Source organism: Gymnogyps californianus, chromosome Z (assembly GCF_018139145.2).
Source record: "Gymnogyps californianus isolate 813 chromosome Z, ASM1813914v2, whole genome shotgun sequence".
NCBI lineage: Eukaryota > Metazoa > Chordata > Aves > Accipitriformes > Cathartidae > Gymnogyps > Gymnogyps californianus.
The window spans coordinates 35,695,703-35,839,881 of NC_059500.1; the positions used below are offsets into that span (position 1 = coordinate 35,695,703).

General features: G+C 38.2%; 1 protein-coding gene across 2 annotated transcripts; it reads left to right on the forward strand.

The window, feature by feature from the left end:
- Nucleotides 1-8,107: 8,107 nt before the first annotated feature.
- AUH (AU RNA binding methylglutaconyl-CoA hydratase) lies at nt 8,108-118,347 on the forward strand. Of its 2 annotated transcripts, XM_050913694.1 has the most exons (8): nt 8,108-8,146; nt 8,245-8,332; nt 38,564-38,650; nt 55,097-55,189; nt 56,140-56,196; nt 112,558-112,745; nt 114,428-114,478; nt 117,149-118,347. In XM_050913694.1, exons 1-8 carry the CDS (start codon nt 8,144-8,146, stop codon nt 117,224-117,226), a joined length of 645 nt encoding a protein of 214 aa, XP_050769651.1. In that variant the 5' UTR covers nt 8,108-8,143; the 3' UTR covers nt 117,227-118,347. The 2 variants fall into 2 exon arrangements, with proteins under 2 accessions (XP_050769651.1, XP_050769652.1); XM_050913695.1 differs by lacking the exons at nt 8,108-8,146; nt 8,245-8,332; nt 38,564-38,650 and adding an exon at nt 116,270-116,317 and having other exon boundaries at nt 54,998-55,189.
- The last annotated feature ends 25,832 nt before the right edge of the window (nt 118,348-144,179 follow it).

A 144,179-nucleotide genomic window follows, 5' to 3' on the forward strand; every position in this document is an offset into this window, starting at 1 on the left:
CCTCGGCGGCGGCGGCGCCGGGCGCGGAGGGGGGCGGCGGCGCCCCGTGCGTGCCGCAGCCGGTCACGTGGGCGGCGGGACCGGGGCCGGCGGTCGCGAGAGGCTGAGGCGGCGCCGGCAGCAGCATGGCGGCGGCGCTGGGCGGCCTGGGCCTCCTGCAAGGCCGAGTCAGGCTGGCAGCCGCAGCCGCCGCGACCTCCTCCCTCGGCCGGCCCGGCCGCCGGGCGCCGGTGCGGGGAGGCGCCGCCGCCGCGCTCCCCTCGGCCGGGAGGAGCTACGGTTCCGAGGCGAAGGAAGAGGAGGAGCTGCGGGTCCGGTACCTGGATGACGAGCACAAAGGTAATGAGGGGAAGGCAGCGGCGGGGCGGCCCTGCCCCGCTGCTCCGGCTTCGGCAGCGCCCGGGCCGGCGTGACCCCTGCGCGCCGCCCCGGCACTGTGGGGCGGCCGCCACGGCAGGGCAAGGAGGGGCCCGTCCCGAGGGGAGCTACGGGGCGGCGAGGGGCGGGAAGAGAGCGGCGGCTCCTCCTCCTCGGCGCCTCGGCCGGTGGCTTCGTCGCAGGCTGCTGGGAACTGCCGACATGGCAGTTGCAGAGCTGGGTCAGCTTGGTCTCTCTTGGCTTTTCTGTTTCAGAGTACTGCACTATGTGTACTGAGTAGGCGAGGTTCACCTTTCTGAGTTGGCATCTGTTGGTCACTTTGATGGGAGAAAATGAAGTTTAGCAGCAAACTGCTACAATCGTGCTGCTTCCCATAGCTGCTGCGTGCTTGTGTGCAGGGGCAGACAAGGACGCAAAAGTTGTATCAACGTTTTCTGTTCTGTAAAGTGTGGCTTCAGCACTCTTGCTCATCTCATGCTGCTTTCCTAGTAACCATCTCACCCTTCTCCTTGCTTTTAGTGCTGTCAGCTGCTGCTGACCTTGTTCTACTCAGCTATACCAAGAATCTTGTTTTAACCCAGCAGGTTAAACAGAGAAAATCCATGCTCCAGAGTGACCTGGAGGCAATGCATCACAACATGGACACTGTGCTTCCTCTTCGGGTTTGGTGCTCACCAGATTTTGGAGGTGTTCTTCCTTTGGAGGTGTTTCACCTCCTTTGGTGTTTGTCACTTCCTTCCCATTTGGGTGCAACAGGGCTAGGAATGGTGGAGAAACAGTAAGTGCAAGCTCCATTCCTGAGGATTTATTTTTAGAGCCGTGATGTTATACCTACTTTTATGGAGAGGGCCGTAGTGTGGAGCTCTATTCATCTGCAGCGCATGAATCTCTTTATGTGGATAGTGTATTTTGAAATAACTATATGTTGAGATGCAAAATTCAGTTTACGTCTTTCAGCATGTTAACTCAGTTATTTCAGACTTGCTGCAAATTCAGGCAAACGCCTGTGAGTTGGGTATGCATATATATAGATTTGTATACATATACAGAGAGGTAACTTTAAAATTTCAAATTTTAGCATGAGGCTTAGAAGGCGATTCTTTTTCAAAGGAAAACTGAGGTTCTGCTTTCATCTGAGGGCAGGTTTTTCTGTCACTGTTAAGGGTCAGTAAAGTTGATGATGTAATCTGATCCTGAAATCCACTTCTGTCTTAGTGATTCTTCTGTTCCCAACTCTTTCCAGTTCCTTTAAGACATACTTCTTTAGTCCTGTTTTCTCAGCCAATTGTGGAACTTGGAATTAGTTTTAAACATCTATTTTAATTTTTTAAGGTTATTTTAAATTGAGGAAGAGGGAAGGCAGGAGCGAAGAAGAGTTTGTAAAATGTTGAAGGAGTGGGTTTACTTGTTTGTTTTGTGCTTTTCCAACAAGTGGTAGAAAATACTTGAGTACTACCTAAGATCATGATTTTTATTTCTGCTGTTACACAAGAAGCAATAGAAATAGGTACTGTGTTCTAGCTGTTGAATCATTGCTTTTGTAATGTTATGAAGGTGTTCTGTACTGTGTGTCTATCCAAAGTTCATTGCTGAGTGTTTTTGTTGCAGATACTGCAAGTTTGCTTGTGCAGAGAATTGAAGGAGGTTTTTGAAGAAAAGGTGCAGAGATAGCTAGTTTTGCACGTTAATAGCCCACCTGGTTTTATTTTTTCTGTTGAAAAAATCTTTTTGAAGTTGTTTTTTCTTTCCTTCTCAGAATATCCATCTTTGTTAAATGTGGCACTAAAAATGTCCCAAAACATGGACATAGTATTTGGAGTGTTAAATCAGCTGTGGCTGTCGTAAGGAAGGATTCAATCAGTGTATTTTTAATTCATGAATTCTCTCCAGGAGAAGGGATTTTCTTTGGCTTTGCCTTTCAGAAGGACATAGAAACAAATACTGTTTCTTAATAAAGGATAAGAACAAGGGTCTAGAAGTAAGCCAGAAGGAGACATAAGCTTCATACACCTCCTTCAGCAGCACAAAGAGCAGACCATGTTTCTGTGAAAGAAACATGTCTATGCTTCCTCCCTGTGCTGCTACTGCACACCTTCCTCCTCGCCTTCTGTGTCAAGTTCGTCTGTCTTTGTCTGCTTACAGCACGTAATACCCCTGCTGCATTAGGACACTAGCTGTATAAGCCCCTGTGGCCTTTCTTGTTCTTCTCTAACCTCCCATTCCTTTTTCCACCAGTTCATGTTCTAGACCTTCCCAGGTGGGACCCCGGTGCTGTTGCCTCATCATATTCTTCCATTATGTACTTTTCGACTACACACAGGAACAGACCCTGTCCCTCCGACTACCTTTTCCAGCACACACATGCTTGTTTATGCTGTGGCTATGCTCTTGTCCACACCTAGTCTTTCCATGCTACTTGGAGAAGGATGTATTGTCCAGGGGCTTCTACAGCTGAGGATGCTGGGGAGGCAGGAAAACCGACAGTAACTGCCTCACGTAGAGGCACATATCTTGTAGCTGTAGACAAATCTTTGCCTGCAGGCAAAGTAACAAACTGTCCTGCTTCATAACACTTTCAAGTGATTCGTGATTTGTATACCACAGGTTTTGGGAAGTTGTTAAACGTAAACTGAAATGAGACTATATTTGAAAGGGCTAGTTGTTGAAATTTCAAACTCAAGACTTTCCAGCTTCCAAATTTGAACTGAACTAGAATACAAAAGATGTGAGATTTTCGAAGAATGTGATTGTAATATGCCTGTGTATTCTGAACATGTTGCAACTCGTGAAGCTTTTAGTATCAGTTTTATATGATATAGGTGAATGTCAGTGTATTAGTATTTTTTAATTAAATACATATCTTTTACCTTATTTGAGATTCTATTTGATTATCACTAGAGCTGAAATATATTACGACTATTGACATTTCAGAACTTTTAGCCAAGTTGCATTAGTGATCCCATTACAGATTGTAATGAACTTAGGGCTTCTGCTCTTTAATTATAGATGGAATTAGGAGAAATATCTCTGTAGTCTTGACTCAAGTGTTGCAATGTCACTTGCTGGAATGTGATATAAGTATTTGTAAAATTTAGATTTTACACTGGAACGACTCTTTGTGCTTATATTTTCCAGCTGGTTTTAGTTGAGTTAGAGTATGTAAGACAGCTTTTTGTCCTCATCAGTTAAAATTTTAACATGCATAGAATGGGCAGAACAAATATGGTCTCAGTTGAAGTTGTTTGTTCAGAGGTTGGAAACTGATAGCTAGCTGATAAATTGGAAAAGCTTTCCCTTCTTTTGCTCTCTTTAAATAAAGCAGGGCTGAGCAGATGAGATCTACTAATTTAAGAAGTTCAGGAAAGTGGTGTTTAGAGATAAAAAAAGTACAGATACGGGATTTTGAAAAGTGTTTTGGTGTTTTTTAAAAATACTGCCTAGTACACGTGTACGATTTTGCACTTAAATACTTCTTGATAAGGCAATCAATGGAAACCACCAGAATTGTGCGTGATACACTCGCCATAGTTTCTTGTTTTCCTTAAGAAACTATTCTAGAATAATAAACATCTAAGTCAACTTGTCTGGCTTGGTTTATCTGAGTATTTAAGTGAGACAAGCTTAAAAATAACTTAGCTCTCTTTGATCCTCCCTCCGTTCTTCAGTGCATAATTCAGATTTATTTTTTATTTTAGTTATGAAAAAGTACATTTGGGTAGATCATTTGTGTGAGTGTGTATACTTAATACAAATAAATGTGTTTCCATAAGTGCTTTTTATACAGATGTAGTGAATCTTTCTAACTCAGACAAAATTACTAATATGAGTGTAAAGACAGGATTTATTTGTAAGTAACCATTTAACTGTGTTTCTGCCAAACATTGAGGATGAATATTTTTTGAAAACTAAAAAATACAAGATAAAACAGATAAAAATCATTATTTAAAGTAAGATTTCCTGTGTGCTGATGTAAACTGTAGTTAAACCATGATCTAATCACTTCACTTAAGTTGGTCCACCCTGTTTTGTACAGTATAGAAATATGATCTTCTCTCTCAGCAGTTTTAAATAATGATAGCATCACATATTTTTGCTGTCACTTAAAATAGAAGAACCTTTCAATATGAACTACTTATATGCAAATCCCAAATTTAGTGTACTCTACAAAATGAAGATGTGTCTGGGAATTTACAGGTATTTTGAAGCTATCTTTCATATATGTATGTATCTTTATCTCAGTAAAAGACATTTTTTGTTTTTATTATGTATGACTTTCATATAGTTTTCTCTTAAACATCAAGAGTTATATCACAGGCAGCTTTCTCTTTCAACAGAGGTGACTTACAAGCAGAGAACATATTGTACATTTGCATACGCTTTTACTCTGATGGTTGGCTAGGCAAGTAGTACACAGGGATATGACAGCTTATATTAGACAGCATTGGGAGTCATCCTAGTCTCTTGGAGAGCCTAGCTAATAGGGTGAAAGTTAGTTTTTCATATGTGGGTGTAATTTTTAATAGATAGACATTATTTGCTGAGGAGTGTTCTGAAATAATGTGGAGATGACTCCCAGGAAAAACTATAAAATTAATATTAAGTTTAGCATTATGTGAATGCTTATTCCTTCTTAGTATATCTGCCGCTTCTTTGACACCATACAGATACTGGAATGTTGTTATTATTATTCTTATTATTCTTATTATTTCTACTGATATTTGTTGATGAATGTGATGATGACTTTTCGGTATTTTTTTTTTCTTTTACAAATAGATTTTTCAAACAATTTTTTTTTTTTTAAAGATTTTGGAAAGCACACCTGTATGTGGCTGCTTTAGGAAGAATGAACCATGATTAAATGCTTCAGATGACTATGTAACAGATGTTTTAAAATACATAAAAATAATCAGCTTTTCTGTATGACTAACCATATTTGTCAGAATGGTTACCTGTATAGCAGTATTGTCTGAACATTTTGCCTTTTTTTTTTTTCTTTTTCTTTTCTTTATAATTGGGTTGGTGGAGGTCTGCAGTGTTATATGGAGCCTGATTATTCCTTTTTGCCCCGGTTAGGGAAATTTATCCCATCTAAAATTGATATACCCATGTGACCAGGGGTTTAAATCTTGTTGAATGCACAAAACAGGAAAGACTTGCCTTAAACAATTTTTGCTAGGAGATTCTTGGGGTGGGCTGGGGAAGGGAGAAGGATTAAATTCTCAGCTGGAAGTCAGGAAGTCTATTTTTCAATTTCTGTTTTGTGACTTTGAGCGGGTACTTAATCTGTCTGTAGTTTGGTCACTGTTTAATACGTTGGGAAAATTTCCCAAATCTTACTGCAGTATTAAAAAACCTAAGAATTTGTTTTAAGCACGCCCAGGTACTATAGTAATGGCGTATTAGAACAAAACTGACTCAAATGAGAATTCAAGGAATATCTTTTTGTATATATCACTGCAATATATAGTTTTCTCTTGTAAACCTTTTATGCTTTTCCTGTTACAGTTCTTGCTCCATCTTTTTTTTTCTATTTAAGAAATAGAACAGCTTTATGGGTGTCATCTGTATTTACCTCCTATTTTTCTGGAGAGGGAGGCAGAAGTGGTAGATTTATGACTTGATATGATACTGCTAAGAAGAATGAACTTGTATGATTTGTCTTCAAGGATCATCCCTTTGTAGGAAAAAATATTAAATGTGCTTTAAAGTTAATTGGAACTTCCTTCTGAATACACTAATATGGGTGGTGGAGCAGCAGTCTTTGGGCTCCGATGGGGAAAAGAAAAATACAAGTGTAATTAAAAAACACCATTGCCATTGAAAAAAACATACTTCTGAAAAGGACTTTATTTCCTAACTGGAGAACAGTTTGGGATGATAGCATCTCTAGTTTATTCAAACATTGGATTTGCAGTGTGCCTTAGAGTTTAAAACCAAAGCCAGGTCAAGTGTCTTTTTGTTGCTTTAATGTGTGGTGCTGCTTTTGCCTAATATACTTGCATTGAACACGTGGAGTATTGGAATTTAGAGTAATCCTCTTGAAGGATAAGTTGTGACAGTAGAAGAAAAGTGCTACAGCACTACTCCTGTTTGCTTAACAAAACATAGACGGATTCCTGCGTAAGTGCCGAATAAGGACCCATGCAGGAGGTCCTAGATAAATACCTCCAACCAGGGGGGTGAACAGGTGGGAATTTAGGCTTAGAGAACAAGGGAGTGAAGGTCATTTGGGTTAGCCGGGCTCCTCTCCCCTTTAGGAGGTATCTATACATAGCAATTGATTGTAGCCGGGAGCAAGCAAGAGTCATGTATGCTCTATTATTTCAGTGTAACCATTTTTATTTGAATCTTGAGAGTGGTAGCTGGCGAATGGAGGACTTTGGTTTCAAATTGGTAGCTGCAGGAGCTCTCTTTAATCTTGTCTTGTGTGTGTGGAGGTGCACATACATGCAGGAGGAAGAAGAGGAAGGGGAGTGTGCTCGAGCACTGATGGGTCAGTCATTTGGAGGACAGGCTTCCCTGAAATAAAAGCAGCAGTGTGCACTAAGATGACAAGACAGGCACCCTATGGAGGCTACGAGAGCCAGATTACATGTAGATTACATGTGCAAAGCTGAGCGATGAAATAGTAAATACCTGGGCAAATACAGAGTTTCTGGAATGTCTTTTTTCATCTTGTAGATTGAAGGCAATACTGTGGGCATTTTTGTCTGAGATAAGAGAGCTCCCTTTTTGTCTTTCATTCCTGGTCCCTGTCCTAGTCCTTTGTCTTTCTCCCCTTACCCCTGCATTCTCCAAGTAAAAAAAAAAAGTCCTGATTGATAAGACCTTACCAGGGCTGGATCAATTTAATAGGACTGTGTGCTGGTGTTTAGAATTTGGCAAATTGTAGTATGCTCAGAAGTAATTGTCTAAAAGATTGCTATAGGCTTGGTAAACTTAGACATTACCAAGATAAACTTTTCAGAATTTTCCCGTTTGATAGTCATACCTATTAAGCTGAGGAGGGTGAAATAAGGACAAACAAATGGTGTTTCTGCAGCCACATTCAAACCAATGCACATGTAATCAGTGAGACAACTGATCTCTGACTGGACTAAGGGAGGTGTGAATGTGTGATTGGAGCTGGGTACCAAGCACTGAGCACAGTTTTTGTGTCTTGGGGGAGAACTTTTATATGATTTATTTCTTTTTAAACAAAAGTTCAAGTTTCCCATTGGTAGCATTCTTTCTATGTTTGTGAGTTCCTTTTACTTGTATCAGAGTTGCTAGTCTTAGCTGTGGTAGCACTTCTTGCTTTAAGAAGTCTCTGAAGGCAGGCTGTCTAACTATGGAAACATATGCTTTACAATTAAGTATCTTTCCTGATTGCATGTCAGCACTTCACACACAACCATGAAATTTGTGCATACAATTGTGTAATTATACATTCAGCTTTTGTAAGCACTATTTCCATGTGAAGGTGTTAGGGCCATATTTTCATTCTTAAAATGTGTCATTTCTGTTGAACATTGAAATGCTTAACATTGGAAAATGTAAGTCAATTTATTTTCTTCCAAAAACTCAGCAGTTAAGTGATTGCACTCGCATATATTGCAGTCCTCAATGATGCTTTTTCTATAATTTCAAAATAATAATTTACATAGATAATATAAATTTTACTACATTGTAACAATGATAAAATTTTTCTTCCCCTCCAGGAATTGTGGTGCTTGGACTAAACAGATCTCATGCCAAGAATGCGCTTAACAAAAATCTTTTAAAAATGGTAAGTGAAAAGAATTTTTTTTTAGTATAAAGGTGAAGTATTGGAATTAAGCACTTTTGAAAGTGTTTGGTTATTCCACTTCCTCCTTTTCTCTGTAGATGTCAAAAGCTGTGGATGCTTTGAAATCTGATAAGAAAGTACGAACTGTTATATTCCGGAGTGAAGTCCCAGGGATATTCTGTGCTGGTATGCAAACTTAATTTTCCTGAGAAGCTGGAAATCTGTGTCTCATATTGCACAAAAAAGCCCAGATTCCAAGGAAACATGTCTTTTGTGTATATTCATCTCAGTAGCAAACAAAACGTTTTTATATGATTTTCCTCAACTGCTAACAAGAACCGAATATCGGTTTTATTCTTTCTGTGTCATAAAGTATTTCGAAATATGTAAGAGATTATTCATGGTGGTGGAAAATTATTTAATTGAGCTCCTAGAAAGTCTTGCATGGACTTCAGAATGAGGACCAAATAATGCTAGAGGCCATATAAAGAGGCTGTGTAGAAAGCAGTATCAACATCATATTTTAAACACATTAAAATTAACTTTTAATTAAAGAAACATACTTAAAATTAAAATTCATTATGAACGTGACTGTTACTGCAGGCTGAATGTATTCTCAAATTAAAAAACAAAACAAAAAGCACGCACCCCAACCCATGTATCAAGTAGTACATGTGTCTTGCCAAAGTGCTCAGGAAAACAAAAGCTCTCAACTACCAAACACTGGGAAACAGAATTTGTTTACATGTCAAAATCAGTTGAAGCAACCATGTCGTTTGTGGATATCAGGTGAATAGGCTCCCTATTTTCAGATGTCCCATCCAGTTCTTCCTTTGTTCAAATTTAATTTAAATCCGTTTGAAACTGAAAACAGAAGTCAGTCAGTTTCTTGTTTCAAATATATGAATAGAACTGTGAGGAAAGAGGAGGAGATCAGTTCTGAAATCTTTCTTTTCTGATCATTTATGCAGTCATTAAGCTTGCTAGCCACACATAACATAATTAATTCAGTTTCAGGTTAGGTGTTACGTACTTCATATAAAAAGGTGGCTGTTAGTTGAGATTTGTTATCAACTGTTAGGGTTTTTTTTAACTAATTTTTTTGTTTAACATTCATGAATTTTATAGTAGTGTTATATAGGAAATACGAGAGCAGAAATACTGATTTTGAGGGAGAGGATCTCACGTGTGCTATTAATATTGTGTTTATGAGCTCCAAGTACTTCTCCAGTATTCCTTGTGGCTGACTTTGCAGAGCTGTTTTGATATTAAGATTTAAGGTAGGCATTGTTGCCTGTTTGTCTGGCTAAAAAAAGGCAACTTAAGAGTATGTATACACAGCTGACTGTAGACAAGATGCAAGGATGTTTATAAGTGGGCATTAGGAAAGGAAATTAGCCCTGAAAAGAGGAGTGTGAAAGACTAGGGCTGAATAGCCATATCTGGATCTTAAACCAGGGAGTGGAGACAGGGTGTGGACCAGGTGTTTGTAATTTAAAAAAAAGTGACAGGTAAAAGGAGGGTCCTAAGAAAGGAAACTCTGCAGCTGAACCAGTGAGATAAAGGATGTTCCAACAATGGTAACTGAAATTCCGCGTGAACCAGAAGACCTGAGGCAGAATTTGTCCGTGAAAATAGGCAGAAAGAGCTGAATGAACGGGTGCTTATATAGATGACTTTAAGGGGTGTCTGTAAAGAGAATGAAACTAGAGGAAGCATAGTGGGACATGGAGAAAACAGGTAATGGCTTAGGGAAGTAGGATGAAGGGAGGAACATATTGGATGTAACAAGGCACTTTCTGGAGGGCACTTAGGAAATTCAGTAGAACAGAAGAAAGTGTTTTCAAACTTAAATGTTGAAGGACAATGTGTTGTTTCAAGATCACTTGATTTCCTTAAAAAAATGCAAGGATCATCTTGTGAAATGTTGTCACATTGTCTTATGCATTCTCGTGCAATTCAATTAGGCTAAACTTTGAATGTTTGTTTTATTTTTTGTATTTGCTCAGTTATGTTTTCTTGCTTGCATGTGTGGGAATGTATATTTTTAAAAATACATTTTTTATGATGATTTTTTGGACCACCATCTGATGTTTTGCAGACCGCAGATTGGGAAACTTTGTCCTAGAATGTAATTCTCTTTTATGTGTGGAATGAAATCCAAGATCCTTAAATCTTGCCATTCCTCAGCTATCAACAAAAATCCATGAAAGCCACAAGCCAAGTGTCTTGTTTCCTTCTAAGGGCTAGTCCACAAAACATGACATCCAACTGTTTTTCGCAAAATGACAGTGTGGGTGATTAAAAGATTTAAACTCTGTTGATAACTGATGTAGATTTGAGTATGATTCCAAATTATGGAATTTTCACATGGTGAAATGGGGGGGGAGGGGGGAAGGAATTCTATAAAAGACTACAGAGATGTGCCAGCCATCATATCCTTTCATTTCTGCGTAAAGATTCACTTTGAATCTTTTACTACTGTTTTCTTTGTGTCTTCTTTCTTATGCTCTATACATCCATGGGTGCAGAAAGTTCCTAATTAATGCTCTAGCACTGATCAGAAGGGGCACCTAGAAGTCAAAGAAGAGCTTGACCGAGGTTAAGGATGCATTATGTCTATGAGGCCTTCTTGTGCTTTCATCAGAAGTGCTCTGGCTCTGAGTCACTTCTTGGCCCTTTTCTTTCTCAATCTAAAACCACATAGATAAAATATTGGCCTTTCTGGAGTTAACATGTATGGCCAGTCCTGGCCTATGTAAGCCTACGCTGTGTGCCTGCCTAGTTCTACAGCCAAGGCAGGTGTGTCTGTGCAGGAGTCTTTTTATTTCCTGGCAGTGTTCCATCCTCAAGGAAGGCGCAGTCTGTGCGTGGGATAAGGGAGGTGTCCCATGGGTAAAAAGTCTGTGATCAAGTAATTAAGAGCTGTGCTGTGTTCACACAAGGGGCTGAATTATATTTACATAGGCAGTTTGAATAGCTTCATTTTTCATTATTAATGTAATTTTAACGTATGTATATTGGTGATATCGCTCAGGTAGTTTTGTGAGCAGATTTTCAGAATTTTTCATCTTCAGAAAATTTCTGGAAGTGCAAGTGTGTGTATAGTAGTGTTGGGAGGTATGGTACTATGAGGAAGGGAGGAAGGACTGTCCGCAAGCTGTTGCAAAACCTTATTTTGGACTGGCAGTGTATTCTGGAGACAATCTTACAGCTTCTTCTGGTCTTAACTACGTAAGGTCTGAAAGAAGGTACAAGTAAAATACATTGCCCAAGACCTACTTTTTTGGTTTTCAGATAGTGTTCAGTAATGTTTGTGGTCCGAAGAGTTGAACAACCTCATATTGCACCTTAAAGCTTTTGTTGTTTAGTTTCCTAAGTCTTTGGATAAAAGGCAAAATAGTATTTATAAAACTTTTAGTTATTATAGAATTTTGCATTTGGAAATGTTGTTTTGGCAAGCTGAAGCCTGCTGCATGATTCCAAGTCTTCTCCTTTCCTTCCCCCCCCCGCCCCCCCCCCCGGCCTTGTCTGTGTGTTTGGTGACATGAAATGGGGATTATGTTATATTTTGCAATTACAAACTATGGATATTTGAGATCAAGTAATATTCTTTTCTTTTTAAATAGTTTTATTTGTTGATGGTTACAGTAATTAAAGAAACAGACTCCTTTTACATTCTTTTCTTCCCCCTTCCCACCTGCTGTTCCTTGTACTATTGTTTCCCTTAGGACTGTCATGTTCCTCCAGCCTTTTCTCATGTCCTGTCAAGAAGGCACTTGTATGTGTTTTAAAAAGTTTATTCCTGATGTGTTTGTCTGAGGCAGTAACTTATTGGCCCATAGTCTTACTGGTTCAGTTTACAGCTCATACTAATAAATAAAACCCCATGCTACTGTTTTACAGTTCAGAGTAGTTACTGTTTTATTTTCCTTCCTCGGGTGCCTGGCTAACCAGGACAGTTGCTTAACTCTGACTGTCCCAGTCCAAGCAGAGATTGTTTCTTTCCTAAAAGTCCATGTGAGTTGTTGTCAGTTTCCCTGCATCCATCTACCCTCTGTTGATACGCAGAAAAGTTCTGCCATCTCATGTGGGAGGAGAATTAAATGCTGTGATTCCCTAGAGCAACAGACCACTTCTGGATTTCTTTTTGCATGGGAGAGTTAGAAGGAGAGTTTTCACAGGCAAGAACCTCTAACTTCAGATTTTTTTTGGTGACTGTGTTTAGAGTATAATTGTTAAAAACAGGCTTTTCAGTATTGCTTCTCTAAAGTGAACTGCACTAATTGAAATGGAGGTTGTGAGATTGATGAGTTATTTGCTTTGTATATGCATACACGTAAAGAAAGAGAGCTTTGGGGCAATTTTTAGTTGACAGACTTGAAAAAATGTTGTTCTCTGGAGACCTTATTTCAGAAATCTTTGAGACATACCAGAATATGGGTAGTTAACTTATTTTTTACTGTAACTGGCTTTCCAGACAATTTGAAAAATTTGGGTATTGGAGCTCTTCAAACTGCTTTGACCTAAAAGTTGCTGCAGCTTGGCCAATAGAGCCCCTCTTGGAAAAGCAGAAGTAATCTTTCTGCCAGCAAAAATTCATCATTTGAGTCTGTGGTGTGAGTAAAGCCAAAACAAATGCTTTTCCTGTTGGCATAACTTGTCTACATCAGAATTTTGTTTCCAGCACGGCTGAATTGGCTGTATGGTGTGTGGTTCCTGGCTGCCATTTCCAGCTGGTGTAGTTTTTCTAGCAGAAGTTTATTAAGTAGACAAGCCTGGTAGAGCAGATCCTTGAAGACTTCTTCATTTATGAAGTTTTGATGTGGAGGAGGAGAGGAGTTCCATAGTAGCTCTCAAATACTTGACCTAGTCTTATTTTTGTAGAACTAGCAAGAGTAGTAGGGAAGTACTACTGTGGGTGTCGTCTCCTTTTTCCCTCCATTCTCTGTTAAGCAAGCAAGGAGAGGGGGTATATTTTCCCAGAGCGTATTTTGGTTCTCCAGATTCCAGCTCCTGCTGAAACTGAGAAAAGAGTTCATGTATTACTCCACTGTTCCCTTCTGAGGATTCAGATCACACATGAAAATATTTTAGTGTCTTCTGAATATTTTTATTGCTGTACATAGATTTAATTCCCCCAAATAAATGCCTTCAGAGGTAGACTATAGCTAGGTTCTTTCCTCTTCTTTTCATTCCAGACTTTCACCAAGGTTCAGATTCAAACTGGTGCTAGCTGCTTGTAGACTACTAGGCTCAATGACAGTTGCATTTCCCCGAGAGCAACATGAGTTATGTGAAGTCTGGCAGGTTGGTCAGCCATGTGACAGCTACGTCTTGTGAGTGTGTGCATAGTAATCTGTTGAGTTTGGAGTCTACAGCTTGCATTTGTCCGACATCGATTATTTTACTTCTTAATTTTGTTTCTGATGTTGTTTTTCTGAAAGAACTAATAGCTGTCATGATTTTCCAGAGCACATGTTAAACAACCGAGCCAAGGAAGAGCGCAGTTAGGATTGTGGTTTGATCCCCTAGTCTATACAGAAAAAAATCCCAATAAGAAAAACTGGTTTACATGTCTTTCTGTTGGAATTACCTCAGTCAGATCACTCCAAATGCTCCTCTGCCTTTTACCCTGAGGAGGCATACTGAATTGCAGAAGAAATTGGGATGACTGTGGGTTTTTGAGGGCTAGAAAAGTTCATCTTAAACAAAAGCTTGTTCTTGGCCTTAAATACAGCAGAGCTGCTGTGTGCCTAATTGATCACTTACATGATTCTAATATTGGAATGTAGTTCAGATGAGTTCAGCATGTTATATGATGCATGTTATTCTGCCCATGTTTACCTTAAGCTTGTGGCTAATTGTAGAACAAGGTACTGGGAAATTAGCAAATAAAAGTTGCTTGTTAATGCAGCACGTGGTGGCACAGTAAATAGCTGAATGCTTAGTTTATGCTGCAAAAATAGATAAATATACATATACCTTTTACTTGCAGAGAAAGTACAAATGGGAGGTTTCCAGGAAGTTTTTCAGTAAGGATATGAGAATATAACCATGTTTGTTTTCTTTATCTCAAAAGAGTGATCCATTCCTGTTGACGAGGCAGGCACGAGGAATGGGGTAGGCAGTTGGGTGGGACTGTCAACAACAGTGCAGTCTTCAAATCAGCTCTAATCAGCTATGAAACGTTCAGCTACGAATCCCTTGTCTGCCTTCTCATTGGTGATTACAATGCCTGACTTGAGAAAATGATAGAAAAGGTTTTTTTTCATATATTCAGCTGTCTTAAAGTTATTCTGTAGTTGGGAATAGAGTTTTTAAACCAATGTATTTGGTTTACATGGCAAGGTTTTGGTAGCAGGAGGGTAGCTTCTGTGAGAAGAGATCAGGAGCTGTCCCTGTATTGGTCACAGCAAGCTCCAGCCAGCTCCAAAATGGAGCCGTGGCTGCCCAAAGCTGAGCCCGTCAGTGATGCTGGTGGCACCTCTGTGATAACATATTTAAGAAATGGTAAAAAACCCATGTGCAGCAGCTGTAAGAGAGAGGAGTGAGAAAAAATGGGAGAGAAACAGCCCTGCAGACACCCAGGTCAGTAAGAAGGAAGGGGAGGAGCTGCTCCAAGCGCCAGAGCAGAGATTCCCTTCCAGCCCAAGGAGAAGACCGTGGCGAAGCAGGTTGCCCCCCTGCAGCTCATGAAGGACCACTCTGGAGCAGATATCCACACTGCAGCCTGTGGAGAACGCCACGCTGGAGCAGGTGGACATGCCCTGAAGGAAGTTGCAGCCCATGAAGAGCCCTCTCAGGAGCAGGTTCCTGGCAAGAGCTGTGGCCTGAGGAGAGTAGCCTATGCAGAAGCAGATTTTCTGGCAGGTGCAGCCCATGGGGGACCCACACTGGAGCAGTCTGTTTCTGAAGGACTGTATGCCGTGGAAAGGACCCATGCTGAAGCAGTTCTTGAAGAACTGCAGCCCATGGGAAGGCTGCGTGTTAGAGCAGTTCGTGAAGGACTGTATCCTGTGGGAGGGACCCTGTGCTGGAGCAGGGAAAAGGTGTGAGGAGGAAGGAGAGGCAGAGACGAATTGTTATAGTCTTACTGCAACCCCCGTTCCCCATCCGCCCTGCACTGCTCAGCAGCAGGGAAAGAGGTAGAAGAGTTAGTAGCGAAGTTGAGCCAGGAAAGAAGGAAGGTTGGGAGAAGATGTTTTTAGTTTTGTTTTTGTTTATCACTATCCAACTCTATTTTTAATTGGGAATAAATTAAATTTATCTTTCCTGAGTTGAGTCTGTTTTGCCCATGATGGTGACTAGTGAGTGATCTCCCTGTCCTTATCTCAACCCATGAGCTTTTCCTTGTATTTTCTCCCCCATCTTACTGAGGAGGGAAAGTGAGAGAGCAGCTTGGTGGGCACCTGGCAGCCAGCCAATGCTAACGCACCACATCCAGTTGCTACGGATTTTCCAAAATAAGACTGAGGCAAGACCTTTATTCTTGAGACACTATGAAATTGAGGATGGACTGGTCATATAAAGTCTCAGAGGCAGTTGCGTAAAAAATGGGCTAAATAAAAGCAGTCAGGAAGCTTTCCCTCCGGTTGAGTGAGTAGTGACAAGTACTGTGTAATTAGTACTGTGTAGAAGCTAAAGTGGATTAACTTCAACAGAAGAGACTAAATCTGTAGCTGCTTGGTTCTTTCTTCCATCCCTTACTTGAGATACAAGATTCTTTTTATCAAGCTTGTGCGGGACGTTTGTTTAGATGTCTCTCTCTTCCTACATTGTGGGCTCTAAACACTTGTCTATGAAATATTGTGTGTCCCTCTCCTCTAGTTTTTAAGTTCTGTAATGACAACTTTATTTACTCCTTCAGTGCCAGGAGCAATTTATAAAAACATTGTATTTCTGTCTAAGAGAGACTCCATCCTTCCACTGATTGAAGACTATTTGAATTGAAAGTACTTTCAACCACAGTGTGCTTTTCTCCTGTATCGAAGTTTTTCATAGGCTCTAGTGGAAGTAGAGACAACTTTATTCATAGCTAATATTACCAGAGCATAAAACTTAAAAAAAGTTTCTGGTAATTTGGTTGTATTCAGCTGGGATGCTAGTTGTGGATATTTCCATGCAATTTTTCTTCCTTTTTTGGTCTTGAATGAGCTGTAGACTGTAGCTCACTATGATTTGTGAGCACAAAGTTGATGAATAACAAATTTAAGATCAGGTCATCAGTGAAAGATAAATTATGAAAGCCAGCTGGAGAGCCATGTTTTTAGCAGTATTTTTCCTTGATTGATGTAATTTTGAGATTTGTCTTTTCAAGCTGATGAAACACAACACCGGACCATTCCTTCTCTTGTGTGGCTTGTGACATCTGATTCAAAAATGAAAATATAACAGGTTCATTGAAAATGTAAAAGCTTCATCCTTGTCTCTAAATTGGAGAGGCATGGATTTGATGGATGGACCACTTGGTGGATAAGGAATTGGCTGGATGGTTGCACTCAGAGTTGCGGTCAACGGCTTGATGTCCTGGTGGAGACCAGTGATGAGTGGCATTCCTCAGGAGTTAGTATTGGGAGTGGCGCTGTTTAACTTCTTTGTTGGCGACGTGGACAGTGGGATTGAGTGCACTCTCAGCAAGTTTTCCGACGACACTAAGCTGTGTGGTGCGGTCGACAGGCTGGAGGAAGGGGATGCCATCCAGAGGGACCTTGACAGGCTTGAGAGGTGGGCCCATGCGAACCTCATGAAGTTGAACAAGGCCAAGTGCAAGGTCCGGCCCATAGGTCGGGGCAATGCCAAGCACAAATACAGGCTGGGCGATGAGTGGATTGAGAGCAGCCCTGCGAAGAAGGACTTGGGGGTATTAGTGGACGAAAAGCTGGACATGAGCTGACAATGTGTGCTCACAGCTCAGAAAGCCAGTTGCATCCTGGGCTGCATCAAAAGAAGTGTGGCTAGCAGGTCGAGGGAGGTGATTCTCCCCCTCTAGTCTGCTCTTGTGAGACCCCACCTGGAGTACTGTGTTCACCTCTGGGGCCCCCAGCATAAGAAAGACATGGACCTGCTGGAGCAGGTCCAGAGGAGGGCCATGATGATGATCAGGGGCTGGAGCACCTCTCCTATGAGGACAGGCTGCGAGAGTTGAGGTCGTTTAGCCTGGAGAAGAGAACGCTCAAGGGAGACCTCATGGTGGCCTTTCAGTACTTAAAGGGGGCCTACAGGAAAGATGGGAAGGGACTCTTTATCAGGGAGTGTAGTGATTGGACAAGGGGTAATGGCTTTAAACTGAAAGAAGGTAGATGTAGATTAGATGTAAGGGAGAAATTCTTTACTGTGAGGGTGGTGAGACACGGGAACAGGTTGCGCAGAGAAGTTGTGGATGCCCCCTCCCTGGAAGTGTTCAAGGCCAGGTTGGATGGGGCTCTGAGCAACTTGATCTAGTGGAAGGTGTCCCTGCCCATGGCAGGGGGGTTGGAACTAGGTGATCTTTAAGGTCCCTTCCAACCCAAACCATTGCATGATTCATTTATCCCAATTATATAAGCATTCTTCTTTCTCCTTCCCCATTAGAATTGAAACCATCTTAGACTTGAGATCTGTGCTGTTACTTAAGATTTACCTAAAAAACCAAATCTGTCTAAATTGGTCCTCTAGTTATGTGGTGATTCTTGCCAAACAGAATCAATGTTTTTGTGGACAGTGACTTAGTAGGACTGGTCAAGCTAGTGCTTTGGTAGTGTAAGACTTACCTAAGGCTGGACTCTGTAATACAATGACATGGAACTACAAACCAACACCTACTTCAGTTATTTGAAGTGTGCGGTTATTCTACATGGTGGATAACTGTCTTTAGAACTAATTTTGAGCAACAGAGGGCTGTACTGTACTTGGTGTCATTCAGCTGGCTTATGTGTGCTGGAAAGTATAAAAGCAGAATTAAAGTGTATCTTTGGCTATTGGAGAACATAGTGAGGTTGTGATAAGTTTTAATTGCTGATTTAAAAAAATCTGATTTTTTTAATTATTCTGTTTAAATAGTTTAATGAATTGTCTTAGGCTTTTAATCCATTAGACCACATGCACACAACAAATGTGATATTTTCTGGAAATAGTTTTTTTCAGTAAAAACCACCTAAAAATATTAAAAATATTAAATTCTAGGTAAAAGATGTGTTTCTGAGAGAGTGGAATTTGGTTAGTTCTTTAGTTTGACCAGAGGAGGGTAACAGGAATGACTTTCCCAAAGCCCTTAAAAAATTATCGTATGGGAAAAATTGATCAAATTGAGTGTCTAACATTATTAAATTGAAATATTAGGTACAAAATAATTTGTTATTATGTTCTGGAGAAGTAGTCACAAAGCATAAATATACTGATGAAAAGAGAAATCTATTTTTTTGGATTCTGTGTATGGCAGTCAGAGTTGTTCTCCAGGGTATCCTCTCTTTTGAGTAGCTGTGCAGAAAACCTATGGAGACAAACATCTGGAGGATACAGTTGTCTGTTTTGAGTTCCCTTCCTACATCTAGTTTATACTAAGTTGAGTGAAAATTTTGGAAGTGCAGCTTGCTTTTTAAAATGAAGAATAGAGGGTTTGAGCCTAACTTCAGAGCTAAGACTTTTATAACCAAATGACTGAATGTCATTTCATTAATGGGAGTAAACATAACCATATAGCTTGCAAATAAGCAAATTAAATAGGATCCTAAACAGTTGGAGAACTTCTGCAGTTTTGTGAGATGTTTGAAACTGACACAATGCTCAAGATCTTTTGGATGGTTACAGAAATGATACAGAAGTTTCCTGAGTAGAAATTTGTAGGGACTTGGTATGCAAACTTGACACAAGCAGGAGCTGTGGAGAAGCGTCTTCAGGTGTGTCCCAGGATTTAAATGAAAGTGACATCTTGTTAAGATGATTATGAAGCCATGAAAGGCATGTCACTTGAGTACCTGGAATAGTGAAATGTGCACGCAGACCTTAGTTAAAGTGCTATAATGAATTTTCAAATAGTGAAGTCTTTTTCTGGAGTGGATTTTACCAGAATAGACTAAATTAAAATGGAAAAGATACCAGATGGATGCAGAACATTTTATATTGGGAAAACTGTTCTGCAGTGGATGTCCTTAGGTAGTCGGACAATTTGTTTTCCCAGTTCCTCTTATAAAGAGACTCTGCTTTCTGGATATAAAATATATCCAAATTTTTATGTCAATATTTAGGGAATAATCAGAAATAGTTTTGCTCTGTATTTGTCATCTTTTTTTAATACACATCTCTAAGGTTTGATCCACAGATGTCTTTGGTGATGTAACTGGCTTGTTGGAGCTTGTATGGATTGGAAATGCATCTTCAGTAGTTATATTATGTATCTACTGCAACTGCAGTGCATTTAATTCTGATTTAAAAAATGTGTTCTATAGTATTTCTATCAGGTTTATACAAACCGACTTTTTCTAGGTTACATGTGTAGATGACTTCCTGCATTTCATATGCTTGTTACAGTTGGATTTGACTTTTGGAATATAGTCCTTGTGGCACTGCTTAGGACTGCTTAGAAGTTGTATTGAACTTCATGTACAGCTACTCGCTTAAACGCATCACGCCTTTTTTTTCTTTTCCTTTTCTATCCTGTATCATTGAAGCTTGTAATTAGATGACTATCGGTGTACATGACACCATGTAAGAAATTTTTATAATTACCTACGTGTGTAATATAGAGATGCGCAGATGAACTTGACTGTAGTAAGAAAGGCTTAACTGGAAACTTGCATAAGCATCACCAGACTAGTTCTGGTGTCTCTGTGTGTGTATCAAAGTCTGAGAACTGCAAGATTCAGTGCTGCTGAAGTCTTTGATTTGGTAGGGTAGACTAGTGGAGAGGATGCTCTATCTGAACAGTCTTTGTTTCCGTGGAAGTGAACAAAGTCTTCTTGGTATGCTTGAGATTTTCCTGGTCAGGAGAATCCTTAATATGACGTAATTTGTCATCTTTAAGCAAGCTATAGGATGTGTAGATTCCTGCAGGTGTATTAGAGCTAGATAACTTGATTTAGTATGTAAAGCAACAGGAACACCTATACAGTCTTCACTGGTATCTTTAGGCTCTTTGAAGTCACAGGGCAGTTCAGGTGGGTCCTGTGGTATCCTTGTATGTATTAGTTTTCTGTAGCTCTCTGTAGGTGTTTTGAAGTATTTGGGTTGTTTCACCTGAGGTTGACCTACATGCTAACAAATACTTTGAGTACTAGTGCTCTTATCTTAAAAACTTGTGCTGGGCATGGCTGGGATGGAGTTTTTTTTCTTTATAGCAGCCCTACGGTGCTGTGTTTTAGATTGGTGACAAAAACAGCGTTGATAAGACACCAGTGTTTTAGCTGTCACTGAATAGTGCTTGCACAGCATCAAGGCTCCCTCTGCTTCTCACTCAGCCAGTGAGTCAGCTGAGGGTAGGCAAGAGGCTGGAAGGGGACACAGCTGGCACAGCTGACTTGAATTGAGCAAGGGAATATTCCACAACATACGATGTCATGCTCAGCAGTAAAACTGGAGAGTTGTTCTTCCAAAGTAGACCTTGCTTGGGACTGGCAAGGCATTGATCTGCTCATGGTGGATGATTGCTTTTGCATCATTTGTTTTCTTCTCCCCCCCCCCCCCCCCCCCCCCCCGTACTTACTAAACTGCCTTTATCTCAGCCCACAAGGTGTTTTTTTCCCCCTGCCTTGCTTTTGCCGTTCCATTTCTCTTCTCCATCTTGCTGGTGGGGAGTGAGCAAGCAACTGGGTGGGGGCTTACCTGCCAGCCAACGTCAAACCCAGTACAAAACTATAGTTTTGTATGACAACAGAAATGAAATCTTGAGTCATTAGCTGGGGTAGCTCCAAAAATGTCCTGTATGGTAATGAATACCAACATTACTATAATGTTACCATACTCCTTTTCAACTTTGCTAGTGGGATGCTTGAAGTGACTTTAAGCCTGTTCCAACAGGTGTTGCAGCCCTAGAGGGTTATTCTTTTTTCCCATTCTATTTTCAGACTGCAGTGGTGAACTGTAACTAAGAACTCAGTATTTAGGGAGGTGCTCTTTAACTATTTTTAATCCAAAAGTATCTTTAACGCTATTCAGGTAGAAACACAGGTTTTGGGAAAAGATTCTTTCTGTACTTCTAGCCCTTCATGGTTGGCAGTTTGCACAAACTTTGAGAGATGCCTTATGAGGATTGTTATTCTCACTGCTTTACCTGTGGACAGTTGCAGTTTTTTACTGGAGTCTGGAATTGCAGCACCTTAGGGTATGAGGTACTAGATTACCAGTTTGAGATACATTCCTATACTACAAAATGTTGTTTTGCTGTCTGTCTTTACAGGCTTGCAACAGCAACGTGCTTTTGCTTTAAGTCATTAATTTCAAATCTTGGGATGGAGAAAAAGTTCTCTGTATGTAAGAGTGAAGACATTTAGTTTATTTTTTTCATATCTCTTGAAAGCTGGGTTAGTGTCCTAACCTGCATTAAGACAATTCAGGAACTTCATCTGTCTTTCCAAGCTGCTTGTACATCTCTGTAATAAATACATTTTAGATTCCCAAGAGAGCTTTGCATATTTTGAAATGGAATTTTATTTGTTGCACAGAAAACACAGAGGACTTTGTTAGACAGAATTCTGTCTTTTAGTAATATCAAGGTGTTCATGGTTTGGTGATGATAACAGGTCGGTAGGGGTGTTGAGCAATTTGGTTGACTCCAACATGATACCAGACCCATTTTAACATGATTATGATGGAGGGTGGCTATTTTAGTTCATGTAATTCTCACTGTTTTCATCATCTTCAAATCCTGGTTAAAAGAAAGCAATTAAATCTTTATTATGTATAAATTCCATGTCTGTCATAGACTTTCCTACAACTTCTCAAAGCTGCAAGCTTAGTTTCAGATGTTGGCTAGAGCTTTTGCAACAGTTTCAGGGCATACATATGGATCCATTTTTTGTCAGAAGTTACAATTACTTGTCTATACTATGTATGAAATGGTTAAAAACTGTGGTTTTAAAGTGGCTAAAACCAGGTAAAGATCACTTTAACAGAAAGATACAGATTATCGATTAGCCCTGTTAATACTAAATTGATAAGGATAACTTTTGGCTAGACCTCTGCTACCAAGGACACCACTGGTAAATATGTTTGTGCTTAGATGAGGAACTTAATTCTTTTTAACTTCCATTATGTACCTCTGAACATTTGACTTTCCACTGTGGTGTCTAAAGTCCAGATCTCTTCCATAAGTATTAAATCAAATTGAGTAGTCACCTCCATTTGAAATACTCGTGTCACGTCTGTGGGTATTTGACATCTTGATTTGTGAAGAAAGGCTGCTGATTTTCTTCACAGTTCTCTGAGGTAGGTTGTCACAGCGCACTGTATGAGCTAACTAACCCTTTACCCTCATGTACTAAGTGCCTATGGCACCTGGTTTCTTTATTGGTGAGGGAACTGAGCCTGCTTTGCCATTTATATCCTTAGCTGAGAAAACCTGCTGGCAAAAATAATCTGATCTCATGTGCTTGGTGGTAATGTGTGCTGGAAATAGAATACATGTGCGCAACACATGGCAAAAATAGTTATTGCATGGTAAAGAATTATTTTCCACTTGCTTTTGAAAAGAATAAAATGATCATGTAGCAGAGGTATTTAGACATATCTGAATCTACGGCGTTTTCATCTTAAGACAGTTTCCAACAGTTAGTTTCATATCTGCTTCCTTCTATAAATGGCGCAGAATAACACATGATGCAACTATGTATACGTGTGCTAATTGCCACAGATATGAAGAAAAACTTCCAATAATTGAAATGTTGTACTTTCTCTTCTCTTGTCTTTGCCTGCTGCTTACACCGGTTTCCTTTAAGAACACCTTTGTTGTAGGTTTACTGCAGTAAAAGATATTTTTTGCAGCATCTAGATTGAATGCGAAGCTCTTGAAAGCTAGAGGAGAACAACATAACTGAATCCACATAAATGTAGCACAGAGTTGCTTATATATTCACAGTTATAATATGTTCATGCAGTGACGTAGGAAAAGGTGGAGACCTCGCCATAGTGAAAATGGTATGAATCTTGTATGTAGTTTAGTTTTTTTATATGCAGTCAGTGGACATTTGTTTTATACCTTCCAAAATGTTTTCCTTTGTAAATGAATATAGGTAATATGAAAATGAAGAAATTCTGAACTTTCTCTTTAGATCATTTTCTCCTTATAAAATTTTTACCTTTTTCCTGTTTAAGTGCTGATCCCATATGTATGTTTTAATAAATAGAAATATATGTGTGCTTCTGTTTATACAGATCAGGCAACTCTTTTATTGTCTTACACCAAAAGAAATTTATAAGATAAGTAAAAGAAATGCTGTGACCCTTAGTCAGATCCTGCCTATTTTAGACAAAATACAGTCCCCCAAAAGCTATTTAATGATAAAAAGGGGCAGATACGTAGTTGTCTACAATGTCCCTCAGTATTTTCCAATTTAATGTCAGTAGTTTATGTTCATAGTGAAGCAGCAGGGTTTTGTAGGATAATTTAGGTCTAAAATAGTCTCTTGTTGATATTTTAACATTTCTTTGTGGAGTTCCTGTCACCAGCTGGAACTTACTGGCTGCATGTGGATGGACACGGTTTTTAAGTGATTGAGCTCTGGGCTCAAATACCACCAATCTGTATAATTTGTTAAGCCCCTCCAGATGGCAGGTAATATTCCAGTGTTGGATCTCCTTTCCTTTACTTTCTTTCTCTGAAGTAATTTGCTGACAAGTCTATTGGATGTTCTTTTAAAAATAGAAGAGATCAAATATCTCTGAAGTATTTTAAAATAAGTCCTTAGAAAATACAATTGAGTTTGCAACATCGGTGCTGAAAACTTATTCAGTGGATGGGAAATTTTGCTATTTGCAAGCATTTTCATTTATTTTTCTGAGTCAGTTGAAGCCTTTAGGGACACTGGGAATAAGGGGAAATAGTGCTTGTGAGCTGCTTAACTTGGTGCTTATGAGAAATAGAATTGCAGCTGCTGTTTTCCTGTCTGACTTTTGTGTGAACAAAGCATAATTAAGAGATGTTCCTGCTCATGGCTCAAATGCTTACTAGTCCTTACTTTCACACAGTACTGTGTGGAATGGCAAGACTTTGGCCTTGAGTGCTGGCCCAGTATTAATATGAGCCAGAGATGTTTGTGCAGGAATGCCAGCCATTTTAATGCTTTTTTTTTTGAGTTCAAGATTTAAGCTTTCTGAATAGACTCTAAAGTGGCCATAGCTGAGCTCCATATCTTTAACCTTGAAGGCTTTTCTTCTCCAATTGGAGTTTTCCCACAAAGTCCTTGTTCTTCTCGCCTGCTATAGCTTGAAAAGGTTCCCAGTCAAACCCAGTAGTCACCTCATCTTATCTTTCTAAGGCCATTACTTCAAATCTTTCCTCAAGTTTGTCTGTGGTCTGCTCTATGCAGAGAATGATCATCTTGTAATTAGGAGGCAGTAAGTCATGATTATTGTTATAGATATTCTTCACAAGGTGTGTTTATTTTCATATACTACATTTATTATTTACCTGCTTCTTTAAATGTTCCACTGAAACTATCACTTGCTGCATAGCTGCACAGAATCCAGTGTCATTGAATCTTGACCTGCTGGAAGTTTCCAGCTAATATACCAATATGACTAATACGGATCATTGGCGGGGGGGTGGGGTGGGGGAGGCAACTAAAGAGATATTGGGTGATGCCTTTCAAATCAATGATGGAGGGTAATGAAAAAGAAGAACAAGACTTCCACCAATGCCTTCATCTACGTTCAGGTGGTTGTATAGTTCAAATTGTGGATTTTCTCAGGAAGAACTCCTCCTTTCTTTAATAGGATTTATGCCTGAATACCGACTTCAGGACTTCTTTAGAAGAGATTCTGACTTTCTCTTTTTTACCACATAACACGCTTCCTCCTTTTCTATTTACAGCTCATAAAACTGGGTGTGCTGTTAGTTAACTATTTTTGTAATTATTACTAATCAAAATAGATAAACCCAGCAGTATCAATTCCTTTTAACATTAAAAAAAATGTATGTGCAGTGGTCAGATATATGGTCTATGCAAAAGATTTGAGTCAGTCATCTGTAATAGTGCAAAGAAAGATGTCTATTTTTTTCTGGTTACTTAATTTACTAGAAATCAAAGTGGAACAAACAGCAGGTTGCTCAGAATTTCGGGTGTGTTCATATTTCTTTGAGTTGAAAGGCTTAGTACTATTTACTAAGAATGTTCAGTCTGAATATCACTATTCATTTAAGGTTAAAGAAGAAAGATGAAGAATCTCACCACTAGCAAGTTTTAGGAATGCCTGCTTATTAATCAGAAGATAGAAAACTGTGTGTCACCTGTCATTATAGGGATTAGATATTAGCAGACTCACTGCAAAGCTATTGCAATTGATGCAAATGAGATATGGTGCTACATTAACGCTATTTTTTTCAGTAGTAGTGGTGTTAAAAGATCCATACATTCTTATTCTGTTGAGTAAATTACTTTTAGTTCCTTGTTTAAAAGCCAAGAACTCTGGTGCTGATCTCTTCAGGGGATTTTCTTACGGAGGGTGTAGAATAAATAGCAATTACAATTAATGATTCCACCATTAGTTTGGAGCTAAATAATAGAGTAAAAAATGCAGCTTTTATGGTTGTCTAATTTGAACATTGTTATTCTGTATAAGAATTCAGTTATGTTTCATTACCAGAAAGTAAGTGCACATCGTAATGTAGGCATGATGTAGAAGTTCTCTTAGTGAAGGTTGAACTTGAAAATGAAAAGTGGTTTGAGGAAGTTGGGTGTTAGGACTACCAGAATGACTGGATTAGAGGTACTTCTGTAATGCTTATTGTGGAAATAAGATAGAAATACAAGTGGTGTAGGAAGTAGCTTTACTGGTGTGTTTTTTTGTTTTTTTTTTTTTTTTTAAAAAAAGCTCTGTGTTGAATAATAATTGCAACATACGTAGCTTTTTATTAAATGCTGATATTTATCATTACCGTGATGTGAGACGTGAACTTACCGTCTTGCTGTGTTTAAGTAGCTGGGCTGTTGTGTGAGGGATTATTTGAAGACTGGGACAAACAGGTTTGTCATGGTTTGATCACTCTAGAGGTCTGTATTTGTGGTTCCTAGCCACTTACTAGGTGACCTTCACTGCTACCACCATTGTCTTCTCCTGGATCTTCTCCACTGATTCTATATCTATCTCAGAGTCAAGGATGATGCAGACTCCATGCCTGTCTTCTGCTAGTCCTGATTTGTTAGACAAAGGTCACTAGAAGTGAGGCATAGCACAGAATCAAATTAATATTGTCTTAACTTACTGTTTGGAAACAGGTAACTGTCCTGTTCTTGTACCTTTCCACCAGTACTGGTCTCTTTCATGTGCCATGGAGGAAAGTGCAGGAAGCTCTGTTGTGATAGTTACACAACGTTTTTGCTCCGTAAGAGGATACTAGGGACTAGGGATTGACTGAGGCAGTTGTTGGATGATGGAAGTGTCACAAAGAAAACTGGTTGGTGTTTGGGGAAAAACTGGCTTTGTTTCTAAGAGGTGAGATTAGGATCCTTCCAATGATTCTTTTTCTTTTTTTTCCTTCTGCAAGTGAAGATGAATTCAGGAAAGGGATGTGAGGTATAAGCTGCCTTTTTTGTGGCAGAAAAGGTTAACAGGAGGAAAATTGTTGGATACTTCTAAATTTAGAGCTGGACAGACAGGATGGAAAAAGAGCCAGCTGACTTTAATCTATATCTGGTCTGAATTTGCATAGACATTGAAAAGGGATTGTAGAACTTTTGTATATAAGAGTCGTTTATATTCAGGATTCCTGGATTTGAGGAGGAAGCCTGTCTGAGTTAGCACCTTGGCCTTTAAGAGAGGCTTGGGATTCAAAAGCTTAAAAGAAAAAAAAAAAACAACCAAAAACCCAAAAGTTGTACTTTCTGAAATATCCCATTTATGGGAACTGTTTTAGCAGCTAGTGCTTTAAATATGCTGATCTGGGTGTAAATTATTGCAAGATATGAGGTAACCTATAGCAGTGGAGCTACAAGACTGCCGTCTTACCAGAGGGAATGCTCAGGACTGGCATCCTGCCAAGGGCTCAGATATACAGGAATTGCAGACATTTTGTTTGTTCTTCACAGTTTGATGATTCTCAGGAACTTTTCTGTGACACAGAAGGGATATGTGCAAGAAGTGCAGATATCCAAGTCATGCTAATAAATTGTGACAGCAACTCTTACATGGAAGAATATCAATATCAGTTTTGACTTAAAAATCCTATATCCACATTTAGAGAACTTCAGGAATATAAAGTCTTGCATAAAAAAAATAAGTAATTTTATTCATTTAAATTACTTCCTTATGTAGGAAACATACATAGCATCCTTCATGCCAAACTGTTATTCTCTTGACTAAAATGACTGCAGCCAGCATCCTTCTCATTTTGTTTTGAAATTCAGAATACACCTTGCTTTTTGTCAGTTACATGTGAATGCATTTTTCTTTGTACTCAGTTCAGGTGGTGTGTGCAAAAAGTTGTGTCTATACCGGTGTGCAACAGGATTCATGGTTGCTGTCAATAAAGCAAATGATTACTAGAGAAAGTAGGTGGTTACTCTTAAGTTACGAAAGGTGAATTATGAAGTCTGCTGCTTTAAAGACCTTGTGATAACCATGCGTTGTGAACTAGCTTCTTAGACGAAATGTTATTTAACAGGCAATGATGAAAAATATATCATAACCTCCTTAATATGTTTGTGTAACAGTACCAAACACTGAGAGACAACCCAATTAGATAGGGTAGGGCCAAGGTCTGTGTTTTTAGCCAGTGACTGTTTGTTTATAGCTCTTTGGGGCTTCAGAGACTTTTAAGTATATTAATTCACTCTTAAAGCTGGGTCCCATGGTAATGTACTGGGTTTACTTTTTTGGTTCCTTATACATTACATATTAAAATTTCTTCCTAATGATCATAAGCTTATGTACCCTTACTTATATTCATGTCAGATCATTCTGGACCTTTATAGTGTGCTGACTTTCTAAAAATTTTGTGCATCTGACAAATTGAGTTCTGAATACTTACATATAACTTTTGGAGTTCTCCATTCCCTTTTATAGGAGAAGATTTTCAGCACTTGCTTAATATTTTGTGATATGTTACTGACTTCTTTACCATTGTGGTTTTTGTTGCCTACATAATTTGTTTAAATTGCTAAAGTGAGATTTTTTTTTTTTTTTAAATCCCAGTATGAAATGCACTAAAATGTAGAGATCCAAGTCATACTTAGATCTTGGAGCAAAGTGTATCAAGCCATTTTTTTTTCAAACTGAGTATTTGATGTGAAGGTTCCTGGGCAGCATGAGGAATGCTATTCTGCTCTTTTAGTGTTACGTATAAAGAAATGGCACTGTAATGGGATTCACAGGCAGTCAGTTTCAGCAGATGGAAGTTGTCGTGTGCCTTATGCTGGAATAGGGTTTCACGTGTCCCATACCATGGGTGATTTCCCCAGCCAGAGAGCAGCGTTCAAATTCTGTTTTCCTGACGTGCTGCTCAGTAGGGTTGGTGAATGCAGTGGAAAGATTTATATCAAGAAATTAATGCTGAGCATATTTTCAGAAACAAGATAATTTTAATATATATACTTTACACTTTACAAAGTGGTGATCATGTCTGTTAAATTTCAAATTAAAAAATAAATATCAAGGAAGAATTTAAGTATGAGAAGATATGAGAGTTTGGATAAAACTGTGTGGAGACTGAGACTAAATGTCTTGGGATTCCTTCCTCATTGAAAAGTTTTGAGGTACTCCACAGCATAGGCAAAATTAATGTGAATCTTAGATTTTTATCTATCCTTAAGGAATAAGAAAACAAAAAGGTTATGCAAAACCATGTTTTGCCAACAATACATTATTCTCTTAGAGGTTAATCTTTGAGGGAATGAGCTTTTAATTTAAATTTTACCTGTTACATGCAGATGTTTGATTTAAAGTTTAAAATGTGAACTCTCAGAGAACAGAAAAGGCAGAGAGTAAGTTGTACTGCTTTGTGAGTAAGATCTTTCTTTTCAGTAGTACTCGTAAAAGAAGCCGATCCTCAGAAGCAAATTGCTAGCAGTTCTTTGTTTTGTAGGTGTTTCAGTCATATTTTTTCCCTTTCTCTTTATCCTTAACTTTCAGATCTTTCATACCTCACAACTAAAAACCATGATTCTTGATGAAATGGTGTTTCATTTCTTAATGGTTGTATTGGGTTTGCATGGCAAGGTTTTGGTAGCGGGAGGGCTATAGGGGTTGCTTCTGTGAGAAGCTGCTAGAAGCTTCCCCTATGTCTGGTAAAGTCAATGCCAGTGGGTTCCAAGATGGACCCGCCGCTGGCCAAGGCCGAGCCCATCAGTGACGGTGGTAGTGCCTCTGTGATAACATGTTTGAGAAAGGGAAAAGAAGTTGCAGGGGAGTAGCAGTTGCAGCAAGAGAGAGGAGTGAGAATACGTGAGAGGAACAACTCTGCAGACACCAAGGTCAGCGAAGAAGGAGGGGAGGAGGTGCTCCAGGCGGCAGAGCAGAGATTCCCCTGCAGCCCAGGGGGAAGGCCATGGTGAGGCAGGCTGTCCCCCTGCAGCCCATGGAGGTTAATGGTGGAGCAGATATCCACCTGCAGCCCGTGGAGGACCCCACGCCGGAGCAGGTGGATGCGCCCGAAGGAGGCTGGGAGCCCGTTGGAAGCCCGCCCTAGGCTTCCAGGGGAGCCGTGGAGAGAGGTGCAGTGGAGCTGTGGAGCGGTGGAGAGAGGAGCCCAGGCTGGAGCAGCTCTGCTGGCAGGACTCGTGACCCCGCGGGGGACCCCCACTGGAGCAGTCTGTTCCTGAAGGGCTGCACCCCGTGGAAGGGACCCACGCTGGAGCAGTTCGTGAAGAACTGTAGCCCGTGGGAAGGTCTCAGGGTGGAGAAGTTCATGGAGGACTGTCTCCCATGGGAGGGACGCCACGCTGGAGCGGGGGAAGAGTGTGAGGAGTCCTCCCCCTGAGGAGGAAGGAGCGGCAGAGACAATGTGTGATGAACTGACCGCAACCCCCATTCCCCGTCGCTGTATACCACTCAGAGCGGGAGGAGGTAGAAAATTCAGGAGTGAAGTTAAGCCTGGGAAGAAGGGAGGGGTGGGGGGAAGGTGTTTTTAAGATTCGTTTTTATTTCTCATTGCTCTATTCTGATTTGACTAGTAATAAATTAAATTAATTTTTTTTTCCCCAAGTCGAGTCTGTTTTGCCCATGATGATAGTTGCTGAGTGATCTCTCCCTGTCCTTATCTCGACCCACGAGCCTTTCATTGTATTTTCTCTCCCCTGTCCAGCTGAGGGGAATGATAGAGCGGCTTTGGTGGGCACCTGGCGTCCAGCTGGGATCAGCCCACCACAATGGTCTGAATTAGTAACTGAGTTACAAGTATTGATAGAGTCAATCTGAATATAAAATTTTCAAAATATTTAGGAATACACTAGAGCACATTCAGTACATGGTAAGTTTATTTTGTGTGTTCTGTAGCTTTTAAACATTTGGATTTGAATATTCCTTTTTATTCTTAAAAAAGCTTTCTTCTCATCTTTTAATCTCTCAAATATCCATTATATATTTTTGGAGGAGTTGTTTATTCACCTTACCCTAGGAAAATGGGACAGACTCCCAAAGAGTAATACAGAAATATTGCTCAGGTATGCAGAGATATGTTTAGGATGGAAGAAGCTCAGCTGGAGCTCAAACTAGCAAAAGGTGTCAAGAATAACAAGAAAAACTCCTGTAGGTATGTTAGTACCAAGCAGAAGTTCAAGGAAAATGTAGGTCCACTGCTGCATGGGACTGGCAGCTTAGTCATGAATGACACAGAAAAGGCAGAAGTACTCCATTTTCTCTTTGCCTTGGTCTGCATCGGAAAGGTGAGCTCCCAAGTCTCTGTGCCAAGAAGCGACAACAAAGTAAACAGCAAACTACTGACAGGAGAGGAGGACTGAGTTAAGGTCCATCTGTACCAGTTGGACACATACACATGAACAGGATCTGATGGGATGCTTCTGAGTTGGTGCACTGGAGAGCCACCATCTATCATATTTGAAAGGTTCTTGAAGACTTAAGCAATTGGAAAAGGGCAAATATTACACTCATCTGCAAAAAGGAGAATTTGGGAAACTGCAGGCCAGTCAGTCTCACTTCAGTCTCCAGGGAAATTATGGAACAATCGTTTGTGGAAGTTGTTTCCAGGCACATAGAAGACAAGAAGGTGGCTGGGAAAACCCAGCTCAGATTTACCAAGGGTAAATTGTGCTTGACCAACCCGATTGCCTTCTGTGATGAAACCACTTGCTCAGTGGATGAGAGAAGAGTTATGGATGCTATCTACCTTGACTTTAACAAGGCATTTGACATGTTCTCCCCTAGCATCCCTGTAGACAAGTTGGTAAGATACAGTCTAGACATACAGACTGTGAAAAGTGGCTCACCTGCCAAGGTCAAAGGATGATGTAATGTTAATGACTTAAAGTCAAACTGTCAGCTGGTCACAAGTCAAGTTTCTTGAGGGTCGATGCTGGGTCTGGTAGGTACTATTCAGTATCTTTGTAAATATTCTAATGATAGGATTGAACCCTTACTGAGTTTGCAGATGACTTCAAAGTGGAAGGAGAGGTAGGTATGTGGGAGGGAGGAGCCACCATTCAGAGAGACCTTGACAGGCTGGAGAATTGGGCCAACGAAAATTACATGAGGTTTAACAAAGATAAATATTAAGTCCTGCACCTGGAATGGAATAATCTTAAGTGGCAGAACAGGCTGGGGACTGACTGGCTGGGGTACAGCTCTGCTGCAGAGGACCCGGAAGTTCTGGGTTCTGCAAGCTTAACATGAGCTAGCAGTGTACTGTGGCAGTAAAGAAGGCAAACAGTGTCCTGGACTGCATCAGGAAGAGAACCATCAGCAGATTAAGGCATGTGCTTATTCTATGCAGCACTTAGTAGGCCAGCAAAAGGTGATTAGAGGGTTGGAGATTGCTGAGAGGGGAGAGATAACTGGTATTGCTGTGCCTGGTAGATACAGAGAAAAGTACTCTATTTGCAAGGATGTATACATTGACAGAAGAAGAGGCAGTGGGCACAAGTTGCTTTAGGAGAATTCCATCCAGATAAAATAAATAAATTCTTCATTGTGAGAAGATTAATTAAGAACTAAACATAGGAATGGTTTTCCCGAAGAAGTGGTGGAATCTCCCTTGCCAGCAGTATTAAAGACTTGAAAGAACCCTGGATAACCTAGCCTAGGGCTGTGCATTTGACAGAAGGTTGGACCAGGTGATCTCCAGAGTTTTCTTCCAGTCTAGACTTTTCTATTATTCTACCAAATAGGTGATAATCTTTTTTGTTACTTTGTGAAAGATGGTCCAGAATAGTTAATATTTATGAAGCATTCTGTCTGTTCTTAATTGATCAGACTGGACTAATTTTTATTCAAGAATACAACCGGTAGTAGCTGTAATGGGTAGAAATTGATGATCCGAGTATCCTGGGTCTGGCTGGGCTGGGAGGTGCAATGGAATTTTTGCTGGAATGCGTGCATATTTTGTCTGCAAAGCGTAAAACGTTTTTTCTTTCACACAGGCAAGAGATTTCAGTAGTGGTTGACTTTGTTTTGTACTGTGATGTGTCAAGCGTATAGCTTTACACACAGAAAAATGGTAGTTGAAAGCAAAATAAAAATCATTAATCTACATGGTGACATTATCATCAAATTTAAATTATGCTTTTTGGTTTTTTTAAAGGATTTATAAGGATATTAACATGAAGTATATATCTGTCAGCAGAGTAATATTCATAACTTATTTATTACTGTGGTGTGTATGTTTAACAAACACTAATTCTATTTAAACAAAGTTTTGCTTGGCTTAGACTCGACGTTGTCTCTGAAGAAGTATATTTGTTTCATGAGATGTTGCAGTTTCTGTTCAAAATTTGGAATTAAGTTGTCCTGAATAGATTTCAGCTTGTAAAAGCTTTATTTCTGAAATTATTGGAAATTTGGAGAAAAAAATTGTTGGTAAATCTTTCTGAATTCGGACTTAAGTTGGCTATAGTGTTGTCCTCAAATATGTAGGTACAGCTCCCTTTTGGGTATTCCTAACCTCGTAAAAGTTGATTGAGGTTCTGCTAATGATTTCGGCTGAACTTGGATTTCTTGCAGTGGCTCCTGTAGGAGATGCACACATCTGCCTTTGAGGAAAGATATTTACATGTACTCTAATGGGTGGGGTTTTTGTAGTAGTTATAAGCTTACCTATAATGTATGCCAAAGTTGGCCATTTGCCTCAGTATTTTAGTTCAGTATCTTAAGTGTCTATTTTTCTGTGTGGAGAAGGAGGGATATTAATTTACAGTCTGCTTGATTACTTTGTGTGGGAATCATCTGTGGGTACATAGCAGTTCTTAGCCTTTTAATTGGTGAGGTAGTGCATGTTTTATACTCCTAGTTGAAAGCTTTGTAAGTTTCCTTCATAAATTCCTTAGCCTGTTTCATTGGGTTATTAAACATATTATAGGTGGTGCCTCTGTGCTTTGCAGTTTTCAGCATTCCTAGTTCTTGCCAACAAGACACAGAGGAATTGGACAGAGTATGTAAAAGAGTGTCTTCTGATACTCTCAGATGTCACTTCCTTATTGAAATTTTGGTGTGCTGACAGAATTGGTCAATCTGTGTTTAGCAAGATCAAAGGGCAAGCTCAAAATAACATTGCTACGGTAAGAATTCAATACTTTATTCTACCTCAAATGCCTGTACATGTGTCACTTCCTTTCCCCTTCTCAGAGAAAAGGCACTTTGGGCACCTTTTGACACTTGGTAGAATAACTTAACTGTTTAATTTTGGTGTACCAGATTTCTAAGACTTATTTTTTAATACAAGTGTTTATTATGTAAAGTTAAAATTTTAAGTATGGTGTATAAACCATTAGATTTTATGCCTTACTAGTTTACAGCCTTTGTGGTGTGTTTTGGAAGTATGTGTTAAAGCATAGTATAGAACAGTACTGTACAAGAAAATTTCTAGGCATTTATGGTATTTGGAAAGTGAGGCTTATACAAAGACGTTGGATAGATTTTTCAAACACAACACTTAGCTTTTCAACAGTACATAAATTGTGTTTAGAAAGTGTGTGAAAATATCCAAATAAGGCAAGAGGCATGGGGTCAGAGTAATCACTGTAAAACTTGGTTTCTTTTGGTGTGTTCTTTAAGTTAAATAGCCATCCTTGTCATACAGATGTGTAGGTGGAAAAATTCTGGTGAATAACAGCAATACGCCTATCTTGCTGGACTGCCCTTGGCTTTCTCAAATACACGTTTTTTTCTGGCATCATTGTGAAATGCAAGTCAGGCACATACTGCATAAACTCTTTAGACTGACAGTGTACAACAGCCAACCATTGAGTAGCCAAATGTTTAAAAACGTGCAAAGAGAGTTAATTGATTACATCAGGGTTTTTATACTTATGGGGAGAAAGATAAAATATAACTAAGCTTTCTGAGTTCTTCCAGTATTGGAGGGGGGAGATAAGAAAGGGATAGATCAAAATCAAACAGAGATTTTCTTTTGGATTGACAAACCTCAGTGGAAGTGTAGGTAGTATTTAAAACATTTTCCTCACAGTAGTTTCAAGGGTTGATCTGCGAATACCAGTTTATGTACTTGCTGCTCAGGAGACCTCCAAAAGACTGCTGTTTGTACTGGTATTTAGCAAGCAAGACTGTTCATTGGAAGGCTACAGGGAAGTCCTCTCCTACCAGTTTGCTTTGTAAAGTTGCAAGTGATGCTTCTGTGAATTAAGTTGATTCAAAAAGAGTTTGTTCGCAAGTGAAGAGTACGTGTCTTAATCCTAATGTAGCTGTAGGAGGAAGCGGCTGATTGCACTGTCAGTGTAGTCTTTCACTGTTGCATGTCCTGTACAAACAGCTAGTAATTTGAAAATGGCACTCCATAGTCCTTAAAAGGGAGTTCGTAAAGTGTTGGGAGCAGAGAGGTGTGAACTGGGGAGCATGACCCCTCAAATCACGGTTAGTTTTGACTAGCTTTTGCTACGTTCCTGAGCGAATGAGAATCAATTAGTAGGACAGAGCATCGAGACGCCAGAAAGCATAATACAGAGAAAACAATGATTCATGCTTCAGTACAAACCAGATGGATGTGGGGTCATAATTACAGTGTACGATCAAATCTGCAACAGTTAGTTTGCCTCAGCTCACTGGTAGCTCAGGTTCCCCCTTTCTTACGTCTTTGGGTAGAAGGGCTTAGAGAGCCCTGCATTCAGTGTGGTGTGGAGTCACGGACCCACAGTGCAGCCCCCGGAGTCTGTTGGGAGTGGATGTGGGGAAGCAGATAGGCCAAACATGTCTGCAGATTTCAGCTGTGGCCCATGGGAAAGTTGCAGACGTTCGTTCTGTGAGAGTTTTTGTGGTTTGAAAAGCTTAGCTACTTTGTTGCTCTCAGCAGTTGAGCAAATACTATTTTCAGATACTTCAAAGTAGGAAACTTGGGGTGAGAGGAGGGATCTTTGATTTCAGTAGCAGAGAGAGGAGAAGTCTCTGGTTGAAGCTGCACTCTCCTTCATGACTGTCTTCAGAAACTTAACCTTTTCTACTTCTGACCTGAGAACAGATTTTGAAGAAACACGTGAATAGTTCTCTGCTATATGGGTCAAGGAATTCTTCAAGAATTCTTTGATCAATGGTTGAATCTTATAACAGGAACAAAAGTATTAAGTCAGTGGCAGTGCCATCTCCTGTGAGCCAGAGGATGCCAGGGCACGTGTTCTGTTGGAGTGCAGCGAATGGTTTCTGCCTAAAAGTCTTCTCTCTGACAAACCTTCGGTTACTATTATTATGCTTTGGAGGGCTGAAATAGGAAAGAGTTGGGAAAAGAACCTTTTCCATTTCCTTGACAGTTCTGAGGGAGAAATACTTAAAAAGGGAAATGTAAGATTACAGAGGTTGGTTACGGCACTAAGATCAGCTATTGCACTAGAAATTTTTTTACAATACTCAAAATCATTAATTTTAAATTGGCAGCTACCTTTTAATCCATTTTTACAAAAGTTTTTGTTGAAAATTTAATAGATTTCTGTAAGTATCTTCAAGGAAATGTGTATTCTGAATGAAGGAAAAAGTCTGCAGTTTGTGTATTTTTTGTTTTAGAAAGGTTGGGTTTTTTGGGGTTGAGTCCATTTTTTTAATGAGTCTGAATAAATCAAAACCTAAAAATTGCCTTAGTCTCATCTTGACTGTAGATTTTCTTCACACCAATACTAGAGGTATTTTTTAGGTTCAGTGCCTCTCTTTTGCAGTGTTCTTTCTATACTTTTCAAGGGTATACCCAGTGAGCAGGATTTCAGTGTGTGGAAGTTTTGAGTCAGATTGCACAGCCATACAGTTTTCTTGTTCATAAAGCTCACAGTTTCTTGTTGTTCTTCTATAGGCGATGATTTGGGCAGAGTTGTAGAAGCTAGACCCAGACGTTAACTGATACCAGAGAAGTCATATTTTTTCATTTGCATACTTGCTGATAAAACTTCTAAAACAGGTTTTATCATGAAGTTTTATAAAGCTCGTTTTAGCTACAGAACCCTATACATAAATGCATTTGTGAAAGTTGCTTGCAGTTTTATATGACTTACAAGTTCTACCCAGATTTATGGATGCAAAATTTTGTTCACTTTTCAGGTTCCTGGCAAGATTTCTGTATGCATTGATTGTGAATTACTAATGTAGCAATTGCAATTTTGCTGCAGTGCAGACTTGACCACAGTAATTCCTGTTTTATACTGCCTGCTTAACTGGCCTGTCATACTGTCTTCAGTTGGGGCATATCCTAGAAGGTTGTTTGGAAGCTTTTGGCAAGGCGTCAGACAGTGTAAATTAAACTTGACATTATTTAGCGGGAAACATGCAAATGCAGTGAGGACTGATGCTTCATTGTTTTTATATTGACACGCATAGAAGGAGAACAAAAGTCGTAGTAAAATAAGGAGCTTTGCCAGGATGGAAATAGAAGGGGAGATGTAGAGCTGCTTTATTGGGTATGCTACCTTAAAACAGCAGCTGGATGTCTATCAGAAAATGTCAGATTGAGATACTGATTTTCACAGAGCTAGACTAGAGTTGTGAATTTCAACTAATGCTCTCAACAAAAGTATATCTAAAACTATGTTTGATGAGGAGGGTCAAGAGGGTCTAACGTGAGTTAAGTCCAGAAAGGTAAAAGGGGGAGCACCTGACTGCTCAATTTAAAATGCAGAGTTACAATCTTAACTTAATCTGAGTCTGATGTGTTTTCCTGAGTGGATAGTATTTTGATTCTCAGGGTAGAGAAACATAAAACTGTTTTTTGCATCGGTTATATACCATTTTTCGCCTTTTCAGACATATTCCAAGAGACTAACTTAATAGGTTCATTTTTACCAAATGGAAAAAATACGCACTAAGTTGCAGTGCGAATGTTGCACTTCTTTACATATACACATTTATTCTCCAGATTTTCTTTCATGTATTCTTCCTCTATAAGAAAGATGGACTTCCCATCTTACTCTGTATTTAGCTGTTATTATTACTGTCTGTTTCTCTTTTTCTTTACACATTCATGAGAGAAAATGTTGGGTTTGCATATCAGTGATTTTTTAAAAACACATTTTTTAACCATCTCTAGTTACAGTGTGCTTTTTAAACAAAATTATTTTCATATATTAATGAAGAAATAGATTAAAAACTTTTAAGTTTTAGCATTTTTTGAAAGAACAAAAAATATGATATGTAACAGGCAAAAATACATTTCAGTAAAGTGAGTTGAAAAATGGTACCAGGTCTTTTATTTAGATAAATGTAGTCTGTTACCGTAGGTATTTTATGCACTACCAATAAAAGAATAAGAGCACAATATGAAAAACACATATTTATCAGACTTTGTGACACAGTTGGGAAAATAAAAGTATATGTCAGATGAAATACTAGCTTAAATGCTGTTGTTCGTAAACTATTTTAATATGAGAAGAAGAAATGTCACTGGGAAGAATATACTTAGCGAAAATCTGGTGGTGGGTTATTTTTTGTTTGTTTGTTTGTTTTTGTTTTTGTTTTTCTGTGATAAACAGTCCATGTTTTCCTTGAAATCTGTGGAAAATAAATGTCACCAATTTGAACTGTTCTTGTCTCAAAGTAGACTTAAATTTTTTGGAATACAGGTATATTATACTTTTGAAAACGTATTTACAATACTGTATACAGCTTGCTAACATGTATGTGAAATGTCACTTACAGGTGCTGACCTTAAAGAAAGAGCAAAAATGCACTCAAGTGAAGTTAGCTCTTTTGTCTCAAAAGCAAGAGCAACAATTAATGAAATGGGTATGTAACCTCTCCCTTGAACAATGTTATTTTAGCTGTAACCTGAGAAAGGTTAGATCAGAGGAATGACGTAAACATGCATGGTTAATTCTTGACAGGTAGTAGGATATCCACAACTATTTATATTAATAAGTATGAATCACGGTGCATTGCTTCTTTTAAAATGTTCCTAATCAAGTCGGACTGTTTTTTGGAATGCTAGAAAAAGGTAAATCTCAACTGAAATAGAGGTGATTTGCCCTGCTGTTTTCATAAAGGATGGATTGTTCAGTGACATCCAAGGACTTTAGAATTTAATTTTTACTACTGCATTCTTGTGGTTGGTATAATTAATACAGTCTTTAATACATTTTAGAAACATGTTAAACATCAGCTGTTGATAGAAAGTTAGCTACTAAGGCCTTCTAAAATTTTGTTTAATATGCAGTTGTTCTGGTGTAGTAAAACCTGTTAATAGTTTGGGATTTTAATTGACTTATACCAGTTTTTAAGGATAGTAATTTCTCTCTAAATTTTACATTATGAATTCACCATCAAATCGTTATGTTTCTACATCTTTGCTGATCAGTTTTAATATAATTGTTTTTCAACAGGGCATTGCCGATTATGTTTTGTCAAAAAGAGAAGTCAAGTGTACTAAGTTTGAAGTAATTAATTTTATACATTTGATTTATATATGCAACGTATTTTGTCACTTGAAATTTTGGCACAAAACTTTGAGGAATAAAGAGAATGTTTTTAGATGCCTTTCCTTAATAACATTGGGTCAGATCTTAGTTTGGCATAACGTTATGAATGGACACCAGTATGTTTTTGCAGGTGAATGACAAGACTACTGAAGAAAGAGTCTTTGATTAGGTACTTCATGGAGATACTTGTGTCCTTGAATTAATGTCTTGTCTTTGAAGTGAAGCAGATCCTCAAGGCTCTTTAAAAAAATAAAATCGGTACAATATCTAGAAGTGAATAGATCATTAATTTCCTGCAGCTGATACTGTATTTCATGCTGGCCTTTGTCCTTTTATTGGAATGCTGAGCAAGAGGCAACAAATTATTTCATTTAGTTACTTTGTAAGATTTTTGTGAGGCTTCCTTAACTCTAAGTAGTAATTTTTCAGCCTTTCTTGAACTGAAGTTACTGGAACTACTTTCTGAGCTGCTATTAACCTTCAAATAGGGGCAACGGGTTTTAAAATTTTCCTATGATCAGGAAATATTTTTTTTTTTAAATTCAATTATTTTTAATTTTTTAAGTGAGAAAATTCTTGAGGTCTAAAGAAGTATTTGCATTCGGCATTCTGCACTGAATGACTGGAAAATATACACAGTGATTTGGTGCTTTGTTTTGCTTCAGAGTTGGAAAAAGACAAATGTTTGATTGTCTTCAACTTCATTAAGGTTCCTGTGAGAGTGTTTAACTACTGAATACGTAAGCAAATTTTCAGTGTTATCTAAAAGGTTTACAGTGGATCATTATGCTAACAGTGAATCACTTGAAGTTTAGGAAACCAGTATGAGTGCTTTCATTCATTGATCTCTAGTCTCTTTCTCAAGAAAGAAGCATGAAATTGTAAGAGGAATTAATATTTGAGAATCGAGGCCACTGAAGTACCTAAATAGGAAGGTTTGTGAGGGAATGTATTAACAGCAATTAGACATGCTGCAGGTTGGAAAAGAGAAAGAATTTGAACATAGCCCTTGTCTGATACTGTAACAAAACTTTTGTTTAGGTTGAGTGAGTGTGTGTCTCTCCTCCCCCTTCTTCCCCTCTTTCTCCCCCTCCTCCCTCCCTCCTTCCCTCCCTCCTTACTCCCTCCCTCCCCCATTTTGCCATTTCTCCTTTAAAACACTAAACAGTCACTAGGAGATTCTCTAATGGTTACATGATATTTGACCATCTCCTAGTTCATTTTTTTAAAGGCTTTTTTACAGGATTAGAGAAGAATATTGAGATACCACTTCTAATGTTACTGGTCAATTTTCATATCATGTCTGTTTGGACATGCGTACTATATAAGTAGCTTTTATTTTTCAGTCACATGATGTATTCCTACTATATACATATTTGAGAAATTCTTGTTTTTGAACACATTATGCCAACAGTAGATGTATTTATGGGATGGATCTAACATTTTTCTGAAGAGTCTTTGCAGAACAATTTAAAATGTGGTTCCCTGCGTCAGGAACTGGTATAGAATATAAAAAAGTGTGTTTTATAAATGAGATTAGATTAGATGAGTGCACAAGGCATCATGTTGTGTGAAGCCCTTATGAGTAGAAGTGAGCATTAATTTTGTAGCAAGTCAGAGGTTCTCAGTTCTTCTTTTTTTCTTCTGAAGAAGTGATCTGGCATTACAGAACGTCATTTTTGTAGAACTAGTAGGACATTGTATTTGCATTTGATTACTGCAATGTAGCTGTATATTGAAAATAATAATGATATTTTTCCTGCCCAACAACAACCAGAATGTTGTGAGATGGTTAGAGGGGAAACAATTTTCAAATTGTTATTTGCCACTGCAGAATGTTATATAGCCAGGGAACAATATTTCCGATCTCCTACTTTGTTCTTTTTCTATCCAAGTTTAATGCTGTAGTATTATTTAAAATGTGTTCTACTTTTTGCTTTTCAGAAATAGGTCATGTTTTGATAATTGCGTTTGTGTTCAGATGTGTGACCTAGTAAGGAGAGGCTTTGTTTTAACAATATTTTCAGAAAGAAGATCATGAAGTTAACTTTGTAGACAAAATACACAAAAGGTTAATTGCATCTTGAACAACTGGATAAACTTAGCTTTTTAGAATTGACATACTTTGGCTTTCTTTAGTTCCTGTCAATTTCATTACATTTAAAATCCTTATGCTAGTGGTTTTGTAAAAAGCTGTAGTATTATTTTGGAATACAGCTACAGAAGAGAATTTTCTGGAAATTAAAAGCATACTGCACTTGTTTTTATGGGATTGATTTATAACTTCTTGCTAAATTTGGATGAAGTATTAAGACTGCAGTAAATACCACTTGGTATAAAAATAAGCACTTAAAAAAAGAGCTGAAAAAATTGTACTGAGCTGTTAGTTGCAGTGCTTAGAGCTTTAAGTTGAGGAGGAAAAAAATCAAAACAGCCTCTATTTTTAGCAATGGTTGCTTTTGCTAAAATTATACCAGAATTGTGGAGGTTTGTTTGGGGTTTTTTGTTGGTTTTTTTTTTTTTAATAGTGGGAATTATAAGACTACTTGCCCATTACTGTATTCTGCCTTGAGGCTCTTCGTTACTGATGTAAGGCTGGCTTTACCTTCAAAAAAACTAGGAGAGAAAAGCATTAATAGATCTCTTGCAACTGTGCACAACAAAACAGGCCTGACTAAAGGCCTAAAAGAAATCAAATGTTACTGACTCCCAGAAAGCTTGTTTTTGATGTCTTGGGAGGCAAAAAAAGCAAGCCATCATTGTGGGTCAGATCTTCAGCATATATTTTATGGTGTGACTCCCATTAAGTCCTTGTTCTTTATACTGGCTGTGATATTACCATTGTATATATGTTACCTGTTGGGATTTCAGTTGCAAAACAAACTGAGGCTGCGTACGGAGCTGAATGCAATAACCACTCTCCTCCAGAAAAACACCTTGTTTAACAGAAACGAAAAGTGGAGCTGCAGAAGGAATTTGAATTCGGCAAATACTTGTAATTACTCAGAGTGATGTTTGGCCCCAGCTTCTAATACGTGAGAAACACCATTGGTTAGCAAATCTCTTCCAAAGAACATAGGCGTAAGTATGTAAGTCCCACAAATGGGAAAAAAAAATGGAGACTGACTTTCTTGGTTACTTTTTAAAATCAAAGTTAAAGTCTGGTCAGGCTTGATTTTTATGTCACATTTGGAGGCAAAACACCTTACTTGTGGCCTGATGGAACCTAGATCTGAACTAAGCTAAGGAAGAAATTTTTAATGAAACACTAATTTTACTTGTTTTCTATTGGACATGTTCCATTCTGACAAACGTTATAGTGCTTTGTTTAAGACATCTGATTAGTTTTGATGCATAAGTTGTGTTATAACTTTAATAAGTAGTGATATTTAGTAACTTTGTTTAGACATAATTTTCACAGATGTGATTAGTTTTGACATAGTCCAATCTGAATGAGATCATCCTGAATGAAAGCACCTTGCGGTCAGTTACTTGCCCTTTTTTTTTTTTTTTATTGTGTGCTTTTTATTTTATTCAAAACAGGTACAATTCTGTATTTACAGATTTGGTTTTTTTCCTCCGTAGTAATTTTCTGTCATTCTGGCTTCTCTCAGTCATCACCAAACTTTTAATTTACCTAAAGAGTGCTCTTGTTTATCCTTGAGAAGAATGGTCTCTTCTCCAAAAAGTTCCTTTTTTGACTATTGAAGATCATACATCCTTGGAAATTCTTAGGTTGTGTCACATAATATGCTACAGTTTGTTTTTGGATGCAAGCTGTCAAAACTTGATCTTAGAGGTCCCAAGAGTGGGATCAGGATTATGTAAGTTTCACTCAATTTCTGGTCTGCTAACTGCCACCCCACCTTCCCATTGTAAAGTCTCAAAAATGGGCAAGAATGATCATTGATGAGGTCAGTGCAGTGCCTTATTTTACTATTTGAGTTTCTGGGGCTTCTGTGGAGCTTTGGTTAACATTAAAAATCCTGCTTTAGTAATGAACACTCGAGACCTGATTACCACTCCGAGAAGTGACTACTTATGTAACATTGACCAAATCCATCTGTGTTTGCTGGAGGTAAATCTGGGCAGCAAACATGGAGTGCTCTAGTTTGGAAATCCAGTAAGAAGAACTGTGGGTTTCTCTCTTAGGGAAGAGTATGATATAGGCTACAACTTGAAAAAGCATTCACTGGGAAGCTGGATGAAATATCGCAGGTAGCTATCAAATTTGAAAAAGGACAAATTTACAGCTAGCAGTGCCATGCTTAGCAGCCATCCTTAGGCATCATGGTCTCCCTACATTGCTGACACTGTGAAAGGGAGATTTTGGCACAGTATTTCTCTTGCTGTGTTATGTTGTTGCCTGTTCAGTTAAATGTAGAGCATAGCTAATACAGTCCAAGACTGCTAGCATGCTGAACGCATTGCTGAGCTCTTGGTTGTTTTCCAGTAGTAGATTTACTGCTTCTCTTAACATTGAATTAATTTAAGATACCCTTTGACTAAGTATTGTCTGTTTCCTAAATAGACAGTACTGTCCTTGCAGAGCTGAAATTATGGGCTTTGTCAAATTGCATTGGATTGTTTTTAATTAAAAAACACAATGCTAAACTCTGTACCATTATAGAGGCAATGAATGCAACATTAAACTTCTCTACCAAGATGTTTATTAGCTATTTATATGACAGCATTGCTTCCACAATTGCTAATACACTTTTTCCCCCATAGTAATAACTTTCTAAAAACTGTTATAAAAAAAGATGCAGAAATGGAGGACCTGAATATTAGGATAAGCTGATTGTCCTTCCTTATAGATCTGAAGATTAGGGAAGGAGGTGGCTTTGCATTGCTGATTTATTGCTTTGATTCGTGGCACTGCTGTACAGCCTTGACAAAAATTAACATAGCCTCAGCTGTAGTTTAGTTTTCCTTCTGGTAGTAATTCCAAATGCTGTTCTGTGAGGAAAAGAGACTGTGCTCTGGACATGGCTCTTTAATTTTCCTCCCACAAAAAGTGACTGTACCAAAAGAAGGGTGCTACTTGCTCAAATGGTTTGTTGGGCTCAACATAGCCAGTTTGCACTTCGACTGTTAAAACAGGCCTCCAGTATGACTTGCTGTCCAAGGTTTCTGTTCCCTCTCTAGGGAGCCACATTGTGTATGTTTGATGCATTGGGAAACTCCACCCTTTCCTCGCCCTGCTCAGGTTTGAAATTGAGTGTTTCAATTCCTGAATGAGAAGGAATAGTTTGTCAGTTCTTTTGCTTTGCCTGTCTCAGTCTCTGGCTCTGTTCCTAGAGCCAATTGGTATTCAAAGGGCAGCGACTCCTGGCATGGTATCGGGAGTATTACGTTGCTCTTCTATCGAAGAAATCCTAAGGTCATTGCTTGGGGCCAGCATTAGATTTTGATTTCAGAATAGCATGTTCAAGTCTTGTGTTGAACATGGCTTTTGCTTAGGTATGCGCTGCTTTGATGATATTACTGAGCTAGTTTATAAAAAAAATTGTTTATGCTTACTGTGAAACATTAGGGAGTGTTTCCTCTGTAATGCTCAGTGAATGAGCTGACTGAAATTATTACTTAATATATTAAGCTATTTTAGAAATAAAGATATTTTAGCACTAGACTGGGGAATGTAGGTATATGGAACACTGCTGAACATAGATACAGGAGAAAAATTCTAGAAATGTTCAGCTGAAATGGTCACAGTCTGTGGGATTTTCTTTGTATTGTGTCAAACAAGAATGCTACTGGTACTAGAGCATATGTTATCTTCATACTGTAGATCAAACAAGTAGACAATAAAAAAATTAAAAACTTTGTCCCATTGGATTCTCTTAACTATTAGAGATTATAGTTGTGCTGTTGTTTGAATTTTATTTTGTGTGCTCTCTAAGAAAGAAAAAAACTTACATAGAAGTAGAATGTAAAAATGTAACTGAAATAATTTATCCTTCGCATTATCCTTTTGTTTTGTAAATTAAGTGCTTGAATATGTGCTATGCTATTTGTGTGAGTAATAAGTTCATAGATGTACTTAGTAAGGATAAGAAATATAAGAAATAATTTTCATTTTTCTTCTATCCAAAGCTTTTCTTCATTTGCACAGAAAGTAGATTCTGTCATCTAGGGTTTACTTCATTATTGTTTTACTGAGGGCAGAATAAGACTACAAGAAGAAACATTAGTAAATATGAAGAAACTGAGGAGTCTGTTTATCAAACTGAAGTGTGTCACTGAAGATGAATGAAATTTCCGAACTATTTTATATAGTACAAAAAGAGAATCATGGGAGAGTTGGCTACAGAAGACTGTAGCTAAAGGGTTTGATTAAAGCACCTCTTTCATTCCCATTAGTTTCCCAGCTTTTGGTCTTATTATCAAGAATATAAAACACACTGTCCCTATTACCTGTCAATAATAAAGTACCAAATAGAAATTTTTAAAGTTAAGAACATCATATTCCTATATTAAGTATATTTTTGTCAATTAAAAAATATTTTTCTAGGTCATTTATAAGAGTGAGTGATCACTGGAGGAAATGGAGATTAATGGGATTGAGGGAGATGCCTTAAGAAAATCCTTTAGCTAATGTCATAATAAAGGGAAGATAAACTTTACTAATATCTTTTGCTTAATAATCAACTGTAAGCAATGTGCAGTAACCATTTTCATTAAAAAACAAAATTTCTTTACAAGTACTAAAAATCTTTTTTTTTTTATGCAGCTCTTTCTTGCTACTGATTGTCTGCCTCAACTTTGAAGGTATTAAAGCAAAGATAGTAGTGTTCAAATACATCTATCAACAGTAGCAGTCTACTAAGCTTCTTATCCGAAGCACAGGAATTACCGGGTAGCTAAAAGCCTTTCACAGTTGTAACTAGCAAATATATGGAAAAGAATTGTGTGTGTCCAAATGCACATGTAGACCGTTCAGACTTGAAAGTGTGGTCATGTTTGTGCAGATGGAGATATCTTTAAAACATATGTAAATACATGTTACTTTGAGTAACCACTTTTTCATTCTTTTTGCAATTATGACAGGTAAAGCTTTGTAGTATTTAATTACTTGCCTTGCACAAAAATAGTTTGACCAATCTCCTTTGCCTTCAGGTTTGTGCAAGAAGATTTGACAGTCTCTCTTAGCCACTTCCGTATGTTGCTACATACATTGGTTGGTTTTCAGTGTTATAGAATGGATGAAAGTGCTTGTTGAAGTACTTGGTTTCTATTAGCTTTTTTTCCCATAGAAGGGCCTTTTTCCATGGTGGTGCTTGCAATTGAAAATGCAAGCAAACTGTTGTAGTCACTGACTTGATAACAGGTTTTACAAGGCAAGGTAAATGCCTGGAACACAACTGACATTGCAAAGCTTGTATGCCATCTTAATGTTATTATTGTTCTTCAGGAAAAGATCCCAAAAGATGAAATCAAGATACAGTATTGTGTTGCAATTATTTTTCTGATTTCCTATGACATAAATTAACTTATGTGAAAGTGTAATTTTGTGATTAAAATGTTCCTAATATAACTGAAATATTCTTTATCATAATTGCCCAGGGGCTGCCTCTACTGGCCACTCAAGGTGCATAGTTTATGCCTTTTTTTTTTTTGAAGGGAAAAATCTTAATTTTACACTCAAGAGCAACATCACAAAGAGAGATCAAAAATCTGGGTAGTGCATAGGTGGAAGAGAAGTCTATTCTGAGTTACAAGATATGAATATTTAGGTATAAACTTAATTATTTAAAAACCAAATTAAAAATCCATTCCCAGTTATTATAGCAAGCTAGCATGTAGTTTTAAATAATCACTAATGCTGATTCAAAACTCCTATTTACATCGTGGCCTTTTGAAAACTCTTTCCTAACTTGTAACCAGAAAACTTGCAGGTTTTGGGTTAGTAAAGAAACTGTAAAGTAACAGATCACGAACGTTTCTTTCAACATTGCTGCTGTAGGAATCAGCCTAGAGACTTGCAGTATTATGTGTTTTTAAGCTATTGTTAGTTGAAATATTCACTGAAGATAAATAGGATGTAAATAAGTACAATGTTTTGTAATAATAAATCCAAAATCTATAATTCTTTGTTTGACATTTTCACTCTATGCTGTGACTTCTGTTTCTTCTTTCTTGCTTTCCTAATGCCTGACCCATCAATTATGGAACCTACAAATATGTGTTTAGTTGTGTTTAGACATTTTTGGGGCATGTGACCATTCTTATTAAGTTGAAGGCTCCAGTTTTGTTACTACTGTTAAATAAATGTACTAAGAAACAGAGAGGGAGCTTTCTTATCTGTAAATTAAAATTTGTCCTTGGAAAGGTGCTGGAACACATAAAGGACAAGAAAGTCAGCATGGATTCACAAAAGGGAAATCATGCTTGACCAGCCTTATAACCTGTGATGAAATGGCTAGTTTGGTAGATGAGGGAAGAGCAGTGGCTATTGTCTACCTTGACTTCAGTGAGGCTTTTGGCAGTGTCTCCTATCAGATTCTCATAGAGTAACTGATGAGTATGGACTGGATGAGCAGACAGTGAAGTGGATTGAAAATTGGCTGAACAGACAGGTTCAGAGGCTGGTCATCAGCAGCATGAAGTCTACTTGGAGGCCCCTAGTCAGTGGTGTGTACCCCAGGGGCCAATACTGGGTTCAGTCCTGTTCAGCGTCATTGGATGATGGGACAGAGTGTACCCTCAGCAAGTTTGCTGATGATATAAAAGTGGAAGGAGTGGCTGATGCACCAGAGGGTTGTGCCATCATTCAGAGGGACCTTAGCAAGCTGGAGAAATAGGCTGACAGGAACTTCATTAAGTTCAACAAAGGAAAGTGCAAAGTCCTGCACTGGGAAGAAACAAGCCCATGCACCAGTACATGCTGGGGGCTAATGAACCAGAAAGCAGCTTTGTGGAAAAGGCCCTGCGGGTCCTCGTGGACACCAAGTTGAACGTGAGACAGCACTGTGCCTTTGTGGCAAAGAAGGCTAATGGTATCCTGGTCTGCATTAGGACAAGTGTTGCCAGTAGGCAGAGGGAGGTGATCCTTCCCCTCTCCTCAGCACTGGTGTGGCTACTGCTGGAGGATTGTGCCCAGTTCTGGGGTCCCCAGTACAAGAGAGAGATGGAGCTACTGGAAAGAGTCCAGCGAAAGGCCATGAAGATAATGAATGGACTGGAGTGTCTCTCCTATGAAGAAAGGTTGAGCGAGCTAGGACTGTTCAGCCTGGAGAAGAGGAGGCTCAGGAGCTGATCTCATCTATCTATATATATATAAATACCTAAAGGGGACGGTGTTAAGAAGATGAAGCTAGTCTGTCTCCCGTGGTGTCCGGTGACAGGACCAGAGGCAATGGGCATAAACTGGAACATGAGAGGTTCCTCCTGAACATCAGGAAACACTTATTTACTGTAAGGGTGACCAAGCACTGGCACTGGCACAACAAGGAGGTTGTGGAGTTTCCCTCCTTGGAGATCCTCAGAAGCCATCTGGACATGAATTTGAACAGCCCGTTCCAGGGGATGCTGCTTGAGCAGAGGGGTTCGACAAGGTGACCTTGAGAGGTCTTTTCCAACCTCAACCATTCTGATTTAAAGGTTTCTCACATGCTGCAGGCATATGCAGGCAGGTATTTGCCACACTTTCTTAATCTGCTTGAGTTAGATAATGAATTGTGGACCTTTTTATATATCCCTCAATTTATCGCATACTTTCCTCCAGTAATCCATGTAATACTCACAGTATGCAGGACATTTTTAGACAGTTCATCCTCCTTGCTTTATGTTTTATGAAATCCATTATTCAAAAGGAAAAATGAGCTGCTAGAAATGCCCCCTGAAGTTGCTTGTCCTAGTAAGCTGTGCACTGATCAACCTTTTGTCAAATAATCAGAAATGCACATGTGGAATAAATAGCTTGGACAATCTATTTCTCCATTCTGTGGAAACTCAGTTGTGCTGTCATGTAAATTTGAATTCTCTTGCTACTTCTGTCTTAGTTGGAGACTCACAGTTTTTGAGGGAAGCAGAGTACTCTGCTTTCTTTTCAGTCAGTACTGGGAAACAAGGATTCTTCTTAGACCTTTGGCTGTCTGTTGATAATTAAAGACAAATCAGGCTTATGAATCTGGCTCAGTAGGTGCTAGACATCTGAATAACTGTTCTTTCCGAAGATTGATTGCCAGAGGTCACTGAAGTAAGAAGGGAGATGAACAATAAAGACTTTTTTGAACATTGTCCAGGTATAGGAGGACAACAGAGGAATAGCGAGGGCAGTTACAGTGACTCTTTCATTTTAGTGTTTCATATCAAATGCTTGAAAAGGCATGCTCTGAAGTGGGGCTTCATTTGAATGTTCCTAAATACCAAATTCTGACTGCTGTGGTTAGTTGAATTGAAAATACTTGTCCTAATCTGTAAAAGAGTACTTCAAAAATAGAAGTTAATTATGTCTAAGGGACCATATGTAATTTGTGCATTGTTAGGGATTGAATGGGCTTCCATGGAGTTTTCTTTTCTGATTCATGGGAATCATGAACTGTAGCTGTTGCTGCAGTAACAGTGCAGACCTTTTACTTTAAGAGAAACTGAATTCTAAGTCTGCTGGACTTCGGTTCTTTAATGATGGCTCCTATATCCTAGCTATAGGAAGGAATACTACAGGTGTTCTTCAGGTTGATTGTTTGAAACTGCTGTCAAGCTACAAATGTATGGTTCTCATAGAAAGCTCTTTGGCACATGAACAGCCTGGATCTCAAAATTTTGTGCCTAGCTCAAGAACGTTTCTTCATTTTGTACAAATACGTGGTATAGTTGCTAACACGAAATACTACAGGTATAAATTTACTTAGCAAGCAAGGAAGCCACTCTAAGGAGGTTGGTCTCTTTGGATTTGATACATTCTAAATCAGTAACACTTTTTTTTCTGGTTGTCATGTATTTTAAGTTAATCAATCTAGGTTGACCAGGAACACAAATCACAGAGTCTGGAATTCTGGATAACCATATTATTCTTCCTCTGCCTGCTTCAGGAACTCTCAGTAAGAGACTAGTAATAGTGAAAGGTCTTCCTTTGAGCCCTTGGAGACAGTCTAAAGAATGTATTTATTGCCTGTTATGTAAAATCTACTGTAGGTAATGTTTCATAAAAGCTCACGTATAAATTGTTGCCATTTTGTTTTTACTGTATTTATTTATTCATTCTTCATACTTCTTCCTTCCTTCTTCCTCAATATCTGTGGAAAGTAGATTTTTCCTAGTTGATCAGACCATTTCATTGTCTGTCAATAGTGAGAAAGTGAGGTTGTACAGGAGTAGAAAAAGGCTGCTTGATAGTTACTAAGAAAGTATCAAGTGTAATTCAGTTTCCTCTCAGATATTATCTTACATATCTGTAATTTTATAAGAACTTTTTTAATGAAGTAGTCAGAGGACTAAATAGTCACATATGATTCAGGTCAATAGAATCCAGGCAACTTCTGCTTTCTATTTGAGGAATGCCAGTGTCCGCCATGTATGAATCAGCTGTGTGGGCTTTGAGACACATCTGAGAAACTATTTCTTGGTCGAATCCTCCAGACCTGGTGCCTGTATTCATATGCTGGTCTTTCATTCATCATATAATCATGTCTAAGCAGAAAGGAAATCCATTGTTAGTCACCAGCGTTGGACATCATGTGGAAAGTCACTTAAAGATGAAAGAACAATTACCTGCTTCAAAACAGTTGTGATTCTTTGGGATTGCTTCCCACACATTACATGTGTTATGTGCTTAAATGCAAAGTCCTCCTCCTGTGACATTCTGTACTGGTGACAAAACTGTGGGAGAGTTTAGCTCACTCTACTCTTTATGTCTTTCAGTAATGGAGAGTCACAGGAAAGCGGGAGGCATCCCAAGACTACAAGATGCTGCTGGTCAGCCTAATCTAAAACTACATGTAACATATATATTTACCAGCAATGCATTCCTGAAGTTGAGCTGAAGATCCACAGTTACTACAGAGTAGGAAGCAGGCCCATTTCTTTATATTGCTGTATATCATCTTTTCTAACTTTTGTTTGAGCTTTTTATGGGTTTATTGGATTTAATTAGCTGTATCATGTTATTATGGTTTGTTTCTCTTACTGAAGTTTTCTGCATGCCGTTAATTTCTTAGTTCTTCAGCTTAGTTGTTGGTCACTCCACCTGTATCATGTCTTGAATGGCCAATAAACATCCTTTTATACAGGTTGTATTGCCTTCTGTCCTAACAGATTATTCCTCAAATAACTTAATACATAAAAATTATTTTGATCTGCTTGTTCATGTTTGTCTCCTCTTCAGCTAGTCTAAACTCTGTTTCTACTCCTGTGATCTCAAATACAGAAATGTGTTTTTGTCTTATATCTGGCTCTGTTGCTGACTTAGGACTAACATATACTGAAATGGGCCCTTCTTTTTCTTTACTGTATTTAGAACGTTCCTTTTCTGTAATATCATTAAGCATTGATGTTCTATTACGACATGAGTATTGGCTTTGGCTTGGCACACTTGTTTTATGTGCAGAATGGAAGTGTATCTACAGAATATGCAGCATGTTTTACAATACAATAGATGTGTGAATTAATCCTTTATGAATTCATTGTATGAACTGGGTTATTATTTAATGTCCTTCATATTCCACACTTCGATGTAGTACAGTAGTTCAGTGCAATTCTCTGACTATAGACTAAAGACTTATTAGTCTTTTTTTAACTGCTTCGAACAACATTAATCTGTGTATATTCATGGTCTACTCCTGTCTGTGTGTTGTACACTCTAATTTAGTTTAAATTATTTTGTTTCTTTTATATATATTTCTAATTTCTTTTGTGGACTTTACTATGCAGCTCATGATTGCACATTGATAAACCCGTATCAGATCTAGAATCGAGCACTAATGATTAGTAGTACAACAATTGCCTGAAATTTGTATCTGTTATTTACAGTGTGACAAAAATGTGGAATGTTAGAGAATAAAACTACTGGGCTTCTTGGCAAAGCTTTGAATAGTTTTTTTCTATCACTCATAGCAAATGAGCCTTGCCATGTAGAATCATTGTGGAGGTTGACCTGTCTATTTATGTAATTTATTGTTCTTAAAATTTGAGTGCATACAACTCAGTTAAGTCTACAGGGCATGATTTGTCAAATGTCGTCTCTGGTTTTGTTATGAGCTGAACAGTTTTGGCAGTTGTGTATTAAAATTGTGCAGATAAACATGAACAAGTGCCTCTTGTGCTACCAAATATGAATATTCCAAGAAGCTTGACCCTTGGTAGTAAGTTCTAGTAACTTAGAAACTCATTTTACAATCCAGAGCAATTGCTAATTTATTTCTGCATTGCTTTTTCTGATACTTCACAAGAACATATTAAAAGGATTAATTTCTTCAATTCTTTTGATAGGTATGCACAGAGCTATTGTAAAGAATTTGTATTTTGCCTTTCATTCGTTGTCAGCTTCCACGTCAGGTGATTCTTTAAAATTAACATCCTTGGGAAGTGATCATTCTAACATACGGTATCAAACTGCTTTTTCTCCCTTGCAATTATGAATTTTAGTATTTCTTGATAGCAATGCTGGCTGTAATTCTTGAAACGAAGCTGTTTTATAATACTCTTTCTGTAAGTTTAATTTCCATGTGTACTAGTCTACTTGAATTGTACCATAGCTAAATCTGGAAATTACTTACCATAGGGAAAGTAGTCTGCCTTGGAGTAATGCAAAAGTTGTGTAAATAGTGCTCCAAATACTGTTTGCTAGTCTCTGAGAAATGGAACATACATGCAGGCAATAACTGCTGGAAACTACGGTTAATAATGACCATGCCTTCATGTTCAGGAAAATTATTTCTCATTTACCTATGGCAATGGCACATTCCTTTAAGAGAAATGCTAGCTGTATCAGCCTTGAACTTGGATTGCAAGACTGTTTGGCAAATTGGTTATGGTGACAGGGTTATTAGTTTCGGTCAGCAACCTGGCCTTGCTGGAAATGAGAGTTGCCTTCTCTTCTTGCCTTCCCGTATAACTAAGGAAAAGTAAATAGAGAAAGAGCAGATTTTACTCCTATTCCTCTGCCTCCTGTGCCTTCTGTGGTAGATGGCAAATATAATGGATACCTTGGGCTCTTAAGTGGCTGCAAGTGCTTGATGTTGCAGACAGTAATCAGTAGTCTCTTCTGACATTGGAATTGATTCAAATAATCACTTTTAATCATGATCTAAATGAGCAACCAAGGGACTTTAATTTAAAGCATCTATTATAATCTTGAAAAGCATTCGTAAATTTTTGTTCTTTTCTTACAGACAATTGGATTTTCATTAGTTGTTGATCATAAAAGGAAGTCGATTTGCAGCTAAAAATAGCCTTTCATTTAATTTGATGTTTTGTTTTGTTACCCAGTGAGAGACTACCTGTTTGTATACAGATTTATTCATGCTGATATACATTAACATTTCACTGACTTTTTTAAAAAAAATGAACTTATCTGAAGTATATCTGTCAGAAAGGAAAAAGATAAGCTAGGTAGCACAACTTCTAAATTTAGAACTAACTAGTTCACTAAAGAAAGGAAATATTTTTTGTAATTAATACATTAAATTAATAATTTTTGGTCACATTACCCTTCTAGGTTTTAAAAGGAGAGAATGTTTTCTCACACTTCATTTTCATTTATATTTTGGTAGCAGGTTTTTTTCTTATTCAATTTCCAACTAAGACTGAATGAACTGGTCATTGAATTCAAGTAGCTAAAACATTAAAACAAAGAAAATATTTTTTTAACATCTGCAGAAAAAAATGTTGCTGTCAAGAGTTGGTTTAACATTTCAACAAGCTATACACCCAAGTGTCCAGCTAATGAATTGCTTTTGACTATCTTTGAAACTTTAGTAGCAACAATGTGCTACTGAAATACCGTTTGAGTATAGTTTAGAATTATTGATAGCTTGTGGTAAATGTTACGTTAAATATAATTAAAGCTGTAATATACAAGTTTATTTCTCAAGTAAAAAATACATTTTTTCATCAAACTTCTTCGAGTTCGTGGTGAAGAGGGAAGAAGAGAACTTAAACTTGTTGGAGGTGAACAGCAGTACTTTAAGCTGAATGTTTAAATTACTTCCCCATGTCAGAACACTGATGATAAACTAAATACAAACCATGCCATGGTCACACAGGCCTCTGGAGCCCTGCTGCCTGTCATGTGTATTGGCAGCATGTGCATCTGTTTATCAGACTGAAAACTTTCTTACATTCCATTAAGCTGTTAGCTCCTGCTTTACAGGAGAAAAGGGGCAATAGTGGTGGCCACACCACGTCTGGGAATATTAAGACACAGAGAGCTTCCAGCTATGCTAGCATCACAGATGATTATGAACAAACATCTGTATTTCAACTGGGACTGTTTGTGTATCTGCCTTTTTTAAGGATTCCTCTTTTATTGTTTGCCGAGCTCTGCTAGGTATGTTTTTGGAGTTTACTATTCCGATTTTTGTCAGAAGTGAGCAGAAGCTAGAGAAAAAGGCTTGCAAACCTATTCAGCCACTGAGTGTTTAGAGGGAAGGTCAGTTTTTTTGCCAAAGTGTTGCAGAGCAATCAATTTTTAGTCCTGCTTTGTTTTATGAAACTTTTTTCCCATAGCATGACTGTACTTTGAACAAAATGTAATGAAATGGTGTTTCAGAGATGTTCTTTATGAGGCCGGTGTTAATTGGTACTTCTTTTTCAGCTAATCTGCCTGTACCTACTATTGCTGCAATAGATGGAACTGCATTAGGTGGTGGCCTAGAACTCGCGTTAGCCTGCGATATAAGAGTGGCAGGTAGGTCAGAATCCTGTTTGTAGAACATAGGATTATTAGTGTTGCAGATGGCTTGACTAATCCTTGTTTTGGCAACAATCTTATGAAACTTACTTTGTATTTGGCGTTGTTTATAACCAATTATTTTAAAGGGATTTAGCAGAAACCTGTCGAAGTACTTGCTAATGTTTACTTTCAAACAACTTACCACTGATAACTGATTGTTTTTGTTAGATGTTTCATTTTATTCTTATGACCTTCATTTTATCAGTATTGCCAAAGGATTATGTAGTTGTTTTGATATTTTATTTAGTAATTAAAGTATTCTCCTCTTCTGTATTTGAAGTGTTCTAGATGGAGATTTGATTTTATCTGAATAAGTTGCAGGGAAAAAGCAAAAGTTGTTAGTGAGAGTATTAATACACAAGCAATTAAGCTGTTATAAAAGAAAAGTGACAACAGCACTTGAAAAGAGGAACCTTGACCTATCCAGCTGTCAGAACTGTAAAGCCATTTGCTGGAAAGTAAATGGAAACTTGGTCCTGAACAGTTGCCAGTAACTTAGGGTATATAAAGCTGTTTGACCCTTAGAGAATATTCTGTCACCTAAAGAATTCATAATAATCAGATACAGAATTCTACCCCATTTTAAGATGTTAAATAATAAATGTTCTTCTTTTAGTATTTTACATTTTGCAAATAAGTCTGTTACTCACTGTAATTGCTCACTTGGTATGTGAAAATTAATAAGGTACAGAACTTGCCTTGATGGGAGTGGTTGGATCTTTTACTAAAGGCAGATCAGTTGAATCTGTTTAAAGATTTTCATAAACGAATGCTTTTTAAGTGATTTACTGTTCTTTATGAAGGAAATGTAATAAATTAACGATCTTGTAGGTCATTATTACATATTTTGCAAAGTTTTTTCCATGTAGATTATAGTAAGAACTCATTTACATTCTGTTTTTTAGCCTCTTCTGCTAAAATGGGCCTAGTTGAAACAAAGTTGGCAATCATTCCAGGTGCAGGTATGAATGTTTTGCTCTTGTTACCATGGATAACTAAATAACACATGCTCTTGTTACTTGATTTTGGATTGTTGTTTATGAATTTCTGCTTATTTTTATATTTCTGTTAAGGATCATGGCATGTTTTAAAGCTTATTGCTCATGTTACTTACCAAAAATTAATAAAAAGTGTATTTCTCATTTTTAGGGAGTGGCAGTTGTATGTTATGTTTTTAATCAGAGTCTTCATTAACTAAGTCACTATTGAGTGATTCTGTAAATGACATTTGATGTCTTGATCTGAAAGCTGAATAGTTTTGCTAAGGATCAGACTAGGAAAAAAGATGGAGTTAACTATCAGTGTACAAAAATGGTAATTTAAATAATGATCCACTTTTACATAATGTCTGGTACTTTAGGATTCAAATTCTGTTTTCATGCTGCTTGTAAATTGGTTCTAAAGAGTTTAAAATCTGAAAGTATAGCTTTGAATAGATCTTTTGTCTTACCAACATTTTTTGAGATTTTTGGGGTGAAAAACCTCCTTTCTATTCGGAAAGCCAGTTGACTGGCTTTTCCTGGATTTAGGGTGAATGAAAGTTATATAATAAATAATGTTTGAGAAGGTCTTTGTGTTATGAAACCTTTTGTTTTTATTTTATGGATAAATTACTGTCACATGAATTAAGGTATCTGCCTTTCTGGGTAAAGGGCAATAACTTGAAAACAAGTGCATCCCTGTGACCCTCACCTAGCTTTGGCCTTCATTTCTGGAAGTTCTGGGGAACTTTATACCCTTTCGTTGCACCTATTTTCTTTCTAATGGGTGGAACCTATTTTGAAAGCACTGTATCCAATTTTAATGGAAACCATAGCAGCTCATGTACAGAGGACAGTAAAAACTACCATAATGGGAGCACTGGTATGAACTTTGTGTAAGAAACTGTCCCATCCTATCACTAATCTCGACAATTATTGTACAATTTCAAATGCTCTATTGTTATGGTTATTGTTGAGTTGTGATTTCAGTCAATACTTTCTCCCTGTCTCTTTTTCTCTGTGGTCAGAGCTACATTTTACATAAGGAAAACTGAGTTATGATGACTGGTCTCTTTTTAGCAGTGGATAAAGATAATAATGTAGATGATTTTAAGAATATGTTTCCTTCTGGTGGTGTTGTCATGAAATAATGTGTCTTGACAATAAGTCCTAGTGAAGAAAAAGATAGAAAATGATGATGTTTATCTTTGTTGGCAATTTTTTCCCCTTTGTCCTCCGACTCCACCCTCTCCTAAGGAATTCTGCAGGATGGTATTGGAGACATACTCTCCAGTTCAAGAAATTCAGGTCAAGTTCTCCATATATTCTCAGTATTCAACTTACTTAGGTTGTCTGATGTTTCCTTGTCTTCAGTTAATTATAGCTGTTTCAAACTTCTAATGCTTTCACCTTAAAATGCTAGGTGACTGACTCATGAGTTTCATTCAGAATATTTTATTGCTATTCAGAGGCTGAGGTTTGAAAAAGCTTGCTTTTTTTTCCCCTCATCCTAAAATAATGGTTTGGGCATATGTCTTCAGCTCCTTGCAAATATGACAGATTTCACCATGTTACAATGCCTTTTAAGCTTAAAATGTTTTGGGGTATGTTCAGTGACAAATTTTTTCCCTATTCGTATCAGCCTTTCTGAGGACTATTTTTGCTGAGTGTGTTCGAGCTTATCACAACTTTTTCCTGATCAGCCTGTACTTGCACCAGTCCTGTTGAGCAGTGACAATGTTTGAGCCCTTTTTGGCTCCTGTCATCCAAACAGTAACTGATCATGCTTTGTGTCATCAGAAAGTGAAGAACGAGTGAAGGAATTTTGCATATGTCATTTAGGTAGAGAAGCTAGATATGCCCACTTGAACCATGGGCTTCATGGGCTAATGGAATATTTTCTTATAGTGCTTACTTCAGGCTGCTCTGAGCCAAAGCAGGACTGAGCAGTGGAGCTGAAAAGAGCGCTGTAGCCATTAAGAGGCCTCAATATGTTTCTGCTGCCATCTAGTACATCTGAAACACGCTGACAAAATATGTTGCTTCTTCAAAGTAGGTCCCTACAGCATGGTATGCTACTACCATTTTTATTCTGCTCCATCAGCTGCCACGAGTGTGTGATAGATGTAAAGATTTTAACTTGGGTGATAATTAACGTGGGTGTTTGAGGCTGTATGAAAAACTTCTTTATTTTCTGTTTGGTTTTTTTAAAACCCCAGGAATTTACACTCAAAAAGCTATGTTAGAGGAATGTTACTAGAATTTAATAGTACTAAAATACAGATTCAGGGCAGATCAGCTATGACATTTTGGACCATGTTGTATGTTATGTTTTATTCTATCCTATTTTGAAACGTGGTCATCAAAAGATCGAGTCAGCTGCTGTCTAGTGACCAGCCAGTTTTAACATAAATTTCCCAGGTGTGAGAAATTTTGCTTTTGAGTATGCACAGAAGTACTGCAACCTTCTAAAGGCTAAGGTTGAGCAGAAGTTAGTTGAATCCTGGTTAATATACCAAAATGAATTGTTCCTTCTAAGTCTGCTGAGGGTCTGAACCAAGTAGGCATTTGTAGAGCATGCCTTATCTGTGATAGCAGGTTGAGTCTCCTCAGAAAATTAATCCATAGTAGACAGCAGAGCAAGACCAAGTGGGGTGACAACAGTGCGTGCTTTTATACGATAGCTTTGTGCACAGACCAGCTGCTCAGGTTGTGAGGGAGGACTGATTCTTCTGCCTTTGGAAATTTAAATCCAGTTCTCTCCACTGTGAAAAAAGCCTTAGCTGCCAGACTGTGACGTAGGGAAAACAGAAAATCTTTCCGTTTTTCCTCCTCAGTACATCCCACAGTCCAAGGAAGTGAAGATTCAGAGAACTAGAGGAAGTGTGTAACAGAGAGGAAATGGCTTGGTAACTCGGTGCTGGGGAAGTTACCTGAGGATGAATATTGATGATTTTTATTTTCTAAAGAAAGTCTGCTCATCACTATTCATTGCACAAGTGGTCTTATGCCACCACAACGGGCGTATGTCATAGAATCATAGAATTGTTTAGGTTGGAAAAGACCTTTTAAGATCATCAAGTCCAACCGTTAACCTAGCATTGCCAAGTCCACCACTAAACCATGTCCCTAAGCACCATGTCTATGTGTCTTTTAAATACCTCCAGGGATGGTGACTCAACCACTTCCCTGGGCAGCCTGTTCCAGTGCTTGACAACCCTTTCAGTGAAGAAATGTTTCCTAACATCCAATCTAAACCTCCCCTGGTGCAACTTGAGGCCATTTCCTCTCATCCTATTGCTTGTTACTTGGGAGAAGAGACCAACACCCACCTTGCTACACCCTCCTTTCAGGTAGTTGTGGAGAGTGGTAAGGTCTCCCCTCAGCTTCCTTTTCTCCAGACTAAACAACCCCAGCTCCCTCAGCCGCTCCTCATAAGACTTGTTCTCTAGACCCTTCACCAGCTTCATTGTCCTTCTTTGGACACGCTCCAGCCCCTCAATGTGTTTCTTGTAGTGAGGGGCCCAAAGCTGAACACAGTATTTGAGATGCGGCCTCACCAGTGCCAAGTACAGGGGGACAATCACTTCCCTAGTCCTGCTGGCCACACTATTTCTGATAGAAGCCAGGATGCTATTGGCCTTCTTGGCCATGTGGGCACCCTGCTGGCTCATACTCGGCTGACTGTCAGCCAACACCCCCAGATCCTTTTCCGCCAGGCAGCTTTCCAGCCACTCTTCCCCAAGCCTGTAGCGTTGCATGGGGCTGTTGTGACCCAAGTGCAGGACCCAGCACTTAGCCTTGTTGAATCTCATACCGTTAGCCTCGGCCCATCGATCCAGCCTGTCCAGATCCCTCTGTAGAGCCTTCCTACCCTCAAGCAGATCAACACTCCTGCCCAACTTGGTGTCATCTACAAGCTTACTGAGGATGCACTCGATCCCCTTATCCAGGTCATTGGTAAAGATATTAAACAGAACTGGCCCCAATACTGAGCCCTGGGGAACACCACTTGTGACTGGCCACGAACTGGATTTAACTCCCTTCACCACCACTCATTGGGCCTGGCCATCCAGCCAGTTTTTCACCTGCGAAGAGTATGCCCATCCAAGGTATGAGCAGCCAGTTTCTCCCGGAGAATGCTGTGGGAAATGGTGTCAAAGGCTTTACTAAAGTCTAGGTAGGCAACATCCACAGCCTTTCCCTAGTCCACTAAGTGGGTCACCTTGTTATAGAAGGAGATCGGGTTAGTCAAGTAGGACCTGCCTTTCATAAACCCATGCTGACTGGGCCTGATCACCTGGTAGTCCTGTACATGCCACTTGATGGCACTCAAGATGATCTGCTGCATAACCTTCCCTGGCACCAATGTCAGACTGACAGGCCTGTACTTCCCTAAATCCTCCTTCCGGTCCTTCTTGTAGGTGGGTGTCACATTTGCTAACCTCCGGTCAAGGGGACCTCCCTGGTTAGCCAGGACTGCTGATAAGCGATGGAAAGTGGCTTGGTAAGCACTTCTGCCAGCTCCCTCAGTACCCTTGGGTGGATTGCATCCTGCCCCATAGACTTGTGTGTGTCTAAGTGGTGTAGCAGGTTGCTGACCATTTCTCCTTGGATTATGGGGGCTTCATTCTGCTCCCTGTCCCTGTCTACCAGCTCACTGGGCTGGGTACCCCGAGAACAACTGGTCTTACTATTAAAGACTGAGGCAAAGAAGGCATTAAGTACCTCATCCTTTGTCACTATGTTTCACCCCAACATCCAATAAGGGATAGAGATTCTCCTTAGCCCTCCTTTAGTTGTTTATGTATTTATAGAAACATTTTAAATTGTCTTTTACAGCAGCAGCCAGATGAAGTTCTAATTGGGCTTTGGCCCTTCTAATTTTCTCGCTGCATAACCTCACGACATCCTTGTAGTCCTCTTGAGTTGCCTGCCCCTTCTTCCAAAGGTCATAAACTCTCCTTTTTTTCCTGAGTTCCAGCCAAAGTTCTCTGTTCAGCCAGGCCAGTCTTCTTCCCCGCTGGCTTGTCTTTTGGCACATGGGGACGGCCTGCTCCTGGGCCCTTAAGATTTCCTTCTTGAAGAATGTCCAGCCTTCCTGGACTCCCTTGCCCTTCAGGACTGCCTCCCAAGGGACTCTGTCAACCAGTCTCCTAAACAGGCCAAAGTCTGCCCTCTGGAAGTCCAGGGTAGCAGTTCTGCTGACCCCCCTCCTTCTGTGAGAATCGAAAACTCTATCATTTCGTGATCGCTATGCCCAAGACAGCCTCCAACCACCACATCACCCACAAGTCCTTCTCTGTTCGTGAACAACAGGTCCAGTGGGGCACCTTGCCTAGTTGGCTCACTCACCGGCTGTGGCAGGAAGTTATCTTCCACAGACGCCAGGAACCTCCTAGACTGTTTCCTCTCCGCTGTATTGTATTTCAGACTGTCTGTTTGTTTGTTCATCTCCTCTCTTCCTCACTTTTCTTCCCTGTGAACTTGGGGTCTGTTGGCCAGTTGTGGTCTAATTTGATTAGACACAGTGATTAGGCAGTGGTTGCAAAAAGACAGTCTCTAGAATTTTATTAAAAGTAGGTGGCCAGATGAAGAGAAAATTTTATTGTCCTCAGATGAAAAGTTTCAGCACTAACTAACCTATTCTTGGGCATGGAAGAATGGGCACAGGAGAGAGGTGTTGTGGATGTCCTAGCTGTGGAAAATGTTTCAGTCAGAATACTCCTCTTACTGGACAGCAATGAGTTTGTATGAGACAGGATTTCATGGGAAACCAGACTTTGTTAGGTCTGCGGTTTAAGGAGATGCTTGTTATCAGCCAGAGTGGCTTTTCTCAAAGCTGTTCATTGCTAAAAGGAGTTGATTTTTTGGATCTCTCAGTCAAAAAGCTGTTTACACAACTCATTTTCTGTGTAACGCTGTAGTCTGTACAGAACTCAGCATAATGTAGGAAGAGTCTTTTTTACACAAAAATCATGTTCCTTCTCTTTGTTGTTATTTCCCAAACCGAAACAAAAAGAAAGCAAACCTCTTCCATTAGCTGAATGTAGTTTCTGGTGTCTCTCAACTTGCAAAGGAACTGTTTCACAGTGACAAGTTTCTCCTTAGCCGAAAATTGTCTTTTGGAGCATTTGTATCTGAAGTCCTGCGTTTTTCTCTTTGTAACTTTTCAAAGCTATCTCCATCCATGATTTATTTCTGTTGTTTATCTCCATATTTTCACAATGGATGTCATACTGGGCCTGCAGCAGATAGATGACGCCTCGCTGGCAGATCTGCTTTTATTTGTTAGTATCTTATTTGTATACCACTCAGTAATAGATCTGTTATGAGAAGATAAAAATGCTTGTAAACAACATACATAAACTTTCTTCTCTGTTTATAGAATGATATATGATTGTTTGGACAAGGGAAAATATTCTGGGGTAATAAGAAGTAGGAAAGACAGGTGTGTGTATATAAAAAATAATTTAGGTTTTCTTTATGCAGTTTTTTCCATGAAAGTTTCATGTGTAAAGCTGAGGTATTGGTATACATCAACAATTATTTTTCCACAAAAAAGACAAAACAAAATAATGGAAATTCATTGAAATTAATACACTTGTGTCAGCAGATAATTTGACCCGGCTGGATTAAAACTGTAGCTACTGGGCTGCATACTTACAGCTGTCACTCCTTTTTGTTTTGTTTTGTTTATGAAGACATTTTAATTAGCAAGGCTTCCTTCAACTCATCAAAACTAATTTTGCCTTTGTTCTTCCCTGCTCCTCCCAAAAACCCCACTACTTCATTACAGCCTGTCTTCCACTGTTTAAAGGTAAAATAAAAACCCAGCACATAATCCCTGGGATCATGCTTTCCTTGACAGCATTCAGTTTAAAAGCATATTTTACCAAGAAGGCATTTAAAAAAAAAAAAAAAAAAAGGAGAGAGAGAAAAAAAAAATCTCAGTTAAATCTTTAAAAAAGTCTTTGTACATAAGCTATGTCTTCTTTCTGCATCTTAAAGTTACTTTGAACCTTTTTTTCCAAAGGTGAAACTGAAGCTTTGTTACATAGCAGGCTGAACTGTTTTTTGTTTTTAAAATACATAGCAAGAGAGATATTTAATGGTAGCATTTCTGTGTTCTCCTCTTTCCACTTTGGTAACAGTATTGTTTTGACTGTTTTTCTAAACTTTAAAATGTGTTTGGGGCAGTTATGGTACTTGTAGATTATAAGATTATAAAAGATGACAGAGGAACACACTGAAAAAATAGTGTTCTTTGCATAGGGAGAAAATGAATGTAAGAATGAAAACTAGATTTAGGTAATCATTGTGTATTTTCCTTATCTCTTAAAGTATTTGTTGTTCGTTTTTAAAAACAACATTAAGGTCTCTGTTACAGGATTTATTTTAAAGCTGAAAGAAAAATTCTATTTTGGATGAGAAAGATGTCAAGGGAATTTCCAGATGTGAAAAACTCATACGGAATGATCTTGCTAACAGCAGTAGTTGTACAATTCAGCCAAGTATAAAGGTTAAATAAAATGTCAGACATTTCAAGTTGAAATCTGGCACACCTTACAATATATTGTTAGCATATTCTTTAGACTTCTGTACTTTCGTTTCAACAGTAATAGTAATAATTGCATTTGACCAATACTGAAAAAATTAAAGTGTCACCATTTGTGGTAGTGTCTGAGGTAGGACTTAATGGCTTCTGCACTTCTAGTGTAATTTTTCTGCATGTAGGTGCTACTTGATAGTACATCATTACAGAGATATTTAGAAAGACAAATCTGCTTATTTTGTATAACTTTATACATCTTACCTGAGTAATCCTGTACCTCTCCATTCCATCTTTATTGCTGCCCTCACTAGCCTACTCTTCTCTTCTTCTTTACTTTTTCCATAAAGTCTTCCTAGTTCTTACATATACAATTTTTTCTCATTACATAAGGACACCAATTGAGTCCTCTTACATTTTTAAAGTTCAGCTCTTAGTCCTGTGACAACTGACTGATTGGGAAAAAAACCCAGAGTGAAACAGTTAGTTTTGAGTTTGTTTCTCTTTTTTTTTTCAGTTAGTCCATAAACTCTCTTGTGACTTCTCTTACTTCTCCTGTTTCCTTATCCCAGTCTTGTGTCAGATTTTTAATATTGCAAAGTTCCCAAATTAAATACTGGTAGAAGACAGTTTTAAATAAGCTCCTGAATCAACGTCTTCAGCATTTCATCAATATTGTTCTTAAAAATTTATTTACTGTGGAACAACCAAAAAGATGCACTTTCTTTGTCTTCTTCCCTCACAATTAAGGAAAACTTTTTATTTATTTAGTTATTTTTAACTGAGGTCTAACAGTGACTGCTGAGCATTTACAATCCTATTATGATTTGATACAGTAAAAACCCTAAATTAGTTACTCTAAGAACATTTATCTACTTTTTCTTCAATCATCTGAAGTCTAGATAGCTTTATTTGCATTTTAATATTTTGTAATGTTTATTTTATGCATTGTGTTAAATAAATGGCCTGAAGTAAAAAATTGCTCATAGCGTAGAAAACAGATGTTTGAACATCCACTCTTTTCTCGAAGTAATTAAACACAACATATAGAATGTTACCAGAGGGGGGTAAATTGGTTCTGCTTCTGTAAGTTAGGGAGAATTGTGGTTCTTACGTTTTCCTTTTCTTAAATAAAAATAAGCTGATTTCCATCAAATGACTCATTTTCTCCCTGGCTTTATGATCAGTTGTAATGGTGATGATGTCGAGGCAAAACTTCAAAATGTCATGCAATACTAACGCTGCAAAAGCTTCATACATAAAACTAATGTTTTGCAAATTTTATTTACAGTCTCTCTGTATAAACAGGATACTTGGCAAGTAGTGGCAACATACAGCAGAAGAGAATATGATAGGAGAACTCCATGTCATCAGAACTATCCCCTGTATCTACATGAAGTGTACAGTACTTACCCCTGCAGAGGGATCCACAGAACAGTCTGTGCTTTTCCCTTTGCATGTTAACCATAGAACACTTTCCAAAACCTTATTAAAAACACAACTAGTACTTCCTACAGAAAAAGGAGGTATCCAAGGCTATCATCTGTGTCCCAAGTGACTGCAATTGTGTGGAATGTTATTTGAAATGTCAAGTTCAGTGTAAGAAATTGACCACTTCTGACATTCTAGTAGTTTCATCAAGCAGAGATTGCAGAACATTTCTTCCTGACCTAGATTTGTAGATGTCTTGTTTACAAATCAGAATTAACAATCAGACATTTGAAAAATTTCAGTATCATAAGGAGCAGCATTGCATCCTCAACATACTGTGTCTAGTTAAAGTTAGTCCTTTGATGCTGCAGAGGAAAGAGGAAATAAAACAAGGACAAAAGAAAGCCCCAGAAGCCAAGTTGAGCATTAGAGGAAGTGTAAGAGGAGAGAAAGGGAATTTTCTTGGTCTTGGAAAGCAAAACATGGAAGCTCTGAGATTAGTATAGTATACCTATGGAGAAATCAAACCTTAGCAACAAACAATGATTGAATGTTCTTTAGACCTTTGTCATGTCTTGGGGGTATAAAAACATTGTTCTTTATATCAAGATTGAATTTTGGAGTACTGTTTTTATTAAAATACATTCTTACAACCTGTGCAATGTTACTAGTTGTTTTCCTCAGTCTCATAGGTATATAAGTACATTTGCTTTCATCGGTTTGAAAATTGTTTTGTGAGATTGATGGATTGCTCGTTTTTGAATGACAGCCAGAAAAATGAAAAAATGTAACAAATGGTTTGGTTTCTTCCATCTTCCTTGAATCATGTAGATTTAAGCCCTGTTCAGGTACTGTTTCAGTGAGCATGGCTTGTACTATCGCATTTGTATCTTTTCCAGACCATTTCTGTGCCGTTGGTAACTGAGGAGTGAAGCTTTGAAAAGAAAGCAAACCCGAACTTTGCTTTTGCTATTTGATTTTTCTCACCATGTATAGAGTAGTGTGACACTGAATAGAAACTACAGTTTAGGCAGACTGTAGCAATATGAATGGAATTCACAGTAGGTTTCATAGCATAGATGTAAAGTAGGATATATTCACTTGGGGTACTCAAGTGAAAAGGGCATGGAGAGAATAAAGTTAATGGAGAAAAGAATGATCTAAAATGCTGCTAGGTAAAGAACCCTTTATTTTTTCAAAGCCAGTTAAAATTTAAAATTATCTGTATACACACTTGCAACTAATCAGGTAAACGACTTTTGTATTCACTCATAAGGATCCATCAGAGTTCATGAATGCCTTTGATGAAATTATTTTCCCCTTGCATAAAGTTTGGAATTAATTTTAAAAGTTGTACAAAGCCTAATGTGCTTTGTAAAAGACCACCCTTTTCATCCCCAAACATGTCCTGAAACCAGCACCTAGTGTCTGTCTCAAGCTCTTTTGTCCACTCAAAGTCATGATAAAAACTTCCAATTGCACACTTCGGTGTAAAGTTTTTGTGTTCTTTTCTTTCAACTTCTCATTTTTAAGGTTATGCAAAACCAAAAGAAAGACCAAGTAATAATAACTGATGTTTCTGGGGAAAGGTGGGCCATGAGGAATATAAAAATTTGCTGGATATTGAAAATAGTTGCATACAAATTTCTTTTAAAAATTGGCTTACTGAAGTTTTTTTGGAAATAAAAAAATTGCATTTTGGAAATAAGTATTAGACAAATTAAACTCAGTATCTACTGACTTGTCTTCCCTCTTCTGGTGGACTAGGAGCTAAAACAAAAATCCTGAGCTTCAAAGTTCTAAGCTCAGCTTCTGTAGTCAGCATCTCTGAATTTCAAGGTTCTCTACCTTCTTGTCTGATTACCTTTCCACGTTCCTCTATTGAGGAGACTCATTGCTACTTCAGCGCACTGTCAGAGATTAAGTATTGCTCAATAGTGTCCTTTCTTCCTGTAGCTTCACTTGTGCTGTCTACTTGGCAAACTAATACAACTTTTTCTCTACTCTTCCTTTCTCTATGGTAACACAAGTGGTAAGGAGAAAGAACTCCTTAGGGAGTGTTAGGAAAGGCAGAGAAAATAGGCAGGTGAAAGTAAGAGTCTAGTACAGAAAATTATTAACCTTAAAGAACCAGTGATAAATGAAGATGAAAACGCATGAGCCAGTCAATCTGGGTTGGGAATTTATTTTCTAATTTCTTGAGATGGTGAGGGAAAAACCAAATTTTGTCTTTTAGTGACAGAATCAAGCAGAAATCTATCATTACCAACTATCAGTATGTGTGTATGAAAAACTTACCAGGTCAGTGGAAGACAGCAAAATAAAAGGAGTGAAGAAGATTATTCATACCATATAGGCAATTTTGGAAGTCTTAGTTGCTGTGCATCACTCCTGTCTCTCTGCATTGATAGTGCAGGAAACATAAACTCCTTATTTTAGTTCTTGGTTTGTCCAAATAAGATGTATAAAAAGGGTGATGAAAATATTCCTTGCAGTGTTAAGAAGCTTGTTAATCTGCATAGCGATAGACACAATTTAATACAAAATGATGAAGATGAGACATTGGGCACTAACATATGTAGCTGATCATATTACGTATCACTTGGTAGTTTTTTGTAGTTCTGCAGAAGTGATGACCAAATGTGTTTTTCAGTTGCAGAAGCTGAGATAAAAAGTATGTGTAGAAGACCTGCATGATTCTCACAGGTGAGAAAAGCAACATTCATACATAGGAATCAAACAGCTCATAAGCCACTCTTTAAGTGGTTGTAAGTGACTCAGCTTCTGTGGCGTATCCCCCTTCCCCGCCCCTGCCCTTTATTTTTTTTGAGTCTATGGTTGACAGAACCTAGCTATGATACTGCCACGGTCTGTATGTATATTTAGGATGGAGTCTGCAAGAAGCCTTAGATCTGTACAAAGAGATTGTGCAAAGAAACAGAGACAGAAGGTGCAAGAGAGAAAGAGGAGAAAAGAGATGCACGCTGATCAGGAGGTTTACTGACAGAGAAACAAGACAGGTTGGAGGTACAAACCTGAGGACTTCAGAAGTTTTTAATAAATGAGGACAAAGAAAGAAGATGCTAGAACTTCCCTATTGATTCTCTTAAAGAAATTGTTTAATAATAAGAAGGTAATCAGTATGGGTTTTAGAAACATATCCATGTATCTAGTTTTTTGTTCTGTTTGCTTTTTCCCAGATACTCCCACAGCTTTTTTGAAATTTAAATGATGGGTGTGTCCTTCCAAAACTTAGTTACAGGTCTTTATGTCATTATTTGGTCAAAATTTCCATTGACATCAGTGTTTGCCACCATAAAGACTAGAAAAACTATGATCATCCTTTAGGATTTGTTTCAGTATTAACGAATCCAGAGGGCATCTGGAGGAAAAAAGAAAACCCAAAATTTCGAGGAGATTAAATGAGCAGTATGTTTCTGTCTTTTAAATTCTAGACCTTTTGTGTAAGTCATTGCGCAAGTGACCCTTACTGTGCATAACACACAGAGAAAAGTTGCAGTTTAGTCATTGGCATGTGTTAGTAAGGACTTGTGTAAGCAGGGATTGCTGGATGAAATTAATGCATTGCATTGCTTATGTCATGTTCAAGTCTGGCTTATAAAGAATGTTGTGGGATTTTTAGCAGTACAAGAATAGTCTTCTTATAGTATTTCAGTTTACCTTCTGTACTTTGCTTGGTTAGTGAATGGAAAGCAATTTACAGGAAGCAACAGGCTTTGAAAAGATGAAAAGACGATGCCGAAATATCTTCTACTGTGTATTGTTATTAAGATTCCCCTCTTCAGTATGTCTCCGTCTCAATATAGATGTTACTGGGGGCGAAGAATTGGGAGTGGGGCTCTGGAGTACCAGCTGGAGTGTATAAATGGGGGCTAGTATAGACGCAACAATGCTTGGTAAGTTCCTAAAAATTATGTCAACAGCTGTTGAGCTCATCCATACTCAGTGTGGTTTTTGAAGAGAAGCCAAGGAATTTTTAATCAAGGAAGATTACTGAGCAGATTACTGTGTGCTGAATATTTAAAAATAGACTTACTTCTATTAGTAAAAACTCTTTGTTTAAGTCTGAAGTGTTACATTTTTCACTGAAAATGCAAAAGCTGTTTTGATTTAAAACAGTATTAAATTATTATGAATGAGATAGAAAGAGATAATGAGATGGAAAGAAGATAATATTTATTCTGTTTAATCGAAATGTTCTATAGGAATGTCAGGGTGAGTAATGTAAGTGCATTTTAACTTTAAACTTTAATGTATCTCAGACTGTGGCATTTTTGGGGGAGAGAGGGTTTTTGGTGACCTGTTGGATTGGAAAATGTCTGATTTAAAGAAAGTTCTCTACGGAATGGTTTTGTGTGAAGTTATTTTGGTAATGTGCTCTCATAGGACCAATTGCTAGTCTTTTCCCACCCTAATGAAACTAGGTCACTAGCTTTTGGCACTCATCCAAGTTGTGAGATTTATTTGGTGTTCAAGCACGCTGTCTAGAAATAGTGATGCAATGTCAGCAAGGCCACTTTTCATTTCATGAACATAATTTCCAGTGCCCTGGAATTAATTTATTCACTGACCTGTTAATAACTGCAATCTGTCACTGGCTTACAGAGGCAGAGGAAGTGTCTGGAAATAGTCGTGGTCGCCCTACTAGGTGATTAGTTACAGGATTTCTGTTCAATGTAACACTTTTTGGTTTTGATCATGTAGAAGAGTCTGACTGTTAATGAAAACAAACCAGCAAATTAATCAAAAGGAAAATACTTGTAATTAGTAAATACTGGAGAGAGATAACTGATTTGAAGTGATTGGTTTACAGCACATTATGCTGTAATATATCTGAGAAACATTCTGGTTACCTTTGAAAAAGTGTAGGTATTCAGCATGTGTAGATGATATATAATTGTTCAAAAAAGCACATTATGATTTTACTGTTGTACTTTTTAAATAAAAGGAAAACTAGTAATTTGAATTTACTGGTGTTACAGGTTTATTCTCACACCACCCCCCACCCCAATGTTTTTGTTAAAATCAGGATTGTCTTTTGCCACAGGCACGGCAGGCAGTCGCTCAGGGCAGTAGATTGCTCTGGATAGCAAAATAGCTGTTAGCCCGTTTCTACTTCGCATGTGCCAGAGTCCTGGAAAGTCAAGCTTGCTGCTGCCATGGCAGGAAAAGGGTTCAGGGGTCAGAAGACAGTTCTTACTGTGCAGTGTCACAGCTGGCTGTTTGTAGCAATGCTGCTGGTATTTTCAATGTTTCTGTTTCTGCTGTAGAGAATCAGCAAACCTAGCTCTAAAGGGATCCCTCCCCTGTTCTGCATCCTAGCTCTGAGCCTCTTACCTTAATTTAGTTCTGAATGTTTCTTCTTTTCCTCATTTACCATTGCCCATGGTACAAGCTGCACAGCATCCTGGCTCTTAATCTACTGTCTAGAAAAATTAAATTTTGCCTATGGCAGTAAGCTGGCTCTGATTAAAGTATCAGGCACCATCACTGCATGTAGTAAACTCTACTCTTGGGTATATATGGGAAGAGTCTTTTCTAGACTTGTACAAAACTGATCTTTGGGCACAGATTAAAGCTTAATAATGAGAAAGGCGTTTTTTTGGTTTGGTGGTTTTGGTGTTTTGGGGGATCCATGTGATATTGGAGATACTAAAATTTCTGATGGAACTTTCAGCAGAGCTCAGTGCTGATCTACTATTGCTGCCATTGCAATCATGGAAAGAATTACCACTTTTTTTGGTCTCAGGTTTCATGATCAGTAGTGTTTTTCTTGAAGCTTTAGTTTCAGAAGACAACTTGTGGCCTGGACTTCCATGGCTGAGCAATGGTAGCTGAAAACATGTCCCTTCTTCATAATGGTTTGGAAAGTCAGTGTAAGTGAATGGCTACATTTATTCCTAATCTGATTTTTTGGGAGTCTTGCTTAAATGTTTTCCAGTATTTGAGGGTGGAAAAACACTAGAAATCTTTTTAACGGTAACTTGTAGGTTGAAACTGAATATTTTTGAAAATTCCAGCTTTATACAATGTATCTGAACTCTTTAGAGGGGCCAAACACTATTTTGGGATGAAGTTGTGATGTCCAGAGACGTATCATTCTACACCTCTTCAGTGCTGGAAGAGAACTTATGAAATTCAATTCCAAGACTTGTTTTTTTGGTTTAAAATATAATAGGAAAATGGATTTTTTAATCAAAAAAAGACAAAGTAGGACAGAAAATAGCAGCTTTCTCGCTGACTCTTGCTAAAACCAGTATTTTCTAATGGAGACTTGTATAAAGGGCAGTAGCTACTACATACTCCTTTATTTAGTGATATTTATCTTATCAGACTGCTAGGTATATGATTTCCCTGTATGGAACAAGAAAAGGTCTGGCTGCTTTGTGTAATATCCAGTCTTTCAGCGTATGGAATGCTAGCAAATTTTGATGACTTGGCCCATTGCATCTTTTGATGTCTCCTTTGTTTTCACATTCTTTCAAGTGACACAGTAAATTTAGCTGTTCTCTGTTCACTACATCTGCTGACTGTCCCCCAAAGTCTTTGTGAGTAAAAAAAGAATAAAAACAAAGTAAATTCCTGGTAAGTAATTTTCTAATATGTGATAAAACAGAAAACCAAAACCAGGGATGAACAATGTAGAACAACATTCTGATCTAGTAAGTTACATAGAAGCAGAACATACTTGTTTTTTCATGCCAGGCAAACCAATTGAAATGATTTGGATACATCTTCCAGTGTTTCAGGCACATGAGTGTTTTTCTTTAAAACATACTGTTGAAGTCTTTTTAGTTGTATTCATTTCTAAATTACTTATAAGGAAATCCCATTAACATTTTATAGTGTTCTTATGCTATTCTGTTATTAGTACATAGTGTGATTATGATTCAGTTGGTTGGTTTTTGGGGGGGTTTTTTGGTCCCATTTTTATGTTTCAACATGAAATAAGGAAATGTGTTAATGTTTGGTAGCTTTCTAAACTCATAGTTGTTTTGGGACATTGAAACTGACATGTTTGGAAAATCCCTCAGCCTGAATCACTAGTTCACCTATATTGTAGGAACCATAAAACAGAGCAATTTAATCATCTAAATGTTCATATGAATGTTGTTCTTGAAAATTTCAGTGTTCTAGGGGTTCACTGTTTTTTGTTATTACTGTGGCAGTTTTTTTCATTTTTCTGAGCTTAACATCTGCTTTATTGACTGTTTCAAATGAATTTCTGTGACACTTTTGCCAAAGGTTTGCACTTACCAAGAATATAAGCTAAGTGCAGTTTTCCTCTTCTGTCATTAAGTCACTTTCTTCCCCTGTTTTTACTTGGGAAAGTTCCTTGGAAAATATCTCTCCTGGTTTTCTGTTTTCTTGTAAAGGGTCAGCAGGTGATAGTTCTCCCAGCAGAGCTGGAATAAAAGTAGGTCTTGTAGAAAGTAGGTAAATGATAACCAATTAAAAATCTTGAAAGTGTTCATAGCTTTGGACATTTTATGTGTGGAATTTTCACTGTACACTGTAGGACTTCATAAGTCTCACCTCCAAAATCATCAAGCCATTTTCAGGTGCCTTAATCTAAAATACAGCTAAAATTTCAGCGAATCCACATGTCTGCTAAACAGAAGGAAAAATTAAAACATCTGTCAAGTCACTTCTTCTGGCATATATGAATGAGTGAGGTGCTAGGTGGATATTAGCTGAGTTAGACAAAAAATTTTTGTGGTAAATTCATCTTACAGTACAGACTTCCCCACTGTTTTTCTTGTAGTGGAAGCCTCAGTGTAGCAATAAACATGGGAAAGGTTGTTGTCCTCTTAGGAAAGATCAGTGAAGGTAGCTACGTCTAATTAGAAAGCTGATATTTTCTGTACATTTTCTACCACCCTCTTTCTGGAAGTCTGAGAGTGCTACCATACCTGGATTCAAACATAGGCAAGCTTAAATTCCAGCTTCTCTCTGTGTACTGTGTGAACTGATAGGACAGTTCTGAATTCAGACATCCAGGCACTAGGTATTCATCTCAATTGTCAAAACAGAGCCACACAGTAGCACAAGGACACAAGTGTTTCTGAGTTGTCATATCTTGAAGCAGAAGCCAACCTTTCTCTTCAGACAGTTCCTATAAGCGTGTTCTTGCGAGCAGAAGACAGCATGTGGGATTCAGTTCCCTAAACATGGTGTCCTGTGCCCTGGAGAGTCTGACTGGGGCTCTGGTTACTTCTGTGGTCTCGCTTTCAGTGCAGGAGTTGCAGATACACTGTGATGTCCAAAATGCTTTTGATACCTAGGTGTAGTATGTTGAATCCCATGCATAATGTCAATGTTATGAGGCTTCAAGCACAGAAGGTTTTAAGGGCAATTTTTTGTAAAGTACAGAACATAAGAGCATAGTACAACTTGCTGTTTTTACGTTCTTGCAGATGGATCTGTCTGCTTTTTTGTTTATTTGGTTTTTTTGTTTTAAACCAGAACTTTTTTTTTTTTTTACTTAGAAGGGACAGGCATTTTACAATTATATGCATGTAATTTGTGCTGGTAACAAACTCATGCAGGTGTAACAACTGTGAACAAATATAGCAAATGATTATGTGGCCATTTGTGTAGGCAATACCAAAACTTCACAGACTGTCCTAACAAGATGAAACACTGTAATGTGACTGAATTGTACAGAGGTACAATATAGCTCTGTATATAGCCATCATAAATATGGCAAAGAAAATCTGAGAGAAAAACGTGCACTTCAGAAATAAAAATTTAGTAAATGTAAGTTGTATGGGCTTAGCCAGTAATTTCCATTGAATTTTGATATATAAAAGCTCACATAAAAAATTAGAGCAACTCTTTTATAAGTCATAAGTCATAAAATCAGAATAAAAGTTCATATTTTTATTCTTATTTTTTGAGTATAAACTTTGCTTTCCAATTCAGTCTTAATTTTACACAAAATTAAAAAAAAAAGTCAAAAGAAAAAAGTTGATATAGAATTGACTGCTGTCAGTATGGAAGAGAAATGTGATAATTTGAAGACCAAATGCTCTTTGCTGTAATAATTCTGCCTGAAAAGTAGCTGGTAGCTACTGATCTTTTATTGAAATTCCTGAAGTTTTGACACTAGATTCATGTACTAATTGCCGTGAGTTCGACGATAAGCAAGGCAATATATAGCTTGTACGTTAAATTTCTTTCAACTGGGGGAATTAATAGACAGTTTTAACCCAGATATATTGGGCTGTCAGTTCCTATGGGACTGGACCCATAGCAGTGAAAGATTTCTCACTGATTCTCCAAGATTTGCTATTAGAGGCAGAAATAGAGTGACTGGATTTTGATATTTTAGTTGTTCATAAGGATGTTATGCCTAGCTGGCTTTATAACCACTGCAGGTGATCAAAAGTCTTCACGCTGAACACTTAGAAGTGCCAACTATCTTTCTGGATATCATCTCTTCAACAGAATAGGAGGTCACCCGGAGCATAGCACTGTGACCATAAAAAACTTTACTATCTGCAATCTTGAAGTGAGAAATAGAGAGTAAGAAAGTAACACTGAGAGTACAAAAATAGTAGTACACGCGGCATAGGAAGCAACTATTGTCCTTGCTCATTGTTCATATGGAAAAAAAATAAGCCCCTGTGAATTAAGAAGCACTTACTGTAGTCTTGAAAGTGTCGAAGGTCCAAATAGAGGAAAAGGCTGATACGTTGTCTGTTCTGAGCTCATCACACTTCTCCATTTTAAAATGAGTTAAAACCCAAGTAAATTCTTTCCATGTTCTGTAAAAGATGTGTCCTAAATTTCGGTATGGAGCGTAACATATTTGTAACTACAGATTTTCTGATTCTCATTAATTCCCTGCAATACATATGTAATGTCTCTAGGCAAGACTGTTTTCTTTTGTTCCTGATGAGATGACTTTACTTTGGCCTTTACTATAAGTTTATCTTTACAATACCTTTCTTATTGGAAACCTAAATTTAGTTTGGTATGCTTCAGTGTCTGCAAAGACAGCATTTTATATGCTTTTCTACTCCTAGAGAAAAGATGATTACAGATAATGGAAACAATGATAATCACAAAAATTCTCTATTGTTTCCTTTTAAAAAACACCACCCCAACATCCCCCTTCCACCCCCCCCCAAAAAAACCCCAAAAATATCTTAGCCCAGGAAAATATATATTTGTTTAAAAACAAGAAGAAAGAAAGAAAAATCAGTGAAAGCTATGTTTTGCAGTTGAAGAGACATCTCTCTTTCTGGTGGGCAGAATAAAATAATTGTTAGACTTTTATCTGTTTCAGGTTTGTCGGGTGACATACATTTTAGGAGATTTGTGTAGATGTCCATTCACTCATCCTGTCATCCAGGAGCTAGCTACTGCATAAGAAAAATCTGGTCTTTAGAATTCCTTGATCTGGACATGGTCCTGGATAACCTTTTCTAGGTGACTCTTCTTCACGAGGGATGTTGGACAAGAATGATCTCCAGTGGTCCCTTCCAACTTCAGTCATTCAGTGATTCTGTGATTTTGGCAGTTGGATGAAGTATCAAAAGACAGTGAAAACCATGTTCTTTCTGTTTTGACTTCTTGGAATCAGGGTAAAGTGAGCTTGCATGTTGTAAACACGAGTACTAGCACAACGTAAAGAAGCATGTTAAATGTGTATGTGAGTCTAAATCTGGTTTGTTTTTTTTTCCTTCCCCCCTACCCCCTGCATAGAAAAAGGAAGTAGTGCTTTCAAAGTAGACTAACAAAATGACAACTGGTGAAGTATGGTGGGTCAATGGAAAAATCATTGACTTCCCTGAAAACACTGTTTGTAGAACAAAATATTATCACATTCTCGTGCTATTTTTCTAATTTGTTATCTTTTTCATTTTCTTGTTTCCTGATGTTATAGGACTTCAGATTATCACCTGTGACAAAACCTCTGCTTCACAAGTTTCATTACATATATGAGTTGTAGTTCAGTCTTTTAAAGAAGGGTGGTTTAGTCTTTTAAACAAGGGTGTTTTATGATTTCTACCTTCTTTCTTCTTACTTTGTGTGGTGTGGATAGTAAACTCACTTTCATATTCTTTTATTGATGGTAATAGGCTTGGTTCAGAACTTTTGTTGTACTCAGCGTAAGGTATGTAAGATAAGTGTGCAGTTACTGGGTTGGTGCCAAAGGGAGTTTGCCTTAGGCTGTCACATCAGGAAGCCAACTTGACTAACAGAAGGGAAAGTGGTGTTATCCTTACAAATAAGTGTATAATAATAGTGAAATGATAGTATTGCTACAGTTAAGGTTGAGATGAGTTTGCCTGTTCAGTTGCAGATTTTTTCCATGCTCTAAAAGCAAAATGTGTCCTGAGATTATCTTAAAGTGGCTGTTTCTTATTGAAAATGGGATTATTGTGAACAGTCACATTTAGGGAGCAAGAGATTCGCAAGGTACAGTGATTCTTGGCCCAGAAGGTGGCAAGACACAAGATATAAAAGGAACAGGGAGATGCCCTAGTACCATATCCAGTTCTGATTTGGGGGTGTGTGAGAATATACATTTAAGGATCAAGTTGTTCCAATAGTTAATTTCAAAGTGTGTCACCAAACTGTAGAGAGACTTAGGTAACCCTAACAAGCATTCTGAGATCATGGTACATTTCTAGAGTCATAGCTTTTGTATGTGGCTGAGGAAGTGTTTATCTGAGCTGAGTGTTAGTATACACTAGCATGTCTGACATGAGTGACTGGGTTGCATTGGGGTGTCTGTTCCAGGTTTTGCTGGGTCATGTTGGGTTGTTTTTCTAGGTTTTGCTCCTAAAGAGGACCGAACACTGAGTAGGAATCTTGCTTTCAGCAGTCTTATGCATATGGCTGGTGTCTCTACAAATGCAAAGAATATATGGAATGATTTGACTAAAAGGTTATCTTTTGAAAATGATATTGAGAGAATTGCTTTGTTTGGAGATTCAGGAAAAAATCTGGAGGCTTTTTTGGTTTTATTTGTTTATTCTTGTAGAGGGTGTAGTTTACCTGTTGCAGAGTTTTCATCAATCTCTGAAGTAGCTGTTGACAGAGGTAAGGTTCTGCATTGGCTGAACAACTATAACTGAAGTCAATTCAGAATGCCTAAGTAAACAGATATGAAAAAAAACTAATGCAAGTGTCAAATTTTCTTTGCTTAAAGGAGTTGTGTTCTCTTATTTATATGCACATAGTCTAATTCTGCCAGGGACAGTGTTACTGTTAGGGATTTACATAAACACATCAATAAGCACTTAGCTTAGGGGAAGCGCATTTGCGAAATCATAGATCCATCATTTCTCTGTTTGGTTATATGGGTTTTTCTCACGGAGAGAAATGAATGCTTATTATTGTAATAAGCATTTCTAGTATTCCTATAGCATCTTTATCAGATTACAGGTTTCTGAAAGGGTAAATGTAGATAATATTTTACAGGGAATCTTTAGTGTACAGCTCAATAGATTGTAAAGTTTGACACTAATGATATATTTTTAGTAGATTAGATAATAGAATCAGCAAGTACAGACCAAGTGTAGAATTTGGTTGGCTGACTCTACATGACCAGATGTGACTTTGACTTTTATTGAAAGAGAGGTCTGGCAGTTTCCTCTGCTGTATACATGGTCTTTACTGTCCCTTTCATCTGCAAAATAGTGATGCCCACTAAAATTGAAGTAATTTCTGGGGAAAAGTTGAGATGATGTTGATTTTACTTCCTAGTACTTTCCTGATATTTAGAGATTTAAGTAGGGGAACATAATATCTTTGAAGGATTTCAGCCATGAGAAGTCAGCTTTAGCAAAGTATAGTGACATATTTTTTGAAATAATTATAGGTTATGAAAAGTGAGTTGTACTGTTAAAGAATTTGAAAATTTATTTTGCATAAAAGGTGCTATTGATTTATTTTCAGTCTTCAGATGTACATGAAGTATAGTATTAATAGGGATATTTTTGCCTATTTGCAAATATAAAATAACTCCAGACTAATCTGTACTACGGCAGAAGTGGGATATTGGGACATAAACTTTCCACAGTGTAGCTCATTGATTTTTGAGTGTCTGATTAAAGTAAATTACATCAATCACTGGGGTGGCAATGTAGAAATATGGAAGTGGTGTAATAGTAGTAATCATTTCCATAATGAAAAAGTCAGCTTTAAGAATGTGTGTAGGAGGAAAATGTTTTCCAAGAACTAACTACATTTGAATATCATTTCATCTAAATAGAACACACCTCCATATGACTGATATTTTCATTTTTAGTAATCATTGACATTCTTTGTCAGAAGCTGCTTGTGATTCTGTCTTTTGAACATTGGCCTGCTAAGTTTTATTTCTGTACGCAAAAAATTAAAAATAATATGCCTTATTTTGCTTTTCATTATGTCCTATGATGAGTCAAGTATTTTCAGCACTTGTTTGTCAGTTATTTTCGTGGTCAGTCTGGCAATTATCTCTACGTCGTCTTTCACTGTGATTTACTAAGCTCTTTTAATGGTGAAAAGGGCTGGTTTGCACATTTTGTTGCCTCTCAATCAAGTGTGTGGCTGATTTAATATAATAACTAAGTCAAAAAGCAAAACCTTAAAATTTACTGCTTTTAAACACAAATCAGAATTGGGCAACGTACTTCTACAAAATAATTTTCTTAAGGTGTTAGGAAGATTTTTTTTTTTTAGATGACTGATTTATTGTATTAAAGACTCAATAATTTGGAAAAGATACAAACCTCTCTACTTAAGTAAGTCAATCTTTTACAACATGTGGCTAAGGAAAATCCAGATTGATTCAATAATGCATCACACTCTTCTCTGTGTATCTTTTGTGGGGAAATCAGATGTTGAATATGAAACTAGGTGGAATCTGGCTTGATACAGTCAGTAAACTTAATCTAGTGCTGTTGCAAAGGCTATTTCGTAATGCTTTGCCATCATACCTGTAGTTTAACAGTGTAGAAGCAGAAAGTAACCAATGAAATAGTACATCAGTTTGAAAATCCTACACTTTGGGGAAAATGCAGAAGCTTGTTAGAAGCCCTCTGCTTATTTAATTATTCTAGCTCAAGTTCATGTTTACAATATTAAAAAATAGATAACAGAAGTGTACTTTTAGTCTTCTACTTTCAGTCTTAGAAAGCAGACATCTTAAGCTTCATTATAATTTGTCAATAGAACTTTGCAGATAAGACAATCAAGGATAAATATCCCTAATATAAAGTCCATATTGTTTATCTGTGCTTGGTATCACTGAAATTTTGATTGCTTAAACTTGCCCTGTAATGGTAGGCAAATATGAATGATTCCAAATAATTAGAATGGAATTTCACACAACTAAGGACTCTACTATTTACCTGCAACTGAGATTTTAATGAACTAAGTAACCTAGGTTAAATTCATAGAAGCTGATACCGTAGTTGTTGTTGTGAATATTTTCATGAATCCAACCAAATTTAGACTTATGAGATAACTTAGTAAAGAAAACACATAATATTATGGTGAATCTAAATAATTTTACTGGTTTGATACTTACGTCTACTGTAACTTCAACGGTTCCCTAACTTAGGGTCATGCCCTAAGATGCATGGCTCTTTCTACAGACTGTTGCTTACTGTACGTGCTCTTTTGAATTACTTTAAGTAGAGACGATGACCAGTAGTTCAGTGTATGCTTAGTGAAAGCCTAGGAGAGATAGAATTACTTGAACTATATAAAGGTGTTTTGTGCAGAAAAGAAAATGTAATACATTGTGATTTAGTTAGGGATAATATTCACTTTGAAGGACAGATCTCTGGAGTACGTTGCAAAATCTTAGATATTTTTCTTTGATACGTAAAAGTGTACATTTATAATGCCTCTGGATAAAATTAGGTCTTGTAACTCCCTTGGACTTGGTATTCTGGAACAGCTCATGTAATATTCTAAGTGTGAAAAAAGGATGGGGTTGAAGGGATTGGTACATTTTTATTAATTGTAAATGTAAGAATTAACACTTTACAATAACTTTTATTTTCAGCTTGTGCAGAGTGTTGTATACATGTGCATGCATGCATACACTCATATTTTTAGGTGCATAGTAATTCACTAGATGCTTTAAGAGGTATTTTGGTTTTCTATTTTATTTTTTAACTTCTATTTTTCTGGATGAATTTAACATAATTCGAACTTGAATTTTTTATTTTAGAAACAGTTTGTGAAACACTATTTTGAAAAATCTAAAAGATGATGACACCAAAATTCTTATTAAGTGTTTTGGAAAACAGTAAGTTACATGAAGTATATGGTTACTAAGAAAGAAAGTAGAATTTAGTGAGCAAAGACCTGTAGCCACCAGAACCAGCTTCTGTTTGACAATGAAGAAGTTGAAATAATGATTTTTTTTTTTCAATTCTTGACAATTAAATATTCTAAAAGATTAGCAAAGTGTCTATGTTTTGACTAGTGCTGAGTGATATTTGTGTTTCTTTAAATGTTTACCTGTTAAAATTTCAAAACAAGAATAGATGCAAAAGTGTTACTGATGTTTGTTAAACATCCTTCTTTATCTTTCTTCCTTTTCCTTTTTTTAGGACTACCAATTACAGTAAAAGTATTTGCTCTCATTGCATGCAGGATGTTAGTAGTGATATTTCCCATTGGTATGGCATGCAGGTTGTTAGTTTTCATTTGAGCTGTAATAAATGTTCATGCTGCTGATCACTGCTCTAAGCCAGTGGTGTTACTATTTCACACTAACTTCAGGATTGAGAAGTTTTATTCAATGCTTGAGGATAAGAAGGAGAAACAGTTGACTGGTCTGAACAGGTAGCACCACAGTTAGCTCACAACAGTTATCACATTGAAAAGATAAAATATGAATTCTTGAAGAGCATCAGTGAAGAAGCTCAAAGGGATTTATAGTCATCTCAGAAACAACAGAAAGTATTTTCTCACATTCCAGAAGTTCTAACAGGTGAAACCTTGTTTATTGAAATGGAGGAGCTGAAAAACTACTGTAAAGCTTCTGAAAAATGAAACGTCGTCAGTGTCGTGGTCATCAGTGGAACATAGCCAATGTGATTGTGTAACCCGAATACCTCTTACTTCAAGCCCAGTTTCTTTTTATCTTCACATTCAAAACAAGGCAAAGGTCTTTTAGTGACTGTGGCAGAAGTGAAAACAGAGACTGTAGTTGGTAAGAGAAACTTCTCATATGATAGTGAGATGGTCTTCAGCATTGTATGTGCTAAAGCAGTACAAAGATGTGATTAATTACCATGCGGGGATATCCTTTCAGGTATATTTAATTTTGCTTATATAGGCTTATTAACCCAGAAGTAGAGGGCTGTGGTAAAGATCAGGAAAAAAACCACCATGGGCATGGATTGTGTTGGGTTGTTTGCAATTGTCAAGCATTAGAAAACTGAGAAGGATTAACTGTGATTATAATATAAATAATTAAGAATTAGCATAAATCAGAGAGAAAATATATATGTTAAAATATTTTATATTTTGCGGTCAGTTTTGCATTCACTTGTACACAACATTACTCAACCGCAGCATGAGTTTTGTTTGCAGAAAAGGCCAGGCTATATTATCAGAAGCCACATGCACACAAATGTGAAGAGATTAATGTGAAAGGAACCTTTCTTCTTTTGAGTGTGGTGTCTCCATGCAGGATCCAGCCATTCCGGCAGTCTTCCATCCACTGTGGGGGTGACACAAAACAATGAGCAATTTTTAGGTTGTAATGGGATGACATGTTAATTTTGAACATTTGACACTCCTTGGGATGATTAGAAGCTTTATATGAAAGCTGGAGTTAGTGTAGAAATAGCCAAATTGGTTTTGTTTTGTGCCATGAGATGCAGAATTTGAACAGAAATACAGAAGTAAAATGCACTGTGGCTGGGAAACAGCTGAATTAATAAATAAACTGTGAAATGACAGTGTATTATACCAATATAATTTATGAAATAGCACATCTTTTAGGAAACTACTTTAGCACTTAAGTGTACAAATAAGGTGGTCATTTCAGGACTTCTGTTTAGATTTCTACTAAATACCTTTTGTGTTAGAGCACTACTTCTTTGACCCTAACATGCCTCTGTATGTCAAGCTTTCTGGCCAGTTAAGGATTTGTATCATACTTTAATCCTTCTTTTATGGAGGAGTGCATGTGGAATAGTTTCTCAGACGTTTAGAAAATATCTATTATATGAATCACATTGTCTCAGTGGAATAAAAACTGCTTGAACTGTAGTGCACGTCAGCCTCTTGTTTTATAGTCATGTGAATCAGTGTTTGGGTATTATATTATTCATACCATGAAGCTATGAAGCTAGTGCAGTAGAATTAAGCTGTTGTGTTACATGTTGGAAAAAAATTACGTATTTGTACGTGGACAGTTGGTCTGCAATGATGTAATGGAAGGCAGTCTGCTAATTTGGTGTTTACTTTAAAGTTCATTAACTCCAATTTTGAGTGTGATTTAAAAAAAAAAAAACCCCGCACCCCAAACCCAAATTATTTTTATGTCCTACTTTATCTCTGTGATATTTAAAGAAGTGATTTAAAGGAAGTTTCCAATTGTTTTTACATTTAAAAAAAAGACAGGCTTTCTTCTGATAACTGCAAAGCTAACACACTAAGAATAGAACTAAGTAATTGAGAGGATTTGCTAGAATCTGTAATAACAAAAAGGGCCTTTTAAAAATATTTGATATCATTCATTTGTACTGTTGTAGTACATAAATACTCTGATTATGAACGAGAAGCCTGTTGTTTAAGGCAAGGTGCAAACAGGAGCAAAGCGATTGTCCCTGATGGAAAATATGTACAATATAAGTGTAGGTATAAATGTAGAAAAGATGCCATATATGGTTTCAAAATACAAGGAAACCATGAGACCACATTATTTGGTGTGATAGGTAATGGTTTTGGTATACTTGTGATGTAGTCTCTTCAGTTTTCATTAGGTGTCAGAGTAAAGGAAAATTTAAGGCCAGATTTAAAGAGGATAGTGCATGTCTCCAGAAGACTGCTTTCCAGCATAAGGTGTATCAGGGAAGAAGGCACAAAGGTGCTTATTTCACAACATGAGAAGTGAATGGTGGAGGTTGGCGTTACTGCTATAGCTCAAAGACCAGATTCAGTCTTTCAGTACTGACTGAGACTTCATGGATAGGATGAAACGAAAAACTAAAAGCATTACACTGATATTTTACTCAATAGAAGCAGAGTGGAGTCAACAAAAGATGCAGAGAGGGGTGGCAAGATCAGAAACACAGAGTAGAGACACTGTCTTTGACATTTAGAGAATGAAGTCTTTGCTGAAGTTTCATCCTTATGCTCTGATCAACGAAAGTGTGAAGACTAATCGTATACACCATAATCTAAACCCGTTGTATCTTTCAGCAGGACTAACAAAGACTGCTGTTGGCATTCCCAGCATATTCTAGGTGGAGAAAAAATAACATTTCTTCAATACTCTCACACTTTGCTTCTGATCTTTATCACAAACATTATTTGATTTGAAGAATAGTTGATTGATGCTGCAAATGAAGCTGAGAGGGGATACACTATGGAAATAAACAAGGTTTTAAGCTGGCAAAGGAATGGTAGGAAGCTACCATAGGAAGGTTGAAGTCTATAAGCTCAAATTTAAACCTCCAAGCACAAGGGTGAGTAGAGGCTATAGTTTTTCACATATGATTCTCCAGCTTACAGGTGGGGATTATTTGAGGAAGTGAGGCTTTAGAACCTAAGAGCTTGTATTGCCTACCCCAAAGGTCTGTGTAGCCCTGTGTGTTGTCTCCCACACGGCAAATATATATAAATGATACCTCACTTTATTGCTTTCCCAGTCTCTGTTTTTTTGATTAGGGATTTTCTGAGCTGGATGTAGTTTATATATTTTTAGTAATTCTCAGTGGGTTTTCCTTCCATGAATTTGTCTGATCTTTCCTCCCCTTAAGCCCCTGTTTTGTTACAAGCTTTGTTCAGTACTTGTACCACTGAGTTGATTTTGCACAGAGGGATCTGTAGATTCTAGTGTAACAGTGACTTGATAGTTAAGTGATGTTCACATGATCTAAGTACCATTTTTAAAAAATGACCATTACATCGTTACCAGTGTCTGCAACTGTGGATTCTCGGAGCAGTAAGGGATGTGCTGACAAAACTCATGCATTTTCTTGATTTTCTGCTCCTTCAGTCCTTGCTCCTTACCTCACTCACACTAGCTAATTTGCATCTCTGTGTTACCTGACAAAGAACAGTTGCTTTGTTGAATGCAAGTTCTGGTGACCTAGCCATGATGCACTTTTTCCTGATGTGGTTGGTTAAACAATTTAAATAGTTACTTGGAAGGGTGTCAACATATTACAAGCAGCTGTGCTCAGAGAAGAGATTACTGCTTACTGTCCTACCCTTAGCTGCCTGTCTTGCCCTCCTGACAGAAGTCATCACTCATTTAGATGTGCTTGCAGAACAGTTTGTGCAAACTCTTCTTTATTATAGTGAAAATAAAAGGGCTAGCAAAGACCTACAATTTAAGCCATCCAGGCTGATTTTGACTAAAGCAGACTCAGGGAATCTGATTCTGAGTCCAGGGATCAGTTGTAGAAGCAACCTCACTGGTGTTAAAAGAGGTTACTGCTTCTCTTTAAATGGAACAGCTGGACCTGTCTGATTGACTAAAGCTAATATCATACAAGATGAACTTCCCTTGTGTATTCTAGAATGATAGAATAACTTAGGTTGGACAGGCACTTTTGAGGTCATATGCTCCAATCCCCTGTTGAAGTTAGATCAGGTTGCTCAGGGCCTTGTCCTGCCAAGTTTTGTATGTCTGCAAGGTTAGTTATTCCTCAGCCTCTCTGACCAACCGGTTCTGTGGTTTGACCACCCTCCTTGTGAAGATTGTTTCCTTCTATTTTATTAGAATTTCACTTGCTGCAACTTGTGCCTTTTGCCTCTCAGTCTTCTGCTGTGCATCTCCAAGATGAGTTTGTCTCTGTCTTTTCTATAACTACCCTTCAGCTAGTTGAGGATAAGAACAAGGACACTGTGGTAGACTGTCAAAAACTTCCTAAATTTGTGGTAAATTACAGTATTTGCTCTCCCCTCATCTGTTGAGTCAACCGTCTCACCATCAGGTCCGTCAGGCACTGCGTCTCATGTGAATACAAGTGACTTCCAGGGAGATTTGCACTGTAGACTTCCCATAGACTTAAGTTAGGCTGGATGGCTTGTAGTTCACTGGATCCTCTTTCTTGAAGAGGGGTATGACATTTGCCTTTTTCTAGTCTTCACATCAGGTACTTTACTTGGTTGCTGTGACCTTCCAAAGAAGAGACCTGTGTCACAGTGACATTAACCAGCTTCCTTAGCACCCTCAGATGCATCCCATCTTGTCCCTTGAGACTTGGCAATGTCCAGTTTGCTCATCTGATCCCTGACCCAGTCATCCTCTACTGTGGGCAGTACTTCAGTCCTGGAGACACACCATGAGGCTCAGGAACCCTGGTGGGCCTGAGAGCAGACCTTGACAATAAAGAGCAAGGCAAAGAAGGCACTGAATAATATTTCAGCCTTTCTTTGTCCTTTGTCATACCTTTTCCATGTCATTTGTTGCTTGGTCTCATGCCTTATTCACCAGGGACCCAAACACTTACCTTGGTCAATTTTTGGTGCTGACATACTTGCAGAAGCTCTTCTTGTTCCTCTCCAACTCCAGCTCTTACTTCCATTTGTGCTCATGTGGGTGATGTTTCTGTATTCCTCTTAAGTAGCCTGTTCCCACTTCTACCTTACATACACTTTCTAATATTCTAGATTTTTTCTCGTTTTCCTTTGAGATGTTGTATTTATTGCCTTCATATTTGCAGAGGGACTATATCATGAGGCTTTCTGCATGCCCAGTTTTTTCCTTGATGACTGCTGCCGGAATTTCATCTGCTTTCAGGTGGAGAAATACCTGGCTTTAAGCAAATAGTTCAATAGCCTAAAGTCTCTACTCATGAGTAACTGAATATGTTCCATAATTGCAGTTCCCGCTATCTCAAGCGGGAATGTGGTACTAGAAATATGTTTTACCTGTGATGTTGTAAAATACTAGAGTTGGAGTGCAGTCCAAAACCTTATAATAATTATCAGTTTATATAGAAGAGTGTACAGTAGAATGTGATTAACCTTTTTCTGATTTTGAGTGATTATTTCTGTTTAGTCTGTTCATAAAATGCACAAAGGCAATTGTTAAGGCAAGTCTCATTGTTCAAACAGTATGAGTGGCATTCAAGTGTTTCAAGTGTGTATTTAAGCAGTTTTTGTTCTCTTTTCTTTTTTTTGAATTTGAGACATTCCATTAAAAATAGGCAGCTCTGAGTACCTGGTTTATAGCTAGCTTTTTTTTTTTTTAAATCAGTCAATCATTGTGTGATGAGTAAATTTATTTTTAACAGCAATTCAGAGAATTGTAAAGGTTGCAGTTAATATCCTTGTTATAGTGGCTTTATTAGCAAATGTATATTTAATTTTATTTCCTTGAAGGAAATTTATAAAATGTTGCACTGTTCATGAAGAGTTATTTTACGGCAATAAAATGCGGAAAGCTTAATTACAGCAGTTTGTAGATGTAATGGATATGTGTTTAACACAGTTCAGGCCTCACTAACCAGTTTAATGGGCTGATCAAAATTCTCTCATAATGTTATTGTGTTTGCAGCACTTATCATGTACAATAATTCTGTATTTTTCATTTTGTATGGTGTATGAAAAAGTACAGAGCTGCTTTTTGCCAGTGTCTTAAATTAGGCAACACCAGTGGTTTTTAAATGAGGAGTTTAACTGCATCCAAAGCCATTTAATCATACCCTTCCTAAAAAGAAGTCTTTTCTTGATATTGTCTTATGAGATGATGACTTGCCTGAAAAGGCAAATGGCTCTCTTGGTGTAAAGCAGTTTAGAAGGCACAGATACTAGCTTTCAAATTATTTTATATAATAGTTTACAGACATGTAGGATGTTTACTGACAGTTTCAGGCTTTATGTGATGAAGTAAAATGAGTTGTAAACTCTGATGACTTAATGTTGAACAAAGTGAAATTTTAGCTTTGATCTTCAGGGATGGAACTTAAGACGTGTATGATGACTCAGTTGTGGTTCAGAGTATGACGGGTTTAGTAACTTGTTGTTGGATGGTGCTACATGTTGAGAAGTCTGTCGGAATAAGTGAAACAACTTCTGTGTTGTAGCTGCAGTTCAGGTAATTCGTGTTTTAATTACTATCTGTACCCTAAAAGCAACTGCATTATGTTTTGAGGCTTTTAAAATACACATTCCTTCTGTAATCTAGTTAAAGCATATGTGTATTAGACTAATTATTGAAATCCCTTCCCGATGATCTTTAGGTGGTAAAGGAACAAAACATAATCATGGTGTAATTATTATAGCAAATTGCATTTGACATGTAAAAAGAAAAAAAGAACAACGTCAGTATGCTGTTGTCATTCTGCAGCTTCTGGTTGAACCTAAAATGTAATTATTCGTATGCCAGTCAAAAGCCTCTTTTACTAGATTTTTTTTGAAGTACTGCAACATCTCTTTTTGGCAAGTTAACTTTAGAGATGAAATAACAAAGAGACTGGTGGCCAAAATTTTAGTGTTCAGTTACCCTGTCAGTGACTTCTGAATTAGGAGGTAAATGAATGATAAAATACTGACATCTGCCTTTATGAAATTCCAATTGGTGTTTCAGCATTAGCAGCCCTGACACTTTTGAAAACGTATCCATTTTTAATTCAGTTTCATCTGTGAGTTATAAGAATAATTTTAGAAGTCACATTCAGAGATATAAAATATACTGCAGCAGGGATTGTAATGACCAGGAGAAATATCTTGGACAGGTAGAAGATGGAAATAATATGTAGCTATCTAAAATATCCTCTCAGTTGTTGATTTTCTGTAGAAACTACTTTTACATATGTAGTAGGTGAATATATGCAGTATGTCTATTATAAATCTTAGTTATATGCAGTATCTCTGATGAAATTGATACTGTTGGTATTTAAAAGAAGTCATTGCAGTTACCTTATATAATATAAATTACTGCAAGTTCTTAAATGAGTTTGACATATTTTAATTACCTAATTCAATATACTGTGAGATAGCATTATCAAAAGTAGAAAGTGTTGTATAACCAGCTAGTAGGAAGACTGATTTCTTAAGCAGCACAAGTCAAAAGAGTATTTCTTCAGTGACAGAATTCGAAAGTTGGATGATTGTGGGGAGACTCATAATGTTTCAGAATTAAAATCAGGATTTCAGAAGTTATCTATGGGAATGGAAAAACTGCAGCAAGTTTATCAGAGAGTTGAAAACTGGTACTGGATCAGATGCATCAAGCTTCTAGACTTCTCAGCACAACTCCGAGTTCTGGGTCCTCAAGGCTCCTCATGCACACATCGGCCCAAACAGCCTCTCAATTGTGCAGCTTGAGCATCCTGACCTACGCTGTGCCTCTAAGGGACTCTCTCCTGTGCAACCAGCACTGAGCTCTGAGATAAGCAATGGCATACAAGGCTGCCATGCATAAAAGTAATGAATTCCTAAGCAGAATTGGATTGAAATGTAGCCTACCATCAAAGATGCTGGTCCAGAGATGGGTTTCTGTCTTTCTTTTTTTTCTTTTTTTCTTCTTTTTTTTTTTTTCCTGGTGAGAGCTAATGCCCACCATTATTTGTTTACCTGTCCTAGCTGCTTGACTAAGACTTTTCCTTCTAAAGTCTACGTGATTCTCAAATTCATAGTAGAGCCTGTAAGATTTCTCAGCTCTGCAGCAGCGAGTTTGGATGAATTTGGCATCTCAGCCATGACAAGTCTAAAAATCGTATGCCAAGACTTTGCAGAGGAATGGATTTTGGAGGCCTTAAAGTCCTTAGTTCAGCCCTGTCATCAATGTATGACTTGATAGGAGACTAGGAAGGCTCCAGGGTGCTCACTGAGTTGTCATTGGGGGCTTTTGTGTTACTCGCGTATACGAAACTAGACTTCGAAGATGCAAGATAAACTTCGTATCCAAAACCAAGAGAGAATTGCGAAAAGTGTTCCAGAGACTATGTGTTTCAAAATGCATATATTTCAAAACAGAGGAATTTTCAAAATGTTCTCTAATGAAGTGTCAACAGAAGCTAAAAGTTTGAAGATAAGGTGTTTGACATGCAGGAGGGTATTGGAGCCTTTAGAAGCATGCAGATGGATGACATTTTATCATCAAACTGTGTTACTGCAGATTGTACTGAATAGGAAAACGCACTTTGTATAACTTGTTCTGGAAGATATTTAGTATCTCCTGTTAACATGTATCACTATGCCTAAAGTTATCTTGAGCTTGCCCTTTTAAGTTTCCGTTTCCATTCACATTAATAATAAAATAACTGGAAAGCCCCCAGTGCTGACAAATTCTATGACACATACAGAATTTAAGCATGAAAGGTCATTATAACCAGTAGATACACGCTTTTAACATAAATATATGGTAAGATTGTACTACTGGCTTGATATATTTAAGTATGACATTAGCATAGGTTATTTTTGTCTTGAATCAGAATGCAAAGTTTTGGAGCATATCGTTACATCTCAGCTTCAGAAATGAAAGTGAAACACTTAGATGGACACAAATCTATGTATGTTAAAGTGCGAACCTTTCTACATTAAGGTTTTTGAGGAAACTCTCTAAGGGACTACTCTGCTCAGGAGAAGGGATTGCCTATTACAGTCAGGATTTGTTGACGTATTTTCAGTTTTCCAGTTGGAATTTCCTTATTTTCCATTTGAGGACTTTTGTTATTTGTGATGTATAAAGTTCACATTTTAAAGCAGACTGTCGGTATTCTTTGAATAACACCCATAGTGCTGTCAAGGAGAGGACATGATGAAAAGTTGGTCTTTACTGTTGTAATGTAAAGCTTCAATTCAGCAAATTGGTAAAGCAAGTAATTGCTTTGAATATAAGGTACCAACTGGTTTCCTTGAGATGTAGATCCATACATGTCTTACATCTCGTGTCATACACTGGTGTACTTTGCAGATTCAAGGGATAATAGCTCTTAACAAGTATGAACATCATGTTACATTTCTCTGTGTCATGTTCACTAATTTGCTTTAAACATAAGCCATTGTTTATGTATGAATAACAACAAAAATGATAATTTCCTCTTGGCACAAAGAACTTCAGGAAGCCAGAAAGAGCTCTGTACAAACCTAATCGTTAATGCTATGTTAAGGTTACTTAAATATGTGTATAAGTATAATGTGTTTATATGTTATATATTTGTTGCAGCTGTGGTTTTCTAAGTTTGGAAATACAAACTCATACAGTTAGAAAACAAAGTAGATTTTCTAATGTTTAGATTGCACTGGTGGTTCAAAATACATTTTGAAAAGTACACTGCAAGTGAAATAATCTTCTCTTTCACTTTTAATGGATTAAAGGAATAGTTATTATTCACTATGTTTTAACGTTCTCTATCTGAAAGTATTAAAATGATACAATGAAATAATTATATTTGAGTTGAGGTGTTTCACAGAGTAGGCCATGACACTGGTTCTGGTTGCAGCTCTGTGTGTGATGAAGAGAGAATGGTGTGGTTTCTCCTCTGTGAAAAAGAAGGCAGATTATTGCAAGAAGCAATACTGTGGGTAACAGTATGATAGAGGACCACTGTATAAGGAAGGAAAAACACAAAGAGCAGTTTGAGTGGACTTTGCCTCTCTCTGGATGCTTTAAGATATTCGGAGGAGGACATGAGATTCCTTGGGAAGCTTTGCACTTGCTTGCCTTCAACTACAAATTAATGTCTTTCAGAGCCTTCTGTGTCACTTTCTATCCTCCAGAATTTTCCTGTCCTGCAATTTCTTTTCCTAAAGAAGAGGCCTCATTTAGTTTTCCATCCAAAAATCTTAAAAGTGATCAAGTATGTTATGAACTGATTACTTGTCAGATTTTGTTTTTGAGAAGTAAGCTTGAATATCTTTTGTACCAATGTATATTGAGAAAATTAGCTATATTAATAAAAAAAATCTGCAGTAGATTTAGAAATTAGTTTTAAGGTTTTACATCAAAATGTAGTATAAGTAAATATTTACTGATTATTTCCTATACCCTTGAAAGCACCAGATTGTAATGGAAATTATGACAAAATTTGTTCCAGGTAATGAGGCTGATAACATCACTGTAGAGGCTTTTAATCAGCGTAAGCCCATCTACTGGGAATCAATGCCATCCTTTTAAATATTTAATATAGCTTCCATTATGAACTAAGCATTTGTAGGTTGGAGTTTCTGCCTAAGCACTTTTTTTTTTTGACTAAAAATAAATATGAAATAATCTTATTATAAATCTGTGATCAATACAAATAAAAGTTAGCAGTTTAATTTAAAAGTTCCAGAAGAAAGCAGCAATCTGATAGATAGAGTGTTTTAAGAATTTGGGTAGTAAGCCTAAAAAAAATTCTTCAGGCAGGACTTGTTCAAAATTATATCCTGCCACATCATAACATGCAGCAAATAAGAAGCTAAAAAAAACCCCACAGAAAAAAAATGAAATAATAATGATAAAAAAAAAGCAATAACCAACAAGTCAGAATAAAATGCTGAGAAGAATTGCTAAGTTTCAGCAGAGCACTCTGAGTTAATAAGCTCTCAGTTCAGTTAATCTAGATTTCATTGTTGTGGTTTCATTGAAAGAAAGTCTTTCTTTTGCTATCTGTCTTGGAGATGCAAGATACAAGAGATGAGGGCATTGTTTTATGGGTTATTGTTTAAAACAGTAATATAATTACTATCTATTTAGGAATAAAAACATTTGGGAGCTATTCTGAGTTAGAAGGAAAACTATATGATCATATTTCACCCACCATTCAATGTAAACTTTATATTTCTTTTATGCAGTTTGGGGTTTATGTTCTAACATTTCCAATAGGTTTTAGTTAAATAAAAATAAACTCCAGCAGAAAATGTGGTTTTCAAGGTAAACTTGCGTTGCAGTTCATACAGTGCAGTAATCAATGATGTAAGTGTAAAGATCTTCACTTTTAAACATCCTCTTTTGATTTTTGTTTGTGTCAGATTTCTTTTGTGTTGTGTTTTGTGTCTCTGTGGCCTTACAGGTTAGCATGTGTAAGCTGATTTGAGGAAAAAAAAATAGAGTCCAAACGAGACAGTGGGCTGTTCAGAATACCTCTTTGACTACAGGTATAGTGAAATTCAGCTGGAGTGAGCTTCACTTCAGCAGAAACAATGGTGTGAGTGTTTTGACATTGCTTGAAGCTCTGGAGTGGCTTTCATTGTAGTACAGATAGGGTTAACAGTTATTTTCTGTAGATAGTGATGTGTATTACAGGATGTAGAACTTGACCTTACACAAAAGCATATGCAGCATGGCTTTTCCTGTGTTTTTCTGGCATCTCAATAGTTTTCAGAGGCTTGATAACTCAGGTTATTCAGCTTCTAGAAAAGTGGCTACTGAGTACATGTGGCTAAATTGTACATGAATATTCAGTCCAGCACGAGCTGTGCTGGATTCATTGGACATTACCAAACTAACTCTGCTGTGAAAGTGCACTGATTCTGAGGCACTGGCTTTCCTGCACATGTGCAAAACCGTACATGTGTGATTCATCTGACCAGCGTTGTCATAGATTTCAGCATTTAAAATCTGGAAGGCTACATGTATCCAGGGCTTCATTTAATACGGTGCTTAAAAATGGCTTAAGGGCTTAAGTGCAGTTTAATGGGAAAAGAATCCCTGCAGCAGGTCCTTTGCAGTGAGGCAGATTTCATGTTGCCTACTGAACTGCTAGGTAACTGCTTTTTTTTCTTACTGAAAGATGTGCTCTTAGATCTTTGTCTGTTTCTACCCCTTCTGTTCATCTGAAAGTTATACCTGTGTGCCGTGTTTATAACATCTGTTGAATAGTATTAAAGAAAAAAACTGTACTGAATTAGTCATCTTGTCTTCAATCACTTTAACACTTTTAAACACATGAAGTGGTATTCCTAAGTAGTGTATGTTGTGCAGGCTGTTATATGTTGAGGCCTGGAAAGATGTAAATGACATTACAGGAAAACTTGTGATGATTAGTATTTCTGTTAAGTAAATGCAGGCATCCAGTGCTGTGAGTGTCTGTACATACTTATACATCTCTATACGTACGTATATATATATATATATATGACTATCTCCATTCAGTGCATAGTACCAGTATCTGCTTGTGAAAGCTCTTGTTTCTCTGAGGCTTCCAACGAAGATGCAGATTGCATCAGAATTCCTTAGTCAAGGGTTTTGGGGTGGGTTTATACAACTGACAAGTTCCAGTCATTTGGGCTGAAATTTTTAATGCTAAGTGACTTTCTTAGGATAATTTTAGTGGGAATTTAAGTGGAAATGTAGACCATGTAAAAAAAAAAAACAACAACCCACCAACTTTTTGGTCTGGGAAGGTTGCAGGACTTTACAGAGGACCCTGTGTTTAAGGAGATATCTTTTGGTATCCAAAATTTGACTAAGCATTATCCTTGGAATCACAGAATCGTAGAATAGTTTGGGTTGGAAGGGACCTTTAAAGGTCATCTAGTCCAAGCCCCCTGCCATGGGCAGGGACATCTTTCACTACATCAGGTTGCTCAAAGCCCCATCCAACCTGGCCTTGAACACTTCCAGGGAGGGGGCATCCACAACTTCTCTGGTCAACCTGTTCCAGTGCCTCACCACCCTCATTGTGAAGAATTTCTTTCTTATATCTGATCTAAATCTACCCTCTTTTGGTTTAAAACCATTACCCCTTGTCCTATCACAACAGGCCCTACTAAAAAGTTTGTCCCTATCTTTTATATAAGGCTGCTTTAAGTATTGAAAGGCCGCAGTGAGGTCTCCCCGGAGCCTTCTCTTCTCCAGGCTGAACAACCTCAACTCTCGCAGCCTGTCTTCATAGGAGAGGTGCTCCAGCCCTCTGATCATTATGGTGGCCCTCCTCTGGACCGGCTCCAACAGGTTCATGTCTTTCCTGTGCTGAGGACTCCAGAGCTGGATGCAGTACTCCAGATGGGGTCTCACCAGAGCAGAGTAGAGGGGCAGAGTCACCTCCCTCGACCTGCTGGTCATGCTTCTTTTGATGCAGCCCAGGATATGGTTGGCTTTCTGGACTGCAAACGCACATTGCCGGCTCATGTCCAGTTTTTCATCCACCAGTACCCCGAAGTCCTTCTCTGCAGGACTGCCCTCAATCCCTTCATCCTCCAGCCTGTATTGATACCAGGGGTTGCCCCGACCCAGGTGCAGGACCTTGCACTTGGCCTTGTTGAACCTCATGAGGTTCACATGGGCCCACTTCTTGAGCTTGTCCAGGTCTCTCTGGATGGCATCCCATTCCTCAGGCGTATCAAATGCACCACTCAGCTTGCTGTCATCTGCAAACTTGCTGAGAGTGCACTCAATCCCACTGTCTATGTTATTGATGAAGATGTTAAAGTACTGATCCCAGTACAGACCCCTGGGGGACACCACTTGTCACTCATCTCCATCTGGACATTGAGCGGTTGACCACTACCCTCTGGGTATGACCATCCAACCAATTCCTCATCCACCGAACAGTCCACCCATCAAATCCATATCTCTCCAATTTAGAGAGAAGGATGTTGTGGGGGACTGTGTCAGAGGCCTTACAGAAGTCCAGATAGATGACATCAGTAGCTCTTCCCTTGTGCACTGATGTAGTCACTCCATCATAGAAGGTCACTAGGTTGGTCAGGCAGGATTTGCCCTTGGTGAAGCCATGCTAGCTGTCTCGAATCACCTCCCTATCCTCCATGTGCCTTAGCATAGCTTCTAGGAGGATCTGTTCCATGATCTTCCCAGGCACAGAGATGAGGCTGACAGGTCAGTAGTTCCCAGGGTCCTCCTTTCGACCCTTTTTAAAAATGGGTGCAATGTTTCCCTTTTTCCAGTCACCAGGGACTTCACCTGACTGCCATGACTTTTCAAATATCATGGAGAGTGGCTTGGCAACTACATCAGCCAATTCCTTCCGGACTCTGAGATGCATCTTGTCAGGTCCCATAGACTTATGTATGTTCAGGTTCTTCAGGTGGTCACGAACCTGATCTTCTCTTACAGTGGGAGGGAATTTGCTCCCCCTTTCCTTGTCTTGCAGTCCATCCACTCGAGAGGTGTGGGAAGAGAGATTGCCAGTGAAGACTGAGGCAAAAAAGTTGTTGAGTCTTCCACACGCTGTTTATAGATTTTTCTGGAGCTTCCTAATGACGTTCATTTGTTTCTGTTCAGGCCTGAGCAGTATTTTCCTTGCTTTGAGAGGCTGAAGTCAGGCACCAGGGCAGAAATCTTAGGCCTTTTCCTGTGCTCTTGGCGACCCTGCTGTAGTGCCCACCACATCATAGCGTATGGCTGGCTGCAGAGCACCCCAGCACCTTGCAGAGATTCACAGCTCATAGGGAGTGTGAGGAAGGAGGACACAGCTCAGGACTTGTTTAGCAGGAAACTGGACTTCAGAAGGAAGCAGAACTGGAGAAGAAATGGGGATTTGGAAGGAGCTGCATTAGTTTTTTAGATGGCAAAAATTGGTAGGTGATCCTGGAACTGAAAGGACAAGGTGTTAAGGAACCAGTAGCTAAGGAGGAAGTGAGAAAAGCCTGCTGAAGAGCCATAATGCGGCGGAGGGGACTGGGACTGACCAGTCGACAAGCAAATGGGAAAAAGGGCAGGGCACAGTTTGAGTGTCCAAATGGACAGATGGTACATAAAAAATGATGTTTGGATGGGGACATATCAGAAATAACTGTGCCCACTAAAGCAGTCCCTTACAGAGTTGGGAACGGAGCCAGTGTTTTTTCAAGGCTTATCTGCGGTGGAAGAGGGGAGTCATTTAAATTTTTTTTGTTTAAAGTATTACTTAAGCTGTGTTAATTCCTGTGTGGACACAAATAGTTCTAAGTTAAACTGGACTTAACTTGATTTATTTTAATTCATTTTGAAATTGAACTTTCTTACTTCAATGTGAATCAGTCTAATATTTCAGAGTGCTCCTGTACAGGCATCCTGCAAGTCGCATTACTGTTGTTGTCAGCAGTCCCAGCTGCAGCATGCTATGCCCACCACATGGTATTTGATGTTACTGTAGGAAAATTTTACTGTTATCTTCTAAAAGGAGAGAAATCCAGGATCTTGCAGCTGAAGGTAATACACCTTATATGGTTCCTCAAAAAGAGTATACCTTATACGGTTCCTTATATGGATCCTCAAAAAAGAGGAGCAGGGGCAACACCTAGGAGATTATACAGACTTGTGTAAAATGTATTCTGGAAGAACATGATTGAAAAGTGAAGCACTCAAAGATTAGCCACTGTTATATGCAATCTTGCACAAAACTGCACAGTATAGCTTGCAAAGTTTTAAGCCAGCTCTTTATGCATTATTCTGTATATTCTTTCATTTCATGGGCATGTATACTGGTGCTGTTCATAATGAGATTTTTTTTAAAGACTGAAGCTTGTCCAAATACGTTGTGTGGATTGCAAATGACATGTTCCGCAGACATTGCTACCAATGTCAAGCCAAATTTAACTCTGTATTCCAAAGCCGAGATGTTAGACGGGCTCAAAATAAGGCCTTTTTTTTTTTTTTTTTTTTAATATGAGCAAAACACATTTTTCCACGAGTTTCATTCTTAGGTATGGCTGAACTGTTTTGGCTGAATTAAAAAAACACCGCATGAACAGCCTAGCAATATGAACTGCTTGCCGGGCAATACTTATACAGGGAAGAGCAATTAAAAAACTTGAGCAATTATATTCAATTAAAAATAATACTTCATGTTGGGAAATTTTGTATGGTATTAGTACAGGTGTTACTACCAACACTGCCTGTAAATGGAAATATAAATGCATTGTATTGCTAAGATTCTTTAAATAAAGGATTAATTTTTAGATGGATTTTAACTTTTTTAGCATTTGATTTAAGAAAAAGTAGGCCTGTGATAATCTGCTTACCCTACTATATAATACAAAAGAAATTAATATGGATGTGAAATGAAAACTGATTACACAATAGTGTAAAGTACAAGTTCATTAGATGATGCAATAGAAAATGAAAAATATAACACCATAATTCAGAGAAGTCACAAAATTCCATATTTTTTTTTAATCCCTAATTTACATTAAAAAGATTACTTTGTACTTGAACTAACTAAATTAGATGAACAGTCCATTTTATCTTCTTGACCAGAGGAGTGTGAGTGGTCAGGATAACCTGATATGGATGTGAGGAAGCGTGAAAACAAGGAAGACTATTAAGTATAATCCCAACAATAGTAGTAGGTACTATGGTAATTTGAACAAGATACTATCATTTCCTGAAATTGAGGAGATGGGTGAAATACAGTCAGAACTCCCTTTAGTATTCTCTTCACATAGAGGCTTAGAAATATTTTATTAAATATTAATAACAACATAAAAGACCTTTGGTCTTATTTTCATTTTAATTAGGCAGGATATATATGACATTCACTTTGAAGCCAAATGCTACTCCTTTGTATTAACCTGCAGGGGGTACTAGAAAATTGAACCAAGTAGCATTTAGCTATTTCTCCTCCTGCCATGAGATAATTAACATCTACTCTTTTGCAAACTCTCTTAGTGTTACCTGATCCCCATATACGAGTTTCATATTGACTTCTGGAGTTTGAGCAGTATGGTGTGAAATGCTGTCTCAGCCCATTTCTTGTAAATCGCCAGAACTCAGGGAAGTTATTAACCTTCAACTTAAACTGCTGAACCTACAAGGGAAGCTTAATCTCATAATGAAATCAGATTGGAGAGACAAAATGGACAATAATTTCAGGAGGGAAACAAAGCTGTGTATAATATACTGAACCCACTTTGTTTTGTGGTGAACGGTAAAGGCAACTGAAAAATCTAAGAACTTAACGGTAGCTGATATGGCTAAAAAGAATAGGAAGTTTTTTGACACATAAAGCCGAGGCAGGAATTAGTAAGACGCAAATGAAGAAAAATTAAATCAGTTGTATGAAGTCTGTGGGTTTCTAGACTCTTGGCCAGCTGTTTACCCAACCTGCCTACCTCTTACATATGTTTCCCACTCCACATCTAAAGCCTAAGAATAATCTTAAATGGGGCCTTGGAGCTTCTGATCTAGCGGCCAGGGATCCTGGGGCCTCTGTTGGGAGAACCTTGGGAAGCTGCCAGGCTCCTTTGCCAGCTTTGTCCTCTGGCTAATGGCCTTGGGCATCCACTTTGGCCAGAGCTTGGTATACTTTAGCCAACTGGCCAGGTGGCCTAGTGCTTCTTGGATCTTAGACCTAACATGTTTTGCTTGGTCTACCACAGAGCTATAAGCTTGCCAGTCCTGCAGTCCATGGGACTAGTCCATTGCTAAGCTTCCTCAGACTGAAGAGTCTGATGGACTTAAGTGAGTTACGCACGTTAGCCAACAGGAAAGAGAGCTGCCTTCAGAGGAAACCCACCTGTGTTCCACTCAATGAAACCAAGTGTGTTTATACGGAATACTTCACTTACTGGTGAATTCACATTTTCCAATGATTATCAGAAAAACTGTAACAAGTTTGACTGTCACTATAATGCCTCATGACTGAAATTGTCTCCTCTGTACATATGCATTATGAAACATGATAAATTGCATCATCACATTTTTTCATGGATACCGCCCTCCATAAAATAGATGGTTCTTCTTTAACTAGCGAGTACTCAACATTTTGTATATTTTGTTTCCCCATTGTGTAAAACGAACATCATTCCCTACTTCGTATACATTTTTTCAGCCTTTTTCTGGGGACATGATTATTCGTTTTTCCATATTAAAAGTACATGAAGGTGATAATACTTCATCTTACGGGAGTGTTACGGAAATAAATTTCAGTAGTATCTATGAGACACCCATGCTGTGGTGATGTTAAAAAGTTTGTTTTTTCCAAAACTCCTGTGAAGTGAAGGCATATAAATAGCTTTGTTTTATCAACAAGGTAAAAATCCAGCAAACAACAGCTTCCTTCATCTCCTGATTGTCCTTCATTTTTAGAGAAAATATTAAATGGTTAACAAAAATATTAATCTGTACCTTTCCTTTTTTTCCTTTTTTAAACAAAATCACATTACTCTGGTTGTGATACACTGAAATACTTTTCCTGTGTAGTTTCTAAATTGTAACAGGTGTAATCACATTTGTAAATTTAGAAACTTCCACATCTGCTGTAACACATCATCTTAGGTTCCACCCCTCTGCTATTAGAAAAGCCAATTTAGCGTGTTACATAGTGGTTACCAGACTTGGACTAGTAATGACCACAGAAGTTGCAAAACAGTTTCTGATGTATCTCACTTCCCTTGTTCTCAGATATGCATGTAATGTGTTAGAGCTAACTGAAAATATTAAACCTATTTTGTACTGCTGCAGCAGTTGGTTTGAATTTGAAAATGTTAATGTTTGATCAAAAGAAGTCCCTGTCCGCGTTTGGGAAGCTGTAAGAGTGTTAGCTGTTGCTAAGGGGGAGGAAACAGGTGAAAAGAATGCTTTTGCTAGTGCATACAAGTTTTTGCCTTTTTTGTGTCAATACATAAATTAAAACAGCACACCCCCTCCCCTCCCAGCTACTTAGTTGTATTACAAGTGGACACTTTCTGTGTTTAAGAAGTATTATTACTCAAGAGTTTTGAGGCATAGAAGATAAACAATATTAGACCTAGCTTTTGTTTCTACTAAACAATTAAATTTAGTTACTCAAGGGTTTTGAGACACAGAAGATCAAAAATATTAAGTCTTTTGTTTCTACTAAAAAGAATAAGCAAAACCAATTGATTATGCCAAAAAGATAATCAAACTTACTTCTTTCAGAGGTTCAGTAGTTGAATTTAGGATACTCTTGTAAAATGCAGTCATGGATCATCTATACTGTAATGTATAAAAGGCAAACTTTAATATTTGAATTATATTGTATGGTTGCAATCATGGCACTATAGAACACTGATGGGTTTCTTGGAAAACACAACTAACCCAACTCCTGAACTCTCAATAACCCAACTACTCTCAATAGTGTAAAGGATGAATGAAACATCCAACACTTCTCTGAAATTGAAGCACAGCTTTCTAATTTACTGTGGCCCCATTTTCAGCTGCCACAGGGTTGAAGACCTTGAAGTAAGTAGGATGTATGTATCGCGCCAAGGTAATACAGAAAACTAAATCCATTCTACTTATGGTCAACATTAAATTTGAAGCAAATGAAAAATATATCCTTCATATGGGTATGAATAGTGTAACTCAGTTTTTAATTGAATAGTTTACCTATTTTGAGATCCATCATTACAGAATAATAGTACAGAGTCTAATTATTTCCATTTCATATTCATTTATGACTATATTATGTAAGAAAGAAAAATAGTTTCCAAACTCAATGAATTCCCTGTATGTCTGGTATTCTTCTTCAATTTCCAGAAAATTCAACAAATGAAATGGCAATTGTGTAGTCTGCCTTGAACTAACTTGTGCAGCTGTTCTTTTATTTCACGGAACTTCTCTGGCTCTGGAGACTTATTTGAGCCAACTATTACAAATCTCTGAATTTCAGAAATAGTAGATTCCTGTCCTTCCTTCTTTACCTCCATTTTTCATCATGTATTTTCAGTTTATGACCAAGAATTACTTTTTTCCCCCTGATTCTCAGACACAACTGAAAACAAGCTTATAGGAAAAATTGCCCCAAAAGCTGTTAAGCCTTTGTAGCTTTATACTAACAACTCTATATTAATGATCTTTATACTTTAATATGAATTTGAGATCTGAAAAACCAGTGTCAATCAGATGACTGAGTTAGAGTTTTCTCTTGACAGCTAATTCTTACTGTAGAAGTTTTGTGAAATTGTAAAGAAAATAGGAACACAGGGTGCAATGTACTTGACATAGACATGAATGTTTTAAGCAAAAAAATACGAAATTCAATCTCTGAGGCCTACCCTGATGCATTTTTTTAACATCATTTTGCATCTGGGCATCAAGAAATATGAATGACTATACTGAAATTTAAATTATCCGAACTAAAAGAGGATGAAGGAAGTTAGTTTTATTTTGACCTTTTAGCTCAATATACTAGTAGCATTAATACCTGCCAGAAGGAATGGCTATTTGTTAGTTCACTGTGAATGGAGTAAAATTCTCCTTTTAGCTTGGGACTATGAAGTCCTCATAATAAGCTTCTTGCCTTTCTTGATTATGCAGAATGATAAAACATATTTATTGACCTGACAGAATTTGGATGGTCGTAAGAATTTTTTCTAGGTATTTCTAGAAAAGAACCAAAGTAAAGGAAGCCCTCATTTCCCCTGTTTCTAGGAAATATAGTGATGATCTTGCCACAAAAAGAAGACGTTCAGGAGCTTTGCACAGGGTCACTGGAAACTCTGCTTCCAGTTACAGTCATCTGTTTCGGCTCCCTGCAACTCCAAGCTTACTTGCTACACTCGATTTCCCAGTGGTTTTTCCTTAAAAGAGTTCTTTCTCCCTATACCCTGTCTTTTATGTGTGCCTTGAGCATCAGCTATATGTAGTTTATACTTGCAGAAAATGTTTCTTTATTCTTGGAGGGAAAGTAGTTGTCTCTTTCCCATCCAGCATGTTTGCATGAAACCACTGTTGTTCTCTCATTTAGGGAGCTAAAATGATCTAACACAGAATATTGTGGGGAATCATGACTGTGTTTAGTCTAATAAGCAGGGGGAGGTTGTCTGTGGGATCTGAACCTACCATCTTGAGCTCACAGGTGTGCACCTAGCCCTCTGTCCTGTTACGAACCAGTAAGGAGAGGATGTACGTATTACTGGGGCTGGGGGTTTATCAGTGCAAAACAATTAAAATTGCTACTGGTCCAGGATACTCCACGTGTACAGTGCGAGTAGCATATAAGATCACCATCACATTAATGGTCTCATTTTTATTGATTGTATTTTATTTTTATCAGTTCAAACAACCAGGGGGGTTTCTTTGCCACAAATTCTCACCGGTATGAAATAGCACATGGCTTGAGTACAAGCAGCAGACTGGAGAAGAAGGATAAGTTATTTTCTTTAATAAGACATTTTTAGGTGTAGGTAGGACTATTAAAAAACCTGAAGGTTCAGTTCAGTGGCTGAACTAAATTATCAATCAAGTGGTAAAACCAAAATGTTTTGTTTCCGATTAAATACAATACTTTGTTTCACCAGAAATGATGTTTTAGGCTCTTAAAAAAACCCCAAAGAAATAGAGATGCATGAACAAGCAGCCAGATGAGAGAGACTGAGACAGCAAGGTAGACTGTCTCAAATCATATTTAGGTTTTATAACATAAAAAGCATGAGGGCCATGCTAACACATTGCAAGCTTATCCTGCTTTTGGTATTCCATTGGATATCTCCACAGAACACCTACAGCTTGCTGTGTGGCCTTAAATTATACATGCATGGTAAGATACAGCTCTGTTTGGTTAGGGTTAACAATGGAGGTGTAATAACGGCTTTCAATTTCTGAGCTGTTTCAGTGGTCTACTTCCAAGAAGAATAAATGTTACAACCCTGTCTGGCTGGGGAAGAGGGCTGCCAGTTCTTAGGGTGAAACACAGCTCAGGCTTAAAATGAAAGAGAGATGGGAATTCTGTTAAAAAAATACCATTTTTTCTGAGAAAGAAAGAGAAAAGAGACTGAGGCCAAGAAGCTGATGTGGGTTTATGCTTGCTCATCAAATTCCTAGCCTCGCAGGCAAATGGAGTCTACAAGGAGTTTCATTCAGCTTGTCTACTCTTTTTCTAAAGATTCCATGATTCTCTTCAGATTTCAAGGGTAAAGTGTCCTTTATTAAAGAAATCCTTTTTTTTTTAGTTTCTTGCTCATACGCCATGTATTCTCTGAAAGACTTACACAGCAATAGAGCTTTTGAAGTCTCCAGACTCCAGTAAAATATTCCTAAACTGTGGTGGATTTGGGAGAGCTCTAGCACTGACTCTTTAATCAAGCAGGTGGATTGCTGCCAGAGAAGGGTCAAAGGATCTGCATGTAGGAGTGCCTTGAGAGATCCAGAACTAGGAGCAGCAACCAGGCTGTAGCCGCACCTAGAAGCACAAAGGGTTCAGCAGCTAGGTCTGCTCACATCAGAATGGTCCTGCCTGAAGAGTAGGATGAGGCCAGCTAGTGAGAAGTGAGTGGTGCTATCTTGTTGATCCTTAGCGTTTGTTATAAACTACTCTTAATGAGTCCTGTTAATTAAAAGTTAATTATATTTTTTTTAAAATAAGTGCAGTGTTTCCGGCAACTATCCTAGCTCTTGCTGCTGATATAGATTCATTTCTTCATTACCTCCTGCTTATATAGCCCCAAATGTCTTCCTTCCTGGAATTTGGATGTAGGATGTAAGGAAAATAAAATTAATATCTAATTTCTTTGATTCTTAAAACTGTAAAGGTCCTTGAAAGCCAACTCATCTGTGTGTGATTAGGTGACAGAAGAATCTAATTAGCACTAGCTTCTCCATTTATAGGGAAAGACTTGCCATTGCATAGAGCTGTTTTGCATTGCATGCTATAAACAGTGACTTCTCTTCTGTATTGCTCCGTCACAGCAGCAGGTGAGAGGAATATAAAAGGTGTTTTCTTAATGTAATTCCTTTCCTTAGTGTTGTAACAGCCTGACAGCTACAGCCTAGGAATAATCACTTGCTTAATCTCTTTCTTTGTTGATTTCCTGTCAGTTATTGGCTTTTGGGGTTTTTTGAGGAATTACAAATTGACTAGAAGGTGATGGAAGAGCTATAATTTTCTGTTAAGGAAAAACATCTGAGTAATCCTAAACAATAAAATGTTAAAATACCAGTTTGCACTTATTGGGGTAGGTCCACTGTTGTACAGCAACTGCCCATATAGCAAATCTATCCCATATACATTTAAAGTTGTTATATATCTTTACACAAAATTATATGCATATTAAAGTGAAAATTTTTAATGAATTTGGACTGTAATGTCTTTAAAAACTCTGATTCTCAAAATGTTAACAATGTGAATTAAATGAGATAGTATTTGTCAGTGAGGGAAGAAGAGTCACTTTAAATGTACAATCTGTTGTCTGGCCTTTTAATAGTAGTGTAACTCAAAACAATGTGCTAGTCCTGCCTACCTTCTCTCAGTTGATCCTGAAGAGCAATATATGGAACCAAGGGTTAGTTGAAAGTAGTGAAGAGATGTGATTTCCTCATAAGAACATGAACAAATAAGCAATTTGGGTCTTCTTCCAGTTGCTTTTGTTTGTGTTGAATTTGTAACCTTTCAGTCTTTGAATACCTGGTCTTTTGTATAGTCTGGAGGGTATCTGCTGCTCTCAAGTATAGCTGAGTAGTGACTGAATCATATTTGTATGGTGAATAAAGAAGTTTTCTGTAGAGCCTGTAAAGGATGATCCTGGCTTTGGAAAAGTAGTTTCTCTCCCAGCCCATGTCATAGGCTTCTAACCTGGTATGTTCAGATCACTTAAACTGCAATTTCTTACGTGTCAGTTCAATGATTTTAGTATTTTGATAGCCAGTCCAGAGGTATTGAGCATGAAAACCTGAAGCTGAAGTCACTAAGGCTGCTTGTGTCTCTGAAAAAAACGAGTCTTTCATTGTTTCAAGCTAGGCATGCCAATATCCATGTGATCAAAATTAGCACATGGAGAATATCCTACAACACAGACGGAATGCATGTTTATATTTACGTTTGTGATGAATTTATTTTAATTGTTAATTTCTAATATAGGTTTTAAATATTCTTGCAGATAGGTAATGTACTTACAAAGAATAGCAAATAGTGTAACATTCAGAATACAAATTAACATGCACAAGTAAAAACATTTCAATTATTCATGTGACTTACAGAATTTTTAATAACAGCAGTGATTATTTCTTCACATATCAACTGTTACTGTAAAATAACAAATAGAAGGGTCAGTCTGGGAAGTAAAAAGAACAGAATGCCATTCTGGTGCTCCTAGATAGCACTACAAAATCTAACAGATCAAGCTGAATAAGTTGGGAGTATTTCTGAGTATCAGACTTGGTATCTCAAAATTAAGTTCCAATTTATTGAAGAGTTTGCTTTTTGCATTGCAGATTGTTAGATTAATGCATGCCAGCTTTGAATGATTTGGCCAGGTTTTTGGTAGAGTCTGTGTTTTCAAAGCACCGTAAAATGTTACAGACATTATGTTATAGCCTAGGTACTAGGCTAGGTGCAGTGTAGCTGTAGTGTATGGCTGCCTCATCTGGGAGGACATCCTACTCAAGATGAAAAATATGCTTCATATGTATGAGTTCATTTTACATATATTTATCAGTAGAGAGAGTGGTCTGCCGCCTTGGGATTTGATAGCTGAACCAGGTGGTGGCGTGTCCTCCTACAATCTCGTTGGCTTTGCTGTTTTCCCTGGGCTCCCATTCTGTTAGCCAGCGATTCTCCTTTCTTTAGTGCTGCTCAAGTCAGAGAATTTCAGGGATGAATAATTTCAGAGGTAAATTCTTAAAAACCCATTACTTTGGAACAGTTAAAAGCAGGTTAATTTGATAGTAGTCAGGATGGGAGAAAGAATAGTTAGGAATAGGAATTGATTTGGGGGGTTAAGTAGAGTGATGGATTTCTTTGCTGTGTGGAAGAACAAAATGGTAGATTTCCATAAGGAGAGCACTGAAGTGAGGAAAACATTCAAGTCACTTGCTCATAAGCAGTGAAGACTTCAGATTTAATAGTCTGGTTTTTGCTTTGCTTGTTGTTTCTTTATTTCAATTCTGTCCATTAAAAAATAAAGTAATTGTCCTAATTTGGGACTGTGATCTCATTCAAAATGTAAATCAAAATAGGATACTACTGTGGCAATTAATTTTTCTATATTTCACTTGCCCTAAGTAATAATGATAGTTTTTCTCATGTCTGTTTTTTTTGTCCTGATTTTCACATGAATCGAATTTTAGCTGTCATAGTCAATCCATAACTGTAAGAACATGGACTATAAAATTATGTATTTAAAATACAAGTTAAATAAAAGTTTTTACCTAATATTACTCATAAAGCCCACATGATTTGTAAAGTATGATCATACAGAGCAGCACTGGTCTAAACCTCCTACCTGTTGTTACAGCTGAGTAATGACTTCATAAATGTGTGGGTGTAATTTTGAAATTGGAAAATGCCTTCTCTTGGGCCATTAATTTCTGTCTGCAGCAAGATGAGTTATGTTTTAATGTGTATGTACTTCTGAATTTAGTTTAAGTTCACTTTCCGTCATTGCATTCCCAAACGACAATAAGACCAAGTTCCCATCTGGAGTAATAGGAAGGCATGTGGCCTTACCGAATATCTGTGTGTGCTCATGCTTGTTGTATTTGTTTTCATTTAAGTAAAAGTTAACAAGTAGATTAACGGCCTTAGGCATTTCTCTTTTCTTCCTCAAATAATTTCAATTTTAAAAAATTGCAGATTGTCAGTGTGTGCATTGATAATACCGTGAGTCCTGGGAGTCCACGCATGGTAATGCAGATCTGTGCTTGTCAAGCAGTGTTTAGTCTGTCAGTGGAGTCCGTACAGTTGATTGTACCACGCTCGTGAGAGAAATGTGGAGTAAGCTCCTGTCGTGGTTTAACCCCAGCCAGCAACTAAGCACCACGCAGCCGCTCACTCACTCCCCCCCCACCCGGGGATGGGGGAGAGAATCAGGAAAAAAAAAAACTCGTGAGTTGAGATAAAGACAGTTTAATAGGACAGAGAGGAGTGAAAAACAATGGTAATGATAACAATAATATGACAATAGTAATACTAAAAGAATTAAACTATACAAAGCAAGTGGTGCACAATGCAATTGTTGACCGATGCCCAGTTGGTTCCCGAGCTGCGATCCGCCCCTCCCAGCCAACTCCCCCAGTTTATATACAGGGCATGATGTCATTTGGTATGGAATAGCTCTTTGGCCAGTTTGGGTCAGCTGTCCTGGTGGTGTCCCCTCCCAGCTTCTCGTGCCCCTCCAGCCTTCTTGCTGGCTGGGCATGAGAAGCTGAAAAATCCTTGACTTAGTATAAACACTACTTATCAACAACTAAAAACATAAGTGTGTTATCAACATTATTTTCCTACTAAATCCAAAACACAGCACTATACCAGCTACTAGGAAGAAAATCAACTCTGTCCTAGCTGAAACCAGGACAGCTCCTTACACCAGATGCGGAAGCCCTTTTGAAATGGAGTCCATTTTATAAAAATCAGGTTCCAGATGCATTTTTTGGTTCCATTCATTTCATGTTTGCAGCCGTCTGCTGGGAAACCATCTTCTATCTTTCTCAATCTACAAGAGGATTACTTATTTTGAAAATAAATTAGTTTTTCTAAATTACCCGACGATTTAATCTTTCTGTACAAAAGCTGTGATTATTTAACTGCTAGTGAATTCTGAAAGTGTATTTACACTTTCTCTCATGCATCGTAAGCGTTCATACATCTTCAGGCCAAGTACTACATTTTTCTGACTCAAGCTGCCACCTCCAAGCACCCACGCATGGCAGTTTGGTATATGTTAGGCGTTTTTCAGATAGGTTTTTAAATAAACCAATCCACAGATGAGATGAATAAAATGGATTGTGAAAATTAAGGACTGATTTGCAAATTAAGTTGGCAGTTTTGGAGCTGGGGTTTGCCACTGCCAGGCTGGTGTAGGTAGCAGGTCATCCTGCCTCTTTGACCTCAGGTAGGGTTGTGTCTGACATTCCTGCAGGGCTTTCTTCAGCTTGAGTGGCAGGCCAGACTTCCATAAGCCCTTTTGGCAACCTACTACGAAATCTCACTCAAACAACTTCTCAGTCATCACAGACCCCGGGGCAACCTCTGAGTCGGCCTCAGGCCACTGTCTCAGACTTTGCTCAGTTCTCTGGTCTTCTTCCAAATGACGACTTGTATGGCCAGACATGAGAGCGGACTCGCCTACCGCCTGATCTTCGTCAGCTCAGTGCTTTTTTCCCCTTGCAGAGAAAATGTTTTCTTTCTTTTCTTCTCCATCCCGTTTTCACCCTGTCACTTGCATCTTCGTTGATGTCTTTCCCGGTCTAAATTGTTTTCAGTTGTTAGTCGGTTATACAGTTTGTGCTGGTGAAGGGCTCTTCATGTTTTCCTCTGTGAAAGGATTTGGGATGTCTGAGCCCATGAAGATTTATACCTGGATTTAAGTTAGCTAAAACATGTACAATTTTGCAGGATCAAGGCCTAATCTGGGAAACAGTCTGTTGGAAACTTTGTGTTAAATATTGTCTTGTTAGAGTGTTTAGGCTTTTAGAGTGTTTAATATTTTGAAAATTGCTTAACTTAGCAATGGATGGCAGGTATTTTAAAAGTGGAAAATATGTTCGTTACACCGACTTCTAAAATATGACTTACATGACTGAAAAGTATTACATTAAAATAATAATTTTATCTATGGGAGTTTATTTATGGGCTCATATTGTTAAGGATTCAGTGTTACCAACAGCAGGTTTCTGCATTCCATATTTCTATGAGTTTCAATGGAAAGGAGAAAAATTACTCCTTACAGCTTTCTGCAAAAAAATCACAAGGATACATTTAAGCCATCGCTTGACTGACTTGAATAATTAGAAAGTTTGTGGCTGACAGACTTTGGTTTCACCATTGATTATTAATAAAACATTAGAAATGCACAGTAGTCTTTAGAAAAAGAAATCTAGAAACCTGTCAGTTAAATCAATCTAATGCGAATCAAACAAAGCTCGTGATAGAAAGGATAGGATAGAAAGACTCATTTTTACTTGACTTAATAAACAGGATTATTACTGAATTAAAGTTTGGATTTTTTGTCAGAACAGGATTTTTTCCAATATGTTTTGACAGAGCCTTCAACTATGAGAAACTACTGACTGTAGATATTCTCTGCCAGAATGATGAATCTATTTCCAGTAAGCTAGTTGCTTCATCTTGTTAGATATACTCTTGGGAATTTATCACGTAATTCCCTTAATCCAAACCAGTTGTGTACATATTTTGTAATTGATGAATTACTGACAGTAAATAAATATTCATACAAAATCAACTATTTGTTAAAGAAAAAAAATACTGTTCAACAATTTTTGTACCAGAACTTAGCAGTCTTACATTTACTGTGTCTTTTCACATGAACTAGAGTGTGATCTAAAACTGCTGTTTACAATTATTAGAACATTGAATATATACCATCTCAGATAAGAACGCATTTGCATTGCAACTGTATGTCAAATACTTTTATCAACACAGTGAGTAACACCAGATCACTAGTCCTTGAAATAACATGTCATTAAATTTGTGAAGATGAAACAACTATTCTTCCATCAAATTCTGCTCTACATTTAGATGAAATGCCTTGGTTAAGTAATGTCTTTGAAGACTGGGTGTTACTTCCTTTAGCTCTGATTGTAGTTGGCAGGCATTATATGTTCTTTGTGTATTACCAAAACAGAACATCTATCTGCAGCGTACTCTCTGTCTTTTCTTCATAAATGGATGTAACTTTGGTGCGTTGGACATATTTTGGTGTGTTGTTTGCGTTTGATTAATTGGGTCTTACTGCTTTTGTGTGTGCATATATCTTTTTCCTACTACTGAGTATATGTGATTGATGCACTGAACTGTTGGCTTCTGTTCTGTGGATATTAATCAAAGAATATGCTCCTCTGCTTAATGGCTTTGCAGTGTAGGAGGCAGCCAAACAACGTAGACTATAGGCTGCTTTTTTTGCTCTTTAATCATTATTGTGTAAGACACTGGCAAGAACACTTTTTTTCATCTATAAACACTATTTCATGCTTAAACATATCCATTGTTTGGTCAAAGTTATGAAATATTGTTGCTCAATTGAATTTTGTTTTCAACATTTCCTGGTAAAAGCAGTAATAGAAGAGATAAAACAGTAAAGGAAGGGGACATAATTAGGTAGAAAAAAATACTAAGCATAGCAAGCAAGGAAGAAGCAGAAGATGTGGAGTCAGTGAATTCAGCCTCATATAGTTCCAGGTCTTATGATTTGGACAGATAGTTTTCTTTAATCAAAAGCCAAACCTGATGCTTTTCTAGATTCCATTACTATAATGGAAGGGATAATTTATGACTAAACTATTCTTAAAGAGAATCAGGGTAGACATTTGTTATGTTCTGATGTACACTTAAAATGTGTATAAGGATAGATGTTGATTAGGGTGTGACAGCTTCTTTGGGTGAGAAATTAAAAGGCATGTTCAGTATTTAAAACAAAAAAGCCAGTAAATGTTTGTTTGTGGTGATGGAGGTACAGCTCAGTATCAGAAGCAGCTTCTTGAAAACACAGCTCACATTTTTATGCCATGTATTTCTGATATAACGGTTGATAGCTGCAGCTTTAGTCATTCTCTGTGAATCTCACCAGTGAGGCAGTCAAGGCTAATAGGAAGGCTTAGGCTTCAGGGTTTGTAGTATTTTACAGGGGGTTTTGTTTTAGTCTCCCCGCCCCTTTCATAAAAATGCCCTAGAATAGGGGCTTCCTCTAAATTATGCCACTAGCAAAATTTTCCCCCTAGCACTATCGCTGGCTTAGCTGTACAACTAGCAGAATTAGCAGAGTTTACTGAACAGGAGTTCCTCTCGCTGTTGCCTGTTGCCCTTGACCATTAGGACAGTCTTACTGAAATCTTCTCAGAGTGGTAGGACCATAGAGAATATCACATTATTTACTAAGGTGGTGGTTCTACAAATTTTATTTTAACTGTTATAAGTGTAAGCATTTTTTTAATTCCTCCAGTTTCAGCCCAGAAAATATATCTCAGTTTTTGTAATAGATCATGATTTTGTAATATTCTAGAAAGGCATAAGGCAGAAATCCCCCAAACCTTTTGCATTTTTGTATGATGTAGTGTGTTCAAAGGCAGGTCTGTTTTTATGGAAAGGAATACAGTAGTACTGAAGCTTGTGGTTCATAAAAAAGAATAATTGAAAGATGAATCATTGAATTGCAAAAACTTTTTGTTTGTTTCCAGTCAGTTGATTTGTCTCAGAGATGTGTTTAAAGTATTTTCAGGTAACATCAGTAAGAGAACTGAATGGCTTCAATAAAATACTGGCTTAGTCCACCATTATCTAGTGGAAATTAATATCTTTTATATTAGTTGAACATACATTTATCTAGTGTTGCACCACCTCCCTTTGAACACCACCTATAAATACTCCTCTTGCATATATACATGTATTTATATTTGAATAGATTAGCATGCTCTTGCAGAAATAGCTGTTTGGAAAGAAATTTTTACTTACAGACTGTCTATATAAATTGAATATTTGTTTCAGATCCATGTCAAAATGGTAGACCATGTATATTTTCAAAATCCTTTCTCCTGGATAAAGGCCATTTCCACTGTTTTAATTCATACAAACATCTGCTTCTGTGATTTGAGTGTACTCCTTCAGTTTTGTTAATGATTATTCCCGTATTCTCATTGTTTGTCTATTCTGGAAAGTTAATTGTTAGTCCAACTAAGCAATCTTCACCTATCTGGTTAATGTAGCTACTGCTTATCGACTTTCTGAAAATGCTGATCTGCCAAAGAAGTTTCTAACTTAGTAAGAAAAGCTAACTGAAGTTAGGTGCCTTTCTCTGCTGATCCACACCTGCCATTGTCCTTCTCTAGTTTTTGTAATCAGGTTTTAAGACTTCAACAATAATATGGAAGTAAGAAGAGGCAAAACTATGGCTTTTTAAAGACCTTGTCTAGTGGTTTTATTTTAGTTTACGTATAAATATTGTCCCTAACGTATGCAAATTTTAGCATGAACTACAGTATTGTTAGAGTATATATTCTTTTTGAGTATAGTTCTTCAAAAGTGTTCATATTGTGGTGATTAATATCATAAAAATATACAGATTGTTAAAAAGAAGCAGAGTTTTTGGATTTGGTAATTACTGGCAAGTAGTTTTCCTTCAGCTTTTGGCTGATATGAATAAGATAACTTCTCTGTAATCAAACAGAATCTCTACTAATATTACCTCTTTTCAGTTCTTTACATATCTTTCTACAAAACAGAGCAATTGATTTCATTTTAGATGTAGTTTCAAAACTGTTTAGTTTTGAAATAGTTTAATTTCTGTATGTTCATGTAATTGTTTATGGAATTAAAAATGAAGATATTTCAACTGAACAAGGCATTTACATTTGTGGTATAAATGGATGGGAAACTAATACTTGCATTTTCTGTTTTTCCAAACTTTAGGGGGGACACAGAGATTACCTCGCACAATTGGAGTGTCTTTGGCAAAAGAACTAATCTTCTCTGCACGTATTGTAGATGGTGAGGAAGCAAAATCAATAGGATTGATTAGCCATGTGGTAGAACAGAATGAAGCAGGGGATGCTGCATACAGAAGAGCATTAGCTCTGGCAAGAGAATTTTTACCTCAGGTAAAACAAATTATTTTGATTTTAGTTTTTACCAAACATTAAAACTGAAAAAGAACCAGCTGTATTAAGAAAAACTGTCATGAAGTTATGTATTAAAAAGCCATTCTAGTTATGTGGAGGGCAATCAGAAGTTTTCTCTCTTGTGTATTGAATGGTGTTATTTGGTAATTATTTCATAGCAAAGCAAAAAAACTCTGCGAATCCTTGTATCGTCATGATGTGGTCTGTGTTTGTATTGTGTATTTTGGCTTTCAAGTTTTAAACAAAAAAATAGTATACAGAGGTTTTTTTAGTAAAGCAATTATCTCAATATGTTATTCTGTTGCTGGTGAACTCTTCAGAAGAGAAGCAAAAAGGTCCATATGAAAGTGGACGTATCTCAGTGTAACTCCTATTTTGAAAACATAAAGCTAAATACAATTTCAGTATTAAAGCAAAACCCATTTACTAGTGGAAAATTTGCTTTCTGTCCTTTGTGTGTAAGCTTGATGAAAGAATCATGCTCTTATTATCATTCATTCTAAGTGACATCCTGTCTCTGTCTTTCGTAAAAGTAATGAAACGGGATTTGCTGAGTTCCTGTGCTTTAGAACTTGAAAATTTTAGCAAGAAGCTTAGTATGACCGTTACAGGAGTCTTTGTATTAGCTGATTGCTACCTGTTCCCGTGTTGCCCTAGACTGCAAGCTGTTTGTTCAGAGTAAGAATGTGAGTTTGGAGCTTTTGATAAACCTGCTTTTCAAGTGAAGAAAATAATTAGTAAACCACTGTATTGGATCACAAGTGTAACAGCTAAAATTTTTCCTTGAAAATGGAAAATGTTACAGATTAAATATGGCATTTAACATTGGTTATTTGTGTCTTGAACACCCTCATAGAAAGACAAACATGAAAAATAGAGTGAAAATTTTAACATACATTAATACATACATAACATTGATACATACAGTGATTCTGGGACGTTGATTTGTAGTTACAACTTCGCATTGCAACCAGCTCAAAAGCATTCAGCTTTTCCCAAAGCAGCGGGCCACTTGTTTAAAGCAATGTCTGAACATTCAGAAGCTGATGCTGATGGATAGGCACAGGACTGAGACGATTCCCAAAGATGTCTCGCTGTTCTGCAGGACATTGGAGGAGGAGGGTGGAAATCTCTCTGCTCGCTGGGGACCTCAGTCGCTCACGGAAGAGTATCATCACTTGACCAGTGCAGTCTTTGCAGTAGCGTATTTTAGGTTTGAAGCTGCATCAGTTCATTTTATTTCATTGTCACATCTTTTCATGTGTCTCCATGGTGTGATAACAGGGACATAAGATTGACCTTGTGAAGGCCTATAATGATGTCTCTTAAGGTGGCCATTCTGAGCCTTGTTTTGAAGGGAATTGAGCAAGCTTGACAAAAGTGGAAACATAAAGTTTGAAACATAAACCAAACACACTGCTTTAATTAGGTTCTTTTGAAAACAGTATACTTTCACTTTTTCCTCAGTATTGAAACTATCAATTTGGAAGCAAATGTCTACTATAGTGATGTAATTTAGGATATTTGACCTGTTTACTATAAATTTAATAAAAGTCCGAAGTCTAGAAGGTCCCAATATAAGAACATTGATGTGCAGACTCTTCACTGCATAATCTTGTAGATTTTGATGATATATAAATAAGCTTTTTCTTTCATTTTAGGGACCAGTAGCAATGAGAGTTGCAAAACTGGCCATCAATCAGGGAATGGAGGTAAGGATCTATACTTTCTACAAGAGTAAGCAGAAGTCAGGCTGGCAACAGGTCTACTGTGGTGATTTTTCTTCTAGAACTTTTTAGTTTCTCAGTGTATAGTCTTTCAAAATCTATTTGGTCAAAACTTTTTGAAAGATGAAATGCAATTTTTTTATGTCTCAGACTCCTGAGACTAGAGTTCGTGCTGATTTACATAATGAGGCTTAGTAACCTCATGTCTGTCCAGGAGTAATGCACTCTGCTAATTATTAATACTAGAAAGTAAACATATAAACTACTATGAACAAGTGGTATTTCAAATGCTGGGCGGAAAAAAGCCTCAAAGTCATACTCTGTCAAGTCTATCAGTGCTCTCAGTGTTTAGTAACTAATAAAGTTAAAGGCCAAAAGGCATGTTATTTGTTTTTAATAGTCTAATAGGGGTTAGTGTTAAAATTATATCTGGAGTCTGATTTCATATTTCATTCTGATTGCCACTCCTTCTTGAACACTATTGACCTAGCTCTAAAGCTTGTTAAAATCCAGCCCTGAACAGGTCTGGACATGTGTTTTACTTTAGGCTTGTGAATCATCTTGCTGAGCTCAGCAGGACTTTTCATATGTAAAGTTAAGCACATGCATAAGCTCTGCACCAGGACACCTTATTGCTCAAAGGGAAAGGGGATCAGACCACATGCAACATCTGAATCCAAGAAGATGAATTTAAGAATGGTCTGTCTTTTCTTAAAGTCTCAAAAGCAACTAGTGATATAATTGAGTTCAGCACAGCGTACCACCAGTAAGTTTTGGCCTGAGAACCAAACTCAGGTGCTGTTGTGCAGACAGTATGTTTGTTAGGTTTCCACAGCAAGTAATGATGGAATTCAAGATTTATTTCAGTGGTACCCAAGGTTCAAAATGCTACCTACCAGGTATAGTGGACTGAAAGGTCAAAATCATGATGTTTATAGAATTAGGGACAATAGGGTTAGAAGGACTCTGAATGATCATCTAGTTCAATCTTGAGGTCCCAAGCCAAGATCTACTGTGTCAAAACCAATCAAGCCAAATGTTCATTCAAGCTGTTGTTACAAACCTTCCATGGCAGAGATTTCACGGCTTCCTTTGGTAATCTATCCTATAGCATATCTCCCCTTGACAAATTGCTTGTGGTGCATAGCCACAGTCCTTTCAGTGGCCATGTGGAGAGCTGGTAAGTTCTGCAGCAGCTGATGCTTAAGACAAGTAGTGAGGGGAAAATTCAGCCTTTTCAGCTGTTCAGACCAGCTAACAAAATAAAAAAAGGTATTAAAACTAGGTGATGATGCAGGATGGCCATTGGCCTCTTTTTTTTATATTTTAAATCCCTTTCAACTTGAATTTATGTTTATTTTGTGGCATGGCATCATGTTCTTATATGACATTTTGAAGATAACTTGTTTCAGAACAATTTTTAAATAATCATGCAGCACCTTAAATCTTTTCCCCTGTAGTAAATGAAATGATTACAAATGTGCAAGTAGCTAATAGTTTTTAGTCCAGATGATTTGTAGTGAAGAACATACATTGTTTTGACAGTGTCTTATGTACTAATTGTATCGCCAAATAAGGAAACTGTTACAGAAATACTAACCGCTTTCACCACATGGCAGTGTAGCGTTTCTATGTTAAAGTAGTGTAGAAGAACTTTGCAGAAGTGTTTTAGTATGTGGCATATAGAAACACAGTATTTAAGTTAGCTGTCAGGAAATAATATATAATAAATATACAAAAATATGCTTTCAAAAAACATTGTATTCTTTTCCTCAGGTCGACTTAGTAACAGGTTTAGCAATTGAAGAAGCTTGTTACGCTCAGGTATGTAACTATGATTACACGAAAAAACCCAGAGAACAGGCTTTGTTGGTGCCTGTTATGAAACATGCAGAAATTCAACTAGAAATTGCTCTATGATTTCTTCTACAAATATCTGGCTTTGTATTTAGACCTTCCTTCTACTTACTCTGGTTTTGTAAGGGATTTAAGGAAGGAGGTGTAGTTTAGGACAAAAACATCTCCCTGCCAAGACTGTTAGGGTGAAGGCAGTGAAGCACTACCAGCCGTATACCTAGCTGGTCATACACTGCCGTGCATCTAGTCCAAGAACTGCCTTGCTGTTGCTTTGTTTTGGTTTAACATGTAATAACACGAAGGGCACTTCATTAAGATGTGCCACTAATGGCATATGTGCTAATCAACAGAAAATCGAGACAAACCTCTTTGCCGGTGAAACATGGGAATGATGTATTTGAGTTTGTATGTTCTTGACTTTGAGACAAGTTTTTGATCATGGAAACAGAAGCATCAGCATTAGATGCTTATTTAAAACATATGGTGATCTGATTAATAAGCTACCCCCTCCCCCCCAAAAAAGCACCTAGAACTCAAAAACAAACCCTAAAGAGTTTCTTACAGTCATCTGTTTCGAGAAAAGATGCTCCTTCTTCTCCCAAATTGTTTCTCAGCCTTCTGTTGTGCGTTTGAAGTGTCTGGTACTTTCCTGTATCTGACTAGATATTTTAGTTTTCATTTTTCTGTTGTATTATATGTTGCATGTTGGATGCATTGAAGAACTAGGATTTGTATGAAAATATTTTTCTTGGTATTGTTTTTGGTGTCAATAATGAATTGTTACTCTGCTCATTGCAGACTATTCCAACAAAAGATAGAATTGAAGGCCTTCTTGCATTTAAGGAGAAGAGACCTCCTCGCTACAAGGGAGAATAAAAGAAGCTGATGCCTTTAAAATACAGTGGGATAAAAGTACTGCTATGAGGACCATTAAGGTGCACTTTGCATCCGCACCTGGAATATCACAAGCACCAAAGTAAAAGCAAATCATACTAATGTTACAACTTTTGAATGTGTCCATACTTGTACTGGGCCCAGATAGAAATGTGCGTCAACTCATGCTCATTACAGTTTCTGAAGGTTGATCTGTGTATTGGCAAGGTCACAGGTTCATGCAGCATTTTTAAAATTTCATATGTATGAAACGTACCATTCCGTAATTGAAAAAGCTCTGTAAATTCTTTATATAGACAAAACCTATATGTGATGTTAAGTATGAATCTGCTGTATCATTTTATCAAAACAAAAATGACTACTGAACACCAAAAATAAGAAATTGTACCAAATATGCATTAAAATGAATCTGTATATCAGTAAAAATTATATTTGAGTATTCTGCCTGAATATGTATGTTATTAATAAAGCTAAGGGAAATGAAAAGGATTATTGTTTGGAAAATGTTAAGCTTTATTTAGCTGACTTACACTATTCTAAGTAAAATGAAATTAACTTAGCACATAATGGCATCCTTTTGATGAAGTCATTGCCATTATATTCATTTAATTGTATTAAATGAAGACATTTTCAAGGCCAGCCTTTAATTATGCATTCTTGTATGTTAAACCTGGCTTTGTCTTGCATTCTTCCAACATATCATCTGATCAGTGCTGTCTGCTGTGAAGAAACTTTACTTCACTTGCCCCAGTTATTTTGAATTTTTGATGATTGTATTAAAGATTGTTGTGCAGGGATGCGACTAATGCGCTGTTAAAGAAACCAGAATTCTGTTAATCTCCAGAATATTACTTTTGCAGGTCCTAATAATGTATATTTATATACAATGGGGATGATTCTGAAATGTTCTTTATTCTGTGGCGGCCTCAGGGTTCTTTTAATACATTGAAAGAGAAATCCAGTAGGTTTTGAGGTGAGAAAACTGTTGTGATTCATACTGTATATTTGCTGTGGACATGGCATATACAGCAAATGCCTGGAAATAACCTATTAGAAAGTATTTTTGTTAACTTGACTGGAAAATAAACATGGCTTAGCAGTCAGAGGCTGTCTTTTTATATGAAAACAAATTTCTTCGTGTTTGGTTACCATTAGCTCGCGAAACTTGTGCATGCTCTGCTGTTTCTGCAACATTAACTATGGTCACTGTCCATATCTATGATGATAAAGCAGCTGATGAACATGAAATGACAAGAACTCATTTAAATTCATATTTAGACATATCATTACATGTAAATTGATTATAACTGGTAGAGCACACACTTTGTTGACTGGTAAACTTGCTGAGTCAATCATTTCATACAGGATAATTTGCAAATAAAGTACCGGTGCTTGTTTTGATAGTCATATAAAGCCTAGAGGGTCATTTTCTCAAGATTTTGAAATGCTAACATGTCATTTTCATTTTTACTGAGTAGGAAATAATTATGTTAATAGGATAAAAAAAATACTAAGTCTATGCTGACGGGTTTCTGTTTCATAACTTTGATACACAGTCTGGTTATTGAGCTGCCTCTTTTTCTAACAAGCGCTGATTAAGTAGCTTCTGTGAATGTCTATTTAAAAAAATCTAATAACTTTAAATACTGTGGCATAAGACTGTGTAGATTAGTGCCTTTAACTAGTAGTTTTGAACTCAGAAAATAATTTTGCTGTCACAGTGGTCTCTCCATTCCTTTTCTCAGGAGAAGATACTGTCATATCGTAGCAATTTGAGTCCCTTCTTTGAAGTCAACAGTTTGAATGTTATTACAAAGTGAGTACCAGTAGGACAATTTTTAAAGGTACTTTCTAGTGATGTTGAAATAGTTCTAAAGGAACAATATTTTAGCAAAAGATGTGTTAATCGCTTACTGTCTCTGTTACTAAGTGACGTGTTATGGTGGCTGCAGTGGTCGTGATTAATAGCAATATTAGAATTCTGCTTCCACAAGAGGGTGATTTGTAACAGAAATGCTCTTATAAAGGCTGACTTTTCTTTACGAAAGTTATGATCTGGCAAATCCTCCTTCAAGTGCTTAGGCTCAGCTCTTTCAGTTCCTGGTAAAGCCATGCTTTTCTCCACGATACCTCATGGGTGAGTGAGCCCCGGTCCCTGCTGGTTTCCTGAAAGGTTATCTCATGGTCCCTACGCATAAGCAGCTTTTTTTCCTGCTCCTGCTGAGCTCAAGTGGATAGTGAGTTCTTCTGCTCTTCTCCACTGAGTTGGATATTGAAAAGTTGTAATACAGGTAGGTCCGTTACCTTCAGCTGATTACTTTCAACAGCATAAGTGCAAGTTCAACTTACTAAATTGCTTAGAAATTCTCAGTTTCATGCAGAAATTAATGTGTGACTTTATATAACATATCATTTTAGCCTTCAATCTATGAAAGCATTTGTGTTTTCTCTTTAATAGTATTGAAGTAACTCACATTCTTACTAGTTTTACTAAATTTCTGGATAAAGTTTTCAGAATTTTCTGGATGGCTTAAGTCAGTTCAGTGTTTTTGAGGATCTCACCTGCTATGAAGAAATATGGTGGTTTATTTATTCTAAGGTTGTGTAATGATACAGTTAAGAGCACTTGGAGGATGTTGTTCTATGGAACGTTTCAGATTCGCAGAGCCATTTGTGCCAAATCATTGTTGAAATTCTGTCAGTCTACGTGCAATTACTCATAGTCCTATACCAAGGTTCACAGCAATGCTTTTCTAGAACTGCTTTTAACCAGCTACATTCAGAATAGTAAACATCAGGATGTATCATTTGCAGCTGTTTCATATTTTCCTCAGTCATTGCTCTTTGATGCATTTAACCATAATCAGATTTGTTGAACAGAACAAAAAATAACAGGTCTCTCCAACATAGGACTGGGCAGAATATCATGCTACTTGGAATCTGGTTTTGGGAGACTTAGGGAGTAAAGTAAGGGGTTTGGTACTAGTGTCACTTCACGTACCAAAACCAACTCATAGACGCAAAGTGAAAAGAGTAATTGAAACATCTTAATTTATCACCAACCTAGATTTTGTTTCATTGCTTTTCCATGTGAGCAAATCCCTGAAAATGTGTCTACTGAGATTAGAGAGAGGATTTATTTACAATTAAAAAAAATAGAATTGAAAACCATTGGTATTTTGTGGGGTGTACCTTGAACAAGATGTGCTTTCATGTCTCATTTGTGGGATTTTAGCCTTGTTCTTGCACCTGCTGACACTGCTGAAAAGCCATAGGGCTTCATTGCCTAGTGAGGCTGATACAGTCAGTGTACTCAAGGTGTGATAATGATCATGATGATGTGGTTATTTTAAGATGTTCTTTTTCTGCACACTTTTAGAAAGACAACTATCTCCAAAAATGAGAAAAAGGAGAATAATTGCAAACAGATAAACCAACAGGAGAGATGTGTTCAGCTAAAGGTAATGAATTCCTCTTGTGTATTTTGAGGGATTACAAAGACTAGTTTTTCTGTTGGTGGCTTGCTTTTCTGTTGGCTTTTGTCTTCTCTGAGTCTGGAGCTCAGACACCAGGGTGCAGGGAACACTTCTAAGGATTTGTATGGGTTGTTTTCACTTTAAGAACATTGATATTTTATAAGCAAAGTTAGGAAAGTTCTAAAAATTTTCCTAAAACATTTTTGAAAGATGTAATCAGAAATGATCGTGTTATCACCAAAGATTAGGTAACATACCTTTTTTATTATAGATTTAAATCATGTTCAGTTTCAACCTTGGAACAGAGTTGAATAGAAGTTTCCTTAGTTATGCAGAACGTACTGTGTTTATGCAAAGTATTCATTATGCATTGTAATATAGATGTGTGTATACTGACATGTCATATGCATGCATATGTATGTGTATGTGCATATGCATATGTGTACATATAAATAAAATTCTTCAGACTGTCAGACGAGACCAAACCCCCTCAGGATGTGATAGTACTATTCTACTCCAGAAAGTTTTGAATTTGTTTGTGCAAGAGCACTACCAGCAAAAACCTTGAACCCTACACAGCATGTACCGTAACTGCTACAAGTGGTCATACTTACAGTGTGGAAGTTCTGTAACACAGAAATTCTGCCGCAGAAGCAGCAGTCAAGTAGCGAGGGGATGCACGTATGTTACCGTATATCTGGTCGTGCACATCTGGTAGTTCAAGGATAGAATAAACGTAGCAGTAGTCGAAGTGAGTTCTAAGTTTCAACAAAGGTGTGGCATCCAGATAGCACATTCCTCCGAGTCCTATAGTATCATTTGCTTCTGCAGTTTGGACAGGCCTACAGCAATCATGAGCAGCTCATTAATCAACAACTGTTGTAGATTATAAGATCAGTCTCCACTCCCCTTAAATAAGTCTAGACTTAGATTTCATCTTCAAATTTTATCTGGTAGATAATTCTTCCAAGGACGCTCATTCACATGGGAAGAAATATGAAGTATGTTAAAAGAATTTATTACAGAGGGTGTGAATGTTCTGTGTCAAAGCTAAGTCCTATTGCAATACTTGAGTTCAAAATAGTACATTAACCCTCTAAGGCGTAGTCTGTACATGTATGTTTATAAACTCTTCAAAGTTCTGGCTAGTGACTACTACTACTCTTTGATTATAATTTCTGAAGCATATGCTAATAAAGCTTTTGTAACATTAAAGAGTTGAGAATATGTTGCAGTTTTCTTCTTGCATAATATAACCACTTTCAGAAGAACATGAAAAGTTTGTTATTTTTTTAAGGAACTTATACATCAAATTGTTGCTTCTTTATTCTAGCAACTGCTAATTGATTTAACATTTTCCCTTAAGCATAAGGGACTTTGTGATATCATCTTTGGCTCAATTCTTTCTAGCATGTTAAAAAATCTGATGCCAGTTGTACACATTCTTAAAAAATGTGTCTCTTTCATGCAGCTTAGAAAGACGAAGTTTAAAATTTTAATTGTAAGGATAGATCTGTGAAGGTTAGATCTGTGAAGGTTGTGTTTTCATTACATATAAATGTTAATAGTATGTCTGTATGGTTGTGTGGAAGGAGTTTGACTCTGCATCTTTTGTGTAATAAGTCTATACTGCTGGGACTATTGTCTTCAAAGCTGGTCTGTAGCTGTACTATTTTTGTAAATATACGTAGGTATCCCGAGCTAGTGACCACTCAGGGTTCAGTCTGTGGTTCATGTTGTCCTGTAGTTGTCATCTTTTGGCCAGCCTCCTCCTCCAAGTAGTGGTGAAAGGAGGAGAGAGCCAGGGAACATGCTTCTTGGAAGGAGTGGGTCTAGGAAGGATGGATAGAAGAGATGGTTTGTAGGGTGTGTTCAGGCTGCATGTTTAAGTCACAGTCCACCAGCACAGTCATTTCTAATATCTTCATGAGCAGCTCCACAAAGTGGATTTTTCTATATTGGTTGGTTACAGCACCTGAGTTCTATACCTTAATGACTAGTAGAGATCATAACATCCAAACATGATTCCTAGGCTATCCGTACAACATACGAAAGGAGGTAGGAGCCACAAAAATGGCATAATGAGAAGGGTTCTGCCTAAGTTACAAGTTCATAAATGAACACATGGATATGGTTTTTTTTCCACTTTGTGCAGAACGAAATTCCTTTTTTCATTTTCGATTCTTACCCTTTTTTCCAAATCTTAGCTGAAATCAGTCCTTTTTTGAAAAAGTTAAGAGAATATGCTGCAGCCCCTCGATCTATCTAATTGCTCATTAGTTGAAGGACTCATGAAACACCAGAGCAGCTCAGTTTCTGCTCTCTCCTTTCACTTAATTGACCTGAACCGAACCCTCCTACAGGAATGACCTGGTCACTGGATGCTCTCAGTCACTCCTGATGAAACTTTTCTACTTTAATTACTTATTCTACAAGTTAATTTATTGAGATGTAGAGATAATGACCATTTGCCTAGTAGTTTAGAGGGGAAGGCCTGTCTTGCAATGCCTCATGCAGCAAGTATCACGCTGTTTTTTTAATAGATGTTGTAGCAAGGACGAGAATCCTGCTTGCTTTCCTCTTATCCCCAGCATCGCCTTTGTACTATGTGGAGTCCTGTCTGCCAAGTGTGAAGATGCCTACTGAGTCAGACTCCTTAGGTGTGGAAGGTTTAATTCATAAATCCTGGAAGGCCTTGGGTACAGCACTGTCTAATTGCCATTGCCTAATATCATCAGGACTGTGACTTCCTGAAGCAAAATCTCAGCAGGAATTTTGAGATTCTAAATTTTGGACTTGGGCACCTGAATCCCTGCATAGAGGTAGTCTTAGTTGTGTGCATTTGTGATTGTGCTTCTAGGCTGCTTTACTCTTTAGGATTATTAGTTAAGCTTGAAAATACTTCCTTAAAGTAAGCGAGGGATATCAGAAATCACTTTAGCCAATGGTGAAATACCATAGATCCCATGATGGAATCGAGTTGCTGTTAACAGGTGCTAATACTTATGGAGCCTGGCTACCCCCTTCTGTACCAGCTCCCCAAAGTAGTCAGGCTGTCATCAACAAGGTAGAAGGAAACCCTAACAAGTCCGGGAGGAGGTGGTGTAGGAGCAGCAGTGGCATAGCTCTGCTACCAGGATGGTTGACTGTGCTAAAGCAGTTGTATGAAGCTGGTTATTCCAGTTCTGCAGCCTGATTCTGCCAACAGAGAAGCACAAAGTAGCTGCATACAGGACAAACTTTTGATCACATTGTTTGTGTGTATATGCATGATACATAAAATGTATGTCCATATGTCCAGTCTGCTTCCAGCGCATAGTTTTAAGGTTGTTCATAGAAGCTTTTAAAGCATTGTTTCCATTGTTGAAATAGCGCATTAAAACCACATCTCCACAGGTATGTGTGTTTAGAGTTACAAAAACATTTTGTCCTATATGTGTTTTTATATTTCATATAATTACAGCATATTTATCTGAAGTATTTCGCAAGTATACTTTTGTGTAATACTGGTAGGAGATTAAGTAATAGCTGCTTACTAGCACTATTGCACAAGAACATCAAATGTTATTGTGATGTTCTGAGATTTGAGGTACGAAGCATGCTTTTGGCTGCTTTGTTCCTGTGACCTTTTTGCTCTTCTGGATAATACAGCAGTCCTGTAACGATGCACATGTTTTCCTTTACACAAATGCCAGTAACCACTTGAGCAGGGCACTTGATTCCAGTTTTGATGGGCGGTGCCTATAATGGACAACGGTAGTGTATCCAAGCCAAGCTGGCCATCTTTGTGCTCTACGGTGCCAAAAACTTCAAAGCTTCTTCCTTTTAGAACTCTAAAGCAATACAAGTTTGTGTTTCTTCATATCATCAAACTTAATTATTGGCAATAAGCAACTGCTGGCAGGAGCGGCGCATCACATGGCTCCATTTCTGCTTTAGAAAAGGTCAGCATATGGCATAAACACTTTGCTGTATTATGCAGCCTTGTACTCTGATCACATAACACATGCTTCAGAAAGCATTATGCAATGTTATACTCACTGATTAATGACTGCTTGCACAAGAAGTTTTTCATTACCCTGAATGCTAGCATCCTGGGAATGATTAACTTTGTGACATAACTCTCATCACATAAATATGGAAGATTCAAATATAGCTTCAAAATAACGTGTTTCAGAAATAACTGAACACTTTCCTGCTTAGTACTGTGTACAGTACATGATTAACAACTACTTTAAACCTTCAGAGTTGAACAGAAAAGCCTATTTGTGAGAACTGAAAACAAGATTTATTTTTAGGGTTTAAAGTTCTGCCCGAGATGAATTTTTGCACACAGCAGCATCTCATTCGCAATGTTTTTCCTCTGCTTGTATAAGTTTGAATTTCCTGAGAAAAATCTGTGCCAACTATTTTCTGTGTTCAGCCAATGAGTTAAACAGAACAAGTCAAATCTAGCCCTTATTTAGACCAGCAACTGCGTGTGTGTAAAATGACTCAGTCCAGTGTGTTCAGTATTACAGTGCATACAGTTGTGTGCTTAAATCAGCGTGGTTATAGCAGAGTAAATTCCCAATAATTGCCAATTTTTCTGCAGGCGGAGTAAGAAAGCAAAATGTGGTCCGAAGTGAAGCAGCTTGCAAACTTACAGTCTGAACATTGCTACACATTCACATTTAACTTTTTCGTATTCTACTGATTGATCATTCCATGTTCAAATTTTGCAGATTCTTATGTTAAAAAGCATGATGACAGTGCATCACAGATGTTATCATCTTAAGGATGTACAAAAGAGGAAAAGTCTATAAAAAGAAATGTTCCTCACCATATTCCTCCACATATGAAGATTCATCCTTGGTTTTGAAGTAATGTCAATAGCTACCAGTTATCTATGTTTCAACAGCTTTGTTAAGGAGAAGGTTGCTTTGCCTCTTTGGAAATTCAAGATCAGTTTTCATAAGGAAATAACTATATTAAACTCCACTTACTAATTTGCCTTTAAATGTCAGACTAAAAAAAATGACATCTGCTTTTTATGATTTTCTCTCCTGTAAGTAATCCTGCTCACGAACAGTCACATTAAATAAAGCTACTTAAAGTCCTTATAATAGGGGGGATGGTTTAGGATGTCACCACGTTAATGCATGTGTGCCATTTCTTCAGAAATAATGTACATTGAGAACAACTAGAGAAGGTAAACATTGACCTTCAGTATGTTCTCTTTAATTTTTGCCTTTTCCTGCATTCCAACTCCTACAAGCAGTAGCAAAGGCTAAAGGAAACGGCCTCTGACTAAGCATTAGCTACCAGCATGCCCTCATTATAGCTGAGGGCTCTTATTCTCGCTTAGCCTACGTGCAGAGCCAGCTAGTCTTTCAGCTGTGATGACGAAATGCCATGCATTTCTTCCTGGAATAGTACGCAGATAAGAGGCCACTTGTTATGCTGGGGTTTCAGATGAACTTCACTAAGGGTTTCAAAACACTCTGTCACAATTATATCAGGTTTCTTTAGCAACCAATTCATTTCAGACACTTTTAAGATAAAAAGGGAAGAGATGTGAGTTTATTTTCCCTTGTGATTTCACTGTTTAAACCTCTACAGTATATGACTGGACAGTTTATACATGGCCTGAATTTATTAATTTTAAATAAAACTAGCAGATCAAAATGGATCTGTTCCTCTCTTGAAATTCATTATTTGTAGTCCCCTATGTGTACCTATAACTTGAGAGAAGAAACAAAAACCTCATGTCTGTAATATGCTGCTAGAAAGGTTCTGCTGTGCAAACTCAGTTGCTGAGTGCCTTGAATTCATTCTGGGTCCAGCAAAAGCTGAGAGTTTTCAGAACCTTGCAGCACAAAAGGTTAATCCTTTATCCTTGAGGTTGAGTTCAGGTGCTAGGACATGTGTGGACAGTACAAGCCCAGCTGACCTAAGTATTGCTTAGCAGCGGTGGGAGGACGTGTTTGTGAGATCATTTTGCAGATCTGGGGCCTGTTTAGATGATTCCGTGCACTAACAAAAGCAACTTCAGTGGGATCAAACAAATCACAAAAGCATCCAGACTGTAGAAGAAAGAGGAATCTATGAAGTGTTTGTTTCAAACCAAGCAATATCCTTAGTAACAGCAATAACCGTACATTATTGTGAAGAAAGGAATATATTGCCTGGAATAACCAGTAGATCATGTGCAGGTTACACAGCTCTCTTTGCTCACCCTCAGACACTAATTACACATTTAGAATCTGTGATATGCCCCATTTCCGTTCATTCATTAAGGATGACATTAAGTCAGTTGCAACTTGCCTTTCCATTGGATCTGCATGCCACTTTAGATAGATGTAGTCAGTAGGACGGAGAGTCTTACAATGATAAATGTCAGTAAATCACAGCCTAGATAAGTATTTAATCTGAAAAAAAAAAAAGCCAACCCAAAATGGCATCTCTTCTTGATCACTTCCCCTGCAGTTCTCTACATTTACTAGTATCTCATTAACTGGGAACTAAAAGCTAAATTCAATTTCCTTTTAAGACAAGAAAATTTTCTTTTTCCATTTATATAATGGAATTTGGATCAGGTCTTAAGTCTGTAACCTTACTCCTTAATGCCTTCCAAATAAATGTGTAATTCCCAGTGAGATCACTGGGAATCTTGGCTATCCATAGTCTGTTCTTTTTTTTTTTCTGCAACTGTTCTTCAGTGAAGAGAGTCCCCTTTGAAAAGGTCCAGAGAACACTAGAGTTGTCAAACCCACCACTTCCCTTAATTACTTTTTTTTTTCCCCTTTCTTGGGCTAGTTATTGACTACTGACGCAGAAAAAAATAAGAACAAATTTCCCTCATGAATAAATTATTTCATAATTGTTTACTAGAGGTAGATGATTCTTGCACATTACTATGAAGAAGTCCTGTCCTTGCCAGAACAGGATAGACCAACACGCCTATGTTTCTCCATGATTTTTCTGCTCTCTTTTTGTCAAAATGTGAAAGTCAGCCTGAATACTGTTGCTGCAGTGGTCACTAGCAGGTCTTTTAAATGTTAGACAATTAATTTTCACAAAAATTCTGATCTACCAAGTATAAGTATGAATTATGGGCATCCCCTTTTATGAACTGCTGCTGTTGTGAGCTTTGATTTTAATTAAATACCATGATGACAAATTTGTTAGAAATGGTACTTTTTAAATACTACTACTTCCAAAGCTTCTCATTTGGTAAAGTTTGTTGTTTATAAGTAATTTTACATGTTGGTTGAAGTATCTTGCTGTGGTTTATCTTATTTTCTATATTTAGAAGATTTGATCTTAATGTCTGAAACAGACATTGTTTTTTCATGGTGTATCATGGGAGAAAAAAAAACCCACAGTGCCTTTCTTGAAAATTATACTAAAAAGATAACTGCTGTTCTTTGATTCAAAACCTTGAAATGTTTTAAGCCGAAATTACTACAATTCAAAATTTGTCATCTTTACTGAAATCACAGAACCAGCTAACACAGTCCTACCAGCGCTCATATGAGTGAAACCTGTTTTCTCCCCCTCTGTCCTGGTTTCAGCTGGGGTAGAGTTAATTTTCTTCTTAGTAGCTGGTACAGTGCTGTGTTTTGGATTTAGGATGAGAATAATGTTGATAGCAACAACTAAAACATCAGCGTGTTAAGTAGCGCTTAAGTTAAGGACTTTTCAGTTTCCCATGCTCTGCCAGCAAGCAGGTGTGCAAGAAGCTGGGAAGGAGCACAGCCAGGACAGCTGACCCGAACGAGCCAAAGGGATATTCCATACCATAGAATGTCATGCCCAGTATATAAACAGGGGGGAGTTGGCCGGGGGGGGGCAGATCATGGCTCTGGCATCGGTCAGCGGGTGGTGAGCAATTGCATTGTGCATCACTGGTTTTTTTCCTTTTTTTTTCTCCCCCCCCTTCTCTTTTTGTTATATTCCTTTTCATTACTACTATTATTATATTTCATTATTCTTATTGTTAGTATTATATTTTACTTCAGTTATTAAACCGTTCTTATCTCAACCCACGAGTTTTACCTTCTTTACCGATTCTCCTCCCCATCCCACTGGGATTGGGGGGGGGGGGGGGGGGGCGGGATGGGATTGAGGGAGCAGCTGCGTGGTGCTTAGCTGCTGGCTGGGGTTAAACCACAACACCCTCTTTTCTTTGGCCTTTGCCACCTTCTGCCCATCCTTCCGTGCAATCCCTGCTCCTACTGCCCACGACATCCCCTGCTGAGGAGAGGGGGTGTGTGCCATCTAACCACGGGTATGTGCTGTTTGTGGCTGGAGCCCCCAAAGAGAAAGTGTGGTGACCAAGTTACACAAGTTTTTCTCTAGGAGGGAGGTGGGAAGGGGACGCTAGCTTGAGCCTTTGTCTTCCATCAAGCCACTTCTGGAAAACTAGTGGATCATCCTCCTCTACCTCTTCCAAGCGCAATTTACATTGTGTAAGGGTTCAAAAGATACAAGGGTGAGGACTGACTGATAGTAATAATATCACTTTGTTTCCTAAGGCTATTGATGCATGGGTAGAGCGTAGGGGATATCTGCAGGGCCAGGTTTTATCTTGTTGTGCAGTCAGTTGTTCTAGCTGTCAGAGGCATAAACTCTGCTGAGGATTGAGAAACTGTGGTGACAGGCTTCAGCCAACGAGCAAGCGTCCAGGTCCTGGGCCGTCTTGAACTGACATAGTGATTCATTGTTATCAGTATCCAAACTAGCTGGACGCGAACCAGCTCAGATTTCTTTACATGCATTTGCAAATCCTAATTGCAAAATAGCTGTAATGGGCATTTTTAAAAAAAATAAATCATTCCCTACAAATCAGAATTCTTTCCCACCTTAACTAAATCCAAGTTAAAGTAAGAAAGGGGGAGAGTCTGCATTGTGCCCTAAATGTCAGCAGATTTAGGCTATTCTAAGTCATAAAAGCAGTATCAATAGCACTTGCCAGTCAGTCATTCTCAACTGAAATGTAAACAGTTTATGCTGGTTGATTAATAACTGATAAATAGGTATATTGAACAGTTACAGTGGTGTTATGACCCTGCAGTATTGTTTTATGAAATAGACAGTGCTTACAAGAAAAACGTAATTATGACTTTCAGTCTTGCTGTGGAGAATATAAGAGTTGGGGGTGGGCTTTTTATGCCTATTATCTATTCTTCAGAGAATTATTTCATTGCTAGAAACAGATGGTGATTTTTAAGCCCACTGCTATTTTGGTGTACTTTAAAAAAAAAAAAAGTCCTAAAAATAGACCCAAGTTACCATATCCAGCAAAAATATGTTGTCAGCTCTTTACTCCGCTGGGCTGAAAACAAATCTGTCAGCAATTTCTTTGGGTTAAAGTATCAGAACACTTGTGTGGGTTTTTTTTTTATTTTTTGCTTTTTTTTAAAGAAAGCATTTTAAGTGGTTTTGTAACAGAGTCCATTTAAAGCTTTAAGTATCAACAAATTACCATCTGTTGTTATAAAGACACTTTATCAAATTGATGAGACCTGCGCTCCGGTTAATGTTGTGGATCAACTGCATGAATTAGACTTTAAAGTCTGAATGAGTCTGAAATCAACATCTTCAGCTCTGCTGGAACAGACATTAAAAACCAGCCCATTTTCTGTAATTATGAAAACGAAAATGAGAGTAAGAGTTATTCACGCAGAAAAAAAAGCACTGGTAATGCATCTTAGTCAAATAGGGTTCTTATGTTTGCTTTAAAATAATTTCTTGGATTAAAAGTGTGGTTTGACAGAGTTACTGAATGAGAAAGGAAAAAGTCTTTTGGATTCCCTGTGCATCTACAGGTGATTGACATAACAACAGACTGACAGTACAGTATTTTCAGAAGTATTTTCAGTATTAGCTCATTTTGGAATAACTGTTGGCATAAGGACTAAATGTAAGGGTTCAGCTAAAAGAAGGTGGTATTTGTTATCTCTATAGCATGTGGACGTATCCTAGAATGATGGATGCAGAAAACTGAACCAAAACCAGATCTCTAAGGTAGGGATTTCATTTTAATGATCTCAGTGCAAAATATTTTGTCTGGCAGCGTTTGTGTATCTGAGGTACAGCTCCTTAGGGTCAAATCCCGTGAAGTATTAAGAATCTTTGTTGGAGATTGACAAGATCAATAATTCCCCAAATCAAGACTTTATTTTACTAATTAAGTGGAGTGAATACTCACTTCCTATCTGGAGGTGTCTGGATAGATTTAAGTGTGCTAAATCATGCCTGCTGGCAGCATCAACCCCTTTCCATTGACTCTAGAGGTAACTTAGGCTCCGCAGTTTGGTCTTTCAATTCACACGTAAGTTACATGCCTACCGCAGGCAGCGTGGCACTTCTTATCCAAGAGTTCAGCATATGCTCCAGAGCAGACCTTCCTTCAAACCCCCTGAACTTCACTTGCAATGCTCAGTTTGAAAAACTGTCTCTCTATAAATACCTTGTCAGTAATGTTGGCAGCCGTTGTGCTGTGAGGTAGAATCAGTTGGGCTTGAAAGCAGATTGACTGAAGCACGCCTGGAGAGGAGCTCTAGAGCATGCAAGCTGTCATGTAAAGGAAAGGTGGGAGGGGAAAATTGGATACATCTTCTGTTGTAGTGTACTGAAGAGTACACTTACCTCCTGTGTGCCAAAGACCCTGAACTCTGTGCCTAGACCTGCGGCTTTAGCTGTCAGATCCAGCTCACGATGACCAGCACTGAGAGTACGATGTAGTGTGAGATCCTTCCTACAGGAGCGTGATGTTGCTTGCTACAAGGACAGGTAGATTTTACGCACATGGTATGGGTAAAGTATGCCAGGGTCATGGAAGTGCTGTAGATTACAGACCATTTCAAGGACTGGTTGTATCTGGCATGGTATATATATAGATACTTTGCTGTCAGTTTGTCATTCAGTGTTTCAGATGTATAACTGTGCACTGATCAGTGCCAACCACGTCTGTGTGTTTGTTCACGCAGTGGAACCGCACTGTGGCCTGTCCCAGGTCTGGCCCTGTACAGCACCCCAGGACTGGGTGGGACAGACTGTGAGTTGGAGAGAAAAAAGGAAACCACATGGAAACAGTCTAGTTTCTGAAACAATTTAAAGTTTTTAGAGTGGTGAACTAATAAAATTTTGTTTCAAGAAAACCCTTCTTCTCCTCTACCTTTTAGCCTTGCACAAGCTTGACTTTTTTTTGACCACAATTCCCATTATGCCAGTATTATCTTCTAAGTAAGAGTGATCAGGAACCTTCTTGTCATCTTCCTTATCCCCCAAACACTGATCTTTCTGTTGTCTCGTTCCTGCAATAACAGATTATTTCCCTTCTCACACCAACATTTTGGTGAGTATTAAAAGCCTACCTTTTCTACACAGTTTTGCTATCCCACAATCCTGAGATGAAAGAATCTGTGGGACAATGGAAAGTGTGAAAAAATGCCTGCTCCTGTCAGGACAGGCATGTGATTTACTGTGATGGTTGTGCGGAGGCAGCCAGCAGTCTGATGTTTAACTCCACTGATGGTTAACTTCTCTAGGCACAACCACATTGTCCACAGTGATTTTGAGATAAACTTTTGGTTATGCAAAGTCAGCCACTGTCTTTGTTGGAATTAAAGAAAGAGGAAGATGAAGTGAGAAACTGTTTTTCATGAGAATGTTATGTCATTCACATCACCTTAACCCAATTATGACCTTAAAGGAGAAGAAGGAAAAAAGTCACTCAACAAATAAATTCTTATGTTCTTGGCAGTAGGACTTGCTTTGCAAACATGAACATTTGGCAAGTTTCTACATTTTCCTCATCAAAACTAAATGGAAAGTGGAGGAAAAGAATCAAAATCAAAGTTGAGGATATTGAGTTGCACTGACCCAAACACGCACCAGCTGAAGTCAACAGGGTTTACATGTCTTAGCAGAAGAGAAGGGAGATCAGATCTACCTCCCTAAAAAGAGGCATAAATTTTCTTTTTTAATGTTTACAAAGGGATCTTCATTTGAAGAGAACAGGAAATGAGCAGAAGTTAAACTACACAGACCTTATTGTACCTAGTATTTTTTTGTAAAAGGATGTAGGCAGATGATAGGTATGTCGTTTTGTTTGTGTATTTATGCGCATGTGTATATACATGCATAGGAACATGTAAGTGCTTTTCAACAGCTCCAAGTCTCCAGCATGTGTCAGTATCTCCAGGTGCATGTAAGCCATCTGAACCCTACAGCCTTAATTGCATAACACAGCCATATTACAACATATTACCACACCAAGATCGTTTACATTATTTCATAACAAAAAGAAATACTATTACAGAACATTTTTACCCTTAAGGGAAAATTACTAATTATTTAAAACATTGTCTATGTGTGTGTTTGTATATGGTGTATAGGGGTATGTGAGCCTCATTATGAAAAAATGTAGGGGTGGATTAAAGCAGGATCCGTGGGATACAGCCCCAAGGTCAGAGGAGTTTCAACAGACAGGAATGTCAGAAGCTAAGCAGAAAATGCCAGCACGGTTGATTATAATGAGCTTATTGGGGTGATGTGGACCACTTAACTTGAGGGGAAAGCGGCCCTTTTGAAGGGGAAGCAGCTGTGTGAAAGACTGTCATAGGCCTGGTCAGAGGACAGGTCACATCCAGAAGACAGCTTTGGTAGACAGCAGATGTTTGGGTCTCCGAGTGGAATCCAGACACTGGCATTAAACTTCTGCATTCTCTAGACAGCAAGTGGATTGCTGACTTCTGAGACAAATTAATTCAGTTATCTGTCTCCTCTGTTCAAATCCACATTTGTTTCTTGCTGTGAGGCAATAGTACAATTGCTGGGCTACTGCCTATGCCCTTCTGTGTTAGATTTTTTTTTTCAGTGTGTAAAGTTTTGTTTTGTTTTTCATGACTGGTAAGAAAAAGACCTGGGTTCTTGTTCCTGTTCATACGATTGCTTCCGTACTTCATCTGGCTACCAAAATGGAGGTCTCACACCCTCAGGTCGGTGCCCCAGTTTCCTGCCCGTGGAGGCTTACTCTTTTCTACGTGCATTCATGCATGCCTCGCGTCCACATCAGTGATTTGCTGGTCAGTAGTGCAATTCCAGCAGTTTTGAAGATTCACCCCTCTAGGCTGAGGCACCCAGGATGCTTTCCTGTGAAATGAAGAGTTACATGTCTTCAGGAGAAGCGGTGGTGACTTCTGATTGTCCCACATCCAGGGTAAAACCCATGTCAGCTCCAGCTATGCTGAAAAAGAAAGTGGTGGCTATTATTTTTTATATCAGCCTGACCCAATGAGTGGAGTAGATGTACACTGACATACATGGGTTAGACTTAACCCCTTCGGGGTGGATAGGAGAAACACCTGGTTTCTATGTTTTAAGACTGGAGCCCGGGCCTGAATGAGGTGTCTAACCAGCTAGACCGAGAAAGTTTTATGTTATTCTGGAGTGCAACATTCAACACAATCCTGTAAGGGTTCAGATGCCTTCATGGACAGACAAGGGCTGAGTGGTTTTTTGTTCTGAGGATTGTAATGTGGGTGCATAGTTCTTTTTTTGTCTCTGAGAGTCAGAATTTGCTTGAGTTTAGGATTTGCAAAATACTGGTTTTGATACATACTTAGGCCTAATTCTTTTATAGAACAGGGCTTTTTTCCCAGTATCCTAGTGGGTGATGAAATAGATACAAAAGACTGTCTACAAAGTGCATGGAACTTTGCTAGAAGATGATGATGGTGTCTGGTGTAACAGTGGGAGATGTAGCACATTGTGGCAATGGGGCCTCAAGACTTTTAAGTTAAAACATGCATCTGGTGTGAAATATAATTTTTCGAAGTGCATTTTAGAGCTTTTTATTCATCTTTCCAGAATTGTAGATTAATACAGTGAAACTAAAAAAAAAAAAATCCCTGCAAGCGGTACCTGGGATCACAGCACCTTCTCTTCTTCTCCTGGAGCACCACCAGGAGGGAGTGTTCTCAGCGGGCAAAGCAGGCTCTGGGCGATGGACGAGGGGAGACTGTCCACAAACTGTTTCTCATGGTTCCACTGTCCTAAATTCTCGCCTGCTGAGCTGGAACGGGGGTGTTATCTTGGTGGAGTGGAAACTTCTGTATTAGTCGGAGGAATTCCCCTCACAGGACTGGAAATCCCTTCTTGGGCAGGTGTAGTAAGGGGGCTTGGGAGCAAAAGTGTGCTCTGCTGCCATCTTTCTCCTCCAGCTGAACTACGTCTGTTGAGAAAGGGGTCTTTTTGGTACATAGATGTGGCCTAGAGCTTAGCAAGTGACACTAGCAATCAGAACACACAAGATGCTTCTGAGCTTGCTGTTGTGTTGCATATGCAAAGAAGGCTAATACTTCACCCCAGAGGGATGACAGGACTTAATTCCTGTATGTCATCTTGAGGCTTTCTAATGCAAAGAAAAGCAGTAAATACTGCTTTTGCAGGGCAGTGCCGGGAAATAGTCTGTGCTTGTGCTCACTCACCTGTTTCCACATAATACAGGCTTCTTGTGAAATACATCAGAAGATATGTTATTATAGAAGTGCACAACTGAAATTTCTCCATGCTTTTGACAGACTTAAATTGTGTGGCAGCTAACACCATCCAAATATTTCCCATGTCTCTGATCCATCTCCTGCAACTGTTGCTAGCTTTTGAGTCCCCACGCTCCCTTCTTCTTCCTGCAGTCCCTTCCAGGTGCCTCTGTATCTCAGTTACCTGTAAGACAATATATGACTGGCTACTCAGAAGACAGGGGCTTCCAGCTGTCTGACCATGCAGGACATATTTTCATTTGGCAGTGGTGGATCAAAACAGTAACTTGGTATATCATGCCTGACCTGTTTGTTTTTCAGGCCTGATGTAGGTTTCTGTTACAGTATTCTTTGAACTGACTGGTAGAGCTGGACTTGTCAATTATTTCAATAGTCAAATAGACAATACCTTCTGCTACCAACTATTTATATTACCAGAGCTTTCATCCTTGAAAATAAGAATAAAAGATGTGTATATACTAAAATTTGTCATGCAATTGCATATACCAGCTATCTGCAGAGGCAATGCACATATGCCTGTGTCTATTTAATAAGTATGTAAAGTAGAAAATTGCACAGACTGTTGCCGTTCTCTTGTTCTCCAAGTCATTTTATATTGGAATTATGATGAACTCACAGCTGAAGTTGAATCCAAAGATTACGAAATGGGTCAAACTGTTCATGTGCCAGTTTGTAGCTGTATGCTACTAGATTTCTATTACTGGTTTAGGCTAGCGCAGCAAAAAGTAGACCCATCTGTGCTCATGTTGTATGCTAAAATTAACAAATGCTCGTTCTTGGGAGTCCAAGCAAAGCAAACACTGTTTCATGGAAAAGTTTTATTAAACTGCAGATTGGTTCTCTGTTGTCATCGGTGCTCTAGTCAGCATGCAACCTCTCCCCACCAGAAGCAACTCCAGGTGGCATAGCATTGCTTGAGCTGTTAGCAGTACTCTGAAGAAGAGTATCGTGTGCAGAACGCTTGGGCCTTGTTTATATCTCTTCCCCGTTAGATAAAGGGTCTGTTTAAACAGTAAATATTGTATGGGACACAGTGTTTGGTAGTTTTAGCAGATATTGGTGGCTTTAATGTCTGAAATGGCATAATTAACATTAAAAATGCAGTATACCTTAAATTTAGCACTAATATTTTCAAAGTAGATTTAGAAGAACTGGCACAAGTACTCTTCAGGTGAGCAATAACTGTGTGCATAGCTGAAGTGATGATTCCAGGAAGGAATGATGTGTAATTCTGTGAAATACACATGAACATACTACATATATTTATGTATCTTTAATATGTCTCTGTTAAATATAGACATTAATATATTCATTAATATGTAATTAATATAGTCACATATATACCAGTATGCTCATCATACCCTCATACATGAAGCATATTTTAAACAATTTTTATGGAAAGAAAACAGCCTCTGTATCTGGCTTTTCAGCTGTCTCCTCAGGACCAGGAAGTGAATTTGTATGTCACATGTGACTTGCCTAGTGTAATCGCTGAGCCTAGCATCTTCCATCAACACCAAGGCTGGCACCACAGCAGTCGTTCCAGCTTTCCTGAGCCGCTCTGCCAGTGTGGCACAGCCCTGCCTCTGGGGCTGAAAGGACGGTTTAATTCCCATCATTATCCTCTCAGGCTTGTCTGCTGGAGAAGGGTGCCCAGCAGTGATGCTTTTTGGTCAGGAACCGATTTACCTAATCTGGCTGGATTAGAGCAGCAGTGTGTTTCATATGGTCGGCACACAGGTTCTTGGTCAGAAACCTTGTGTGTGTGAGTTACCAAGTTGCAGCTATCTGGCTTCACTCAGTCGACTGGCATTTCGCAGGGCTAGGGTGTCTGTCTTCTGACTTCAGCCAACCAGTCAACATTTAGCACTTGTAACTACAATGTCAGTCTATAAATTACAGCCTCAGCAAAACCCCAGTGGATAATCTGGCAGCTGGACTGTCATTTTCGGAGAAAGCATGCTTTTGTCCTCTGTGAATACATAACACAAAATTTTGGTGTCAGTTTCTTTTTTCAGTCGTCGTTGCTTCTTTGCACTCATGTAGTCTTGCAATGAATAAAGCAATACTTTTCTTCTTTATCCTCCTGCTAGGAAGGAAGGAGGATCAGGAATTTGTGGAGAATCGGTGAAGAACACAGAGAAAAAATCCCTACCTTTGCCTTCAATCAGTGGCGTAACTAATCTGGCTTGAATTTGTAGATTCTTGCCTGTCCCTTAAAATAGAAGCTGGGTGTGGTGGTGGTACTTTCTGAAAGTAGAGTCTGTACTTCCTAAAAATATAGTTAATTTATCAGTGTAAGCGCTACGAAGTACCAGCATGTAATCTTCTCCATCTTCACTGGAATTCAGAGCTCCTTGTCGTTGGTCAGGATGAGACCGTGAAACCCAAGTAGATATTTTTGGCAGCTGTCAGTAAAACAAATTCTTATAAAACTGAATTTTGCCCCGTCTAACAGGGCATTTTGTCTTTGTCCTCTGTCATGTTGTTTGAAGGACAGAATGCAGGAAATAAGCTGGTTTGTTTGTTTGTTTGGGGCTCTATTGAGTGACAAAATATGGATGGAATGGAAATCCAAATATACTGAAATAGTATTAATTGTACATGCACAATATACTGGCTTGTATTAGTCATTCAAAATGATTCCTCCTCTGAAAAGGCTGACAAGGAAAAGTTCACATTATGCTCAGACTTGTGCATGATTTGACTTTATGTGACTTGACTAACTGTGGAAATAAAGTTAACTACCCACATAAAACTTGGCAGGACTGGGAATTTCTTCTGCTTTATTTTATTCTTTTAGAATAAAAAGGCATCTTCAGATCTTGAAGTTAATTTATATGACTTCTAACGGGACAGAGTTGATAGAGTTAAGATTAAAGGATAGGTCTTAGATTTGTGTCACATGGTTTCTTTAAGCTCCTCCTGTGCCTTTCTCAACCATAGTATTGTTCATACCAGTCAAACTGAATTTATCTGCAATTATGCACTTAAGTTTCATTAATGCACAGATTTTTTTTGTTTGTTTTAGCTGACAAGGTTATATTGTTTCTGGACCCGGTCTGTGTGGTGCAGTGCAGCACAAATGACCCACGCAAAGCTCTGTGTTGCGGGGCTAGATGTTTCTGGTACCTGCAGCAACTTGCTTCTAAAGCATGTTAAAACAGTCAGCAGTACGAACTGTCCTTCATTGGGTTTCCCAGAACGGAATATTTTGCAGTGTTATTGTTATTGAAATTTCTGTTTCATCAGCGTTTTACCGATGGATCTTTAGCAAAGACGTTGTCTCAGTGTTGCTGCTGTCTAGCATGGTGTACTTTCCCCCAGCTCAACCCTGTCTCCTGCACTGACCTGAAGTGTCCTGAAGTGGAGGGGAGAGCCATGCAGCAGCTGACTGTGTGTGATACCTGGAGGTCTTTTCTGAAACCAAACCTAGGCTAGTTTTCAGTTTTGAAGGACTTTTCACCCTAATACCAGAGGCATCTTAGGAAGAGTGGAGACTGTTGCTTGGAGTCCATGAACCTAGCTCTTCTTAGCGTCATTAGCGTTAACTGAGACGATTAACTTGAAGGTGATGGGACTGCTGATTCTGCCTTGGGCTGTCTGCCAGAGCAGAACTGGTTCCTGAATGCTGTCCGTCTCTGTGTCTGAGGCAGGACTGCAGGCAGATTGTTGGGTTACCAGTGTGCTCTAAACCTATACTTCAAAGCTGATGTCCTGGCAGCAGTTTAAAACTGAAGTCTGGTTATCCGTGAGCTCTCTGAAACCGAGTGCTGCTTTGATTGCTCTTGTGACAGAGAGCAAGAGTTCGTTTTTTATCATCTGTAGCACCAACTCTGTAGCTCAAAAATCAATATTTTATTCAAATAGAAAATGTTAATTTACCACAACACAGAAAATGGTATTTTTCTAAAGATATCTTACCAAACCATTGAGCTGTGGCTTGTGGCCTTAAAGTCTAGGCTTTTATTTCCTCTAAATATACTCTATACTGTTTTCTCTGTGTCTGTCACGTTGAATAAGTAACAGGCAGTGGGCACAGGACCAGGACTTATGTCCCATGTATCTTATAAAACAAAACAGGCAGCTCTTTGAATTGTGAGGCTAGAATGCCATCAGGGGCTTCTGCAGTCACAAAGCTGGAATGAAGGTACCAGAATCCCAAGATAGAGTTGCAGCCTCTAACTCAAAATATGCTCAGGGTTTTCTTTTCACATATAATATGTACTATTCTAGTGCTTACTTGGTGTAGTCTGTAAAACAGCCTCACCTTTCAAATTTCTTGTTGCTCTGCTTCAGGTTCCTTCTGAGCCGTCCCCCAGCCTCCTTCCTCTGTTCCCCTCTGCTGTCCTTTACCAGTGCAGCTTTCCCTGCCATTCTGCTCCACCCTGTCATGGCCAGGGTCCTCCTGGCTGCCCTGGCATTACCGCTCTGCTCGGCGTCAGAGACGTAGGCATGGGCAGTGATACACTCAGGTCTGCCGCCTTCGCTCTTGCTGAGTAGTGCTTCAGCCTGTGAGCAGTCCCCCGGACTTGACATTCAGGCTCTCATAGGATCCAATTGTTAATCAATCGCATGCCGCTTGTGTGCTATGTGCCTGTGTGCTGTGAATGTGAGAGAGAGTACAGGATCCTGTGAGAGTAGGTTAGCTGACTCATATAATTTTCTGGCCTGATATTATCTCATCAGCAGTAGACTTGAATAATTCACCAAAGTAATGCTACTACTGCAATTAAAAGAAGGATTATTTGCAAACGCTCTCTTAAATTATCGTGGATCACACTTCTGAGAATACATTAAAAGGTTCATTTCGTGTTGCACCTTCCTTAATTCAGGGCTTAATTTATCTAAATTTTGTGGCCTGTCTGTTCAGAGGCATGGTTTAACAGCTCTCAAGATTGGTGTGCCAAACTATTGATGTCTTTTCCAAATCCAAAGTCAAACAGATATTGCTGATGGGCTGATCAGTGATGCCTTGCGCCTGGGACAGATAATGGTTCTTGACCCCCCGAATGGTGACATACTGAGTTCCACATCTGCTCGTGTCCCACGTCTAGCATGCATGCTTTCAACTGCTGGCTCTGGCAGATAAGAAAATACCCCTGCCCTTTAGCAAGAAAGATGGATTTTGTCCATGTCTAAAGAAACAAACTTCTGTGATGTCATCTGCCAGCAATTAATATGTCATAAATGTGTAATCGTTTAGAGGAAATTCCACAAGATTTTTTAAAACGATTAAATTCTTTTCAGGTTGCATTATTATAGTTACCTACCTGTTGAATTGAAGAAGTACAATTGATTATTTTCTTTCTAGCCTGCCCTTGCTAAGTACCTAGAGGGTAGTATTTCAATGAGGATTAACTAAATTCCCTTCAAAACGTAGCTGTTGATCTCTCTGTTTTCAAGGTTATTTTGTCTGAAGTGAATTCCACTTCTCTGATGTTTTCTGTTTTGATTCTTAAATACTGTGATAAATGTTAGGGTCTATTAAGTTTCAACTTTCTATTTTTATCCGTTGGTAAACACTACACCAGATGTGGGCGTGAAGGACCCTGAGAAGCTGAGGGAGTTCTGCTTTTATTCAACAACTTTAACTTTCATAACTGAGAATTTCAGCTCGTTTTTTTAGGGTTGTGTATGTGCTGTTTTGGTTTTTTTTAAGAGCTGAGAAAAACAGGCTTACGCAACTTAGTTTGCATAAGTGCAGTGAGTCATTCACATTTCTTTTTTGTGTGTGTCTGTGTGTGTGTGTTGTATCACTTTATATAACCTTTCTTTGAAAAAGTACTACTGTGAATGCTAAGAATATATTTTCCCTGTAAAACAAAAAAAAAAAAAAGTGCCTGTTAGGCAGATAGCTGCTTCTCAGTGATGTCTCCTCATAGGTGCTGTTCTCCAGGAGGGCATTTTGGTGATTCTTCTTAAGGCTCTGGTTCTTCAGTGGCAAAGTTTATACTGATATATGAAGGTGTAAGGGGAAGGCCAGGTAGATCTATCCTTTCCCCTTCATGGGCAGAGCTGTGGGTAACTCCACATGATAATGTTGATTAAATGCAATTAACATATCCAGAAACAAAAATACTGAGTAGGAGTCACATAGATATAACTGTTCCCTCCAGCAACTGTTGACAATAAGGCACCTCCTTCACTCAGCAGATAATAATTGGCATGAGATCTGGAGATAAGAAAGATCGCTGAACTTGTGGAACTCTGTACAAATAAGAAAAATTTCCTACTCACACACACAGTTGAGAGTAACTCTTCATATCTAATCCTCTTAAGGAGGTGTTTTCCCTTTGCATACAGTTGTGGACAATATCTGCATGGGCACAGTAGTTATTCTCATCACTGTCTGATTGTGTCAAATGGCCCCTTGTATGAGCGGGCAAATAACTATGTTGCCTACACCTTTGTATTAATCATGACCTCAAATGTGGTATGTGAGAAATGGGAGCCTCTTAACAATAAAATCACACAGTAAATTTTTTAACATTCATTCTTGTGCTTCAAATACGATGACTTAAATTTGCTGATCCTCGAGATAGCCCTTGAAGCCCTCTGTTTCTAATCAGTCCTCTGTCGCTAATGGGCATTATCCTTGTGTTCATTTTTATGCCAACTCTGCAGAAGTCTATTACATGTATTGTTGTATTGGGTTTGCATGGCAAGGTTTTCGTAGCAGGGGGGCTACAGGGGTGGCTTCTGTGAGAAACTGCTAGAAGCTTCCCCCATGTCCGATAGAGCCAATGCCAGCCGACTCCAAGACGGACCCGCCGCTGGCCAAGGCCGAGCCCATCAGCGAGGGTGGTAGCGCCTCTAGGATTGCATATTTAAGAAGGGGCAAAAAAGTTACCATGCAGCAGCAATTGCAGCCGGAGAGAGGAGTGAGAATATGTGAGATAAAACAGCTCTGCAGACACCAAAGTCAGTGAAGAAGCAGAGGGAGGAGGTGCTCCAGGCGGCAGAGCAGAGATTCCCCTGCAGCCCATGGGGAAGGCCATGGTGAGGCAGGCTGTCCCCCTGCAGCCCATGGCGGTTAATGGTGGAGCAGATATCACCTGCAGTCCGTGGAGGACCCCACGCCGGAGCAGGTGGATGTGCCTGAAGGAGGCAGTGACCCTGTGGGAAGCCCACGCTGGAGCAGGCTCCTGGCAGGACCTGGGGACCCATGGAGAGAGGAGCCCACACTGGAGCAGGTTTGCTGACAGGACTTGTGACCCCGCAGGGGACCCCCACTGGAGCAGTCTGTTCCTGAAGGACTGCACCCCGTGGAAGGGACCCATGCTGGAGCAGTTTGTGAAGAACTGCAGCCCGTGGGAAGGGCTCACGTTGGAGAAGTTCATGGAGGACTGTTTCCCATGGGAGGGACCCCACGCTGGAGCAGGGGAAGAGTGTGAGGAGTCCTCCCCCTGAGGAGGAAGGAGCAGCAGAGACAACGTGTGATGAACTGACCACAACCCTGACTTTCTGTCCCCCTGTGCTGCTGGTAGAGAAATTGGGAGTAAAGTTAAGCCTGGGAAGAAGGGAGAGGTAGGAGGAAGGTGTTTTAAGATTTGGTTTTATTCCTCATTATCCTACTCTGATTTGACTGGTAATAAATTAAACTAATTTCCCCAAGTCGAGTCTGTTTTGCCCGTGATGGTAATTGGTGAGTGATCTCTCCCTGTCCTTATTTCAACCCGTGAGCCTTTCATTGTATTTTCTCTCCCCTCTCCAGCTGAGGAGGGGAGTGATAATGTGGCTTTGGTGGGCACCTGGTGTCCAGCCAGGGTCAACCCACCACAGTTGTCCATAGAAGTCAATAATACAAGCCAGCCACATCAATGTACCACATACTGTAAGTGTATCAGGAATTAAAAAAGTCTCACTGGAAGGTGAATGTCCACTGGCATAAAAGGATGGCCTTGTAATGGTACACTTCTGTGCACTCCAGACACAAAGATAAGAGTCTAGAGAAATGGGATGGACTGAGCACATAAGAGATCATATGGTTTATTCAGGGAAATATACCCTCTGTTCTTAAAAGCCATTGAGGCTTGAGCTGAAATGAAAGTTTCTCTTCCTGCTATTACCATTTTGCAGATTTTTTCACATAATTTAGTGCAGAATCAAAGATTTTATTACATACAGAAAGAAAAAAATAATTAACAGGCAGGGCATTAAAGGAATGAACAAAAGCTTCACAAGGCTTAAATTAATCTTTCTGTTTTTCTGTTGCATCCTCATCTGACTGCTTGAGCACCACTCACTAGAGCTAAATTTTTAGCAATTGGGTTTAGAAATTTCACAGGAGTTCAGCACAAAGCAAGTTAACTTTCTATAACCATGATAAAGTAGGAATAGTTACACTTTAAGTGACCCTTATGAGAGGTTCTCAACTGCCTGGAGTAGAAATCTGGGTCACTACTCCACTGAGCAATAATGTAAGACATCAGGCCACTGCTGTATTCCAGACAAAGTAAATTGCTCTCTTCCTGCTGAAGTCAAAGGAGTGATCCTGCTCATGGCCACGAGTTTGTTCTGAGCTTGTCTGAACTCTGTCAGTGATATGTTTTCTATGCATAAACTAGAACGCTTGTTAAGCTTTACATTTTAATATATTCTTTACTTACTGACTTGCTTTTGCCTCCTGTTCATTTTAATGGAATTTTTAAAAGATTGCCTTCTATATGGCAGGAAAACTGACTCAATCTATTTTGGATATCAGTGAGCTGAAATTTATATGAAACACAGTATATCCTTCATCTTGACCAAGTAGCCTCAGCAAGTCGCCGCTACTATTACTAAAAGCACATGGCCAATGAGTTAGCTCAGTAGCAGAGTAGATAGCATTGGTATCAGCTCATTTCTAGACTTTACTTATAAAGCTTCTTCTGAAAAATTCCAGAGTGCCATGGAGAATTTCCG

Bases quoted from the DNA above. Each gene is read 5' to 3' on its own strand.
- AUH (XM_050913694.1), top strand. The intron at 38,651-55,096 runs GTATGTAACCTC...CTTCTTTTTCAG, and splicing joins AGCAACAATTAATGAAATGG to CTAATCTGCCTGTACCTACT. The intron at 112,746-114,427 runs GTAAAACAAATT...CTTTCATTTTAG, and splicing joins CAAGAGAATTTTTACCTCAG to GGACCAGTAGCAATGAGAGT.